General features: G+C 34.6%; 13 protein-coding genes and 1 long non-coding RNA gene across 19 annotated transcripts; 6 read left to right on the forward strand and 8 right to left on the reverse strand.

The window, feature by feature from the left end:
- Positions 1-5,200: 5,200 nt before the first annotated feature.
- Positions 5,201-8,627, reverse strand: LOC132295854 (glycine-rich cell wall structural protein 1.0-like). Its single transcript, XM_059794124.1, has 3 exons — positions 8,528-8,627; positions 5,442-5,530; positions 5,201-5,341 (listed from the first exon to the last, which is right to left on the reverse strand). The coding sequence occupies exons 1-3, from the start codon at positions 8,625-8,627 to the stop codon at positions 5,201-5,203; spliced, it is 330 nt and encodes a 109-aa protein (XP_059650107.1).
- A 7,890-nt stretch (positions 8,628-16,517) lies between these two features.
- Positions 16,518-32,244, forward strand: LOC132294290 (protein LNK1-like). Of its 5 annotated transcripts, none has more exons than XM_059792088.1 (9): positions 16,518-16,669; positions 17,270-17,395; positions 25,813-26,402; positions 26,498-26,849; positions 26,975-27,049; positions 28,054-28,758; positions 29,366-29,481; positions 31,521-31,653; positions 31,771-32,244. In XM_059792088.1, exons 2-9 carry the CDS (start codon positions 17,372-17,374, stop codon positions 31,870-31,872), a joined length of 2,097 nt encoding a protein of 698 aa, XP_059648071.1. In that variant the 5' UTR covers positions 16,518-16,669; positions 17,270-17,371; the 3' UTR covers positions 31,873-32,244. The 5 variants fall into 5 exon arrangements, with proteins under 5 accessions (XP_059648071.1, XP_059648075.1, XP_059648072.1 ...); XM_059792092.1 differs by lacking the exon at positions 16,518-16,669 and adding an exon at positions 21,197-21,246; XM_059792087.1 differs by lacking the exons at positions 16,518-16,669; positions 17,270-17,395 and adding exons at positions 23,357-24,189; positions 24,264-24,473.
- Positions 32,245-34,382: 2,138 nt separating this feature from the next.
- Positions 34,383-42,772, reverse strand: LOC132294291 (uncharacterized). Its single transcript, XM_059792093.1, has 5 exons — positions 42,295-42,772; positions 36,473-36,597; positions 35,856-36,170; positions 35,582-35,751; positions 34,383-34,952 (listed from the first exon to the last, which is right to left on the reverse strand). The coding sequence occupies exons 1-5, from the start codon at positions 42,646-42,648 to the stop codon at positions 34,540-34,542; spliced, it is 1,377 nt and encodes a 458-aa protein (XP_059648076.1). The 5' UTR covers positions 42,649-42,772; the 3' UTR covers positions 34,383-34,539.
- Positions 42,773-48,356: 5,584 nt separating this feature from the next.
- On the reverse strand, positions 48,357-56,697 carry LOC132294292 (uncharacterized CRM domain-containing protein At3g25440, chloroplastic). Of its 2 annotated transcripts, XR_009478026.1 has the most exons (6): positions 56,367-56,697; positions 53,546-53,990; positions 52,577-52,978; positions 51,719-51,873; positions 49,001-49,142; positions 48,357-48,917 (listed from the first exon to the last, which is right to left on the reverse strand). XR_009478026.1 is itself a non-coding variant. In XM_059792094.1 (5 exons), exons 1-4 carry the CDS (start codon positions 56,450-56,452, stop codon positions 51,721-51,723), a joined length of 1,086 nt encoding a protein of 361 aa, XP_059648077.1. In that variant the 5' UTR covers positions 56,453-56,696; the 3' UTR covers positions 50,418-50,591; positions 51,719-51,720. The 2 variants fall into 2 exon arrangements, 1 of the variants encoding a protein (XP_059648077.1); XM_059792094.1 differs by lacking the exons at positions 48,357-48,917; positions 49,001-49,142 and adding an exon at positions 50,418-50,591 and having other exon boundaries at positions 56,367-56,696.
- Positions 56,698-58,043: 1,346 nt separating this feature from the next.
- On the reverse strand, positions 58,044-58,641 carry LOC132295856 (uncharacterized). Its single transcript, XM_059794125.1, has 2 exons — positions 58,239-58,641; positions 58,044-58,051 (listed from the first exon to the last, which is right to left on the reverse strand). Exons 1-2 carry the CDS (start codon positions 58,639-58,641, stop codon positions 58,044-58,046), a joined length of 411 nt encoding a protein of 136 aa, XP_059650108.1.
- A 4,235-nt stretch (positions 58,642-62,876) lies between these two features.
- LOC132294293 (uncharacterized) lies at positions 62,877-65,056 on the forward strand. The gene is made up of 2 exons (XR_009478027.1): positions 62,877-63,056; positions 64,775-65,056. It is a non-coding gene; the product is annotated as an uncharacterized LOC132294293 (long non-coding RNA).
- A 919-nt stretch (positions 65,057-65,975) lies between these two features.
- Positions 65,976-71,773, reverse strand: LOC132295857 (probable inactive receptor kinase At5g58300). The gene is made up of 5 exons (XM_059794126.1): positions 71,582-71,773; positions 71,331-71,482; positions 68,684-68,770; positions 67,158-68,302; positions 65,976-66,701 (listed from the first exon to the last, which is right to left on the reverse strand). Exons 1-5 carry the CDS (start codon positions 71,771-71,773, stop codon positions 66,028-66,030), a joined length of 2,250 nt encoding a protein of 749 aa, XP_059650109.1. The 3' UTR covers positions 65,976-66,027.
- Positions 71,774-77,694: 5,921 nt separating this feature from the next.
- Positions 77,695-79,575, forward strand: LOC132294295 (peroxidase N1-like). The gene is made up of 3 exons (XM_059792097.1): positions 77,695-78,227; positions 78,356-78,518; positions 78,996-79,575. The coding sequence occupies exons 1-3, from the start codon at positions 77,832-77,834 to the stop codon at positions 79,394-79,396; spliced, it is 960 nt and encodes a 319-aa protein (XP_059648080.1). The 5' UTR covers positions 77,695-77,831; the 3' UTR covers positions 79,397-79,575.
- Positions 79,576-83,832: 4,257 nt separating this feature from the next.
- LOC132295858 (peroxidase N1-like) lies at positions 83,833-85,956 on the reverse strand. Its single transcript, XM_059794127.1, has 4 exons — positions 85,873-85,956; positions 85,193-85,672; positions 84,906-85,068; positions 83,833-84,409 (listed from the first exon to the last, which is right to left on the reverse strand). Exons 1-4 carry the CDS (start codon positions 85,954-85,956, stop codon positions 84,009-84,011), a joined length of 1,128 nt encoding a protein of 375 aa, XP_059650110.1. The 3' UTR covers positions 83,833-84,008.
- Positions 85,957-89,662: 3,706 nt separating this feature from the next.
- On the forward strand, positions 89,663-91,688 carry LOC132294294 (peroxidase N1-like). The gene is made up of 3 exons (XM_059792096.1): positions 89,663-90,166; positions 90,281-90,443; positions 90,914-91,688. Exons 1-3 carry the CDS (start codon positions 89,771-89,773, stop codon positions 91,312-91,314), a joined length of 960 nt encoding a protein of 319 aa, XP_059648079.1. The 5' UTR covers positions 89,663-89,770; the 3' UTR covers positions 91,315-91,688.
- Positions 91,689-98,441: 6,753 nt separating this feature from the next.
- On the forward strand, positions 98,442-100,160 carry LOC132295860 (peroxidase N1-like). The gene is made up of 3 exons (XM_059794129.1): positions 98,442-98,789; positions 98,911-99,073; positions 99,584-100,160. The coding sequence occupies exons 1-3, from the start codon at positions 98,442-98,444 to the stop codon at positions 100,000-100,002; spliced, it is 930 nt and encodes a 309-aa protein (XP_059650112.1). The 3' UTR covers positions 100,003-100,160.
- Positions 100,161-106,051: 5,891 nt separating this feature from the next.
- On the forward strand, positions 106,052-109,756 carry LOC132294297 (uncharacterized). The gene is made up of 4 exons (XM_059792099.1): positions 106,052-106,639; positions 106,710-106,770; positions 106,922-107,066; positions 109,334-109,756. The coding sequence occupies exons 1-4, from the start codon at positions 106,399-106,401 to the stop codon at positions 109,583-109,585; spliced, it is 699 nt and encodes a 232-aa protein (XP_059648082.1). The 5' UTR covers positions 106,052-106,398; the 3' UTR covers positions 109,586-109,756.
- Positions 109,757-110,376: 620 nt separating this feature from the next.
- Positions 110,377-111,669, reverse strand: LOC132294296 (chlorophyll a-b binding protein CP24 10A, chloroplastic-like). The gene is made up of 2 exons (XM_059792098.1): positions 111,316-111,669; positions 110,377-111,105 (listed from the first exon to the last, which is right to left on the reverse strand). The coding sequence occupies exons 1-2, from the start codon at positions 111,537-111,539 to the stop codon at positions 110,556-110,558; spliced, it is 774 nt and encodes a 257-aa protein (XP_059648081.1). The 5' UTR covers positions 111,540-111,669; the 3' UTR covers positions 110,377-110,555.
- A 23,185-nt stretch (positions 111,670-134,854) lies between these two features.
- LOC132295861 (putative pumilio homolog 8, chloroplastic) lies at positions 134,855-138,228 on the reverse strand. Its single transcript, XM_059794130.1, has 6 exons — positions 137,862-138,228; positions 136,025-136,508; positions 135,752-135,914; positions 135,504-135,667; positions 135,121-135,376; positions 134,855-134,974 (listed from the first exon to the last, which is right to left on the reverse strand). The coding sequence occupies exons 1-6, from the start codon at positions 138,226-138,228 to the stop codon at positions 134,855-134,857; spliced, it is 1,554 nt and encodes a 517-aa protein (XP_059650113.1).
- Between the last annotated feature and the right edge of the window lie 5,951 nt (positions 138,229-144,179).

Genomic DNA, 144,179 nt, shown 5'->3' on the forward strand with positions numbered 1-144,179 from the left:
GAGAACACGCGGGAATTCATTCTGAAACTACCCATGACGCAAATTCGTTGAAGACTAGAGAGGACGTGGTTGAAGTCTACAACAGAAGATGGATAAGATGGAAGAAGTTACAGCCGCTGAGGAATCATGGGACATGTGGCAGTCCGGAACCATTCCACGTGGAAGCTGCTGAAGTTGCCACTCCTAGTTAATGCATGCATGGAGCTCTATAAATAGAACACTTAGAGCTAGTTTGCAAACCCTGTTCAAATCACACAGCAAAACAGCACTTCAATATCTTTACATTTATGTAATGCACCTTCAATATGTTTAATTCAAGTCCTGCACTTATTATTCTTACTTTCCAGCACTTTACTTTGAAGTCCTGCACTTTCAATACCGCTTTCCTTTCCACTAGCCATAGTTCAGTCCGAAAGTCCTTTTTCAAGGCAAAAAGAACCGTTGAAGGTGGTAATTCCAGTCCTTCATTCAATCGCCTGATCCCTGCAATTTTCTACTGGATAGTTGTTCGGATACTCACTTTGGAACGACAGCAGTTCCTGGCACGCCTGACATCCACTCCTACTTTCCACTCACCTGGAAAGCGGGACTAGCGTTTTTTCGCGAGCTGAACACTTCTTTCTTCCCTTCTTCAACCTTTCTTCTTCGCCTCTGAACTTTCTTTCGACCGCCCTTCTTCACTTCTTCTTCTTCGCCTCAGACAGCCTCAGACCCTCATATGAATGTCAAATTTATGTAAATGTAAAGTGTAAAGGGATATTACAATATACGGTATCATATAATATAATAATACTTAAAGATTTTATACGCTATACCATATCAGTCAAATATTTTTCCCTCCAACTTTTTAACTGACGTGGCCATTTCTGGGCCATTTATTCCAAAATGGAGGAAATGGCCTACTATGCTACTAGAGGTGATTTTGCACGGGCGTCTTAGGGGTGCCACTTGGGTGGGCTCTCAACCTGAGTGAATTCGGGTTGGTCTCGGTTTAGGTCCAATGGTTGATATCACACACCCAAATCACTACCGTATTGAAGAGATGAACCCTAGCCTTTCATCACCAACAAGTGTTCATCGAGCCCTAGTCTGTTGCGGTCCCTCTCCCGGAGGCTTCGCTTGCGTGATTCGCACTTCCTTCAATCAATTTCCATTTCTGATTTTCAACTTTAACAGACTGCAACTTTCTTCAAATTATTTAATTCTTGAATGAACCGCTGAAAAGTTTTGATCTGCATCAAATATCATTTTCTGAAGCGTTGGAGTTTTAATCACTCATATACCATACAAGGTTCTCTTTCCTTTCAATGTTCTTTATATATATCTGATTTTTTACATATGAATTTGTCATTATTATTGCCTGAACTTCTCATGGATTTTTAGTGGGTATACGAATTTATTACCTTAACTTCTCTTTGCTGAACTTTATATTGTCTGAAGTTTATATTTCCTTCCCATATACTATCGCCTGAACTTCTCTTTGCTTTTAATTTTTATATACAAATTTTCTGTATCTGATTATTTTAGCTTGACCGGCCTCTCTCATTTCTCAATCATACAACTTTTTGTGCTTGTGGGTGAATTTTATCTTGCTAATTTGTTTATTTCCACTCTCAATAATATAGATTAAACCAACCTAATGGACAAAAATTAGTATAATCATGCTAGCTGGATAGCAAACATTTCGTTTACAGAAATGTTTTTGTTGTCCCTAGTCCAGGCTGCAATCCTTCCTAACTTGATTGGTCTCCTATTGCTGTCCATTCAGATCTGCCCAACACGTGGAACCAATGATAAATCACATGTGGCAGTAGATACTCCTATATGTGATTTATCATTTTTTTTTTTTGATTTGTCTTAACCTCTAAGTAATTGAACTAGATTCTGATTATAGAATATATATATATATATATATATATATATATATAGATATCTTTGTTCTCTGCTTTCTTCATTGATAATTTTTTTCTGCTTATGTTTGTAATAAGCTACATTTGGCCTTATTATGATGTGACAAAGAAGAGAGGAGGAATATTTTAGCCTTTTCTTTCTTTGTTTCTTTTTCTTTTTTCTTCATGTGCAGTGTGCACCAAGTGTTCTGCTTATGTGCATCCTACATAAATTGACAATCTGAGTTCTAATCACATCCATTGTAGTTTCTAGTTTTCTGGAAATTCTTTACCAATCAATTGCAGCGAAATAGCCCCGGCAAGTAGCAAATTTACTATATAAACTGAAACATTTGTAGCCAATTTAGATGTCAAATCTTAGATTTTGGTTTAGTAGTACTTCAACCAAAACAGAAACTGGGGTTTACTTATTTGTGTTTGTTAAGCAATCACAATGACCGTGTACTACTAATAATTTTCTTAAGTACATTTTAGGTGTCATTTTTACAGTTTAGATTCTAACCTTTCTCTACAAATCATTGGAAAGGTGAAGGGTACGATGGAGAGGCTAATTACGGATGTCAATTCCTACCGCCCCGCTAGGGCCCCGCCCCGTCCCGCTCCGTTAATAACGGATATGGGAACACTTTGTATACCATTAGGGTGGGCATGAATACAAATTTTGTACCCGTTGCGGTTCACGGGGCGGGTAAGAGTTCAGTATACATATCTTAGGAGCCCCGCCCCGCTCCGACCCGCTAAGTATATAACTATATTTAATATATATATATATATATATATATATATAATATTAATAACTTATTTTAGCGGCTTACCCAGTTACCCATCTCTTACAATTCTAATTTGGGATGTAAACGTGGTATTAAATTTGCTTTTGTTTTGGTTATGGTGGAAGTTGGAGTTTAGAATTTCTTATGATTTGGTTGTATTAAACTTTTATTTTTGTTTATTATGTTCTCTAAATTATGTTATGTGCTGTTATTTTTTTTAAATTTTTGTTGGGATACATAATTTCATTTATGTTGTGTCATTCCTAGGCTTTCCACATTTAAATAGAGGAGCTTAAGTTTCAAAAAGTGAGAGAAAAAAATTTGTTAGCGGGGCGGGCACGGGTGCATAGTATTTTCCAATGGGGCGGCTAGACATGAAAATCCAATCCGTCGCGAGTCTCGGGGCGGGCATGGACTTGACAAAAATTAAAAGGAGCGGGGCTGGATTTAGGGAAACCCACTCCAAACCCACCCCGTTGCTATCCCTAAGGCTAATGAACATCCAAACTTGTAGGGCAATTTTTTGCGCCGTCCATGTTGCTCCACGTCACCTACTCCCAGGGGCGGAGCTAGAGGGGGGCCAGTAGGGGCCACCCCCAAAATTTTTGGAATTTTTTTTTTCATATATGGAAAATTTTATAATTACCTCTTAATAGTTAATTAATTTGTAAATTTTGCCTCTAAATCTATTAAAATTTTTAATTGGCCCCCCCAATATTTTTAAGAGATATATTGACCAGTCTATTTTTTTGAAAATTCTATTAATAGCCCTATATATTAATTAATTTGTAGATTTTGTCCCTAAAATTAATTAAAAATTTCAATTGGCCCCCCAATCTTTTTCAAAAGACATATATTGACCCAAAATAAAGAGTTTGAAAATAAATTTAATTTGTCTCTTTGAAATTTAAATATTTTTCAACTTGCACTATTTTAACTATACTTTTAAATATTATGAAAAAAAAAAATTTAAGCTCATTATTATTATAGTCATTTTTTTTTTTTTTTTGATAAATAATTATTATAGTTCAACATCTCATGTTTGGTAAAAATGGATGAAGCATTTTTTGTGAAACATTTTTGTAAAATGGTATTTAGAAGAAAATACCTAAAATCATATAACAATCTTTATTAGCAAGTCCTAGGAATATTTGGAAAGAAGATAAACTAAAGTATTGTGAGACTTCTCATAATAATAATAATACTATATACTTTTAATTATTACTTTCTAAATAACAAATTTTATTACTATTTGTATCTTGTTTAATAACTCAATAATAATTTTGTTCAAATTTATTTATTTTTTGTTAAAAATTGAGTTAAAATTCATTATGTTGTTGAATTGTGGAATATATACTTAATTTTCTCCTTCCAAAAATTAGATTTTTGAAAAATTAAAACAATTGATAAAGGAAATTTGATTTTCTAACAATGCTTATATTTCTTTACATTTCTTCTCCATAAGTTTCTTCTAACATCATATATATATTTTTTATTTATTATTTTTTTTTTTTCAAGTTGTATTTTTTTTCATTTTTTAATTTTCTCAAGATATATCTACTATCATCAATATTTAAAAATAAATTATACGGTTAAATGCCAAAAAAACCCCCTTGAACTATTGGCATATCAGCAATTAACCCCCTGAATTACAAAAGTTGCAACTTGGACTATTCAATTTTGTTGCAGATGACTCCATTTAGCAGGATTCCGGCAGGTTTTTGACTGACAAATGGTATGTGCCATCACGTGATGCGGATGTTTAAAATAAAGGACCAGAATGCCCTTGCTACCATTATAACCAAACATTTGCGCCTAGAAATGGGTTATAAACGGACTGCCAAACACACCCTTCATCTCCATCAAACTTGTCCCCTACAGCAACAATGATCAAACCCAGCACTGATCATAGCCGAGCTCTCTGCTCGCCAAACCTAACCATCATTATCAGTTCAGTTCACCATTCCAAGTACTGCTGCAAGCACTGTCGATTCAATTCTAAACTCGCCGGCAGTTCCTCTCACCGCCGAGCTCGGTACTGAAATTCCCACCAAAACTATCAGCTGTCCCCAGCATACACCTCAAAACCTATGAACCATAGGACGAATTCTGACAACAATTTTGAATTTCCTTCAAAACCATCTAATAATTTGATCATACAAACAAAACTCATTAATCAAATACTATAATTGAATGGAGTTTTTTTATTTTTTTTTTGGTACCCAACCAGTATTGCAACCCAATCACAGAACCCAATCGCCGCCATTTTATCGCCACCAGTGAAGTTCCGCCCTTGCACCGATCAGAATCACTTCTCGCCGCTGCTGCCCACTACTTCACGACCATGTTCATTCGATGCCAGTGGGTTCCTTCCTTGCCGCTTTCGGAATCGCGATCGCGAGCCGCCGTTGTCCTTGCACTGCGTGTTCGTCGGATCTGTAACAAATACAGCACCACCACCATCGCCGTCGCCACAACACCACCAATAGAAACTCAGAGAATTGATGTTGAACCAAATTGTTAAACCCAATTGAACCACAAACCCACTCCGCCGCCACCATCACCACCATCGGTTGCGCAAAGCCCTAATCGCGGACACCTTGCAAAGCCCTTATTGAACTCAACGCCACCACCATCATCGATTCGGCTTGTCTGCAGATTCTAATTGAAACCAAACAACACCACCATCGGTTGCGCAACCAAACTCAGTAACGAAAAATGCTAGCCGGATTCAATGGAGATGCATAAACAATTGTGAAACCAAATTGAACCATAAACCCACTCCGCCACCACTATCACCACCATCAAAGACACCTTGCAGAGCCCTAATCGAACCCAACACCACCACCACTGTCACCGACACATATATTTAACAGACACATATGTATCTATATATACACTTATAGACATATATATATATATTGAAAATGATTTCTTTGAATTCGAATAAAAACCCCAAATAATCGATCTCAGGAGGCTAAAGTCAAAAAATTTGGACTTCGAATCGAATTCCGAGTTGAGATTCAACGATCGCAGGCCATCGTTGAAGATCGATTTGCCACCGGTGAAGAAATTTGAGGTTTTGGAATTCGCTGAGTTGACTCAGCCATCGAGAGTTGTGTCTATAAAGAAACCTTTGAATACAGAGGAGAGGTTGCATTACAGAGGTGTCCGACGAAGGCTGTGGGGCAAGTTCGCAACGGAGATCCGATATCTGAATCGTCGCGGCTCGAGGGTTTGGCCTGGGACATTTGACACCGCCATTGGCTTATGACCGAGCTGCATTCAAGATCCGTGGAAGTAAGGTTATTGTCAACTTTGCACTCGAGGTCGGAAGTCGTATGACACAACTGTTGCCGTGGAAGGCGGCCGGAAAAGACAGAGAGACTTAGAAGCTGAGGTGGAGCAGAAGCCGTTGAAAAAGGAAGGATTATAAGAAACTGCGTCGTTTTATTGGAAGGGCAGTTTCGTCATTCTTCATTTCGGTGGCCTGAGTGGGCAAATTGCAATAAATTCATAGTATATTGGGGTTTCTTGTAATTCAGGGGGGTTAGTTGCAAAACCCCTATAGTTCAGGGGTTTTTTTTTTTTTTTTTTTTTTTTTTTTTTTTTTTTTTTTAACACAATTCAAATCCGACCCCCAATCTTAAATTCCTAGCTTCGCCCCTGGCAGGGGCGGAGCTAGAGGGGGGCAGCAGGCCCCTAAATATTAATTAATTTGTTGATTTTGTCCCTAAAATTAATTAAAAATTTCAAGTGGCCCCCCAATCTTTTTTTTCAAAAGACATATTGACTCAAAATAAAGAGTTTGAAAATAAATTTAATTTGTGTTTCTTTCAAATTTAAATATTTTTCAACTTGCACTATTTTAACTATACTTTTAAAAGCTTAAATAATATGAAAAAAAAAAAAAAATTTAAGCTCATTATTATTATAGTCATTTTTTTTAGTAAATAATTATTATAGTTGTTATCTTATGTTTGGTAAAAATGGATGAAGCATTTTTTGTGAAACATTTTCGTAAAATGGCATTTAGAAGAAAAATACCTAAAATCATATAACAATTTTTATTGGCAAGTCCTAGGAACATTTGGAAAGAAGATAAACTAAAGTATTGTGAGACTTTTAATAAAAATAATAATATCATCTATATACTTTTTTAGTTATTATTTTCTAAATAACAAATTTTATAACTATTTGTATCTTGTTTAATAACTTAATAATAATCTTATTGAATTTTTTTTTTTTTTTTGTTAAAAATTGAGTTAAAATTCATTGTGCTGTTAAATTTGGAATATATCTACTTAATTTTCTTCTTCCGAAAATTAGATTTTTGAAAAATTAAAACAATTGATAAAGAAAATTTGATTTTCTAACAATACTTATTTCTTTATATTTCTTCTCTATAATTTTCTTCTAACATCAATATATATATATTTGTCCAAGTTTATTTTTTTCATTTTTGAATTTTCTCAAGATATATATACTATGACCAGTATTTAAAAATAAGTTATATTACAATTGATTTCCCCCCCCCCCCCCCCCCCAAACCTTAAATTCTTGGCTCCACCCCTGCCTACTCCATTACTAATCCAAACTGTGTCATTTTTCATTGTATAACCATTACCCTGAAGCTTCCCTTACAGTGTCAAACAAAAATGCTGTTGAGAAGATCAAAAGCAGACAACAATGTGTTCCGTATGCTCGTGGGTTGCCCTCTCTCTCATGATTATGATCACATCATTTCTTATTCAAAGGTACTCAATTTTCAATATCGGTGTGTTTTCATACATTTCCGTTTGTGGGTGTTGTTCATTTTGTTGCTCTGTGGGATTATATCATTTGGGTTTCCTTCAATTTAGCAATTCTCTTCTGGCTTACATGGTAAAATGTGTGATTCTCAATCATTCTCAATATTCCATTTTTTCTTGGGGAAGAGCTCTGATCCATTTACAGTTTATAAACCCATGCATCATCATTATTACACTTCAACCCTAATTTTTATTAAAAAATTATAGGGGTGCAACTATCCTCTATAATAAATTAATTATTCATGCTTCCGCCCATGAGTACCAGAGGTAGGGACAAGAATTCTTCGTAATTTTAATTCATGAATTGACATACTATTTGAAACGATATGTTTTAACGTTTGAAAGGACTTACCATTGTGGCATGCTTTAATTTCTTTTAAATAAGGAAAGGAAACATACCTAAACTGAATGTCGAAATTTATATGATTCGTCTGGCTAATATTTCCGATTTTTTGTTGCAGCTTGCAAGTCTAAAGTCTAAACAGATCTGAATAGTTATTTGAAATTTGATAGTTAACTTAATCAGTTGCGCCATTAGGAATTTATCTCTATTTTTTCTCGTAATTTATAGAATCCATGCCAGATTGAACTGTTTTTCGAATTATTTTTTGTTTTAAGATTTTTTTGTCTTCATAAATTGTGGGTGTAGTATTAAAAATATTATCATTCATAATTCATTAATAGCATATCATAATGGGCAAATTACAATGACCTCCCCTGAGGTTTGGACTAATTGCAACTAAATTTGAGGTTTGCCATTTTGTTGCAAAGACCCCCCAATTTCAGATTTTACAGTAAATTTACATATCTACCCTCATTATTATATTATTAAAAAATTAAAATACCGAGAAATAACAAATGACCTTTTTACCCAATAACATTTATCCTCTTCTTCTCTCTCGTCTCCACCAATTACTCCACCCAGGCCACTTCTACCATCCACCATCACCACACCCAGTGCCACCATCACCACCAAAGTGGGTTTGTATAGCAAGTGACATACGGGTTATATGCGTGTGTATATATATATATATACCACCACCACCAAGCACCATCACTTCACCACCCCCACCAAGCACCATCACTTCACCACCCCCACCAAGCACCATCACTTCACCACCCCTACCAAGCACCATCTTCTTCAAAACTGAAACCCATCTCCAATATTCAATCTCAAGCCTATCTCCTCAGCCGGCGGTTCCGTATTGTACAACAATGCTTTGAATGTAAACATCTAAATTAGACCGAATTGAAGGCAAGCTAATCGGCCAAGGGCAAGGTTTAGATGCTTTATTGATTCCAGCGAAACAAAGAAAAAAATAGAGCTCAACCCAAACCGTGACGAAGAAGATCATGCTGAAACTCCATTGATTCAGGCGAACTCGAGTGACGAAGAAGGAATCTGAATGAATCGGTGATGGTGGTGGTGGTGGTGTTGGGTTTGATTAGGGCTCTGCAATCAGTGTCGTGATTGTTGTAGTATTGGGTTTCGATTACAATCGGTGATGGCGGTGATGGATCGACGAGGGCTCTGTAACCGTGCCACCACAAATTCCTCAAGCCGGTGGTGCAACAGTGGTGATGGACCGGCGAGGATGAGGATGGGCTCGGCTGCGGTGGCTCAGATATATGTTTCGGCCGTAATGGACGGTGGGCGGTGGTGACAAATTCACGGCGAGTAAAGATCTGGGCACGGTGATGGCTGCCGTGACTGGTTCGGAAGCTCAGCGGCGATCACGGATTGCCGTGATTGGTTTGGAAGCTCAGCGGCGGTGGCGGACTGCCGTGACTGGTTCGGATCGGACTGGTCTGATCTTTATATATATATATATATGTATGTATGTATGTATGTATGAATTTTCAACCATATATGTATTATGTGTGTGTGTGTGTGTGTGAATTTTGTACACAAAACACATTATTTTATTTTGGTGTTGCAAATGGATTTAGCAGTGCTGCAGAAGTGATGGTGGCGATGAAGAAGTGGAGGTGGGTTCGGAGAGAGACACAATGGTGACTAAGTGGTTTAAGGGTAGTTTGGTCCACTTCACATGAATTTTATTGTCATTTGTTTCCATTACAAGGGTAATAAAGTCTTTTTACGTTGTTGATGGGCATTTTAGTCAATTCAAACTAATTTTTTGATAAAAAATATTTTTTTTTGTACAGAGGAGAGGTCATTGCAAAATGAGGAAAACTTCAGGGGGTCACATTGCAACAAAATGACAAACCTCAGGTTTAGTTGCAATTAGTCCAAACCTCAGGGGAGGTCATTGTAGTTTGTCCTATCATAATTCATTTTTTTGAACTTTATGCATTCAAAGTAGTATGTTTAGATGCATAGAGAGAAGATGTAATTACAATCTTACAATCAATATAAATCTCACACCATGACTCCCAACAGGGGAGAGGAATTTATTTATAAAGTGGATAGGATGTTTATACACTAAAAAAATTCTTAATTGGTATTTTTCTATGAATTTTATGTAAAGTCATCTCCTCTTTTAGGTTTTTTATGATCCCTTGAATGATTGATTAAGTTAATGCAGCAAGGAGAGTGATGTTTATTAGGGACCTAGGTGATGAATATATCTCCCACTTAGCAGCAGATTCATTTAAACTGATTGATAACTCAGTTTTGCGTTATCATCATCCACCATGTTCAAGGAACTTTCCACCACTTTATTAGCTCTTCTCATCGAATATCCAATGGCCCTATAGTTTTATAGGATTTCAATTGTAATACATAGAAAATGGCATGCTTGATTAAGTGATGTGTGTAATCTGTGTATATATATATTTGGGACCCGGCCAGCCTGGAAATATTCGGGTTAGGGTGTTACTAGGCAGAGCCCAAATTTGGATAACCTCAGCCTGGCCCGACCCGATTTCGGATTGAGGTCGGATTGTTACCGGGCCTGGGTTGGGCCTGCCCAACTTGCACCCAAAAACTACATGTTGCAATTTACAACTAGGCCCAGTTGAATTTATTGAGGGCTTAAGGTGAATTGTTTTGGAGATGTGGCGCGTAATTGTGAACTGTGGTTTTTTTTCAGAGATAGTCTGTGTATAAACTAGAGCTTATACCATGTGAAATTTTGAAGCTAAAAAGACTTTTTGGAGTCTTGGAGACCAAAGTATCTCATTTTATAACATACATTATGAGTACTTGTATGATGAAGATATATTTTGATTCTAGGTTTTCTTGAGAATAAGTTGAGGTGTCTGTGATGATCTCACCTCCCCAAGGGCGTGACATGTAGAACTCTGGATTTCACAGTCTCAACGATGCTTCTCTGAATGGAATGAATATCATAGTAGCAGCAAAGACTATCTTGATAATCAAAGCTCTTAAGGATTTCTCCCTTAAGGAGGAATTACCCCACTCAAATCTGCATATAATATTTTGAGGGCCAGTGGTAACAGCATTTGAAAAATAGATGGGCGAGAAATTTTTACATAGTCTTGGTCAATCACATCCCGTAAATCTTGAACTTGAGAGCAAACCTGAATTAATGCTTTAATGAGCTTCTTTGTGCTGTCAATGATCTAGCAGTTCATGTATCATACTAAAATTTGTGGACTGCTATTAATTTGGTTGATGTTTGATTATCTTGTATGCTTGAAAATTCTATTGCTTTGAGATACAAATTTGGGTGTTCAATGGAGTCTATTTCTCTCTTTTTTTGCAGCATGGAAAAGTGATGTGATGAAAGCAATGACGGAGTCGGGAAATAATTTGAGAGGGGACGACCTTTGAACTGATAAAAAAAAAAAAAAAAAAAGAGGGTAAAAGTGCAAAAAAACCCTCCTGAATTATTGCCCTTTTCAAATAATCCATCACAAAATATTATTTTACCCTTTCTTATTATATTTTCTCTTATGAAAAAATTATTTGTACCATTTACCTTAATTTTATAATTATTATCAATTATCATAAAAATGGAAAATAAGAAATAGATTGGTAGCTACCATTTTCTAAAATTATTAACTTTTTTATAATAAAACTTATTATACTCACTTTAAAAAAAAAAGTGTAAAAACATACCCTTTTTTTTTTCATACAATATTCATGCCAAATGAATAAATTACGAAAATAAAAAATATCTTCTATTTTATGTAATATATTAATAAATTACATAAATAAAAAAATATCTTCTTTGTTATGCAATATATTCATTCAAAATTAAGAAATTACTTAAATTATTTCCAAATTTTCTACTTATTTAAAGGAGAATATTTCATCAAATTAGTATGAATTTTTTTTATAATTTAATGGATCATGTGTAATTCAATAAAAAAAAGGGTATGGTCATTTAATGAAAAATAGTCAAGACAATGGAGCTTTTTGCAACTAAATGTGATAATTCAGGGGGTTTTATGCACAAAAAATACTTCAGGGCGTATTTTGCAAATTTGGACATAGTTGAGGAATATTTTAACTCAATAGACATTTTCATTTAAAAATATTCATACTCCATTTCAAATTATTTTTTCGGTTAGTACTAAGAATTTTTGTTGTTGGACAAGATGATAATTGAAAACAATCTTAGAAAAATTGTGGTCAACACATATCTAAGATGCTACCTTAATCTCTTCGACACATGTATAGTTAGGTTTGTATGGCTATCATAAAATTTCATTGACCTTTCTTCTTAGGGTACGTTGCTTTCTCCTCACAAATATAGGACATTCAAAATAATATATCTAAGATGCTACCTTAATCTCTTCCACACATGTATGCTTGGGTTTGTATAGGTATCGTAAAATTTGATTCACCTTTCTTCTAGGGGTACATTGTTTTCTCCTCACAAATATAGGACATTCAAAATAATTTACGTCAATTAATCTTAACTTTTCAATAATAAGTTAGTTTTAAGCTCGACGTAACTGCAATTTTTTTTTTTTAAGATTGAATTCTCTATTCAATTTCTTTGTGTGCATCAATAGCAATCTCGCATTTGAGAAGGCATGCATATTGAGAACTCGGACAAGAAAAGAGAGACGAAATCATCTCTGTTTTAAAAAATCGTTTGTACAATTTATATAAGGAGTGAAATAAATTGTAGAGAGGGGAAAAGGTTAAAAGATTAGTGGAGGTAATATTACAGATTTTAAAAACATTATATAAAAAATATATACAATTATTTTAGAATGGAGGAAGTATGTATATTTCCTTTCTTTTCTTCTACTTAATGATGACAAAAATAAAAAAATAAAAAAAATTATAATAAAAGCAAATTGAAGAAATTAACCAAAAATAGAAAATTGTATGATTGTTATTAAAGAATAGATTAGTCTTGTGCCTCTTGCCCCCACAATAGGTATTGAGCTTATGGACTATCTCTTAACAGTTATTTTATAGCATATGTAAACGTGATCCTCTCTTTCTCTCTCTCTAAAAACTCTCTTTGAATAATTTCTCTCTCTAGACTACTTTTTGGCCACTGTGTAACCTTTTTTTTTATTTTTTATAAGCACACACACGTCTGCACTGAGGTTCAAACCCTGATCTTTTTATGGGAAGTAGGGACCTGGTATTGCTAGGCCACTAGCCTATTGGTGCCATCATGTAACTCTTTCATGTACTTGATTGGCGTTTTCGATGCCATATGCTTTTGCTAAGTTATTTTGGTTAAGTTTTGAAAAATTATTTTTGTCCGTAAAAGATTTTTTTTGAATTTGGGACTACCAAATACCAAAAAATACATAAAATATTTTATGCTTAAACAAACGGAGACGAAATGGCAATTCTAATCCTGACTTTATAAGTGAATGATGATTTTTTTTTAAATAACACAACTAACTTTCCGATTTCCTCTTTTTATCTATATTTAATATTTTAGGTCTCTGACAATACAACAAATTTAACCCCTCCAAAATATATATATATATATATATATATATTTATTGAAGAAATTATCTCTTTTGACAAGATCAAAAAAATATATATATTATATATATACACAAAAAATGAGGATTAAAAAAAAATTATCTCCATTTAATAAATTATCTATTTTGACAAAATATAAAAATAAGTTAACTTTGTTGAATAAATTATTTGTGAAGATTGTACCAAAAAAAAAATAATAATAAATAAAAATGTCACTGTTGAATAAATTATCTCTTTCAATTGCCAAAAATAAAATTAACTTCTTTGAGAGGATCTCCTAAAAAAAGAAAACAAAGAAAAAAGAAAGAAAGTATGGCATAGGAAAAAAAAATAGTAAAGGAAGTAATGAAGGTAAAAAAAAGTTAATAAAGGATAATTATGACATTATAAAATAAGGAATGATGCATTATGAATTTATGGATCTTCTTGTCATTTTTTTTTTAAAAAGAAAAAAGTAAATGAAGTGCGGTGGGAGAAAAGTGCAGTGTGAATATCGCCTTCCCAAAAAAATTAAAATGACATCTTTTCACTAAAGTTTCATTTGGTTAGATGGAATCAACTAGAAAAGAAAGGAAAGAGAAAATTTTAAAAATTTTTTTTAGAGTTTTGATAGATGGAAAAAGAATCGTAATAGAAAATATAGTTCCCGCATTAGACTAGTTTCTCCCAAAACTCTTCTCACACAAAACATAAGAAAATAATATTTTTTCGTGAAAACAGCTTCTTTTTATTTGAAGTTCCTATTTTATCAAATAAATAAATTATGTAAAACAATTAATTTCTTTCTTTTCTAACTGAGAATTTTTTTCTACTGAGTTTCAAAGAGGCAAGTTCTCTAACAATTTCTATTTTAGTGAACTTCTAGAAGGCAAGTTCTTTCTAAATATGTTCTCTTGCAATACTATGTGGGCGATTTTTTTTTTTTTTAGTTCCAAATATATACAGTGTATTTGATATATATATACACCTCTATTATATATACAGATAATAATATATATTTTGCTTTTTTTGTGTTCTTAGGTTGAAAGCCTGTGAGTCCATGAGCCCAAATTTTTTTAATTTTTAAGTTTCTTTATTTCTCTTAAATGAATAATTAGTTATACTTATATGATTCTACCTAAGAAGTCTTGAATTATTGTTTTAATTTAAACAATATAAATGAATATAAATAATTATATTATTAAATTTAATAATTCATCATTTAATTAAAACTTTGATAAAAGTAGACATCATCAAACACAAATTTATTTATTTTTTTAGTATTTGAAATCATAAAGGTAATTTTGGTATGTGCAATCACTTCCTTTTAATTTTCATTCTATCCAAACTAATAAACTAATATCTTCATACAATTTTCCTGAATAAATTTTCATACTAACCAAAAGCTTGATAGAAAGTAACTTTCCTTATATTCACTTCACTTTTCCTTCATTTCCCATTTATTTTCTTGCTTATTTCTATCTAACCAAACGAGCCTAAGATAGTTTTGTGAGGTAATGTATTAGGAAACTAATGAAGAAAAAGAAATAGAAGAAGAAGCAAATTTTAAGGAAAGAAAAAAATAATAATAAATAAATAAATAATTATAACTAAGCAAGGCAATGTACATGGGTGTAAGAAGAAGAAAATTTTAAGATAAAAAGGAATAGAATAACAAAAAGAAGAGAAAAAGAAAAGAAAAAAATTGAGAGAAAATTGGAGTTCATCTCTTCTTCTTTCAGAGTGAAGGATCCTACTTTGATTTCGATCCGGCTAGTATCTCATTTTCTTTCAAAGTGAAGGATAACAGTGCTCAAATCTTCTTAAAAGCATTTTGTAAATTATTTGGCACAAAAATAAATAAATGACTAAAATTATAAAGTTTGTCAGATAACTAAATAGTATTGATTGGCTTTGGCCAATGATCATGTAAATTTTTTTAGATATGCAATAATTTTTTGATGTTGGATGAGTGAAGCATATCATCACCTTCATCCAATAATTTATAGAGTAATAATACTCTCTTAGATTTAATTGGTCTATTCCTAGTCCCGTAATTACCTAAATTGTTAATATTTGATTATAACAAAATAAATATGAAAAAAAGCTAAAGAGATTTTGACCACCCCTCTTTATCTCTCTATTTCTCGATTCCTCTTCTTTGTTCTGTTGCTTCCTTGATTCTTTCTCTTGTATCACTTTATAATGAAGTTTTGAAGGTTTGTTTTTTTTTTTTTTTTCCTAATCAAATCCCCAAAACTGATACAATATACAAAAGTCAAAATATATATTGGCAAAAAAAAAAAAAAAATACATAATACATACGTTCAATCTTATTACATACATACGTTCAATCTTATTAGGGTTTGATTTTTTTTTCTCTTTAAGCAAACATATACGTTTATATATATTTTTCCCTTTAATTTTATGAACCAATAGAGACTTCTCAATATTTTGTTTTTCTTTCAATTTTGCAAAGGGGAAAAGAGAGAACCGTGAGTCTAGAAGAGAAATGAAGAAATTAGAGAAATAGAGAGGGGTCGTCAAAATCACTTTAACGTATTTTTATATTTATTTTTGATATCTTTAGTACGCAAATAAAATATTAACTATTTAGGCTGATATATATGATAGTTACACGTGAGATTCAAACTAAGAATAGGCCAACCTAATCTAACAGAGTATCATTACTCTGAGTTATATACTCTTCAGAAATTTGTCCCAAATTTGAGTGTATACCTAGTTTACCCAGTACCTTCTTAAAAAAAACAAAAACGGTGGACTGTCACACGTCAGCAGTTAAACCTAAAGGCCCCCACGCGATCCAAATGTCAAGTGGTTGCCATTTTTCTCAAAATGAAATGCTCTACTGCCTAACAACAAGAATCAGCAATAGCACGAGACACCATGTGCGCACTGTACCACAGATTCTGTGCCAAGTGGTCCCACCCAGTTACGTGTCACCATTTTATAACCTCACACACAACTAACCAATCAGATTGCAGAATCTGATCGTATCTCAACCCTCATTCTCGTCCACGAATTTTGATACACTCTCTCCCTTCCAGTCATTGTTTTGATTTCCACGCCACGTGTCGCTCCACGCGTGACCTACCTTTATTGAAAAATTAAAAATATTAATAAAAAAACCCAAATTTTCTTCTCTCTTTTCTAAAGCGCCCTCTCTCGAACCTCCGAAATTCTCTATCAGCATCAATCCAAATTAGGGTTTTATCTTCGTTGCTTTCTGACTGAGCTTTGGATTTTCTTTCAAGTTCACCTTTCTTGTTAATCGCTGATTTTCCGGTGAGTTTTCCGTTGAGATCTTGGTGGAAATGGTGTTTACTGGAAATTTTAAGCTTTTTTAGTCCGGGCAAGTGAAATTTTAGTTGAAATTTTAAGTTTTATTATTATTATTATTATTATTATTATTTTGTCAGTCTTCCTGTGTACATAGTGATAACGGTGTTATTTTTGTTTTGGTATCTGGGATAAACTTGTGGTCTTGGTTTACGCTTTGTTTGGTTGCTGAGAAGATTTGCTGAAAGAAAAGAACACAAAAATTTGAGACTTCTGTTATTACTGTTTGGTACTATAGAAAACTAAACACTTCACTAAATCTGGATTAAGTAACTCTTTTACTTTTGCTGATATGTGTGTTTTAGTTTTAGGAATTATTCTTAGAATCTGCATTTTTCTGTTTATTTCATCTGCTTTCTCAGCAACCAAACGGAGGCTGGGGGAGGAGATGATTCACGGTTATAGTTTATTTGAGTGTGTTGTTATCGATTTCTAACCCTTTGTTTTTGTTTTTTTTTTTTTTTTTTTTTTTGATTTTTAATTTATTTTAATTCTCCTTCTCTCTCACACTCTCTCTTTCATATTGCGTTGTTTGTATTGATTTAGCAAAGTGGAGGTAAAGAAGGATTTTTGTGCTAAACATGACATCAGATCAGACGATTGCTTGTACTTTTAGTGCTGGATAGACCGATAGAGGATATTGAAGGAATGTCTGATTCGTGCGTTTATGAGGTAGGAATTTCTTTTTAAATTAAAAAATAAGTTGTTAAAATCTCTTTTGATGGTTACTGTAGTACGTTTGGTTTGTTATAATTTCTTGTTAGTGAAATGGTTGATGGAATTCGAATTCTTATCCCTTGTCTTGCTTTGAGCTCATTCTTTACACATAACAAATTTTAGTATCTTATCTGTAATTGCATGTTATACATTTTTACTGTAATCTGTTGCAATATGTTGTTTGGATGCTGCAAAATTTTATAAAGAATCCTTGTCCTACATTGTTCAGGTGAAGTAATTTAAAGAGGTTCATTCAGGAGTACTGTTTACACTAAGTTAAAAGTATGGGCTTCCATTTTGAATCGTGGTTTGGCTAAGATCATATTAATTGGGCTGTTCGGTAGCCATCTTATTAGTCCCATTCCTCTGTTTCTCTTAGCTTCTACTGCTGGCAATCTTCTGGTGAAGATTTCCAGCTAACTTTTTTGGCCGTCTTCCCAGTTGTCTTTCAGGCAGAGTTTGGACGAGTTTTCTGGAAGATTTGTGGCAACTTTCAGGCAGAATTCTGGCCATCTCTTGCTGAATTTCCCGATGTTTTCATTCACAATATTTGACGAATTCGAGAATCTACTGGGCATAATTTAATGAGTCAAGCTTTTGATTGTGAGTGCACATGATTTGAAGGTTGCCACTATATTTTGGAGGGTGACCATCTGAGAGCTATTTGCATCATTTACTTATTTCCAGGAGTATTGTGATCCTATTGGGAGGAAAATCACATTAAGGCACAATGGATTAATTTTCACGCATCGATGAGTCCAAATTATTCTTTTTTAAAGTTGAAGTTCTTGCACTTCCATCTATTTCAATTTATTCTTTTCAATAACTATTTAACTAACCAGAAAACTATTTTTTTTCCAAGACGAGTTTGTAATAATGAAATTGTAATGCATATTAATATTGTTATTTAAATTTTAAGTGCTTGCACTTCTAGCTACTTCAAATTTATTTCTTTTCAATACCTATTTAATAAGCACAAAACTATTTCTTTTTTACCAAGACAAGTTTGTAACCATGAAATTGTAATGCATATTATGTACTATTTGGGATATGACTCGTGGAATTTCTTTTTGTTCATAACATACATCAACAACAACCAAAGTCTTTTCCCAACCACTTGGGGTCGGCTACATGAATCCTATGTTTCTATTCCGCTCTATCTAAGGCCATGGCCTCTGTCAAACCCTGCAATAAGAAAATAGCTTAGAAATGGCAATCTAATTACATTAAAAAATTTGTTAAGTCGCAATAATGTTGTAAAATTTTTTGCAATGATATCTTGCTATCAAAGTATTGTTTTCTTATTTAGTCTATGATAGGAAACCACATGACCCTCCTCTTTTCTTTTGGATCATTTATCTAACCGTTTTTGCCTGTTTTAACCAAAGTACAAACAACTAGTGTACAAAATAGATGACAGTTATATAAAATGATCCATTATTGGATGAATTATCTCCCATCTCCTTAGAAGCTGGCATGACAGTACTCATGCTGCTGTTTACAATTGTAAGAGAAATGCAAAAGATTGTGAGAGCTCGAAGCACAGCACTTCATCAGGGATTTTCAATAAACACTTGGAAACATAATGGAAGTGTGGATTGATTTGTACATTCAAGAAACAACTTCAGTTAGGCAAAATAAAGTGGAGTGATAATGTGAAGTGATTCTTGAAATTTCTTTTTTTTTTCACTCTTTACAAATCGCTCGTGTTCAAAAAATATTTTTAATGCTGTTTACTTACTTTGGTCTCTAAATTTGGAAGTCATTCGAGGTTTATTGGGTTTCCAGTAGTTTAAAAGAAAGAGAGGAGTATATTAAGATTTAGAGAACAAAAATTGTCAGCATATTAAGATTCAGAAAAAAAATAATTTCAATATATACATAGATTGGGGGAGTCCTTTTCCACAAGAATGATTGTTTGTTTTGGTCTTCTTGGGTTGTTGAGGCACCTTTTCTTGAAATGAATTACTTATCCCGTGCGGTGCCTCCATTATTTCTCATTGCATATGATGTAACTATCTTAGAGTTATTGATTTTGTCCTATGTTAGCTGGACTCTCCTATTCCTTCCGTGTGGACAAGCATGGGCATGGTATGGAATATGCGTCTGGCACACATACTCCAATCGAACCCCTAGATCCTCTAATTGTGATGACACGAGAAGAAGAAAGCTCAGATTTGATTGCCAAGAAGAATTTCCTACTTATTTTTTCTAGCCATGAATGCTGTTGCTAATTATCTGTTTTTACACTTAACATCCTTGTTCCGAGTACACCTTTTTATTTATTTATATATATATATATATATATATATATATATATATATATTTATTTATTTATTTATTTAACTCTTAACTATATAAGAATTTATACTATAAAGCATAATTAGCATTGTAGTATTCATGCAGAGTTGTGTAAGAATTTATACTATAGAGCATACTTGGCATTGTAGTTATACAAAAGAATTTATATTCCTTTTGACTTGAAAGGTAATTTACGATGACACAACATTCGCAGGGGTTCTCCCGCTTAATCTAGCTCCTAGGTAATATCTTCAATTTACATTTATAATTTTAATCCATGATAAACAAAATAGTCATTTTTTGGTTTGCCTTGGATAACAATTATATGACACCTTATTTTTATTTAAATTATGGCTTAAATAGCCAACATATTCTCATTCCTGATTAGTGAAAGACAAGTAAATTATCAGGAAGTGTAATAATCCATTAGCAAATCATCAGATGCTTAGCTTTGGCTTCCCTTGTTATTTCTTAGTTTCCTTTTAAGCCATTTTTTTTTTTTTTCCCGAAAACATTTATTCAGTTATGTTAACGTATTGTTGCATATAAAACTATATTCTTTAGGGAAACAATTAGATAATTATAATGGTCATAGTTAAATAATTCTGAGCTGAGAGTTAAATAGTTCTACTTTTCCTAATGCTGTTGGGGTAATATTGGCCATTTTGCTGTGATATAATGCAAGAATCTGGATTGGTTAATTTCTACTGATGAGGATGTTTAGATGATTTGCCTCTTTACAACATTCCCAGTGGTAATTGTATGGTTCTGCCATTCAGTTGTATTAAAGGTTTGCACATCATAAGGTGCCTTTAAATAGGGGCAAGGACAGGGGAGTTGGAACATGCCTTTTTCAAGGTGCCTGCCACATTGATGGCGTGCCTTCCCTAATTTTCCTTCACTCTTTTAATTTTTGTTCTTCATATCACAGTACTTGACATAAAACTACGAAGTTTCTTAGTTCTATTATTTATTTATTTTCGTATACTTTATTGTCCAAAAAATAAAAGAAAAAGAAAGACTGACAGTTCGTCTGTTTAATAAAATATTTATTTATTTATTCTTCAAATATACATAACTTTCTTTCTTAAAATGCTCATTACCATATTTACGAAAATCTGTTAATTCTATTCTTCATTTACATGTTAAACTAAAAATATATGTTAGTGAAAAATATGGTCCTTGCTTTGTTTGAGGCAACTTCTTTTTTGCCTTGTGCCTTGGAAAGAGGTCAACTTTATTGCGTGTCTTGTTCAAATCTTCTTCATGTGGTGTTGTTGCAACATTCATGTTACCTTTACTAGACCAAGTCCACTTTTATTGTATTCCATCAGATTGAGTACCTAACATTCAAGCTTGTCTTCACTTGTTAGCTAGGTCATTCTTTTTTTCAGTTGGTAATTAACTAAGTCCTTTAAGTGTTGAATGACATTTTACGCCTCCTGTGTATTTCAGGTTCTCAGGACATAGAAGATAATTGGTGGAAGGCATTATTGGGATGAACTGTAATATTTTAATTGTTTATCTGAAGAGTGGTCTTGTTACCTTGATTCAATTAGTCATCTTACAACATCTATCATGTGTATATCATCCAGTCTCTAGAGTTAGTTGTCTGTGTCTTGGGATGCAGTGCCTGATAATTTCGTAAAGGTAGTGTCACTTAGGGTGAATACTTTGTTCAACACGTTTGAATAATGAGCAATGTAGAAGAAGAAAGAGATGAAAAATGTAGAGTGAAGTCCATCTTGTGTCTGTACCGAGTCTAGCACAGCCTGTGTCCGTGTCGGAATTTACTTTCATATGAAGAAATTAACAAACTTCCCAGGAGCAAAATGTAGGTACTGTAATATACTAGAACTACCCAAAGATGGAAATTTCTTTGAACATGTTCAAAGTGGCTCCTGCTTTTGTATAGCCAAAAATTAACCTTCCCAGGAACAGAAAATGGTACTAAGACAGTTGATACTCTCATAATTAATATTTAATAACTTTATAATTATTAAAGTAAGAAATTTGGAGGAAATTAATCTACATTTCTATTGTTTAAAAATTAACTTTTTTCAAAACATTAAATTAGTAGTTATAAGCATGGAAATACACATTAAAATTGCAATCACTCAAAGTTAATAATTAAATATAAGGATTATGAAGATTTTTTTTTTTCTTTTTGGCCTTGCAGTGGAGTTGGTGTGCATAAATACATCTATTGTTTGTTTATTTGTATATATGAAGTTAAAGAAGTTTTGCTTAATGAATCAGAGAAATATAGTACCTTAGAATTCTATTAACTAATAAATTCAGTGTCTTCCATGATAGTTAGTTATTTAAGAGCCAACTGTACATGTTGTTGGATGCTAGAATTAAGTGTACATATGATCCAGGACAAGTGCAGGAAAGACCTTTCTCTACATGCTCTGATACCAAACTACTGTAGGACAGCTCTAGGAAACTTATAATAATGTAGCCTACAATATGTTTTCGGATGTGTTTTTGTTATAAAAAATCTTGTACAAGTTAAGGTGTGTAAGAAAGAATTTTGAGGTTGTGAATAAAAAAGGATAGGAATTAGCTTTGCTTTAAGAGTGACAGATTGCATGATATAACGTAAAAAGCCAATATACTAGCTTCCTTCACTAACAAAATCCATGGAACCATACCTTCAGCCCATGTTTTTAGTAAATATGAAAATTCTCAATATTTCTTTGACTCCTAAAATCTAATAAATTATGAATAAAACTATAACAACATATAAACCTAAAACCAATATAAAATAAGACTCAGTTCAACCGTAAACTTGATTACACAATTACTAATTTTACCCTTTTCTTGTTAGCTTGCTTTACATCAATATCTATATGCCTTTGATAATTAGTTTGAAGTGTTCATGTTGCCTTATCCAGCATGGTAATCTTAATCTTAAGAAAGCATTTAAATTAACTGAATCTGGAATCTTCAACTCTCAAGCTAGACTGACCTTTAAGTTTTATCTCTTCATCTTTGTTTCTCTTTATATGATACATCAATGCAAACTATAAGGAAATAGTTCCCCCTTGTTTATATTGATGCCTTTGAATTGCTTGATTTGATCTCTTGAACTATGTCATAAGAAAGCATATAAATTAACTGAATCTGGAATTTTCAATTCTCAAGATAGACCGACCCTTAAGTTTTGCATCCCTTCATTTTCTTTTCTCTTTATATGATACATCAATGCAAACTATAAGGACATAAATTCCCCTTGTTTATATTTATGCCTTTGAATTGCTTGATTTGATCTCTTGAACTACGTCATAAGAGCTTACTACTTCAAACCATGCAAGTCCTTGCAAGGACTTACAAATTCAACTCGTGCATTATACTAATTTAGTGAGTCTGGATGACTCACTTGTCCTTTGGATGACGCAACTGTCTAAGATGATGATGGTATTGCATGTAGGGTTTTATTTTTGGAGGATTTATAGTGGGGACAGAATGTTTTCAAGGATTCTTTCACACATATCTTCAGATTATGCTTATATACTTTATTTGAGTTCTTACCTTCTTTGGAATTCAATCATTTTAGAAATCTTATTGATCATAAAATTGAGGTTCTTGCTTCTCCTGGCCTTCTTACAGATGAATATCTTTTTATGTTCAGACAATATAAACGATGTTGGTAAGTAATGGCTTTTCACCTCAAATTCTTGCTTTTGCTTTCTCTTAGGAAATAAAGATTTGTATCCATTTCATCTTGCTATGCTGATTTGGAGGGCCATACCTCAAAACTTAAGACGTAATTTTTTTGTGGCTCACAACAAAGATAAATATGTAATTCTTCGTGCAAGAAGCCTTAACCCAGGCATGTGTATTTATGTATAAGTAGTACTGAAATCTTTTATAATTTATTTATGGATTGTCTTGCTTCTTATGCTCCCATGGCAAGGTCTCTTCTTGATGCGTTGATTTAGGTTACATCCCATGGAAACTAAATGGTTAGTTCAGATTACTTTCAGTAGTTTAGGTAAAGAAGAAAGATCTGTAATTATTTTGCATGTTTTTTTTAATGTTTTGGAATATTGGGTCATCCATCTACTGAGGAGTTCAACATAGGGAGAAGAAAAATTGCAAAGGTTTACAGTTGACTTTTTCCCAAGCCTTTTTACTATTGAATTCACAGGAGTGCCTCCAAGCTTAATGAATGTTTAGGTTGTAGTTAGTTCCGTGCTTGGGATGATTGCTCAGACAGATTATTGTGCTTGGAATCTTAATGGAGGAATTACTTAATTTGATGGATGCACTTTCAAATACTTGGATTGGTTAGGTTTGGGAGTATATATATAGAGATATTACTTGTAGCATAATACTGGCCACTCTAAACTGGTGGATGATGAAAGCAGAGGACATTGCTTTATTGGAAAGAATTAGTGGTGCTTTGTGTTGAAGTCCTTGTCCTCATGGTCTGGGTTCTGGTAAGAGTGGACTGATCCCGTGTTCTCATGCTTGATAAATTTGCGCATGTGCTTATATCATTGCTTGATATCAGGGTTTGATGTTGTAATGGACTGGCATTGTCTCCTGCCTTGGTTTCTGGTGTGGTCGGTACTTTCTAAAGAGAAGCTGCAATCTTCTTGTGTTTTCACGAGGCTGAGATAAGATTGATCTGTTGATCGATTATTGAGGAAGCCAACTTCTAATGTTTTAAGCATAGCATAAGATGACCACAAGGAATGGAGAGGAACTTGTGACATTTCAGGTAACTTTTACCCATGCGGAAGCCAGCCATATTCTTTGATACAAAGTATTGTGATCCATGTGTATATAATGAAAGATATTTAATAGATATTAAATAATGCTAAAAAAGCGACACTGTAGAGAAAACCATAGTGTATGTACCCCATGTGAATAGCCTCATTCTGGTAATAAGTAATGACCAGCCAATTGAGACTAAGCTCTATTCAACAAAAACTTAACCTATATATATGTGGGAAGGTGCATGAAGTCTTATAATTTTCTTTTATAGAGACTGAAAGAGTAACAAATAATAATAATAAAAGGGATCCGAATACTGTGTGCTGGTCTTGGATCGGTTTTTTAATATTTGCTGAAGTTGGATCTTGTTGGTATATGTAGAAAAGGAGAGAATAAATCAAAACAGATTGAATGTTGGGGGCAAAGTGAATTATGAGTTGATCAAAGAGAACAGTTACTAATGCTGAAGTCATTTTAGTTTGGTATGCAGAAATTACTCCAGGCGCATGGTGAGTATCAGTTCACTAAGAGCTAAGATTGCTTGTTATCTTCTAGAGAGAATTTCAGAAACATTCCCTTATAATAGATCAGTGTCAAGTTCACGAAGTTTGTATTACCATGTACTTTTAGTTTCTTTCATAACAGTCAAGAGGGAGTACAAATAGCAAATGCTTTCCTTCATAATGCATTATACATAAATTCATCAAAATGCTTCCAATAAGTCAACCTTTTCTATGCCGAGATTCTAAAAGACTTCAATTGTTGAATTGCAGGAACATGGTATTTAATAGGTTTTCTAAATCCAAAAAGATATGGGTGCTAGAAGGCACCCTCACATCCTCTGCAAATATATGTGCCAAAGTTTTCTCAACCCCATCCACCCCCGTTTTACCTTCTCCACTATTTAACTTTTAATACAGAGCTCCACGGTGTTAGAATTCACCTCATGTGAATCTGTTGTGGAACTATTGTCAGACATCAAGTGCTTCTGTTGTTTGTATGACCTAGTATTTTTTGTCTTATCTTACTTTGTCCTGAGTCCTGACTTAGGATTTATCTGAAATTCCTTCTGAATTTCATCCGTGTCTATTAGATCTTTCAATTTCTTAAATTCTTTCTTTGGCTTGATTGGATTGATAGTCTTATAAAATTTCCATATGAAAGTGATTGTTGCAACATTTTAATATTCTTTCACATATTGCTGTACTGTCATCATTCATAAGTTATCACAATGTTATCTGATTGGTTTATTATACTCTTTTTGTGGAAAGTATTTTAAGAATGTTCGTTAACTGACTAACTCTGCAGTCATTACAGCTAAAATTCTATAATTGGTTTTGCAGCTTGAAGATATTTTCTGGGATGAATTTGATCAGAGTGATGATCACATAGTGCCTAATTCTGGCGGTGGACATAGGAATGAAAATGCATTTCAGGGGGATAGCAATAAGAAACCTCGACATGAAGTAATTGGGATTTCAAGTAATGCTCATGACAAGTATGCTGCTAAATATGTCATACAGGGAAAAGAGGAACGAGTGTTTCTAGCTCTGAGAAACAGAAGGGACACAATGTTGGAAAAGGATTCACCCACTCACACACCTGAAGGCGTGTTTCCTGCTTCACGTGATAGTAACTCAATCAAGGAAGGGAGAAGTTTAGCTTCTGATACTTCTAGGATGTCGAGTCATTGCTTCAAAAATACCAATATAGATTCCATTGGCAGTGAGTTTTGTGCTGATGTTCCCATAATTGGCGACAGGTGTGCGGCAGTTGATAATAATTCATACAGTTATCTGCTCGGTCACAATCCTCAAACTGATAATGATCTTTGTTTTTTTGATAATGATCACGAGGACAAAGAATCCAGTGATTTATTATATTATGGGTGGCCGGATATTGGAAATTTTGAAGACGTTGATAGGATGTTTAGGTAGTCTTTCAATCTCCTTCATTTGAGCAGATCCCTTCTTTTTCTCTTTTTCTATCCTGTTATGATATTTATGTACTTATTTACTTATGTCGCAGAAGTTGTGATTCAACATTTGGGATTCAGGGTACCAGTAATGAAGATGACCTAACTTGGTTTTCGTCATCACTTGATACTGAAGGATCTAATGATCTAGTGAAGCCAAATATGAAGTTTTCTTATTCGGAGTCAAGTCCATCGAAAAATATACCTGAAAATCGTGAACCTTCTAAACTGATTAATGCAAGTTCTCTAGTCAATGATTCCAACATAGAAAGTGTTTCTGTTAGCTACAAATCTAGTTCTCGGACATCTGTGGCCAATGAGCCTGCTGCACGTGGTCGCTTATCTTCCATGAGCGTGTCCAATACAACTTCCGTAAGCAAGGATGTGTTTGTGCCTAAAGAGCAAGTCAGTAAAATTCATTGAATTTTCAATTCCATGCTGCTTGCTTGTATTGCATTCTGAAGATTCAGGAATCCTTTATTTTGTTTTCTGAATCAAAAGCATGTAAGGTTTGTTGGTTATTTTTGTAGGGAATTGAGTTCAATGATGGCATTCAGTTCAAAGTTTCAAACACAAACCATTCTAAAAATGACAACAATGGGATGGTATGTTACACAACGACGATTGTTTACTCATGAGAACTTTATTTCCTTTCTATCTTATACCTTTTTCTTCCCCCTAAGTTCTGGATGCTAAAAGAGCCATGCGCTAAAAGTTCTGAATGAGAGTCAAACAGAAATTTTGTTCAACACTAAATGATTTCAGATTCAGAATGAGTTTGTTTAATTAAAAATTCTAGATTGCTGTTTACATTTGGTTTGTTATTGAAAACTTGTGTGCATTCGTGTCACCTAGTTATGTATGAGAGGTGATTTTTTCCAGTTCTATCCAAATGCGAACATATGTTTATGAACATGCAACATCAATGATTTATATCTCTATTGCATATCTCCCATCACGGCATGCACATAAATCATATTACATAATCAAAGGACATTGACTCAACTTTAGAGTCAAACAAGACAGAGGTTTCACCATATATGCATGTAAAGTATGTGATGCATGTTATGCGATATTAAAATCAGATTCTATTAATAGTAAGATGTCAAATACAAGGATAAATTGGCTTGACGGGCACACTTAATGTCAACATGAACACCCATCATACACACATAAATCACATTCATAGTCAAAGGGACAACCACAATCCATCTCATGGACCGACAATACACGGAATTCACCATATATTTATTGCATTTAATTAAGCCTCAGATTATATCAATAATAAATATCAATGGCTTGAAGGGCACATAATCCCAACAGTGGGAGGGTCTCACGACCACCTGACAATTAGTACATGTTCTTGGAAGAACCTTATGTGGTGATTCCAATGGGACATGAGTCGGACCCGGAAAACTACATGGTTCCGTAATTGGGAGATATGCATAGGAGATATAAATCATTGATATTGCATCTTCATAAACATACGTTTGCATTTGTGATAGAACTGGAAACTCTATCTGTGAGAATGTACTTCTTGGAACATGTGAAATACTTAAATGCAATAATCTCACTATGTTTACTAATATATATTTTTATTTCATGGCAGATCAATTTGCGTAAAAAGCAGTCGAAGCATCATAACCGATCATTAATAAAAAGAAAAGGCCGATGCTTAGACAGTTGTGGTTCATATCATCAGAATGGTAACCTGCAATTCAAAGACATTAAGCTTCCTTCTTGTGACTTATCTTGTCACGTTCTTCCCTCAGACATCCGGCAACATGTGCAAAACACGGGACCAAATTCCCATGGTTACTTGCAGACCCGTTTTCCTCATATGTATACGGACAACAGTCATCATCCTTCAGGTCAAATTTCAGTAGGTTCAACTCTATCTAATGTCAACTCTGAAAATAACGGTTTCACATCTATCTCCACAAACGAGTCTTCTTATGCATCAAACCAAGTGCAGTCTATGGAGAGTTCTCATGATCGTTCATTTGAGGTCCCATCTACAACAATGGATGAAAAGAGTGAAAAGCTACATCATCAACAAGGATTTCAATCTCTATTCTTGAGTAATCTTAAACATGCTGATTTGGTGGTTCAGGCTGCAATTCGCGAGCCAACTTCAGTACAGAAGCAAGACCATAGTTCTGAGAATGAAGTAAAAGATCCCAATGAAGTTGAAGGTGTTAGTATGGGAGTTCCAGCAGACTTAGATTCTTCTAATTTACAGGAAGTTTCTGGATTGAATGAAATCTCACTAGAAGCAACTAGTTTTCTTCAGCTTCAACATGTCATGGAAAAGGTATTAATGGTTTTTCAAACTCTAATTATACCCTTCAAAACTTGAAGGCTGTGGTTTTGCAACCATCATGATTCAGAAAAAATGTAGGTGCATGTGTTTATGTGTAATTGTGTGCTATTTGATACTGTTTTATCCTGCATGTATATCTAGCATACACTTAAAAACATGAAAAAGCTATTATGAATAAGTATCATAGGCATGACTAAAGCTATGAAGGTTCTAAATGCAAAGCCACTTTGTATTAAAAAAAACTTTAATTCTTGTTGAGTGTAGCTGTTATTGATTTATTCTAGGAAAGTTTTCTGCATGCATGAAAGGAATAACACTGCCATGTCATAGCATTCATGTTCTGACTAATAGGTTAGACAGAAATCAAGTAGAATCTTGCATTATATTATTGCCTATTCATGTGCATTTTTGCGGGCAGTGGCTGTGAATTTGTTGTAGCAAATGAAGGTGATTGGCAGAAATGTGTAAAGATTTTCCTAGGAAGATTGTTGTTTATTTATGAAAATTGGACATTCTTTTAGTGCCACACTGTTTATGATGTTTGATGATTTTACTCTACTTTTTGGGAACTGATTGACCTAAACCTGGTTGATGTCAGTTGGACATAAGGACAAAATTATGCATAAGGGATAGTCTGTATCGTTTGGCCAGGAGTGCTGAGCAAAGGCATAACCATGCAAATATGAATGGTGGCGACAGAGATGAAGGAACTAAGTACGTAATCACAGCCTGCCTTCAGCACTTCAATATTATTTATGTATTTTAAGATAAATGATACTAATGGCAGGTTGTTATTCATTTCACATGCATAAGAAGTCACATGGTGCTAGAACTGATGCATATATTTTCTTTACACTAATATGTGTGGTGGTAATTATTGTTCACCTAAACTACTACCGGAATTACTAATCCAGGCAAACCAGGTTTGAATTACTTCTGTGACCTGGTTGCTTACATGGAAAAATGGTATTATTCGCTCATTTTGTCCATCTTGAATCTAGTTTTCCTTGTTGACCTTGCTAACAGGACTAGCGCAGCATCTTCTTGTCATATAACCTCTTAGATTGCTGAAGGAACAGATAAAATGGACATTTGCAGGAAAAAGTAATGGAAGGACATGTCTATAACCAATTTTTTCCCTTTTTTCTTTTATTATTAATACATATCTTTGCTGAAAGTCTCTCAAATATTATTTTTTGGGTTATGTACTCAATTATCCACTAGGGTTCTTCCTGGAAACTTGGATACCCTCATTAAACACCTCTCTACTCTAAGAAAGCTTTTGTCCCAACGATCTGGTGTCAGTTAAGCAAACCCTATCTTGCTGTTTCTCTATCCTTGCAGCAACTTCAATCTGAAACATGTCACTCATCAGTCATCAGTGGCTTAAAAATTATCAAATGTAATTCATTTATGATTTTTGGCATTTTTTGTCTTGCCGTCCGTTTTAATATCCTTATTCACTCACTTATGAACATGTTTTCGGGTGCCTAACATGATGTGTTGTAATGATCCTATATTTGTCCTACTGAGGTTCCACCTCAATTTGATCTTCATGCGTCATTCAACAATCCACAACTCATCACTGTAGACAGTTCCATGTATTTCTAAATCATTACTGTAGCATTCTTTAAATTTACTTCATAAATATTTGATATATTAAATCACTATTTTTAAATTCTCGCATTTTTTATTATCAATAGATAAGCTTATCAAATGCCAAAATTATGTCAAGATCCTAAAATATAAATTTATTTGTACATTTCAATTTAGATTAATTTATTTGTACATTTCAATTCAGATATCAATTTGAGAAAAAAACTATTATAAGGGGCATTGCATTATTGTTACATTTTTACACAAACAAACACGAAAAATTTGAGTGATGCATCACCAAAGTCCTTTCCTCTGTGATGCATCTTTTTCTTTCTTCCTTTCTTATTCTTGTGGACAAAATTGCTTCCAACTGGGACCTAGAGCTGGAATATTGGGCAAAATTAACGTGGAAGAATCACAAATGAAGAAGTTGTTATTATCATTGTTGTACTGCTATAACCAGAACCTCCATGAATGTACTAAACATGCTATGTTGTAAAGATTAAGGTTGGGTTATACTTTTCTTCTCCTCGGTTGGGTTATACTTTTCTTCTCCTCACCCTCTTATCTTCACTTTCTTCTATTTTTACTACTTCTCAACCCTTGGCAATTCTTTCAACTTATAGAAGGTCTACACTAAATCTCAAGTCAGTCCATGAGATGAGATTATTATGCTAAGGTTGTAAGAATTTTCTCCTTCAAATTTCATGCACATATTCCCTGTTATCATCATCATCATCTTTGCCTTCTGGTAAGTTTGTATTCAATGACTTCTTTACCGTAGTGTTAGACCTGGACTTGATTGTGATGATATATGTCACAGTTGAGTTAGTTTTGTGCATATTCAATATATGCAGCTGGAAAAGATTGGTAAATATGGGTAGGACTTCCAAGAAATAATATATCTGGACTATTGGAGATGATCTCTCTTTGCCATTGAAATGCATGAGAAAAAGAAAAAGTAATGAAGACAAAAAGATAGTGGAACTCGTTCCTTTACCTTGGCTTCGTACATACAAAGTCGGAGTCTGCATGCAACCACCATGAATCAGTATTGTTTGCTTTAGATTTTTCCTTTTTGTACATAGAGCAAGTTCTGCTGTGACTGAAGTCTAGTTATCATTATCTGATATTTCGCTTTATTGTTTTTATTTCAGGTGCACTGGATTTATGGATATAGAAACCAATACAAATCCTATAGATCGATCAATGGCACACCTACTGTTTCACAGGCCCTCAGTTTCGTCTGTAATGCCTGCTTATGATGCTTGGCCTCTGAAATCACTTATGGTAAGCTTTGATATACCCTTTATAGATTAAAATCTTCATATGAAATGGAGATTCTAGACATTATGCTCAATAGTCACGTCATCATTTTGAACCTCACTTATGGTGTTGAATGGACAGATTAATGGGCCTATCACTAACCCACCTGTGATGGCTGAGAAACTGATTTGTAAGGAAGAAACAGCCTCTGAAGCAGAAGATAAAAAGGCTGCTGATCACTGACAATAAATAATAAAGAATAGTAAGATTCAGCACAGTTTCAGTTGAATATATCTAATATTGAATTTCTGTGCATGATCGTGTATAAAAAAAACATACAAGAGGCCCCTGTAGATGGCCAAGTTTGCTTCCATGTTTGGAGTTAATATCTGAATTTTGGCTTTTATCCTTCACCAATTTTTCAAAATTTGAGGCATCTAAAAGACCTTGCAAATAGAGTTATCATTCCAGTCCCTTTCTTACCCATAACTTTCTACTTCATACCCATAAAATGTTGTCTGGGTGGAAGGTATCATCTTTGAATTTTTTTTTGCCTTCTGCAGGTCTTATAAGCATCATTTCTTGCATGAATATATATTTGCATTTATAGTTCTATATCTATAAGTCACAATAAAATAATGATGGAATGATTGTGAATATAATGAGGATTGTTTTATTATATAATTGTCAAATATGTTGTTACTTTTTTTCTTTTTTATTTTAGTAGCAATTATCATCATGTTTCTCGGTATCGGTTCTCAAGTGGTCTGCCTGCAGTTTAAATTCGTTCATATCACATCCTTCTGTAATCATATCCCTTTAGTCACACTGTTTCTCTCAAACCCTACAATAGTTTGGGTGTTGGTGTAACTGATGTTTGTGCAGGCAGTTCATTCCCCTAAATCACTAGTCAAGATGGCTGGCTTTCATGCATGGCCGAAAAAAAGATTGTGTCGTCCTCGTTAATACAATGTGTTAGTGAGTGGAGGAGCATTTAGTCACTGGGGGTATTGAATTTACAACCATTTGAATGAGGAGTTGCCGGGTGATATGGTGCAAGGATGAGCATTCTGGGTCAGACTAATGTGAAGTTGCTCAACCTGTCTCCAAATTCAAGGTAGCAACTTTTTGTTGTGCTACACAGTTGAATACATTTTTTGAAGATGTCTTAGATTTGGGTTTTCAATTTGGATGGAGTCCACCCACAAATTAGCGCCAAGTTGATTACTATAGGCCATTGTCTCTTTCAATTTTTTTCCCCTTCCTCCTCCCCCGCCTTAAACCTAAAAATTGATGCATGGTGTTGTGGCGTAGTGCAGTTGGATGGTAGGATGGACCTTCGGATCTTGGACGAATCATATTAAGTGAATCGAGTGTGGGTTCGAATTCCTTTTGCTGCGCAAGTCTTTCGGTACTTGGAGGAATATTGAGTGTGGGTCTGAATTCTTTTTCCTGTCTGTGACTTTAATCTCTCCCGTGTCATGGGATTGGTATGGGTAGAGAGTCTTCCAATTAGAAGAACTTTTAAAATAAAAATGAGTGCATGTGTGTAAATGGCCTACATTACCATTTATTCTCGTGGGGGAAGAAAAGAGGAGGAAAGTGTAAAATGCAGATTGGATCTAAATTGGGGGTTAACGGCAAAAATTAAAATTTTATTCTTGAAAAGATGTCACAGGTTGAAAGTTGAGCGACTGTCCGCTTATGGAACACAAGAATGTCTTAAAAATATTGGTTTGACGGTCTAAAAATTTTGGTTTGTCGACGAATTTTCTGAAAAATGTCATCTGAAAACTAAGTTAAGAAATGGTTTGGCTTTAGAAAATAGTTTCATAAAAACTATGAAACCATTTTCTTTTTGGGCGCTCAATTTCTTATACTTCATTGGAGCTTTTTGTGAATCTAATGACTAATGTCTCCACCTAAAAGATGGTCTGACAGATTGTGTGATCCTCCTTATAGACTGATTTTCTCAGTGCCGAATTCAAGATCTTTACCTACTTCTTAACTGAATATTCATTTGTTTTGAATTTTATTTGATTATACTTGTTTTGAATATTCATTTGTTTTGAATTTTATTTAACTATACTTATTTATTAGTCATTACTACATATAACAAACTCACGGCATTAGATATGAGCGGCATAAGATATGAGCAACTTTACGAGTGCACCAAAGCTACCCCTACCATATAAATTATTAAAATATATAAGTAAAATAAGAATACAAGTAATTGTTAAAATGAATTGCATTTCTTAATTACAGTAATAATTTATAATTTTAACTGAATAAAATGGTATAATTTATAAATAAAAATTTCTTTAAAATTCGCGCGTGATCAATTGCCACCAAACACCAAGAGTTATATCTCAATGATTTCTCCTCCGTCGAAAAGATTTCTAAGAACAATTTTTTATTTAAGAAAAAATAATAATAATAAAAAAAAAACTCTACTTTTTTAAAAACTTAATTGTAAATATTCTTTTATAGTTTCTAAAAATAATTTTGTATTCTTTGAATTATTGAGACCTATTTTCAGAGTTACATATCAAACCCTAGACCCTAGTACCTAGTCCCTATAAAAACAAAAGGAAGTATGTAATTTGGTTGTGAGATCAGAAAACAAAAATAAATCAGCCAAAACATGATTTTGCATCAAATCAAGTTCTTGTTATGTGCCACATGGCTGACATATTTTTTTAAGAAAATCTAATATTTTCTTTTAAAAAGTTTTGTAGTAGTAATAGAGAAAAGAAAGAAACAAAAACTGCAAATCACATTGATAAAAACTCTCCTATAAAGGAAATTTTGACCCAAAAAAAAAAGATGATGAAATTAAATATCATCATCGTCATCACCTCAGTTATTGAGGGGAAAAAAGTACAAGAAAATAAACCAACTAAGATAAAACTATTTACTTGTAGGGGTCTGAATCTCTCCCTGATTGATTGAAATGTGGGAAAGCTTCAACTTCATGGCCTCAAAAACTGCATTCTGCCTTTCTTCATTTGTCAACCACGAAGATAAGCAAATATCAATCAGATTTTCGCGGTAACTAAAGGGTGAAGCCCCCTTAGAAATTTTGGTCTTCACAAACCTCATGATCCGCTCTAAGTTCGACTCAGAGGGATCCTCAGCATAATTTCCTAAAATGTCACCAATAGCACTACACCAAATTGGTCGGGCAACCTTCAGGAATTCATGCACGGCCACCACTGGAAGGTTCACACTTCCCAGATTAGACTCGCTTTGCCCACCTCTCCCGTGATAATCTGACCCTCCAAGCTTCAGAAGATCATAGGCATCTGCTAGGTCACTGAATGCTGTTCAGTGAACAAATGAATCAATATATGATTGGAAAACACGCATACAACTTCAAAAAGATGAGCTTTGGCCGTTTTCATAAATATCATTTTTCACGTGATGAACAGTGTGGAAGCGTTTTAACGCAAAGAGCAGTGAATAGCATGTAATCTTCCTCCTAAAGCTTTGTTCGTTAGCACATAAAATTATTCTGCAGGGGCACTGGGGCATAGAAATTAATACGAGTAAGATCAGGTATAGTTATTTGTGTGCTCTTTCATGTTAAATATATGCATCTCTTAGAGCCAAACAATTAATATTGCAAACAGTTCCTTCCGAATCTTTTAAGACTGCACTGTATATTTGATATCAGCTCGAAATATATACCATTTTTAGAAACTTGAAAATCTCATCAATCAATTCATGATATTTATCCAGTATAATCTGCAACTTTGTGAAAGCATTAATTGTTAATGTAGCTTGATTCAGTCTGTTAATCTATTCAGATTATTTGTACAATCAACTTAAGAGACCAATTTGTTCCACATTTCAGTTTAGAAGAAACAAATGTCGGCATCATAATATTGGAAAGTTATATCGGATTAGAAAATAAAATTATACAGAAAAGGTAAAGCAACGTCTCATATACCTGCCAATTTCCCATCACTTCTGTAAACCTCTACACCATGGAGCCCTGCATCTTTCAGCCTCCTGATGATGGCAACGGGATTCTTTAATGCCCATGGATGAGCCAGGACTGCCACACCCCCCGTTTCACAAATCAACTGCACTGCTTCCTCTGCAATAGGCTCACTTCCCCTGAGAACCCAGAACAAACAAAAGTTTTCTCCATTGATCTTTCTTAATAGACATATGCATCAACAATAATAAATAAGAAATTATAGTAGGCTTATAATTATTACGTTGAATAAGCAGGTCCACCATCGTAAAGATATCGTGCAAAAGCTTGTTTCAGATTTTCCACATGGCCTTCTTCAACCATAGCACGAGCCACATGCAGTCTCCCAGGAGCAACTCCTTTGCCTGCAATCTTGGCAACATGCTCCCATTTAAGAGGTAACTTGAGTTTGTTAAGTTTTGAAATCATGTTTTTTGCACGCACGTAACGTCCATCCCTTATGTTGGCCAGGAACTTCTCCATTTCCTTGGATTTTGTTGGCCCACAGCTGCCATAATATGCGAGGATGTGAACCGGTTCATCTGATCCAGACTCCCCTCTGTTACAATCAGTTCCAAACATCAGAACCAAAATGATATCATGAATGGGGGTGTAACCGTGTAAATCCTGCAATATAAATGTTCCCAGCTCTTGCACTGACCAATTATGGGACTGCAATTTATACAAGATTTCCAGTTTTACAGGGAGAGCAATTGGCCAAAGTACAGGCTACTGCGGTGATTGGTATTGCAAGATTATGGTGACGCGATGATGCAAAATTTGCATCCAGGAGAAAGGGAGCTGAATGCAAATCATTTACCATAATGTGAAAGGAGAAGGACAGAATGTAAAAAGTATAACCTTGGGACAAAAATCGTACTAATTTCAACACCAGGGATAATCTTGATGCCAAATCTGCCGGCCGCTTCCAGGGCTTCAGGGATGCCAGACATTGTGTCGTGATCAGTCAGAGCAAGAACTTTCACCTGTTCTGAATATAATGCACTAATTAGTTCACATCCAACTAATTATTGAAACAACCACTGTCTAGAACATCAGATGTCATGGCAAAGGAAGGTTTCATAATTCAAAAGGCATGCTAAATAATGAAGAGGTCAATTTCAGCTTCAGTCACTACTCATCACACAACAAAAAAGATAACGCAAAGTGATGTGTGATAAGTTGGTTATTAGTTTAATAGTTAGTAGTTCATACTAAGGCTTTTTTTATTAGTTTTATAGTTAGTAGTTCATACTATCGCTGTTCTATTTTTTCTTTTCTTTTTTAATTTGATCCTAACCCCAAAATAAATAAATAATAACGAGAAGAGATATAATTTACATCCCACATGGGGCTATGCTTCTAAATACAATGGATTTAAGCCTTGGGGGAACATTTATCCATTTGTCCAATGCAAATTCTTATCCACTCATTTCATTTACAACATGGTCAAAGAAATCTAATAGTGACTCGTCTCCAAAAAATTGAAAGGATTAACGAAACCATGTTAAACCAATTGAGGCAATTAGTCAACTGGAGGTGGAGAATGATCATGAACAATATTTCTCATGAAATAGAACTGTCTCACAAGAAGATCAAGACGTGGCTGCTTGAACTTCTATAAGCAAAAACCACACAAAAGAAAGCTCAACACTTGAATGGAAGGCTTCCAACCTCATAGCTTATGGAAATTGAATTGCCAATATGTGCTCTATACATGGTGTTTTATCAGCAAATACATCACCATAAAAATGACAATTTCGGAAAATAGTAACCAGTTATACAAATGATAGTGAGAATATAAAACTGCAGCATTTCACAAAATTGTAATTTCGATCCCATAACAACTGTGGTCAAGGAATTAATTTTCTGTAGTAGCTCCATTCTAGATTATATGCATGTACCCTCAAATGTTATGTATCATCCAAAATCATTATGTTTCATGAGACAACCAAATGAGCTCTAGTTAAGAAACAAAGCATTCATGTTCAATGTGGATATTAAACAGACCATAGTGGAGTAGTCCAACTCCTCAGTCTTGTCAACCATTGTACACTAGAGTCAGATGAGAAAACTAAAAGAGAGATATTTTAAAGATCTTTTCTCCTACACTGATATCATTGAAAACTGAAATTGCAGAATACTCCAAATGTAAAGTACCACTCTTAACACTCCCCTTAACCTACAGCATAGACACCTATCATGCTTAACTTATTATAGAGCTTGGTAAAACAGTGAGCACCTAAAACTTTAGTAACATATCACCCAACTGATCTTTAGATTTAACATAAGCACAATCTTCTTTCTCATTGCCATGTATGTATATGCGCACAAATCTATACTCAGCTTTTGCCCTAAATATTTCCACTGCATTATGCCTCTTACTCTTCCAACTAACCAATTACCACCAATCAAGGTGTAATCTCCAGAAACTGAACTAATACCATATTGCATCAGAAGCCAGTTTGCATCAACTCTATAACACTAAGAGAGCTAGAAAGGCTTGAATACTAGACCTTTCCTTCGAGCTCCCTTGTGGCACCTTAAGATGACACATCTCCCAGTATTTTTTCCGTGGACTTTTCATAGACGGTTCAGGACCTAGGTCACAGTCACATGTAAAAGCTTTCCTATCAATCTTCTAAATTTAGATCCTCAATACAGTTTCTCACTGGCAATAACAATTCCATTGACATACATAGTTCGGGTGGTAGTCCCACTAAGTCCCATACATTCTTTGTAGTCTTTCAAAGGAATTGCTTACTAAGGTGAGTTTTACACCATCAATAAATTTCACATCACTGCCAACAAAACTCCCATCCATTATTATGATGGTTCCATTAAGCATCTAACAGACAAAGATTGAGTGATCAGACACTGTGCACATCAAATTACAACTGGCCAGTGGCAACTAGTGAACTAAATTTATCAAATCAAGCTCTTGGAGATTATGAGCCCGTATATAACTTCTCTGAACATATACACCTTCTGTGACTCCCTCTGAGCATAATCAGGATGTTACTGAATATACGCTTCCTCCTTGCCACGAAGAAAGCAGTCTTCTATGTCTACTTGGTAAAGAGGCCAGCCCTTCACAGTTGCAACTTAGAGAAATATATGAACTGAACGAAGGCAAGGCATTAGAGAAAAGACTTCCAAAATAGTGAACTCCAAAGGTCTGAGTATAACTCTTGGCTCCTCATCAAGCTTTCAAGCTCAATGGTTCCTCATAATGATAATATTTTAACAACATAAACCCAACAGCACCCTACAGTTTATTCTCCAAACAGTAAAAAGGTTATGCCATTTTTATGTGAAGTCATCATCTTTTCATCAATACTCCTTTCCAACCAGGAGATGACAAGGGCTGAACATAAGAATGAGGAACGACAACAGAGGACATGAAAGATACAAAATAATGAAAATGTAGGGGTAAGTGAGAAAAACCAAGCAACGTCGTTTATCATATGGGAGCGCAAGATCAGTACCTAAAAGCAATATGAAGTTCCTAAAATGAGGTTCAAATGAAACCAGAGACTCCTCAGGTGAAATGAATTATTGAGGAGGCGCATAAGTATTGCTGATCTAATTAACTATGTACCTTTTGGTCATAGATCTACAGTGGCGAGGTGTTGGCGGTCAGCTGCAAATGGACCGAGCTGGGCTGCACTTTGTGTTGTTCAAGCTCGGCATAGCAAAAGTCAAAATGCTTTTGAGAGAAGACCACCAAAGAAAATTATGATCATTCCCTTCAATCTCTTCCCCCCGCAAACCCCCCCTCCCCTTCCCCTTTTTTCTTTTCCATATTCCAACGCTATTGCAGAAGAAAACCAAAAAACAAAATACCCAAGGAACAACTGCACCAGACTACACAAAAATAAGAATCCAAGCGAACAAAATATTCAAGTGATATTCAGTAATTCTTTCAGAGAGATATAGAGAGATCTGGCACAGGATATCACAAAACTATTTTACCCTATAGGCAGAATAATTGACCATCATGTTACTGTTTTTCCTTAATTGAGTCTACTCCTTCAGTCCTTTGACATCTTCCAGTGTTGGTGTAACGACCCTCACCCTGACCAGACACAATATTGTCCGCTTTTGGCTCACCCAGACCAGAGACTTCCCAGGGGGTCACCCATCCTGGTACTACTCCAAGTTAAGCACGCTTAACTACAGAGTTCTGATAGGTTCACGGCCATCACGGCTTTAAAACGCGTTGTGTCATAGAAGGGTGTTGAATCTACATATAGCACTTGCCCTATCCACACCCAGACGATGTGGGATTGTGCACCTGTAACTCGCCCAGTGTGGTAGCCTACTGGTGCCCCCTGCACACGCTCACACACACCCGCCCACAAGGTCGCCACAGTTGGAATAACTGAAAGAAAACAGTATTCAGGCCAAACTAATCATGAAAGCGTACAAATATCAGAAACACACTTCTGGTATTTTCCTCTCCAATAAAAGAGATGAAAACTGTTGTTCTTTTCTATTTTCCTAGGCTTACTGTCTAAATGAAGGTCCAATCCAGGGCCACTTATGAGGACCAAACTGCTTTAGCAGAAGATGGCTGAAGGTGCTGGCCACCGAAAAAGAGGGGGGGAAAATTGCAAAAGAAAGTGCCTTTCTACATTCTAAAATTTAAAGTTGAGTTTCAAGGAAGAAAGAAGATAGAATATTGCCTTACAAAAGTTGAAGATATCTGGAAGAGATGTTATCTTTAGAAATAAGATGAAGCATCTCTAACCTGAACAATAGATAATGATGGGAAGTATTAAGCAAAATCTCTCCACAAGAGCATCCAATAAATTTGACAAAGATCCCACTCCCACACTTTAACTGTAAAAGGAAAGGAGATAATATTCACTTACAAACACTATTTGTCTCTATAGAAGCCTATTTGGAATTCTAATTAATTGAAAAAACATTACAACTTTAGTCACGGCAAGCCAATGGTTTATTGGTTCATAAAAAAAATAAATAAATAAAAACCCACAACAACAAAATAAGAAAAACAATATGCCAGCTACCTAAAATTGTAGGAGCTGGCATTGATATAACAAACAGATCAACAAGATGACCAGCCATCATCTGATCTTTTTTCTCATCACACACGACTGCAGGAAGCCTATGGGACTTTCCATTCACATCCTTTCTGTCTTCCTTTAGATATATTAGTATCTAGAATAAGAATTAAAACTTTTAAATTACACACAGCCTGAAAATTTTAAAATTATATGGAGGCTTTTGCCCATAATTGAGACAGAGCTCAAATCAATACTCTTCAATGATAGCTGATATGGGATCAGACCCTCATATTTTCATTAAATTCAACAAATCGCGAATAATAAAGACGTTTCAGTGACAGAAGTTCCAAGTGGCCATGGACAAGACAAAAGTTGCAAGGTAGCCAAGTTTTAAATTCCACTTTGGTTTATGTCATATAAATAGAAGGGTGTTTTTAAATTGAATAAACTGAAACTTCACTAGATCATTTTGACAAAAGAAGTAAATACACCATGAAGGCAAATTTCATCAAAAACGCGTCATGCTAAGAGGTTCGTAGAACTATTACAATTTTATTTTCCTAGATACTATAAGTGATCCAGACATATTTTTATTCAAATCATTTCCAGTTTCACATGATAAATGTTCCCTCTCTTAAAAAGCCATTTCCTTTTGTATGATTTGTGATATGTTTTTCACTTATTTTATTTAATTTTTATTTGGTTTGTCCAACAAAAACTTTGTTTCTAACTTTTGAAAGGCTACACAGTGGATTATGTTATCAATACTTTGGATTATGTTATTAATACTTTATACCTTATTCAATCAACTTGCAAAAGAGGCCAAATCAGAAGAATTGAAAAGAAAAATTAAGCAAGGAAACCTTTTCAGATGGATACAGGATGTATAACTCCAAACAGGGGTCTGGAGGGGGTGGGGGAGCAAGATAAACACTTAATCCATGAGTCAAAAACATATGAAGTATGAACCAAACACCAGACTTAAAGTTGTATTCAAGTACATAATTATTCAAGTACAAAATTAATTCTAAAATAAAATTATTGCAAAAACTAAAAAAATAAAAAATAAAAAATAAAAAAAAGTTGACTCTAAGCAATTGAGCACCAGTACACCACTAAACTCCATCAACAGCAACAAGTTCAAGAAAATTCTGAATATTAAAAACCAAATACCAAGTTCCTTCTAGAAAATAAATCTACCTCTAATATTCATTAAACAGATAAGTAGAATAAAATCTACCTCTTCTGGGTAGGTAACAATAATCCAATTTTGAAACAAAACATGAAAATAGCTGTCTAAACTTTAAAAGCATAACTCATTTGAAGCACTCATTCAAAATTTGTATTATAGGACCATGAAAGAATCAAAATATAAAAAAACACAAGCAATTATGGAATAGTTAACTCCTAATCATTTATAAAAATAAAATAAAAAAGAAAAAGAAACAAAACCCATCATTTTATGAAGCCATAAAGAGCATAAACCAATTCAATAGAATACAAAATACAGCAATGAAACCAATAAAATACAAAATCCATAAAACCAATAAATATATAGATACATATATACATATTAATATATGAAGCACAGCCCATCTCATATTTTCCAACAAAAACTTCAATAAAAAGGACCGATAAGGAAAAGCTCACCCCATTTTGATGGGCTCTCTCAACCAGCTTTGAAGGCGATAAGAACCCATCACTGCAAATCGAATGAGAATGCAATTCAAACACCAACTTCTCCGAAAGCTTGTTGTAATTTACGAAGAACCCAAAATCATCATCAACAGGAACAGAGGAGGGAGCAGGGGTTAATGAGGAATGGCCCATGAAGACCCATTCACTCACGCACTTGTACGCTGTCGTCTGCTCAACGGTCATTTTTTTCTTAGCACCACCACGCTTCTTCTTCTTCTTCTTCTTCTTGGTTGCGTTTGGTTTCATTATTGGGTTCTCTTTGTTACAGTTATTGGCACTCTGAAGAAAAAACCCATCACCCATCATTTGCCTGTGTGTGTGTGTGAGTGAGAGAGAGCATGAAATGAATGTCAAAGAAAGCTATTTGGGTTGGGGTTACCTATCGGTTTGGTTAGGTCATTACATCTACTATTGCTAGGGTATATGGGAAAAACACAGATATTGGTACTCTTTATTGTACAGCTTTTTACAACATCAGGTGTCGTGGGTAAATTTGTCGTTTCTCTCTTATGCCATCTCTTTACATTTTCTCACGATAAAATTTACTCCTCTCTCTTTTTACTCCATGTGTCGAAATTACTTATTACAAAGGGATGGACTTCGGCCAACGAACCGGAATGGATCGAATCATATTAATCAGATTAAATATCAATTCTAACTTAATTAATTTTTAATAAATTAAAAAAAAATTAATCTTTCACCGATTCACTATTTCATGAATAGAATCAGATTGAATCCATGAAATGATGGATCGAATCAGATTTGCTGGTTGAAAATTTTCATAAATTGTTCAATATTATTTATTTTTTTAGCATAGCAGAGTTTGTAAAATTTTAATTTATCAATATTAATTTATATATTTAAATGATAATTAATTAATATATTTTTTGAATATATTTATATGTTAAAATTTGCCACCAATATGTGAGAGTTAACGAAGCATGGATCGAATTCGTAGATTTACGAATTATTTGTCCACCTCTACTTTTCATCGTATGATTGGTCAGGACCAATTACATACTGACATATATGCAAATGTATGAACTTTGTTGCACTTTTTGCTTTACTTGTCACCATATGATTAGTTGGAACCAATGGTCTTGCGACCAACACAATAATTTCTAATGTGTGTCATGCAATAAATTTTATTTTTTTCATTTTAAAGTTTTAAAATAGACGTTTACTTTTGTTTTTAAAATGTTTTAAATATTAATTTATTTATTGGATTTTGAAAATCTTATCAAATCAATACTATAAATATTCAAAATTTATTAGGTTAATTATGTAATCTTGGACAATGGAGTAAGGGCCCGTTTGATTTCTCAATTCAGCGCTGAATGCAGAAGACGGTAAGTGATTTTTAAAAATAAGCGTGTTTGATAAAATTTTAGAAACACGCTTAATATGGTAATTACCACTTAAAAGAGACCAAAATTTTAAGCGTTGGAAATGTTGATTATAACTTATCGTAGAACACGGTAAGTGGTAAGTGGTTGGGTTTAAAAAATAAATTTCTAATGACTACTCTACCCTCATATAATTGCATTCTCTCTTTTAGGGTTTCTGTTTACGATTCTAGGGCCTCTCTACAAATTCGTGAAAAATATTTTACCTATAATATTTTAAACATGACAAATAGCCTTTTGGTTATATTTAAATTGATTCATATATATTTAGTTGCTTGTTGTTGCTAACGAAAATGAATTACATGGAACAAATTCCAAAAAAATAAAAAACATAATTCTACCTAATATATTTTAAACATATTGATTCACTATATATAGAAAATAATTATTTATATAAGAATTTTATTCAATTTCAGGTACTTTCTTTAATATTGTTAACACTATTTTTATACCCTATATAAATATTATGTAATTATTTATATTTTAAACTGTTACCATTCATATTCATATTGATTCACGATAAATATTATGTAATTATTTATATTTTAAACTGTTACTATTCATATTCATATTGATTCATAATAAATATTATATAATTATTTATATTTTAAACGGTTACCATTCATATTCATATAAAACTCTTATGAGTATCAGATATTAAGGGCAAAAATATAATATGTACAACTTTCAGACTTCAGCTTTTGTATATAACAAATAATCTTAATGAATTCAGCGCTTAAAATTAAAACGTTGTCAAACAGGTTTTCAAATTAATACATTTAGTGCTTAAAGTTTTAGCGCTTAAAATTCAGTACTTGAAATTTTCAATGCTTAATTTTCAGTTTTATCAAACAGCACCTAAGTTTAGATCAATTATTACATAGTTTGGTGACCAATTATGAAGTGACACATAAGTGTATGTGTAAACTTTATGTCGTTTTCAATTAACTTTTTACTTACTTGTTTTTTCATGATTGACTAGGATCAATGATTTTGGGATCATGTAATAATTTCTCATAAGTTAGACCTAACTCTGATACCACGTTGTTATGCTCTGAATCTAAATGACCCCGTGCATGAGTGAAATGAAGGTAAATCAAACCCAATGCCCAAGTCTACAATGTGGAAGCAAAATTCGGACTCATCAACCTATGTGGTCAACAAGGTTCTCAACCTCGCAACGAGTGATAAATCCCCAATTCTGTCCAAATAATGGTTATGCAAGGCCCTACTATGTGAATGAAACGATTAATTTTGACATTTTGAGGTTTAAATCATCTTTTATGATTTATCCCATTTATTAACTTTCCTTTTTAGTGGCATAACACAAATAAACTAAAAATACATAACCAAAACATAAAATAGTAAAATACTACGAGAAATTACAGCCTAAAAAGGTAACAAAGACTTTCTATCTCCCATATCTTGCTTCTACTACATTCAATAGGTAGCTAGCAAGACTGAGTCAAACATATGTAGTCTAAACATTGGATTCCAAAGCTCTTCCTATTGGCACCTCCATTTAGAAATTCAGGCCAATTAAACTAATTATACACATTTGATTTATGTGATTGTATTTTAGTATTTGTTATGTTAATATTGAGGACGGCTTAATTCACAAGTTTTTTTTTTTTGGGAGGCAAAGTGATAAACATTCAAATTGGATAATGTAGTTCAAGCACATTGTCCTATTTTCACATAATTGTTGATTATGCCGAGTTCCAGCAATGAATTTTAAAAGGAAAAAGGTATGCACAGGCTTACAATATTGTCGGGAAAGTTTCAAGTTCTTTGTACTTGTCTCCATTCAAATTTTAGGACACAAAGTAAAAAAATTATGTCAATGGAATGAGAACGACAGCATGCACGGTGCATGTGAACATGCACGTTTCATAGAATGTAAAACGTAAGGGGCGTCACTAATTTAGAAGAATTATATAATCCGAATCATTTATTTAATTAATTTTTTTAAAAAATAAATAAAACTTCAAAATGTACCAGGAGAAATAGGGTTGTGGACCGGTGGACATTCCGCAATCGCCATGTTCATTCACTGTCAGATTTTCTCGTTCATAAGGTGCAGTGATTTTCTTTTGTAAGATAGCATATGGAGTACAGTATTTCCTAGTCCACTCTCGTTTACAGCGCGGAGCCACACACCCTTTTATTTTACTCGAGCTAACCAACAAAAATGAGAGTGTACTCTTCACGCACTTCTAAAGCGAGTGATAAAAAGATTTTATTTGCTGATACAATTAATCTGGGCATTCAGGATCTGCCTCGAACTTTTATATCATTTCGGCTATACAGTCTGTGACACATATACATGATATGATGTGTATATATGTGTGTGCGTGTGTGTGTATATATATATATCTATATCTGTTTTGGTGTATCTCTCTCCTTGTTGTTTCACTGTCTCAAAATATAACACTGTTGGCTTTTTACTGAACAGTCATGTTCATGGTACCACCAAGTGTACCAAAACGTTGCAGTGACAGGTACCTTTCTTCATGAAATTACAGCAAATGGTCATTCATTTCTGTGGCGGGAGACAAATAGACAAATTCAATGCTCTCACATTCTAATGTTTCTCTTTCTTTTTCTTTCTTGTTATTGTATGAAAAGTACGTCCACATATATACATTTGGATACGACAAAGTTTGTCTGAAATGTCCTTTGGTCTACTCTGTTAATCTCACATTGTCTCGTTGAAAAGGAAATAGATTTGGTGAATGCTGTTACCATCCTTTAATTGGTTTCTTCAGAGAGGATTTGAAAATGCATTCTCACCCTATGTGCATAATTTATAGGTAATTTATAGGAAAATGATACGTAGGTGGACTAATTCAAGTGAATAGCATAGTGACTAACGTTACAATGATATCAGTGATATAGGTAGCGTTAACATTACAATGATGTGAATTACCACTTGTATAAAAAATATTGCCGACAAGTATTTTAGATAGTTTAACCTCGCATGAATGAAACATTTATTTATTATTTTTTTTTTAGTTTTTAAGAGAGTTTAGACTCGTGTCAGTGACTATTCTTGACAATTTAGACTGCGGCTCGTTTGTTTAGACGTAAAATATTTTTTTATTTTTACTTTGTCTGTGTTTGGTAAATGTCAACGTCGAGGTTGAGATCTAGTTCATCCGGCACGGTATGTAAAATAACTTGCCTAAAATAGATGAATAAGTTATTTTTGTTAAATTTTAATATTTTTTTCTTTGTAAATATTTTACAATAACCAAACACCAGAAAATAAAAAAATATTTTTTGAAAAATATTTTACGTCCAAACAAAGGAGCTTGCGTCAAAGAGAATTTTAGATAATTTGGGTTCGAAGAGCATTTTAGATAATTTAAAATCGTATCAAAGAACAAATTGCTATTTTTTTTTAACTTCGAAGACAATTTACATTTGTGTTAATAGCATTTTGGATAGTTTAAGCTTGTACCAAGGAGCGCTTTTAGGATCATGGCAATGATTATTCTTTCACAGTTTGAATTTGTGTCAAGGAGCATTATTGAAAGTGAAAATGCATTCTCACCCTATTTGGACATGCTATCGTGATATTTCATCTGTTTCATAATAGTTGGGTGCTTTGAGAATTGTGACTCATGCATTCTCACTCTATCCGGACATGCTATCGTGATATTCCATCTGTCCCATAATAGTTGAGTACTTTGAAAACTATGACTCACAAAAACTGATAAATTACAAGTCACAGTTGGAATAGATAAGTATAAATTATGCAATTGGAAGAAGTTTCCTTTTTCTTCGAAGCTGACACATCTTTAAGACAACGAACTAATTAATGCAAAGGGTTCTCTCTCTCTCTCTCAATATATGCATTGTATGTTTATACTTTAGCAGTGTATGCACATAAGTGCAAATATATCACTTTCTTTAGCTTTAAATAAACAAGACATGCAAATGAAGGCATGAACAGAGTTGGAGTTTTTTTTTTTTTTTTGGGGGGGGGGGGGGGTTAAAGGTGTTTCAGATCCAATTCAAATGGAGAGTGAAATGAGTATATACGGGTGGGTAAATAACCGTGATAAACCTAGAAAATTATATGAAAGAGGTTGACCTTGACCAACAATAATATATAGTGAGATATTATTAGAAATTGAGTGAGAATATTTTTTAAAATTTTACAAAAAAGTAGAGGTAAATACGGGCTGGTATACAACTGTGACGAACCTAGACAATTATGTGAGAGGGGACGGCCTTGAACAACAATAATATATAGTGGTATATTATTAGAAATTAGAAATTGAGTGGGAACATTTTTAAAATTTTTACGAAAAAGTAGAGGCATTTTTAAAATTTTCACAAATTTTATAAAAAAAAAAAAATTTCTGCGGGAAAGGTTGCCCCTACTAAGCATTTAATGATTCCGTACCCATATACAATAGCTTAAACTTTTGAGTTAAAAGGGCCGGTTACAACAACCTTCTCGGTCTAGTTGTATGTCTAGACTTGAGGCCTTGGACAAAGCCTACTAATGATTCCTAGCAACTCTGTGATATAGTGGGTGGCTGGTTGCTCGGCTGCTTGCATCTTGAGTTTAGTGTTTATTCGACTTAAAAACACAAATGAAATCAAACGTGACTTTTTGAGAGAGTATGATATCTCTATGATAATAATTCAACTTTTTCATACAAAGTTACAAATATTGATGATAACTCATACATATGAAGCAAATAAAAAAAATGGTTAGTGCTGTTACCGAATTTTTGGGAGGAGACAATGAAGTAAAAACTGATCCATTCTACAGAGCCCAATATATTTGGCAAATGAGCTTGAACTGCGCAAGTTTCTAGCATCACTTCCAACCACGCTTCAGTTTACCATACCGGCTAACATCCTTGGCACACAGGAAACGTCTCTTCTCCTAAACACGGTTTCTGAAAAGATGACCGGCATAGAAAATGGAAAATCACATCCCACCTTGTTCTTGAGAAAAAAAGGCTTGTTTATGTATCTTAGTTCTCATCACAATCAAAGCTCATGCGTTGGAATTTCAGCCACGGTATAAAGCTAAAGATCATTTCATCACGAGGCCATTTTGTGCGTGAAATGTTCATATCTACCTTCACCATACGACTACCACAAAACCCATGGTAAACTAAGTGATTGCTTGCAATAATTATTGTCCTGCAAAACAAATAAATCAGCTGTTACATTGAAAGAATTTATCAACTCCGTCAAAAAAAATAGAAGTCGGGTAGTTTTTTTACTCATTCTTTGAGTCTTCTTCTCTAGGATGTTTGGGTTGGACATGCACGCCTTGAGAGAGTAAGGTTTGAATCAATGATTGGGCTGCCTACTGATTGAGCTTTCAGAGTCGAGACTCACGATTGTGTGTGTGGTACCACTAACCTGCATTGGAATATTTTCTCTGAACACATTATAAATCTACTTCATATTCAAGACTTGAACAAATGCAATGAATACACAAAAATAGCCATACTGCATTGAAGTTCCAGGATCTCTATTAGTATTACAAGAATTTCACTTTATCTCAAAATGTGCAAGCAAAGAGTTCCGATTTTCAAAAATCAACAAGAGCGCACTATAATTTGTCAACTTTAATAGTTTCATGTACGATCAACCTAATAATTAATAAACAATCAAATTTGATGATAGGGGGATTCAAGATAATTCCAAATTTATCAACAATTTTATGGAGTGCTTTCCATCTTTCTGTTTGATTTTACATTTTCTTTAATCTCAGAATTATAGAAAATGACACACAATCAAATATTTTGAGCTTGTAGTTCTCATTCTAGTTCTGGAATTTTGCATCCTAAGAAATCTAGAGAAGAAAAATTCTCTCTTAAATCTCATCTTCATCCAATTTTATATAATTATTTAAGCTCCTATTTGTACAACTGTATTTGTCAGTAAGTGATGAAGGTTAAAAAGAAAGGTTTCCCTATAATTAGGTAATTATCTTTCTTCCCAATTCACATCCATGAAGTAATCACATGCCCACAAGACTTCTATTGAGCTCAAGAAATCACTTCGGCGAAAGTATACTCAACACACGCTTCCCAATCTAGAAGTTCTTCTAAGTGCAGTGATTCTTAAAATTCAAGAACTAGGAGGCAAATGCCTTCAACCATTGGATTTTGATTTTTTCAAACCTTCATAAAACCAGATTGCTATCAGACTTTCCCATTCCCCGATCACCTCAAAATTGCCAATGTAAACAGTACTGTCATTTATGCACTCTAGGGTTCCTTAACTCTTCCACCATTTGATGATTTATTCATTTCTTATGACAGAATATAAGGACCATATTAGAAAAGAGAAAGGGTACAAGAAGGAATCCATTTAAGAATCAACCATCAAGGATTTTTTAAGCTCTCAAACTCTATGATTCGTTTAACACCTCAACTTTTTAGTTGGATGTTCCCTAGGAGACTCATTTAATAGTTAATATATAAACTACCTTGTAAAATTAAAATTACAATGCGACAAAAAACTTTTTGCTTGCCATTCATATGCCTAATGAACTTCTTTTTTTTTTTAAAAAAAAAAAAAATCCCGTTCCTGATATTCACAGAGCCTGAATTATCCAAACCTTGAGCATTTGCTAGTTCATACAGAAATTCTATAGTACTTAAGAAATTATGGATATCATTTCAAAAATGAAAAATCAAAACAAAATCAAATTTTATGGATAAATAGCTTAAGTAACAAATATTAGCCTGCAAGAGTATAAGTTAAATTATTTAAACATAGGTTCACGTTGTTTTAAAAGCCTCCAAAAACTAGTGGATTGTGGGGAGATTAATCATTTACACCATTATACCTGCCAAATTCCTGAAAAGAAGGAAATTAAAGTAACTGATGTCAAAGAAATGAAAATGGACAAGAATATATAACCAAAATAAAAAAAAAAAAAATTTGCATTCCTTCAGTATGAATTGATAAAACAGATGCATTAACAATTTAACATAATACCAACAACAACAATGGGAAATTTGCAAGAGTGAATTAATGTGGATCTTGACATTTAACCTCTTTTTCCTTAATAGATCCTATTTACATTAAAATTCTCAAAAGAAATAAATCTAATACCAATACTCTTCTAGTTATATAGGACTGTCTTTTCATTTATTTGTTTATATACTTGAGAATATATCACAGAAAGCACACACAAAAAGGAGGAAGAAAAGAGAGAAAAATATGTCCATCTTGCAGGATAAAATGTATTGGGATCACAAAAAAAAGGCGGAGAAAATCATAAACATTATAGTAGCAACTGTAGTGCTTCAACTAGAAGGTTTACTGGATTTGGTGGAAGCATTGTAAGAACTGCAATGAGGATAAAGCTTTCAGTCCAAATTGGCAGGATGAAAAATGGAAAAAGCAGAAGTGAAGACTGTTAATTGTTAATATTAATGTATAGAGGTACATTAAACACCGTTGTTAGTCTGCTTAAAATGAGGATATAATAACTGAGGCTATTTACAGCAATTCAGGCTTCCTGATTCCCATTTTCTTTTCTGTTCAGCTTTCCTTTGCCTAATGGGATTTCATGACTACAACACTATTACTTTCTCATAGTGCACATTTCTACAGGAAAAAAATTTAAGAAAATAAAGACCAGATCATTTTCTTCCTAAGAAGATGAGAATCACAGTCAGCTGAAGCACTGTTAGTACCTCTATCACAGAAGTAGGAAAAAAGGTAGGTGCAATTAAAATGATAACATGACTAGCAAATAAGGATCTAAACTTTAACAGAACAGTGATGATAACTATGAAGGAAAACAAGGACAAGAAGTAAAAATTACCTAAGTAATATTCATTATGATCCTCAGGCAAATGAAATCTCAAAACAAAGAAGATACTAAAAACCATAAAGCTAAAAAACAAAAATATTAAGTAGAAATTATTAATATTTATAAAATAATCAGTTCTCAGAGAAATGTAACAGAGGTTTACCATCAAGTATCAACAACAGAATCTTGCATTTCATTCTCCTTTCTTTTCCTGTACCTATCAAGGTGCTTATGATACTCTTCCAGCTCTTTCTCCAATTTCTCAATGAACTGACTCGTATGCTCCAGGGACTGCTCATATTTATATTTTTCCAAGGCCTACAATTTTGTAGTGAACAAAAAAAAGACTGGGTTTATTACAGCTCAAGATAAATCATGTTGTAATAAAACTCGTAGAATCTATGAAACATTAAGGTTCATGATTATGTGAAATTGCAAAGCAACCAAACGGAAGGTCATGGCAGCGCAACACTAGAGAGCAAATGGGCAACGAAAATAAAAACATCACAATGAATTCAACATAGAACACACTGCCTGTTCTGCTTGGTCATAGAAGATTCATCACCTTTACAATGATAAAAACTCTACCCATCCTACCCTTTTCCTTCCTCCCACTATTCCCTCCCACGTAAGGACCATTAAATTACCATCCTAGGATATGATATTAATACGATTATGCCAGGTTGCCTGCTAACAAGGCATTTTGGTGATATTGCAACATGCTACGATTTGGCTAAACCTAACATGTATAGTAACTTAGATGTTTGCTGCTAAGGCATGTTGATAATAATATGACATGTTAGGGTCCCAACTATTCAGCATAAGCTACCTCCCAATCCACATTAAACATTAGCAAATAACAATTAATCCCTGATTATACATTTAAACGAAAAATGTATACAGTTTGGAGTAATATCACTATGTCAAGAAAAACGGGTTATGAATCCATCATAAGCTAATTTATTTTCTCACCAAAAAAAATAGATTCAAGATATGATTAAACAAGGAAAACAGAAAGTACCTTGGCTTTAGATAGAGTATCTGGAGGGGACATAATTTTTGGCTGCACATAATTCTTTCCCCTATAGAATATGATAGTGTTGTTGGGTTTTATATCAATCACAATGCCTTTGCTCAGCCGTGCAAGCTCTTCTGCATATTCGTGAATCTGTCCAGGCTTGCAAGGCTTGCAAATAACCTTAACAGTCTCATGCTTCTTCCAATGAAGATGCATGTTGAGAACAACACCTCCAAATACTCCCCGCCTCCCAACTGGAACATAATTCTTCTTTTTCTCGCCAGTACGCTTTAGATAAAACCTCTCTTCCTCGGTTAGAATTTCAGGATCATATGTTTCTGCTGGGTCCTTCGGTACCTCAAATTTTCTCAGTTTCTCAATTAACCATTCTTCCTTTCGTTTGGCCTGAAAATATTTTATACACAAATTGTAACTGCTATAAGTGATTATGAAGTTTAAATAACTCTACCAATACATTGAAACTCACCCAAAAACAAACAAACAAACAAGCAGCTAGCAGAATATCCCAAATATGATGCGATTCAACTTTCCATATATGTAGAGGTCAGGTCATTAAGAAGGTTCGTATTGTCCAGAAAAGACAACCTGAAAACCTTCTTGTCCAGGTTCCAGAATAAGAAAAATGAGGAAGAAAGTTGAGAGAGAGAGTAAAAGCTTCTGTTTATGTGGTTCACTCAGTGCAAATGCTTCAAGATTACTTTGACCCGAACTTGGTCACATGCACACAACCATGGACCAGAACATAATGAAAGGATAAAATGAAAATTCTAGAACACATGAAGTAAGTTATAAACATTTATGTATAATTTAGACGGTATAAAAATGCATTAAAAACTTCCTTATATATACACAAATATTGGGGGAAAAAAAAAAAAAAAAAGCATTTCCAGAAAATTTCTGGAGAAAGAAGTTATATCTTTGACAAAAGAGAAAATTGACACGGTTTCCAACCTTATCAAGTTTGTATCTAATCCTAACTTCTGGATTTGGAGATGTCATCTTTTTCTTTGCCTTCAAACGATAGAGCCTGAGTTCATTCCGTTTAATATGTTTAGCAGTCTTCTTCCATTTTTTTGGAGATCCACGTTTCTCAAGCTGCTTACCAATATTAAATCTAACAACATCATCCCCTGTCTTCAGCTCAATTGATGCATTGCTTGTGTATCTAGCATGCAGCCATTTCAAATGAACATTATGGTGCTCAAACACACATGATCTCTGCAGAAGTAAAGTATTGAATAGATAGGATTTACATGGCACTCCTAGGAAATGTCCCTCTGGCTTGCACTTCCTCTGGTTTGTGTATGTACTATAAGTAGTAAATGAAGTGGTTTTAGACAATAACGAGAGATCTGGAACATCTTGAACTAGAAGACAGAACCATACTAGAGAATTCCTGCATCAAGAACACATTATCAGTCACTGGAGACCTGTAACAAGAAAATGCGACTTGACTACCAAATTCCACAATTTTTCCCTAGAACAATTTTACCAATGTATGTTAATGGTATCTTGTAAATAAATGCTACAAGTAGAAGAAAACTTCGAGAAAACTTATATCTTAACTACTCCTTCTTTGACTTAAAATTGTATTTTCCTTTTAAATGTAATGACAATTAGAATGTTAAAATGCATCCATGTTTTGACCAAGACTTGAACCCTGGCACCTCCCCAAACATGACAATACCATTCACGCCAAAAAAATAAAGAAAATTTAGTGATTCTATAGAAAATCAAAATTGATTTCAGCATCTATTCCATTATATTATTACAAGTATAGATAATTCAGACATGTTGAGTATTTCAAGTTCAAAATTATTCTTTTAAGGAACATCCCCTCAAGGGGCATTCTCAAGATAAAATGACATTATATGGTATCATTAAAAAAGTGAGATGTGTTCTGTAGAGAAAAATGTGAAGACATCCAACACCTATTTTCTCCACTGTTCTTTAACTAGCAGGGTTTGGACCTATATTTTTTTTAAGTGCACTGTTGTCTGCCATGCTGGAAATTTAATTCTCTGATTGACTGGACTGCTGTTAATTTGACGGTAAAAGGACTATAAAAGAGGCTAAGCAAACTGTTTTGGCTGTTGCCAGTGTATTGACAAGAAAGGAATTGCAAGATCTTCTCCAATGAATACCAAGATGACGTGACAATTTAAAAGCATGTCTTTGGGATTGTTCAATTGAGACTCTTCTCTTCATCTAATATCCCTGTAGTCACTCAGACACATGGATACAAAGAAGTCAAGGTTTCCTCATACTATTTTTTTCTGAAGAATAAATGTCTTGTGGGTCTTCAAAGTTTTTGTGAGGAAATCTTGTCCTGTTTTATTTGGATGCTGTAACTGTTGGATTAAGGTCGACCCCCTTCCTTTCTTCTTTGTTTTAGAGCTACGATGATTTTGTAGATTTGGTTGCAAATTGATTATCACATGCTGTCTGATTGTTGTTTCTCTGCAATTTATGACTTCAGTGGGTAGTCCGCTGTTTCTTGGCTAGAATCGGATTATGTTTTTGATTTCTTTTTCATTCTTTCCTTTTTTTTTTTCCCTGTTTTTTGTTGACTATTGAATAGTTGCTAGAATGATGCACTTTGAAATTGGTTCATGGACAATTAGGATATAATATTTCTACAAACATTTAACTCCATGCTAGAAATACAGCCGAAGTTAGAGCCGTGGAATGGAATATATGAGCACAATAGTGCACACATTCCTTTTGTCTCATTACGGCTTCTCTTTCACTGATATATGTCTTGCTAATCATAGTTTCTTCTAGTTAATCACCTCTGATGTGTAACTAATGAATTATACTGTCATGGCACATTAGTGTAGAGAGGATCCATGTCTACCATCTTATGATCCCACATAGTAGAACAAGTTTATCACATCTTTATTTTACTAGTTCAGCATTCAATTCTAAGAAATGATGGTGAATATAAAAGAACAAAAAAGAGATGAGTTAAACTCAGATAATCAAGCTCAATGTTTGTAGACTTAATCAACTAAAGATGACCCATAAGATGGCGCGCCTAGTCTTTTTTCAGCTTACATGGCAAGATCTCTTTTGTCACTTAAAGAGGAGTCATTGAAATGGAGCTATGACTACCAGTGACTTTTAGTTATGTTCACATAGCCTTATTTAGAACCCAATGATTAGGTTGATGCGGTTCTAAAGTCAAGTCATGGAGGACAAAATTTATTACCTCAGACCAGCTCTAAAAATATAAACAATAAATCTTCTATCCCCTTGTGCTCTTTGAGTTCAAATTCTCTAGACCCAATCACACTAAGATATGCCTCACATTGATGTTTTAGTTATGTTCACATAGCCCTATTTAAAACCCAATGATTAGGTTGATGTGCTTCTATATATATATTACCTCAGACTAGCTTTAACAAATCTAAACAATGAATCTTTTATCCCCTTCTGCTGTTTGAATTCAAATTCTCTAGACCCAATCACACTCTTATGAAATTTAAAAAACATCATGAAATGTCAGTTCTAAAGAATCAAAGTTTCAAGACTAAACCAACTCACCAACTGTTCGCTGAGGAAAGTGAAGGAAAGACAACAAAATAATATGAAATTTTGGAATTCAGTATGATGCTTTAGCAATTGATATTCAAGATTTTTCTTTCTTAAAATTTCCTACATTTTTGGGCAACCAAATGAAAATTAAACCACAAGTAAAAATACAATCGACCAATAGAAATTTTTATGAAATGTGAGAAAGAATTCAAGAAAAAAAAAAAAAAAAAATCACCTTCTGATGGGGTTGAGTTGGGATTTGTTACAGAGGATGTTGGAAAACCCGCGAACTCTACCTCTAATGGAAGTCGTAGCAAACATGATCCTCAATTCGCTGGTTAGGGCACACTCTGTCACTTCCTCTCCGTGATTGGATGGAGATTGGTTTAATTGAGTCTGCGGATTAAAGATGAGTATTTGTTTCTAACTGACCTGTTGAAAATGGATTTGGAGTGTTTTGTAGTTGGGAGAGGAAGAATATGGTGATGGATGAAAAAGGAGAAGAAACAAAGCAGATTAGAGTTCGCTATTACCTATCACACCATTGGTGGGAGGGGGCGAAAAAATGTGACCAAATTGTTCGCAGATCCAATGGACAGAACTCCGGCGATTTTGGGCCACATTTATAGATTGGACGGGGTAGCCAAAAATTGGCCCCACCCATTGGATAGCGGAATGGGTCGCGGAATACCGCGGCCCTGTAGGCGATTCGCGGGCCTGCCATGCGAGCCCGCATCCATTTTCTTTCAATTTTTTTTATTTTGGCCCAAATCAGACATTTAGCCCAAAACACTGTTGTAAGGGCGTGTTTGCCTGAAAAAAAAAAGGAAAAAATAAGTTTCTTGGCTGATTTTGGTCTTTTTTTTTTTTTTCCTCAAAATAATTAAACCAAAGAGCCGTTAAGGCACTATTAGTGCCTTAAAGGCTTTTTTGGGCTAAAAAAAGTTTTTAAAAAATAGATAAAAGTGCTTTTTTTTTTTAAATTTGCTTTTTAAAATATTCTTACTGACATATAGCCGTTTTAGGCACTGTTTGGCTGACCCAAACAGTGCCTTAACGGCTATATTGGCACAAAAACTTATTTTTTGAATTTTTTGCTTTTTAAAAAATAATTATATACATATTTATTTATTTTTTTAAAAAAAATCTTTCATTGTTTATTTCAAATGATATTAGAAACCTTTCATTGTTTATTTCAAATATGATTTTTTTATTAAAAAAAATATGTCTTTGTTTTTACTATAAATTAATAAATCAAATGATATTAATCAAGATTTCATACATATTAGCTAAATAATTTAATCAACAAACAATTTAATTATTTTTTTCAAAATAAAACATTACACAATAAATATTCCATTACATAAACTTCATAACAATTTAAAAATAAAATAATGCAGCATAAATTAAACACGTGCTTCGCCAAAGCGGTTCCATAAATTTTCAATTAAATCTTTCCTCAACCGCGTATTTGTCTCTTTGTTGCGAATTTGGACTTGGCGAGAGTACATGTGTGCTGCTAAGACTGATGGATTTTGAATTAAAGTGGGAATCGAGATTGTCTCCTCTGGTGGCGGAATCCATCTTCCAATATTGGCATGGCGCTCATCTTCAATGATCATGTTGTGAAGGATGATACACGTTTTTATTATACGACATAAGTCCCCTTTATCCCAAAAACGCACTGGTCCTTACGTTATTGCCCACTTGCTCTGCAAGACCCCAAAAGCTCTTTCCACGTCTTTACTACAGGCCTCCTGTCTCTAAGCAACAAGTTGTTCTTTTGTTGTAGTTGGGTGCGGGATGGTTTGCATTAAAGTTGTCCACTTAGGGTATGTACCATCAGATAGGTAATACCCCATTGTATAGTAATGCCCATTCACAACGAAATTAACCAGAGGAATTTGGCCAGTTACAATACTGTCAAATACCAAAAAATGATTCAGCACATTAATATCATTGTGTGAACCAGGCATTCTAAAGAATGCATACCAGATCCACAAATCTTTTGAGGCAATCGATTCTAATATGAGCGTAGGCGTATGAGAGTGTCATTTGTGCGTGCCATGCCATGCCACTAGACAATTCTTCCACTCCTAGTGCATACAATCGATAGAATCAAGAATACCCGGGAATCCTCTCTCCTCCCTTTCTTGAAGTAGTCGTGCTATGTCGGCTTCGTTAGGTGGACGCATGTAGTCTTCCTTATACACACCAATAACAGCCTTACAAAATGTCATTAGGGCTTCAATAGCAGTGCTCTCGCCGATTTTAATATACTCATCACAATGATCGGCTGCACAATCATATACGAGTATATGTATTGCAGTTGTCATCTTTTGTATAGAAGACAACCCCAAACAACCTGTTGCATCCCTTTTTTGGATGAAGTAGTCGTCATAAGCTTTAACATCATTCATGATACGAAGAAATAGTTTTCGTTGCATCCTGAATCGTCTGTGAAAGTATTCCGGTGGATATGTGCAATTCTCGTCAAAGGAGACTTTCATTAGTTGACGGTGGCTTCCCTCTCGATCACGATGAATATACCGCCTCTTATGTGGTTTCAAAACTAGCTCTACTATATATCTCTGGCTTTACTGAATTCAAAATCTCATGAAAGACGTCTTGATTACGTTGAATCATCGAGTCAATAATGTTATCTGATGAAGAGGATGATGAAGAAGATGATGAAGAATTAGAGCCTGACAAAGGAAAAAATTGTGATGAGGAAGCTATTGGAATTTTGAGATTGAAAAAAATGTGAATTGATATTTTGTTAGAATAAATTGAGATGAATGTAATAATGATGGAATGAACAAATGGTTGTTTATATAACATGAAAAATATAGTCGTTATAAATATAGTCGTTAGGAAAAAGTTAAAAAATAAATTTAATTTTAAAATTTTAAAATATTAATATTTTTGGAGAACGAAAATGCATCATTGAAGTACATCCGATAGCTAAAATTTGGAGATTCTAAAATGATGACGTGGCTATGGGAAATGCTGACATGGCTATGAGAAAATGCTGATGTGGCAAATTCGGAGAGCCTGAATTCGAAGAATCCATTAGAGATTAGGTATATAGCAATTTTGATGATTTTTTATTTATAATATGAAAATATTATATAGTTTATAGAATTAGATAATATATGTAGGCTTTTTTGCATTACAAAACAAAAAATAGTAGATGATTTTTTTTTTTTTTTTACAAACCATTTGCTTAAAATTTTTAATTACTAATTAATTATTTTGTCATTTTTTTTATAGCAATTCCATCTCGTCATAAATAAAATAAAATAATATATTTAATTAAGTATCAACTTCGTAACAACTCTATCTAGAATAACTCATATTGTTTGTGAATTAAATATGTGACTCATATATTAATACTATCATGTTACATTAGTTATCGTTTTAATCTTCCTCCTAATAAAATTGCATTAATAATAATAATTTGTTTATTAAACTTAAAATTAAATATATTTTTGTAAGATTCTTTATCACACCAAAAATTTATTTTATAACACTAAAGAACCGTTGATTATAAAAAATCTGAAAGATGATACCTAGATATACCGAGTAATATTTATTTACAAAATAATAAATTCGCCTATAGTGACAAATTGATATACATAATAGATACGAGTAGTATATATAATAATAACAACGCACAATTGTTTATTCATTACATTTTTATTTTAAACCCCATCTTCATGTTTTTAATACATGCATAACGAATGTTAAGTATTCATTTCTTTATACTTTTCTCCGCTTTTAACTTTAAACGGATATAATTATTTAACTTTCTTTATTATTATTATTATTTTTATTATTACCTTTGAATGTCTGATCAACATTTTTTTTTTTCTTTTCTTTTTTTCTTTCAGGATTTATGATTTATTGTCATAATATGATATATAGGAGGAAACTAATTACCATAGCAAACATGATCCTCAATTAGCTGGTTATGGCACACTCTATCACCCTCTCTGCTTGGATGGTGATTGGTTTAATTGAATCTGCTGACTAAAAATGAGTATTTGTTTCTAATTGACCTGTTGAAAATGGATTTGGGGTGTTTTATCGTTGGGAGAGGAAGAATATGATGATGGATGAAGAAGGAGAAGAAACAAGCGGATTAGAGTTCGCTATTACCTGTCACACTGTTGGTGAGAGAGCGGGGGCGAAAAAATGTGGCCAAACAAATAAATTAAAATTTTAATTTGTTAGGTGTATAGCAATTTTGATGATTTTTTATTTATAATATGAAAATATTACAGTATATAGTTTATAGAATTAGATAATATATGTACAACACTGAGGCTTTTTGGCATTACAAAACAGAAAATAGTAGATGATTTATTTATTTTTATTTGACAAACCATTTGCTTAAATTTTTTAATTACGAATTAATTATTTTGTCATTTTTTTTATACCAATTCCATCTCGTTATTAATAAAATAAAATAATATGTTTATTTAAGTATCAACTTCGTAACAACCCTATCTTGATTAACTCGTACTATTTGTGAATTAAATATGTGACTCATATCCCTATATAAACTTGTCAATGGATCGGATTTTGATCCGAATTCGATCCGAATCCGATCCGTTTAGTCGGATATGGATCTAGCATCAAATCCGATAACCCGATAACTTAACAAATCGGATTTGGATTAGGTTGATCCGATCCGTTAATAATCCGATCAGATTAAAATAATATATTATTATATTTATATTTTATTATAGATATATATTATTATATATATCATAAAAGATTTCTATAGATTTAATAATAAAAAATTAAATTAATCACAATGTTATATATACAATACTACCGTGTTTCCACCCTTATAGTAATAAATCTTTTGCCTATTGATTCAAGCCACAAAAACAAAACTCAGGTCACTGTAAAGTCTGTATTGCATTTGTGTTTCCAGTCAGATAAACGCTGGTGAAGGGCAAGTCATCGATCTATTGTCAGAAGGGAGAAGGGGGAGTCAGCAACTGCCGGAGTAATTTCTTGTTAGTTATTTTCTCTCTTTTTTTCTTCTATTTGTCCTTTTTCTTTTCTTACAAATGTCCACCCTGTCTTCTATTTTGAAATCATAGATTCATAGCATTCCCGGTATAACTCAAGTACGTTCTGTGAGTAAGAAATTTTTCTTTGTGGATTCTTTAATTTAATTAGAAAGCCCTAATTTTTCAGTAAAAGTTACCTCGTCATTTTTTTCCTTTTTCATGTTCTTCTTCCATATCTCTCTCTTTTTCCTTTTTTGATACAAAACCCATTTATCTCTCTCTTTGTTACCCTAATTTTGTATCAATTTGCTTGATTGTGTTTTAGTAAACGGATCAGACTTACCGGATCGGACATCCGATAGAGTGAATTTCGGATATGGATCGACTATGCAAGAATCCGTCGGATTGTCGGATCGGATCGGATTGCTTATTATGCTTATCGGATTCGGATCGGATTGACCGTGATCCGGTCCATATTCGATGTCTATCTCTATACTATCATGTTACATTAGTTATCGTTTTAATCTTCCTCCTAATAAAATTGTGGAGAGCGATTTAGGCATTAATAATAATTATTTGTTTATTAAACTTAAAATTAAATTCTCTATCTCACAAAAAATTTATTTTATATCACTAAAGAACCCCTCTGAATATAAAAAATCAGAAAGATGATACCGTGATATATTTTTTATTTATGACAATAGTGGGTGTCCAAGCCAGCTTGCGTTGGCCTCGACTAATCTCACGAAACTGAAAGTTAACAATTGGGCAAGCCTCCAGTGGCTATGAGGAGACTCGAATTGGTGACCATTGAGGAGCAAACCCAAGACCTAACCAGCTAAGCTACACTATAGGGTTGATGATATCAGGATATACCGAATAACATTTACGTACAAAATAATAAATTCGCCAATAGTGAGAAATCGATAAAAGTAGTATATATAATAATAACATGCAGCAGAAACAATCTATTTTGCAGCTAGGTCTCAATATGCAGTTAAAACAACTTCTAGATTATTAGTGACTATCATTAAGTTATGATAACAATTGTTTATTCATTACATTTTTATTTTAAAGCTCATCTTCATGCTTTTAATACATGCATAGCGACACTCATCTTCATGCTTTTACTACATGCATAACGAATGTTAAGTATTCATTCCTTTGTACTTCTCTCCGCTTATAAAATGCTTGATCTGCTTTTGATATAATTATTTAACTTTCTTCATTATCATTATTATTATTATTATTATTATTATTATTATTATTATTATTATCTTTGAATGTTGATCAACTTTTTTTTCTTTTTCTTTTTTTTATAGAAGGAAACTAATTTCATCAAGAGAAATTATTTAGAATATGAAAGGACCGTTAATTCAGAAGTCCCTCTTTTATCCTCTTTTATTCTACATAGGTAAGAAATCCCCTAATTCTACATATGAATTGAGTTTGTTCATAATGAATGTCCACCTATAATAAATAAAAAGGTCAAGTGCAAAAAATACCCCATAAATATGTATATAATGTATATCACACTCCTCTCGTGCAAAAAATACTCCTCAAATTTCAATTTGGTACAATTAAGTCCCCCACACATTTAAAGTTAAACTTGACTAAAATGCCCTTAGTCAATAATTTTTTAAAATATATAAAAATACAAAATTTTATAAAAAGACCAAAAAGGACAATGGATAGTGACGTCGTCGTTTTGGCCACATTCCAACATTTTAGAAGTCCTCTGTCGTCTCCTCTCTCATCTGCCTCGCGTTCTTGAGAGAAAGAGGCAACAAACCCTAGCCCTAGGTTTCGATGGCGATGGCGATCGCGACGCGATCGCGATCTCACGTTCTTGACAGAGTGATCATCCACTTCGTCGATTCAGAAACTGAGCACAGTAGGTATATTCTCATGTATATTACCGATTAAATATTTAGATTATGTAGGGGTTTTCTGTCCCTCGATTTGGGTTTATTTTTTCTCTCTCGATTAGGGTTTTTTTTATCTCTTAATTTGGGTTTTTTTTTCTGTCTCAATTTGGGTTTTTTTTTTCTTTCTTGATTAGCGACCAAAGAGCCTAGTTTTGACTGCTGAACTGGATATTGATTTGATGTACATGTCCGTGTTATTCAAATGCAAACCCCTACATGTGTCTCCTGCATCTGTCTCTTTCTTGAGTCAGAAAATGAGTTTTTGTTGTTTCTTAAATTTTAGTTTGAGTCAGAAAATGAGTTTTTGTTGTATTAGCTGTGATAGACCTTTAGAGTTTTTTTTTTTTTTTTTTACTCTATTAGAAAATGAGTCAGAAAATTCAAATACAAACCCCTGCATCTGTCTCCTTCTTGAGTCAGAAAATGAGTTTTTGTTTTTTCTTAAATTTTAATTTGAGTCAGAAAATAAGTTTTTGTTGTATCAGCAGATATTTATGGTCTTGCATTGGCTGTTACTCTTATTAAATTTTTTTTCTTCTTCTTTGCTTTTTATTTTTTTTTTTAAGTGTTTGTAGTGTCATCTCATAAAAATAGCTGAATTTTGCACTAACTTGAAAACTTGTACAATTCTCATTCTTCTCATTTTTTTCACCTCTTCTTACACTTAAAAACTAGGAAACTTGATTTTTGCATTAGAGTTAATTTCACCTCTTCTTACCCTTTTTCCTATTAATTTATTTTCAGGATATATTTGGTATTTGGGTAGTAGTAATACTTTCTAAACATAGCATAGAATATGAGTTATGTTATATATACATGCAGTCTTATGATACTTATCAAAAAAAAAAAAAAAAACTGGTGTGGCATTGCATTGAATTAACATTGCCAAAACTAGTGGCATTTTATTGTATTATATTGAATTGTAATTGCCAAACTGGTTAAACCCTGTTCTTAATTATAACTTGCAAATTATGTTAAGAATTCGAAAATGTTATTTTTGCTTCTGGTTCAAATAATTGGGTATTGTAATTAACCTCCCAAAATTGAAGTATTCATGATCATATATTACAGAGGTGTTATTGATTCTTGGCCAATTTCAAGTTTTATGGTGGTATATATATATATGATTAATTTCCGTTTGCTGGCTTTTAATAGGTGGTGTGATCATGAATAGAAATTCTTAGTTAATGTTCCCTTTTTATATAATGAAAAGTTTGTTTCTTTGATCGATGTTAAGGACTGTTATGTGGAAATTAATAATCTTTATAAGAGAGAGAGAAGAGTCTATGTGATGTGTGTGTGTGTTTGTGTGTGTGTCCAGAATACATGAATAAGAAAGTAAGAAGAGGGCATCTCCATTCAATATGTGAAATGAACTGAGATCTGATGAAGAAAATATTAGTGTGTATGTGTGTGTGTTTTTGGTGGTTTAAGGAGAGTTCAGTAATGATTGATGACATTTTTGGTATTGGAAATGGGAAATAAGAAATGATTTCTCTTCATTTTCATTTTAAGATTGTACTTAAGGCTCCATTTGAATGATTTAAAATGAATGGATTTTGGTTTAGTTACAGTTTAGATTGAAGTTTAATATATATTTATTGAAATTTTTTTTCTCATATTTGCATTTACTTTTAGGACAGTTTGCATTGATCGAGTTCTTATTCATGCTTTGTTTAATGTTACAGGTCATTACTTGTTGGCCAGTTTGTAGGGACTATTGATGGAATTTGGTATCTCAACAACATATGCAGAACTTTGTAGGGTATGACTAGGATGACTTGTATAGGCTGCTTGCTTATTGACTAGGATGACCTGATGAAAATGGTTCTACATGGGTTTTTATTTTGGTGAAAGTGGTACATTTGCTGAGGGTGAAACTGGGTTTTGTTTATGATGATTATTTTGATAAATTAACTATTATTCCGGCAACGGTAGGTACCGAAGGTTGAACTTCAGCATTTTTTTCACTTATTTTCTTAAGTCTACTCTCATATTTTATAGCTCCAATAACTTTTCATCCTTCACACTCATGGGTGCTTTAGCTCGTTGCAACTCTTGCACCTCTGTCATAAAATCACATACTAATTTACAGTAGTACTCGGCAATTCTTCATCTTTCTACCTTAAAAAACCACATGAATCAGTTCTATAGTTTGCACAACCATAAAACTTACTACCCGGGTTTCTCTTTGTATTTGAAATCTTTAAAGGATTTCTAACTTTACAATGCCAGTAACATTCGCCTTTACTCAGAGGTTGAAGATTCCATGTAATATTATTATATGTATGCCCCTAGTTGAAAATAGAGAGAGAAATACAATGCTAGAGAAAAAAAAAAAAATGCTAGAGGAAGTATAGAGAAAGAAAATAATAAAGGTGTATATGTAGAGAAAAAAATAAAAATAAAAAATATTTAAATTATATATATATATATAAGGTAATGTGCACAAAATACCCCTATAGTATGAGATTTGTAGTATATATATCCCCTTGGGCGTTTTGGGAAGAGTAAAAGGGCAAAATAGGTATTACAGCACTAATTCATGTCAGATTTATGACAGAGGGGTAATTTTGCATAATTTCAAAAGATTAAGGGTGTTTATTGCACACTCTTCCAAATAGGGGTAAAAGTGCTAGTATACTTCAAGTGTTTTCTGCACTTCTCCCTAAATAAAATTGGGTTTGGTTATAGTGAATGTCCACCTATAAGAAAAAATGAAAAAAACAATTAAAGTTGCATTAATTCATAGAAAACATTAGACAAAAATCTAATTATTATTATTTTGTATATATCAACATAGTAACAAGGATTATTGTCTCATCCACTAGCCAATTCCAAAGTAAACTTAAGCCATACCCCACATTTATTACTTTGTTTCCGTCACAATTACAAACAATTTTTGTTTTCTAATGTTAACAATGCTTCAATAATAACAAAATCATCTCTCATCTCCAATAATCACTGATGGAGGTCCGGACATGGAATCATCGGTGTATGATCGATCACTGGACAAGTCATCTTCTTCTTCTGGTGAGTAAGTGACCTTTACATTCTCAATCTCTCCCACCACCTCACCCATCTCCGGCCACTTCTCTGGCGATTTATCACAACACTTTATGGCAAGTTGTAGCAGTCTCAGCATCCCATGGTTGGCACTCCTCTGCTGCAATATTTCCACGTCGAAAATCTCAGCCGTCCATTCTTCTCTAACTGCCCGGTGAACCCAACTGCCTAGATCAACACCATTCCTTCCTTGTGGGGACGAGTGAGACGAAACCCTTCCTGTCAATAGCTCAAGAAGAAGGCAGCCATAGCTCCACACATCAGACTTCTCGGACACTTTCTTGTGACTTTGATATTCTGGTGATTTGTATGAAACCATACGTTGAGCCGCAAGTGGAAGGGCCATAAGCGTGGTGAGACCATAGTCGGAGACAAGTACCATTTCATTTTCATCAAAAAGAACATTTGTTGATTTTAAGTTGCCATGAAAGACTATGGCTTGTGACTTGGTGTTGAGGTGTAAGTACTCCAAAGCTCGAGCTACACTGTGAGCAACGGAGAGCCTTGACCTAAACCGAAATGGAATCCGATCCCTCGTCCCTCTTCCTCCTATGTATGCCATTAATATAGAATTAATTTCATTTTAGGATGAAGGGAGAAAGTGCAAAAAGTGATGTTTGTTATAGTTACAGGGAATATATAAGTTGGCAAAAAATAGAGTGTTGTGAGGAAAAAAATAAATTTACAGTACCATATACGATGTAAATCTTTCAAAGAAAGACCTTTTTCAAATAACCCAATAGTACAAGATACAATGAGTACAACATGTGTATATAATCTAACAGTTCATATTCAAATAATAGATTAGCCATTTGTCTCGGTTTTTTTTTGCATCTACATGTCAAAGGGACCAAAAGATTACCAAGATTATAATGGAAAAGAAACCAAATATATATATATAAGTAGTAGTTTGGAAGCATACCCACAGTATATAATCACTTTCTTAGCAACCAAATGGAGGAATATAAAATGATAAAACCATGAAGAAGGGTCAAGTAAACTTACTATGAATGCGATTATATAGGTTTCCTTTCGATGCAAATCTATGCAACAACAGCTTCTCTTCTTTGGAATAGCAGTAAGCAACAAGGGGCAACAAGTTTGGGTGCTTCTGATCAGCAATCACTTGCACTTGTCCAGTGAATTCTTCACTGGTCAAAGGTCTCAAGTCCCTTAGCCGCTTCACGACGACGACTGGTCCGTGCACTAGCATGGCCTTATAACAATTCCCAAAATTCCCTTTACCCAAACCCTCAGCAGAAGCTTTTAGGAGATCATCTAGTTCAAAACGCTCTTCACCCCCCATGAAAATAAGCTTCCCTTTCTCTTCTTCTCCTTCCTCTATCTTTTTCTCATCCATTTGTACCCCCTCTTGTGCATTCCTATTTTTCTCTATTTTTTTCTTAAGCTTCATAGACTTTTTGCAATAGATAGTGAAAAGCAACACAATTACTATGAAGGCAAAAACATTTATAATAATCAAACCTGAAGAGAAAACTGGCTTGCCTCCTCCATTTGAACTAGATGTGTCATTCTCACTTGTACTGTTGCCGCAGGCAGTGAGAGAGGGCGGACCACACAACCCCGGGTTACCGGAAAATGATGACGAGTTGAATGATTGAAGGACTTTAGTACCATCCGGTATGGGACCGGTAAGGTGGTTGTTTGATACATTGAATTGTCTCAAGCTGGACTGATTGAAGTTTGGGATTGAACCCACTAAATTGTTGTCTTGAAGCTGCAGTGACTCCAACAAATTGAGGGTCAGAAGTGAGGCTGATATAGGACCTTCAAACTCGTTTCTTGACAAGTCAATTTGTGTCAACTTGTAATTGTATGAGAAATCCATTAGATTTCCTGAAATTGAATTGTTCTTGAAACTTAGGACGGACAACTCAGTGAGGTTCACTAGTGCATCAGCCTTGACTGTCCCGGTTAGCCCCATATTTTCCAACAATAATCCGGTCACACGATTACTGAGAAATTTAATACCATACCACCCTGGAGTTTTGTTCATGTAGCACATTTGGGGATTAGTGGTCCAGTTGTTGTTGAGGAAAGGATGGTTGAATCCGGCCTTGAGAGCCAAAAGAGCGTCCCTCTCGGCTCCATTGAAGCCGGTTGAAGGATCACCATCAGCGATTTCACATCTGAAGAACAAAAGAACATATATGAGGAGAAGATTAATATTGCAGAATTGAATATAAGCCATTAGGCAAATTAAATGTGTAAGCTAGGTGGCTCATATATCAGCTAGGAAAGGTTGTCAGTTGTCACACAGATGGAAATGTGACATATACTAGATTTTTTAATAGTGACTGCTAGTAATAAGATCCTCGTACAGCTATTGATGTTTTATTTTCCCCCAAGCACAGCTATTGATGTTTGATCAGTACATGCATTGTAGAAGATGAAAACAAGGAGATTGTGTGGCTGTTTCTATTGGAATTATCAGAAGAGAATCCTAGGAAGGTGTACATAGTTTTCATATATATATATGTATATATATATATTTTCTAGCTAGAATGTACCTGTTGGATATCCTTATATCCATCGAAATTACACATTTGGCCCCTGAATATGTTGTAGCTAGAGCTAAGCTATGGCCGGGTTTGATCCTGCAATTGCAGGAAATGGCATCAGAGAACCACCAGGCTAAGAGGGTGGTGGTGTGAAACTTTCTATTGCTCAAAAAATATAAGTGAATATATAAAATGCTTGGGATATATGTTTCTATATCATGGTATTCAAAATCGACTTTGTTGGCTGATTATTAATTTAATTTTGATAAAAATGAATGGCAGTCCTGGATTTTATGAAACAACGATGACTAGAAACTCTTCAAAAAATTATTGGCAAAAAGGAAAATTGTATTTCAACCTCCACAAAGGGCTGTGAGTACTCGCAATGTTGTGAGTCGGTTGATGTACTAGTATTCTCTGCCAAATTTAAATGTTTTTGTAGCAGGAAAATGATTTGATTCACAGAAATCTCCCATTGACATAAATTCGTGCTCCCATACTTAGCATTGGGATTTACCACTAGAATAAGCACTAAGATTGACATGGGGGTGTTGCAGATCTCAAATTAAAGAAGGTCTAGGAAACAATTCCTCAGCCAGTATATATTTTCATGCTTATTTTAGTACGAAGGATGTGGACATTCTCTCGTATCCATATTCCCATCAATGGACTAAATAAGTGTTGGATTCAGACTTCATTTTGTTCAAGGAGCTAGTTTTCTTAACTCAATATCCTTGTAATTAATTCTCTAAGCAATTAAGCTTAAAACTGGTGAGCGTTTCTAGAGGAAAATATTTCATGCTATGCCATATTTTGTTTACTGTCAATGAAATTTTTTCAATTTTGCATAACTATTTTGGGAAAACTTTCCATTAAAAAATAGATCAGAATTTGTTTATCTGCTCTTTCGATGTGACTACTGAGTATAAACCAGTAATGTTGAATGGAGTAATTTTTTAATTGCCAAACGCAAACCAGTTGCGCTTAGATATAAGTTCTTGTCGCTACTAAGTGCTTTATATGCTACAAAGCCTTTGTTGTTGCCATTTGTGTCCCCATGGCAAAACATTCGACTTTTTCTATCAAAAAGCAATTTACCCCTCATAATAATTTTTGAGATTTTTTCATGAATGACAAGTTGAACTTTTCTCTCTAGTTTGCAACAGTTGATCGTTGCATAGGAGAAATTATTATATGGTGTTGGTCATCGGCACGTTACTAATATGTATTGTAAAAACATATATATGGTTGACAAATAAGTTAATATCATAATTTAATCTAATTGAAATTATTAAAAAAGTATATGTTAATTAGCATGCCAAATAATTAAAGTAAAAGGCATATAGAATCTGACATGTGAATTAGCATATCTAATTATTACAGTTACCTAAAGTCCATATGACCATGATGTTAAGTATCCCTATTTAAACAGTGGCAGGGATTTTTTTTTTTGGGGGGGGGGGGGGGGGGGGGGGGGGGGGGTGGGGGGATTTACAATATATAAGTTAATATTTAGGAGTATACATATATAGAGAGAGAAAGAGTGATATTTTTGGGATGAAATTTATAGAATATAAGAGAGGGAGAAAATCCAAGGGGCCACGTAGCCTCTGGGCCTTAACTCCCTCCTTCCCTGTAAATGGGTAAGAACTTAGCCTTAGTGCTTCAGGAAGTATCAGGTCTAAGGTTTGAATTCTCTTGAGTGCAAACAATTCCGTGAGGAGAAGGTACGTGAGTATCAACTAAGAAACTAAAAATACTTATCAACATTTGTATAAGCAGGGTTATATAAATAACAGAGTATATTATATATGTCAACATACACATCAGTAAATATTTTTAGTTCTTTAATGGTGGGATGGACCATACAAATGGACTCCTTATAAATGTCTAGTAATTTAGAAGGGACAAAAGAAGGAGATGGCATTTGATAAAGAAAATAACTGCTAATTAAACACAGCTCATACATCTTATATATGCAACATATTTGCTTTCCAAATTACATCACACCAACACTTACACTTACAAATTGCTTGATATTAATTATAAGCAGCTACACTGGCCGCGTTCAATATCCTTCATTAATTTATAAATATTCTTAGGATAGAAACTTGAAATGCCTTACGTAACGCGAAAAATGATACTTGGCCAGAAAAACCAACTGAACAGGCTAGCTGATGCATGTGCATCATTTGGATGCAATGCAGTGGGACCCAGATCCCCTTTGCATCCAAGGGATGAAGTGATGCTCGGTCAGGTTGTTCGGCTAGGCATTTCTGCCTAAGTACCATGGTTCATGTAACACCAATACAGCCAATTTGGTGGGTTTAGGCTTAATGTGTCATTGACTAAGTGAGGCATGTTTACAAACACGTGGGAGATTCTGTACAGTAGTTCCCTGCACAGGAGTTTATGTTTGAAGGAACTTTATGACATTTTTGTGAATTTGGATTGGTAAAGTTTCTTATTGTTGCCCAGAAGGAAGATATCTGTACATGATATTGTCAATAAATCATAAAAACCTCTAAAGTTAGGCTATTGTGTTTTTGGCGACAGTTTTGGTTGAAAATGGAGCTAGACGTAATTCGCAACTAATGCAAAAATAATGTCAAATGCTTGTTCTATGTCCTAGCATCTAGTATAGACCGTACATAACCAATATCGAATAGTAACTCGCTTGTTAGTTCCATACTTCTCACAGATTAGTAAGTTAATAACTAGCTTACCTAGAGATACAAGCAGAATGAATTTAACAAACTGACCACATTTTCTTCCTTGAAATTTGAGCAATTCTTGGCTAACATTGATCTATTGAAGTAATGGATTATTGGAAAATTGATATAGTAATAGAATAATCAAGTAATGGCATTTGAGTGTATATAGATAGGGGGGAAAAAAAATGATTACATGATGAAGACCCTTGTGAGCAGTTGAAGAAACTCCAAAATCAGACATCAAAATTTGATCAGCTCCGCCAAACCACATATCAAATGAGTGAATGAAATCCCACAAAAGAGTCTCCGAATGGTCACCAATGTAGAAGTACTTGGTATGATCCCACTTCAATAAAACCCTAAAATTGGAGTCATCATCCCCCATAATATACCATCTCACTCTCCCTCACGTTCCTCTCTGAATACCTCCAAAATGGCATGCTTTGAGAGTTTCTTGAAACAGGCAGAGTAATATTTTAAGAACACGTAGTTATGATTAGTTTTGATCAAGAATTTGGATCTCTCCACGAGAATGTCCAAGCAGATCACAAATGTGCCATGTCATCATTTTTAGACTATGTTTTGGTTTCTAAACACACATATTATCAACCGCAACTCAAATAGTTATCCAAGTCCATGAAAAATCATGGCTGGACGCAAGTTGGGTTTGAGCTGGCCCACTCGTTAGTTTCTAGACATGGGTCTCTTGAATTAATATGTTGTTGGTTGTGAGTTGTCTAGGCTTTGAGGCACCTTTGGGTTGTATTTTTGGGCTACTTCTTGGGCCAGGCCCGCTCGGGTTGTATAGTGTTTCTCATTTATTAAATATTCCCATTTATTTACTCCCAATTTTTTTTTTTTTAAAAGAAAAGATACTTGCACTTCTATGTCAAATAATAACCACCAATAAGGATATTATTCAAATTAAGTTAGGAGGATTGTCCAATCTATGTGGGACATAAGACTAAGGCCTAGTTTGAAATGTAGGAATGAAATAGAATGAGAATGGAAAGGAATAGTTATTCTTATTTCTATTATTTGGTTGTAAATATGAAATGATGTAGGAATAAAATGGTAATCTATATTCTAAGTAGTGGTGGTGGAAAGTGACGGCAGTGGAAGTGAGGGCGCAACGATGAAAGATGATGGTGGTAGAAGGCTGGCGACGATGGAAGATGGCGGCAGAAGGCCATGGCCGCAGCAGCGATGGAAGGCAGCTGTGGTGGCAGTTGTGGGGGTTGTTATGGAAGGCGGTGGTGGTGGAGATGGCCAAGAATTAATTTCATTCATTGAAATAATTTTTTATTCTATCCATTTAGATGTGGAATAAATTTTCATTTTAAAGTATCAAATGATCATTCGCACTTTAAATATTAAACCAAATAAGAAAATAAAGGAGCCATTTCATTTCATTCATGATCTTGCTACCAAATTAGACTTTCATTTGTGTACCAACAAATAAATGATCATATACCATTTTCAAGAAAAAAAAAGTACAAAAAGAAAATTTTCACTGTCTTAGCAAGTTGTTCTCTCTCTCCCTCTCATTCTCTTTTGTAATATAGGTCAAAAATTGACCTGATCAATTGAGACACTTTGGTCACTTCTGTGGAGTAGCTTTCTTCTTGTTTCTGGTGCTGATAACGCGTAGTGACCCGTGTTTCAACTACATTGCATTCAAAAGAAGAGAATAGCAGACTTGTTATGATGAGCCAGCTCAAGCACGTGTATATATATATATATATATATATATATATGCTTGTGGAACAATCCAACTTGATTTGAATTCGCACCAAATCACTAAACTTAATTATGCCCAATTAATTCAATCAAACATAAATTATTTCTTTGATTTCTATTTCTATTTCTGGAAAGATAAGACAGTGATTTTCAAACTGTGAGCTCACATTAATGTACATGCTCTCAAACGTACATAGATAAAAATAAAAATAAAGGAAGAAAGAGATCGCAAGTTGGTGCGCCACAATCTTTGAAATTAGTATTGGCTTTTGAGGTTAGGATTGTAACTAAGAGTTCAACTTGTCTCTATACTTGGTCTATTGAATAATTAGTCTAAGAATTTTTTTTTTTATTGTAAGATTATAAGGGGTCAGATTTTTTTTACGGGGAGTATATACGAAACATCTAGAAAGTCTTTATCGTAGTGAGTTTTCAATCTCATCCCTTACATGTAAATCCCATAATGAAACTCACAATGGACCCACTGATCATCTATTTATACCCTTTTTGGTTAGGACGGTTGAATTTTCATATATATATATATATTTGTGTATTTAAGTACACGTTTTAGACATATTTTTGTGACTATTAATTTATGCCATGGATTTTAATTCTTTTCGGTATTTACATGTTGGACTTACTAAGTAGCACATGTATTAACTAGGCCTATTAACTTTTTTAACAAAAAAAAAAAAAAAAACAGGCTTATTTCATAATAAAGCCCTCCCCAATCTCAATATTTTGAATTTCATCTTAATTGATAACCATTTGTTTTCTCAATTAATAAATCCACGTTAAAGAAAAAAGGCTTATTAAGCCTTTCCCCATCTCAAAAATTTGAATTTCTTCTTAATTGATAATTAACTATTTCTTTTCTCAATGAATAAATCCACGTGACCAAATACCCACCAATCAAATTAAAAATACAAAGTCATGAATAAGTGTGATGGTATTGCCCGAGTAGTTTAAGGTCAGGTTTTAAGTGCCCCCACTCTATGCTCATTTATTCCAATTTGGTTAGTCCAAAAGAAGAGAGATGTATCTACAGACAAACAATTATTCTTTTCTATTTATCTTTGAGTTATATTTCCATATTATTCATGTATATTTTTGAGGCAACTTCAACATATAGAGACTTTGTTCTTTTGCCTTTATGTAATCGTGCATATTTAAGAGGCACTGCTGAGAACTGGTTGTATCTTTTAACACTTTTCTCATATACAAAATTATCAAGTTTTGATCAACGTGATTTATACATGCCTTTCTACGTTAAGTCAGCTTTGCTTTAACTTTACTTTATAATTATTATATTTTATTTTATTACATTCTTCACATGCAATAACTTATATTACACGGGTGTTTATATATTTGCAAAACTTACTTTTCCTATTAATTATATTTTTATTAAGTTGGTGTATTAGTTCATAAAATAATAATTTCCATAACATAATTGACAGCTTAGAAGGGAACCAAATCATAGTGCTACAACATAATTTAGTCTTTGTGAACAGAACAACATGGTAGTCTAAAATGGGAGGCTCACCTTATACATTGCACAATATGCAGAGTCCACAAGGTGACATGTCAGAGTGAATTTCCAAGTACCAAGCCTCAAGGCACTACTGCTAGAGCAATTTTGTGGATTGAAGCGACAAATATCAAAAGTGGGAATATGGTCAATGTCAACGGTGGGCCCACGCGCATGTATATTTATCTATAATTAAGCTGTGACATATATATATATATATATATATACTCGTATATATGGTGGACAATGTCAATGATGTTAATATTATTGTTTGACCAACCCACAGATATCTAACATATTTTGAAACATTATCCTAAGTTTTTTCTTCTAGGTCTAAGTACTTGAGAATCACAAGAGGGGTGCAATGATTTCCGGGATATTGACATGGTAAAAGATTGATCTTAATTTGTTTTTTTCTATCATTTCATTTTCAATATGTGGTGAAATAAATGAAAATTTAAAAGCTATGTACAAGTCTTAATTTATGGTTATAGGATAAAATATTAATCAAATATGTCATCATCTATATTTATATAATATATTGATATTACTCAACTAAACTTTTTTCTTTTATTTTATATATTCCTTTTCAATTTGAGAGAGAAATTTTATAATACTTGAGAGTATTTAGACACACGGTATTTTTCTCAATCAAAACTCTCTGCTTTATCTGATACATAAATGAGAAATTATTAAATGATTTTTATCCTTTTAACATGTGGTGGACTACTCCAATAAAAATTCATGTTGATATTTTATTTGTAATATATTAATACATTCTTATGGGGACATTTTTTCAATCCAATAATCTGAATTTAACTAGTCAATCAAGTATTAATGGACCAGAATTATCTAATTTTTTTAAAAAAATTCAACTTAAATAGTCAGCCGAATCACATGTCTTCTTATGAACTCTATATACCGCGTTAATTTTAATCTTCCAGCTGATTCTTTCCAAATTAGTATCTTCAACATCAATCATATCACTCTTTCCAATTGTATAAGTACTTAATTATCTTTTTTTTTGCACATGTTTAAATAATCTTAATTGCATTTGTGATATTTTCTCTCTGTCATATGGGTATTACTTCAACCATCTCACAAGTGTGTGAGATTATGTTCCATTATAATTATATCATTTTTTATCTTACCACTCATCATTTTTTCTCTCTATTTTAGCTACTCACTTTATGTGTATATTAATTGTTTGTTAACATCTCAACTCCATAGCATTGAACCTCCTACAACAATTAATACCTTATTTGAGACAATGATTATCAAGTGCACAATGATTACCAAGTGCTCTAACGGATTACTGTCACACGTTTACTATGAAATATTATACACCTCCATGAAAATTATTTGTTTGGCATCGATCATATCATTTGGTTTAAGTATCACATTTCAAAGCATGGGCATATTGTTTGGTTGGCACTCAGAGATAGACTCTATATCTCGGATTCTAAACCAATGATGCACAAACGTTACACTAATGCATGTTATCTTTGTCTTGTTGATTGGGATTAACTAGATCTCATTTTCTTTAGGTGCAATTAATGTTGTGTTATATGGGAGTTCATACAAGATGCTGCAGTCTTCTACAATATCAAACCTAACAGATAGAGAGATCAAGGTCATTGATCGGTGTTCTAACACTTGGGACTCATGGTTATTTCATCACACACAAACTCCTCCTCTCAGCTGCTATATACTACATTTGTTAGGAAAGAAATGCAAGGCCATTTAGAAACATGTCATCTCCTTTACAACTCATTATTAGGCTGATTAAGAGTTGAGTTAAAGCAAGATTTGCTTCATTAAATCTTAAGAGTGGGGCAGATTATGAAGTTTAATTTAATTAAGAAGTGTGCTGGAATTCTTGATAGATATGTTGTTTTCTTGTAATGGTCTTAATTGGTGATCTTGTTGTAATCTGTTTGTGCTTCTGGAGAATGTTCCGGGGCATTTGTGTACATATTTTCTTTTACTTATAAAAGCATATCCATTCAACTTAAAAAAAAGAAAAGAAAAGAAAATACCTTTCCAACGCGTACTCTATCCTATAAAGTATGACTTAATTGATGTAAAACTATTTAGTAGAATTCTCCTTGCAATCTTAAAAAACTTGTTGGTCACACAATATACCAGACATACTCTTATGTTTGGTTAATACATCCTAATTTATTCTATGATCAGCATAAATTTTCCTTCATTATGATTAACTGCATTTAACACAACTTCTTAAGGCCTACCGCATGTTCGAAGATGATTAGTCTCAGTAAAAAAGTTTGGAAAACGTACACCTCTCTAACTAGTAACCAAAAAAAAAAAAAAAATTCACAAATTACTAATTATCAATTTGTATTAAAAGATAAGCTCCACATATTCAATTATTTATATATTTAATTCATCTTAGTTTTAGGACTTCCCTATAATTCTCCAATTTAACACTTAAATAACAATATACAATATACAATCTTAATATTATTAATAAATAATATATATATATATATATATATATATATATATATATATATATATATATATATATATCAATCCAAAAGAATTGATTCAAGTGGACTAGAAGCAACAGATGTAAGATTCGTATGTCAAAAAGATATAAATTTAAAAAATAATAAAATTGAATTTTATAGCTTAATTTCGTCACCACAACCTTACCTAATCTTCAATTGTTTATTCATTCCTAGGACAATTCGCCAACAATGATCCGCGTGATCATGCAATTCATGAATAACAAACAGATATATAAAGTACCAATAAAAAAAAGGATAACATGCACACTCACCTAACCTATATAGAAAACGAAATAAACCCACCACTACCATGTAGATGCAGTACTTCATTACAAGATAAAGAAGGTAAACGCAGGTTCATATTGCATCCCAACTCATCCTCCTCTTTTTCCTCTCTAGAAGCCGACTTTTCTTACTTGTTTGGAACATTTGACCTCTCCTCACTTTTATGCACTATATAAACCACCCTTCTATGCCTTACCTCTCACACCATCAATCACAACCCCAAACCACTCCACTCATTTCATCAACTCATTATAGCTAACAAAACCCCAGTTTGTTTTCTCTATAGTTCTCTTATAAATATATATACACACACTCAACCTTCAATATTGTCATTGCTTTGTAAACCTAATTTTAAAATGGGCTGCTCTAACCAAACACACATTATTCTTTTTCTCTGGCTTGCCATGGCTACCACATTGGCTCGTGGCCAAGGCACTCGAGTCGGGTTCTATAGCACGTCGTGTCCTCGAGCTGAATCCATAGTTCAGTTGACGGTTAAAGCCCATTTCCAATCCGATGCCACGGTTGCACCGGGGTTGCTTAGAATGCACTTCCATGACTGTTTTGTCCAAGGCTGTGATGCTTCAATCCTCATTAATGGCCCTTCCACCGAGAAAACGGCTGGCCCAAATCTCCTGCTCAGAGGATATGAAGTCATTGACGATGCGAAGAAGCAGCTTGAAGCTGCATGCCCCGGTGTTGTCTCGTGTGCTGATATTATAGCCCTTGCTGCCCGTGATTCTGTAGTTCTGGTACGTACTAAATTCGATCATATTGTATGTACGTGTTACTACGAATTTACAATATATATGTTTATATGTACATGAATATTCTATATATATGTACAATAAATGGAGGTTAAAGTGAATGGTTCATGCAGAGCAATGGAGCGAGCTGGGCGGTGCCTACAGGGCGGAGAGATGGGCTGGTTTCTTTGGCATCTGATACAAACAATTTGCCTGGTTTCACAGACTCCGTCGCTGTCCAAATAAGCAAATTTGCTGCAAAAGGTCTCAACACTCAAGATCTTGTCGCGCTTGTTGGTAAGCACTATATATATATATATATATATATATATATAAAAGGACTAGTTCCATGAACGAGACCCTTATCAGTATAAGGGTTAAAAATGATCAAATAATATGAAATAATTATTGTATACTGATACACTAGAAAGTACCAACACTTCTGTTAGACAGGCATAAACAAGTGAGATACGAACTGAACACGTGTATCTTTCTTTGAAACACTTTCAAGACATCATAGAATGTTTTTATATATAATTATTCTCCTTCATATTTTTTTAATTGAACAAAAGTTAGATTGAACTCATTGTCACTTGGAATTTTTAATTAGGATACAAAACTTAAATTCATTAAAAGCCAAACCCGTAAAGTACCATGAATAATTACTAGATGCTAGCTGATACATATGCATGTGATTATATATAAATATTTATATATATGTACACACTAATGTTCGGTTAACAAAAAGTCCTACATGTGTGTTTATGTTAATAGGAGGACACACTATTGGAACTTCAGCTTGCCAGTTCTTCAGGTACAGACTATATAACTTCACAACCACAGGTGGTGCTGACCCTTCCATTGCCCCGGCATTCCTCCCCACTCTCCGATCACTCTGTCCAGAAAACGGTGATGGCACGAAGCGCGTGGGACTAGACAACGGTAGTGATAAGAAGTTTGACTCGTCATTCTTTACCAATTTGAGAAATGGAAAGGGAATACTAGAGTCTGATCAGAAATTGTGGACTGATGCTTCTACAAAGACTTTTGTCCAGCGATTCTCTGGTTTGAGCTTCAATGTGGAGTTTGGTAAGTCCATGGTGAAGATGAGTAACGTCGGTGTGAAGACTGGCACTGCTGGTGAGATTCGCAAAGTGTGCAGTGCTATTAATTAACTGATCGATCATCACAATTTCATTCCCTAGTGGAGTTGCAAAAGTGACTTGCAAGTTGTATTAATTATTCATCAACCAGCATAATTAAGCTGATGATTTTGCTTTTTGTTAATGACTGGAAGCTAATAATGTATCAATTCTTTCAAAGAAGGAAATAAGATTAATCTAATTTACTAGCATATTTTGTTGATTAATGGGATACATTTTGGATGATTATTTAACATTTGTATTCAACTTAAAGGGAACAAAATGAAGAAAAAGTGATCTGGATGCAGGGGTGGAGTTGAGATTTCATTTCATGGGGAGTGTACTTCAAATAAAATAATAAAAAAAAACAGTTGTCGTAGGTTTTTCATTGATTTAATTAGTTTTAGTCAATTTAATGATGCATGATATCTCAATAAAAACGGATGCCTCGATAACTCAATAGGTTAACGTCTTCGATAGATTTTGGAGTGCTCTCTATACCTACTAATCTAACTTCTAACCCTTCTTACCTTGTAATATATATATATATATATATATATATATATATATATATATTGAAACTAAGCCAGGAATCAATTTTAATGGAAATATATTGAAACTAACAATGCGGCAAGATAGTAATCCAGAAAATAAAAGTGCATAACGATGCATTAATTTAATTCAAATAGTATGTCATTAATATTTACAAAAAATTACATTAAAGAAAAATTAAAAAATATAAAATACACATATTGAGTTCATTATAGTAATAAAATTAAATAAAAAAAGAGAATAATAAGAGAAAAAAAATGTTACAGTACATAGTACATACTTCATGCATGAGTGCAAAAATAAAATTTTTAAGAAGAAGAAAGAAAGAATAAACAAACAAGAAAAATGAAAGAACTAGAGAAGTAGAATAATGTAACCTTTTTATAAAGGAATTAAAGAATTTGAAGAGTGAAAAATATGGCGGGGCTGGCCAGCCCGGGCCTTAATGGCTCCGGCTGTTTGGATGTGATATCAACCAACTTCTTACATTTTTCTTTGAGTTTGAATTTAAGAGTACTTCCATCAATTGGATTTGGATGTGATGGGATCAACTTCTTACCTGCAATTTGAATTAAGACTAGACTGGTGTTACAAAGGGTAGTTGTCCCACATTGAATCTGAATGAAAAAATAATTGAATATAAATGGGTGGGTATATAGCACTATCCAAAAGTTTTGAGTAAATTGATAAGTGTTCACCCGTTAAAGTTGGTATCAGAGTCGGATCTAATCCTTGATTCGGTGTCACGCCAAGCTTCCGGCACGGAGGGCGTCCAGGTCTGAACTTCGTATAAGCAGGGTGACCCAACCACAACGAGGACGTTGCGCAGGCTCGGGTGGGGGAGAATGTACCTTAGAAAGGGGAGCTTGTCTCACATTAGATCCGGATGAAAAAATGATTAGATCACTACAAGAAAAGATGGGTCTAGCAGCAAAAAAATTAGCATTTTTAAAAGCACTTTATAAAAAATGATGCCGGAAGTAAAAAAAAAATGCTTCATTTTTATTATTCATTTTTTATTTTTCTTTTTTCATTTTTCATTTTCCAATTTCCAATCACTCCTCACTTTCTCTCTTTACTCCCAATCCTCTCTCTCTAATTCGACTCAGACTCTCTCTTTACCCCCAATCCTCTCTCGTCGCTCCTCACTTTCTCTCTTGTCTTTCCTCGCTTTCTCTCTCTAGCTCGACTCAGACTGGTCTCTCCTCGCTCCTCGCTCTTCAATGGAGAGCTTGATCTACCAAAATTATACTGCGAATACAGTCCCGGTTAGAGTTTGATTTGGGAGCCAAATCCACATCTGATTCGCAAAACAGGCCAACAATCATCGACGTTATCTCCATTTTTGTCCACTGCAGGTAAATTTCACAGCTCCTTTTTTGTTTGAATTCATTATTTCACTATTTACAAATATAGGATTATCAACTTTTGATCAATGTGATTTATACATGCCTTTCTAACATTAAGTCAGATTTGCTTTAACTTTACTTTATAATTATTATATTTTATTTTATTACATTCTTCGCATGCAATAACTTATATTACACGGGTGTTTATATATTTGCAAAGCTTACTTTTCCTATTAATTATATTTTTATTAAGTTAGTGTATTAGTTCATAAAATAATAATTTCCATAACATAATTGACAGCTTAGAAGGGAACCAAATCATAGTGCTACAACATAATTTAGTCTTTGTGAACAGAACAACATGGTAGTCTAAAATGGGAGGCTCACCTTATACATTGTACAATATGCAGAGTCCACAAGGTGACATGTCAGACTGAATTTCCAAGTACCAAGCCTAGTGCTCAAGGCACTACTGCTAGAGCAATTTTGTGGATTGAAGCGACAAATATCAAAAGTGGGGATGTGGTCAATGTCAACGGTGGGCCCACGCGCATGTATATATGTCTGTAATTAAGCTGCGAGATATATATATATACACACTCGTACATATGGTGGACAATGTCAATGATTTTAATATTATTGTTTGACCAACCCACAGAAATCTAACATATTTTGAAACATCATCCCAAGTTTTTTCTTCTAGGTCAAGTACTTGAGAATCACAAGAGGGGTGCAATAATTTCCGGGATATTGATATGGTAAAAGATTGATCTTAATTTGTTTTTTCTATCATTTCATTTTCAATATGTGGTTTCAATATGTGGTGGAATAAATGAAAATTTAAAAGCTATGTACAAGTCTTAATTTATGGTCATAGGATAAAATATTAATCAAATATGTCATCATCTATATTTATATTATATATTGATATTACTCAACTAGACTTTTTTTATTTTATTTTCTTTTATATATTCCTTTTCAATTTGAAAGAGAAATTTTACAGTCCTTAATAGTATTTTGACATATGGTATATTTCTCAATCAAATCTCTCTGTTTTCTTTAATATGTAAATAAAAAATTATTAAATAATTCTGGTCCATTTAACATGTGAAAATAAAAGCTCGTTTAATAATACTAGAACTCTTATAAGAGCAAGCAAAAAAAAATTAACAAACGGAGGTAATTCAAGAGTAGGGACAGGAATCAGATTACCTCAAACATGAGCAGCTTCACTTACCAGTTTATCATTCCTAAAGATATCGGTGATTTTAAGAACATTTATCTTAATTTAATTTAATTTTTAAAAGGTGATTTTTCTCTATACATATGAATAATGAAAAAAGTGTTACATAGATTAAAACTGATGATGGAGGTTTGGTTGAAAAAAAAAAAAAAAAAAATGAAGAAAAGATAACTGGGTTGAGCTTGGTGGTGGTGGGTAGTGGATGGAGATGATGGTGGTGGATGGTTATAGAGAACTTCATTTTTTCCCGGCGTACTCCATGCTTGACGTTGTTTGCATGGAGCAGATAGATGTTAGGGAGAGAGTAAAAGAGACTTGAAATAAATAAATAAATAAAATAGCTGCTGAGACGTGGGCAAATGGTGAAAACATGTGAAGGGTATAAAGTCTAACAAATTAAGGGTAAAAATGTACTTGCAACAATGAGGGTAATTTAGGTATTTTATTTTATCAATTTTTAGAAGAGGAGTGTCAAGCAAATTATACCAAACCTGAAAGGGATGTGATAGCAATTTTAACTGAGGTTTAGTACAAGAACAATAAATTTAAACCTTAGGGTCTCTGAGCATTTAGCCCAAACCGCAGCCAATTAAGCCCCGGCTGGCCTGGCCCCCATTATACATAGTATGTTTGTGTCTATATATAAAAGAAGTTTTATTTGAAATATTAGATAATGAATCCATAAAATTTTAATTTTTAAAAATAAATATTATATATATATATATTACTCTTCAAAATTCTTTGATTCCTTAAAAAGAAAGTTACATTATTCTCCTTCTTTAGTGCTTTCCTTTTCCTTGTTTGTTTATTCTTTCTTTCTTCTTCTTAAAATTTTTATTTTTGGACTCATGTATAAGGTATGTACTGGAACATTTTTTTCTCTTATTATTCTCTTTTATTTTTTTTTTCTTTTTATTTAATTTTATTACTATAATGTTATGAACTCAATTCGTGTATTTTATATTTTTGAATTTTTCTTTAATGAAATTTTTTGTAAATATTAATGACATACCATTTCAATATTAATTAATACATTTTTTTTTTGGATTAATATCTTGCTGCATTGTTAGTTTCATTATATTTCTTAGTCACTCTTTTTATTGAGATTTCGTGCATTATTAAATCGACTAAGACTAACAAAATCAATGAAAAACATAAGACATCTACTTTTTCTTTTTTTTTCTTTTTTTTAATAATGAAGTACACCGCGTTTCCTGAAATAAAATCTTGACTCCCCTCTCGATTTTATAATTTGTTCATTTCATGTTTTAATATAAATGTTAAATCATCATCCAAAATACATTCATCAACAAAAAGAATTACTAGTAAACTAGAATATCTTATTCCTTCTTTGAAAGAATTGATACATTATTAATTTCCAATCATTAACAAAAATTAAAACCATCAGCTAAATTATGCTGGTTAATGAAAAATTAATACAACTTGCAAGTCACTTTTGCAACTCCGCAAACTAGGGAGTAAAATTGTGATGTTCGATCAGTTAATTAACAGCACTGCACACTTTGCGAATCTCACCAGCAGTGCCAGTCTTCACACCGACGTTACTCATCTTCACCATGGACTTACCAAACTCCACATTGAAGCTCAAACCAGAGAATCGCTGGACAAAAGTCTTTGTAGAAGCATCAGTCCACAATTTCTGATCAGACTCCAGTATTCCCTTGCCATTTCTCAAATTGGTAAAGAATGACGAGTCAAAGTTCTTATCACTACCGTTGTCTAGTCCCACGCGCTTCGTGCCATCACCGTTTTCTGGACAGAGTGATCGGAGAGTGGGGAGGAATGCCGGGGCGATGGAAGGGTCAGCACCACCGGTGGTTGTGAAGTTATATAGTCTGTACCTGAAGAACTGGCAAGCTGAAGTTCCAATAGTGTGTCCTCCTATTAAACACACATGTTGGACTTTTTGTTAACCGAACATTAGTGTGTACATATACATAAATATTTAACCATTCAAAAAATATATATATAAATATTTATATATAATCACATGCATATTTTCAGCTAGCATCTAGTAATCATTCATGGTACTATACGGGTTTGGCTTTTAATGAATTTAAGTTTTGTATCCTAATTAAATTAATATTCCAAGTGACAATGAGTTCAATCTAACTTTTGTTCAATTAAAAAAATATGAAGGAGAATAATTATGTATAAAAACATTCTATAATGTCCTGAAAGTGTTTCAAAGAAAGATACACGTGTTCGGTTCGTGTCTCACTTGTTTCTGTCCGTCTAACAGAAGTGTTGGTACTTTCTAGTGTATCAGTATACAATAATTATTTCATATTATTTAATCCTTTTTAACCCTTATATTGATAAGGGTCTCGTTCATTGAACTAGTGCTTTTATATATATATATATTTATTGTGCTTACCAACAAGCGCGACAAGATCTTGAGTGTTGAGACCTTTTGCAGCAAATTTGCTTATTTGGACTGCGACGGAGTCTGTGAAACCAGGCAAATTGTTTGTATCAGATGCCAAAGAAACCAGCCCATCTCTCCGCCCTGTAGGCACCGCCCAGCTCGCTCCATTGCTCTGCATGAACTATTCACATTAACCTCCATTTATTGTACATATAGAATATTCATGTACATATAAACATATATATTGTAAATTTGTAGTAACACGTACATACAATATGATCAAATTTAGTACGTACCAGAACTACAGAATCACGGGCAGCAAGGGCTATAATATCAGCACACGAGACAACACCGGGGCATGCTGCTTCAAGCTGCTTCTTCGCATCGTCAATGACTTCATATCCTCTGAGCAGGAGATTTGGGCCAGCCGTTTTCTCGGTGGAAGGGCCATTAATGAGGATTGAAGCATCACAGCCTTGGACAAAACAGTCATGGAAGTGCATTCTAAGCAACCCCGGTGCAACCGTGGCATCGGATTGGAAATGGGCTTTAACCGTCAACTGAACTATGGATTCAGCTCGAGGGCACGACGTGCTATAGAACCCGGCTCGAGTGCCTTGGCCACGAGCCAATGTGGTAGCCATGGCAAGCCAGAGAAAAAGAATAATGTGTGTTTGGTTAGAGCAGCCCATTTTTAAATTAGGTTTACAAAGCAATGACAATATTGAAGGTTGAGTGTGTATATATATATATAAGAGAACTATAGAGAAAACAAACTAGGGTTTTGTTAGCAATAATGAGATGATGAAATGAGTGCAGTGGTTTGGGGTTGTGATTGATGGTGTGAGAGGAAGGGTGGTTTACATACTGCATAAAAGTAATGAGAGGTCAAATATTCCAAACAAGTAAGAAAAGTCGGCTTCTAGAGAGAAAAAAGAGGAGGATGATTTGGGATGCAATATGAGCCTGCGTTTACCTTCTTTATCTTGTAATGAAGTACTACATCTACATGGTGTGGTGGGTTTGTTTCGTTTTCTATATAGGTTAGGTGAGTGTGCATGTTATCGTTTTTTTATTGGTACTTTATATATCTGTGTGAGGATGAGTTGGGATCATTTTTGGCGAATTGTCCTAGGAATGAATAAACAATTGAAGATTAGGTAAGGTTGTGGTGACGAAATTAAGCTATACAATTCAATTTTATTATTTTTAAATTTATATTTTTTGACTTACGAATCTTAGATCTCTTGCTTCTTAGCCCACTTTAATCAATTCTTTTGGATTGATATATATATATATATATATATATATATATATATATATTATTTATTAATAATACTAAGATTGTATATTGTTATTTAAGTGTTAAATTGGAGAATTATAGGGAAGTCCTAAAAGTAAGATGAATTAAATAAATAAATAATTTGATACGTGGAGCTTATCTTTTAATACAAATAGATAATTAGTAATTTGTGATTTTTTTTTTTGGTTACCATGGTGCCTAAAGTTCCTAACCCCTCCTCCATAAATGATTATAGGCCCATCTCTTACTGTTCTACAATCTACAAATGCATATCCAAGTTTTTGACAAACAAGCTTAAGCCCATACTTCCTCACATCATTGGTCCCTCTCAATCTGCATTTATTCAGGTAGGACCATTGATGACAGCATATTTTTGGCTCAAGAGCTCCTCAATGGATACCATAGATGGAATAATTAGTTAAAAAAAATTTATTATAGATTATTAGGGATCATATATTTTACAGTAATTAAATACAAGACATCGATCTAGAAAGTCTTTGTAGTCGTGGCTTTTCAAATTCATCTCTTTCATTAAGTATGACCACACAATAAAACTCACAATTCACCCACTTGATCATCTATTAGGCAAGTAAGAACAAGGATAAAATGGTTAAATCTTCCTCAATATATATTTATGTTTTTTATACATTTCATATCTGAGTATTAATTTATGCCATGAATTTTAATCCTTTTGCGTATTTACATATTATAATGTGCATTCTTATAGAATAAACATGACATTGATGGCAATGAACGATTTACATATTGGACTTACTAAATAGCACATTTAATTGGTTTGTTGTTTAGTAAGTTCCATATTGTTTGCTTGGGTAGATTGTTTTTCATGTTCGAACCTTGCATTCCCTTCCTTTATTTGTAACTTTTGACTTTTGATATTCTTACCATAAATATATATATATATATATATAATAAAATAATTCACACTTCTTAATCTCCACCAACCAGATTAAAAACACAATCAGATAGAGACCTGCTCAAATCAAAGTGAGCTAATTTATTTATTTATTTACTATTAATTTCCTAAATCCCAATCAGTATTTGATTACATTATTTTGAGAGGGAAAAGTTGACACCTTAGAAGCGAACCAAATCATGGTGCTACATATTTTTTTAGTCTTTGTCTTGTATGATTGTAATTTGTTTTGGATTAACGTCAACACTCTAAAGTCTTAAAGCTAATAATTTATGTTATATATATACAGAAAAGATCACTAACAGCTTAATTTACTGTAAACTCACGAGGCACCGTCTTAATGGTGTGAACAGAACAACATCATAGTCTAAAATGGGAGGATCATCATATATATTACACACACACACACACACATGCGTATATTGCCCAGTCCATAAGGTGACAAGTCGAGTGAATTTCCAGGAACCAAACCTTGAGCTAAAGTGGGCTGCGGTCAATGTCAACTGTGGGCCCACGCGCATGTATGTATAACAAGCTGTGTGTGATACATACGGTGGACAATGTCAAATGCGAAATGATGGGTATATTATTTTTTGACCAACTCACAATAGAGATCAAACATATTTTGAAACATTATCCGAAATTTTTTCACCTAGGTCTTGGTATTTGAGAATCACTAGTGGGGGCAATGATTTCTTTGATATTGACATTTTAGATGATATATAGCATTAATTTGTTTGTTCTATCATTTCATTTTCAATATGTGGTGGAATAAATGAAAATTTGAAAGCTACATACAAGTCTTAATTTATAGTTAGAGGATAGACTATTAATAAAATATGTCATCAGCTTTATTTATATGATATATTGATACTACTCAAGTAATTCAACTCATATATTTACCCAAAAAAAAAAAAAAAAAATTCAACTCATATCAACTAAACTATATATATATATTTTTCCTTTTCATTTTTCCATCAATTTTAAAAAAAAAAAATTAAATAATTAAAAAATATTTTGACATGTGATACTCTTTTTAATTAAAACTCTTAATTTTCTTCGATAAATGAAAAAGTTTAAAATTTCTCCCACCTTTAATAGCCAGTCAAATGACATGCCATACTAATTTTAATCTTCCACTTAGTTCTTTCCGAAACAATATCTTCAACATCAACCATATATCACTCTTCCTAATGGTGCATGCATGTGCACTTAATTTTCTCTTTTGCACATATTTAAATAATCTTAATTGAAATTTGAAATTTTATTGTTAACTTCAACCATTTGACAAGGGTGTTCAATTCTAATTACAATTTTTTTTTTTTTTTTTTTTTTTTTTTTTCTTTCTTGCCACACATTATTTTTGACTACATTTGTATTTCAGTCACACTCATTTTATGCATATATTTTTTGTTAATTAACTAATAATGCCTTACTATAAAGTATGAATGATGTAACAACTATTTTCTGCGTATAATTTTCCTTTTCAATTTTAGAGAGACTTGCTAAACACACATAATAAAGCAAACGCAATCTTCTACTGAACACATATCTTAACCTAAGACATAATTACTAATGGGCCAGTGGCCTAGCGGTATTAATCTCTTACTTTTCAAAGGGAGGTCGGGAGTTCAAATCTCAGAAGAGACAAGTGTCTGTGAATACTAACTAGAAGAAAAAAAAAAAAAAAAAGCCAGCCTAAGTCACAATTCTTTTCAAGAGATGTTGCCCTCATGCTTTGTACGCGTTTCCGATTTTATTATGCGTAACTTAAATTTTACTACTTTTGCACCGTAAAATAACTTAAATATTAAATTTATATTCTACTAGTAGCATAATCTCGACTTTCTCCTTTCACTATTATAACTACACTGGGTAGATTTTCACCCTCAAGGCTAAACTCACAAGAGTGTTCGATTTCTTGAATAATGTTGGCATGTGGGCTAAACTCACAAGAGTGTTCGATTTCTTGAATAATGTTGGCATGTGGCACATTAATATTAAGATATATCACTTGTCCAACAAGGATTAGTCTTAAAGATGCACTTAATTATTAGTTACGAGTATCTATTTGTATCTATCTATCTATATATATATATATATATATATATAAATATATATATATATATCATGGCTTCAATTCATAAGTCAAAAAGATATAAGTTAAAAATTATTTCTTCTATCACAACCTTACCTAATCTTGTATTGTTTATTCTTTCCTAGGACATGACAATTCCGCAACAATGATCGGCGTTATAATGTCAATGAATAACAAATAAGCTAGTATCAAAAAAACTAGAAACTCACCTACTCTAAATATTAGACAATGAAACAACCACACAATGCAATATTCCATAACAAGACAAAGAAGGTAAACGCAGGCTCATAATATTGCATCCCAACTCATCCTCCTCAATTTCTCTCTAGAAGCCGACTTTTCTTACTTGTTTGGAATATTTGACCTCGCCTCACTTTTATTCGCTATATAAACCACCCTTCTTTACCTTACCTCTCACACCATCAATCACAACCCCAAACCACTTCACTCATTTCATCATCTCATTATCGCTAACAAAACCCTAGTTTGTTTTCTCTATAGTTCTCTTACATATATACACACTCAACTTTCAATAAAAGATGGGCTGCTCCAACCAAACACACATTATTCTTTTTCTCTGGGTTGCTATGGCTACCACATTGGCTCGAGGTCAAGGCACTCGAGTCGGGTTCTATAGCACGTCGTGCCCTCGAGCTGAATCCATAGTTCAGTCGACCGTTAAAGCCCATTTCCAATCCGATGCCACGGTTGCACCGGGGTTGCTTAGAATGCACTTCCATGACTGTTTTGTCCAAGGGTGTGATGCTTCAATCCTCATTAATGGCCCTTCCACAGAGAAAACGGCTGGCCCGAATCGTCTGCTCAGAGGATATGAAGTCATTGGCGATGCGAAGAAGCAGCTTGAAGCTGCATGCCCCGGTGTTGTCTCGTGTGCTGATATTTTAGCCCTTGCCGCCCGTGATTCTGTAGTTCTGGTACGTACTAAATTTGATCATATTGTATGTGTTACAAATTTACAACATATATAAATATATATGTGTATATGAATATGTATAGTAGATAGAGGTTAATATGAATGGTCCATGCAGAGCAATGGAGCGAGCTGGGCTGTGCCTACAGGGCGGAGAGATGGGCGGGTTTCATTGGCAACTGATACAAACAATTTGCCAGGTTTCACAGACTCCGTAGCCGTCCAAAAAAGCAAATTTGCTGCAAAAGGTCTCAACACTCAAGATCTTGTCGCGCTTGTTGGTAAGCACAACCTTTATATATATATATATATATATATATATATATATATATATATATATATATATGGACTGGTTCAATATATGGTATGATTGGTATCCTTACTATGTGTACAGTCAACACGATCATCATGAAAGTTCTTAATTTACTTTGATAATAAAAAAATTGAAGAGGAAATAGTTATTCCATGCGCAAGTGAGACACGATTAAAATATGTGTCAAATACACATGAATTTGAAACATTTTCAGGAAATAATAAAATGTTTTTGTAATTATTCTCCTCATATTTTTAAGAAAACAAAAGTTAGATTAATTTGGATAGAAATTTAAATTCATATATTAAAAGCCAAACCCATATAGTACCATGATTACTAATTTACTCTATGCTCATACATATGTGATTATATATATATAATATGTACACCTTAATGTTACGTTAATAAATAGTCCTACATGTGTGTTTGTATTAATAGGAGGACACAGCATTGGAACTTCAGCTTGCCAATTCTTCAGCTACAGGCTCTATAATTTCACAACCACTGGTGGTGCTGACCCTTCCATCGCCCCGGCATTCCTCCCTACTCTCCGATCACTCTGTCCGCAAAATGGCGATGGCACGAAGCGCGTGGGACTAGACAACGGTAGTGATAAGAAGTTTGACACATCATTCTTTACCAATTTGAGGAATGGCCGAGGAATACTGGAGTCTGATCAGAAATTGTGGACCGATGCTTCTACAAAGACATTTGTCCAGCGATTCTCGGGTTTGAGCTTCAATGTGGAGTTTGGTAAGTCCATGGTGAAGATGAGTAACATCGGTGTGAAGACTGGCACTGCTGGTGAGATTCGCAAAGTGTGCACTGCAATTAATTAGCTGATGATCATCACAATTTTATACCCTCGTGGAGTTACAAAAGTGACTTGCAAGTCGTAATACTTAACCAGCATAAGCCGATGATTTTAATTTTTGTTAATAATTGGACGTTAGCTAATAATGTGTCAATTCTTTCAAAGAAGGAATGAAATTCTAATTTACGAGTAAATTTTGTTGATCCGTACATTTTGGATGATGGTTTAACACTTGTATTCAAAAGTAAAGAGGACAAAATGAAGAAAAAATGAACTGGATGTGATGTCAACTTCTTGCATTTTTATTTGATTTAAAGAGTGGATCAATTGGAAGTGATGTGATCAACTTCGATCTTACCATGCAATTTGAATTAATCTAATAAGGCTAGTCTACTCATAGTAATTTGTGTTTTGAGATATTAATTCAACCTTTATTTTAAAAGTACGGAATACTTCTCAAGAGGTGACTATCTTAGTACTACTCAAAGTTAAACACGCCGAATTAATTACGGAGTTCTAATGAATTCACGATCATCACGATTTTAAAACGCATTGTGTTATAGAAGGGTGATGAATCCATATATAGCACTTTACTCTTTTACACCCAGACGATGTGAAAATTGTGAGCACAAGTAACTCGAGTCTTGCCTCTCACGGGCCTGTTCCCATCCACCGAGCCTCACAAAAATCTTACGTAAAAAATAGTATAAAATGAAAGTGGAGTAATAAAATGAGATTGAAAATGAAATGAAATGGTCATTCTCATATTTGTTGTAAATATGGAATGAAAGTATTTTTTATTGTCATGTCATTACCAATATGCCACATTAGCGCCATGAAATGCCCAATTACCATATTCAACTGAAAATGACTGTTTGGCTGCTAACTAATTTCTTGCTTTATTTATTTATTTCTTCATGACAAATAATTCTTTGAAAATATTTGAACCTTCGCTTTGCTAGTTGAATAATTTAGCACTGAATGAAAAATGGTGGTATATACAATCATGCTGTTTCGTGGATGCATGCTTGTGAAGAAAGAAATGGTTAAAGATAATTTAGATATGGAGACTTTTTCTCACGCGCATCAAAATGAAAGATTGAACAGTCCCATTTATATAAAGGTTAGAATATTGATGATGATTCACGTTTTGGAATTACTGAATCTATTACGTGTAATTAGGTATTTTTCAAAAGAAATATCTCTTATACCAAAAAAAAAAAAAAAACATAGAGACCTCCCTAATTGAAAGTGAGTTGATTTTTTATTTCCTAATTAAATTCCAATCCCTGTTTCATAATACTACATAATTTAGTCTTTGTCTTGTATCATATATTGTAATTTGTTTGGATTAATGTACCGTCTAAAGTGTAAAGTTAATAACTTATATATAAGCCAAAAGTGCAAACAACCCCCTAGACTATCACAAATCTGTATTTTACCTCCTTGAACTATAAAAATGAATAAGTCAGTACTACGACTATCACAAATCGTGCAAATTAATCCCTGAAACTCAATTCCGGCCACTTTCCGGCCCACAAGGTCACCACGTGACTATTTTTTTTTCTTTTAATTCCGAAATTACCCTCAAATACTAATAAATATTATTATTTTTTTATTCATTTTAACTTTTTTGCCACGTAATGAGGTAAAAATGGAGAAGCTCACAGCCGAGTTCTCCTTCCCGTCGGTGCCGCGAGCCAGCCCCGTTCTGTAACTTCCCTTCGTTCATCCACGAGGATTCTCTGATTAGTCAATTCCTCCTTCCTTTTCCCTCAATTTTGTGATCTATCAACAGAAAAAAGAAGAAGAAAGAGAGCACAAGAACACCAAACATAACAGCGAAATTTGATGACTCCGGAGCCGGTGAAGCATTTAGATCGATAGGTGGTTGACCACCAGTTTTGAAATCGGTTTTCCGCCCGCAAGGTCACAACTAACCTCTCCACAGCCCATCGCCGCCCATGCCGCCATCACCATCGCTGCACCAGCCACCTCTGATATGATTGGATCAAAACCGATAGCTTTTTTCATCAATATATGTAAATATATAGGTGTGTGTGTGTGGCTACTGTTACTTTTTTTCATCAATATAAATATATGTATATATATATGTGTGTGTGTGTGTGTGGCTACTGTTGCTGCTCAGGCAACCTCGCCGCTTCAGCGCCGTCATTAAAGCATGGATGGGGGTTCCACGGCGAAGGTGGTGGTTTGGGCGAAGAATTGGGATGGGATCGAATATAAGCTTGTCGGAGGATCACGCATTCTATAAATAAATCAATGTTTTGTTTCACGGCGGAGGACTAACCGGGCAATTAGTGTTTTCTTCATCCCCACCCGCTGCCTTTCCGACTGCACCTCCCAATCTTTTCCGGTGGCTTTCCAGTAATTGGCTTTGGTTGTCCGGTTAGTCCTCGACCCGTTTGGATATTTTCTATCCGTTGGGCTGTAGAAGTACCATTTAATATCTTTGCCAGGTAAATATGACTTATCTATACAGCACATCATCAAATCAAATATATATATATATATATATATATATATATATATATATATATATATATATCAGATTTCAACTAATTTAATTTAGAGTCAATCAAATTAATGATATTTCTATATATATATATATATATATATATATATATATATATATATATATATATTCAAGTAAATTTGTAGGTACGTAGCTGGTAAATCCTAAGGATCACATTTGTAGAGATCAACCTCTGGGATGATTTTAAGCTCGATCACACGGCCTGTTATTTTCCTATTTAGATAGTAAGCAACAAGTTCCTCGTCAGTTGGGTGGAACCTGAATCTGGGGGAAGACTTATTTGTGCCATTTATTTAGCATTGATGTATTTGCAAGTGTGTGTGTGTGTGTGAGAGAGAGAGAGAGAGAGAGAGATTTGAATGAGAGAGAGGAGAACAAAAGATGATGGAGATGGACTTGAGAACAGAGGGGTATTGAAAGTATTTCACGCTGATTATTATTATTATTATTATTATTATTTTTGTATTTTTTTTAATTACAATGGGTAGTTTTGTAAATTTATAATGAAGTAGGTCGGAAAGTGACCATAATTGCGTTTCAGGGATTAATTTGTACGATTTGGATAGTTGTGGTATTGACTTGTTTATTTTTGTAATCTAAGAAAGTAAATTATCGATTTATAATGGTTTAGGGGAGTTGTTTACACTTTTACCTATTTATATATAAAGAAAAAATCACTAACCGCTTAATTTATTGTAAAGTCACGAGGCAACGTCACAGTGGTGTGAACAGAATAAAATCATAGTCTAAAATGGGATGCTCAGGCTCATCGTATACATACATATTGCACAGTCTCTTCAGGAACCAAATCATATACCGTCCGAGATTGTATGATCTCGTTCAATTATATAAAAATTATTATATAATTTGAGATTATATAATTTTGATTAATCACAACTAATAAACAAACAAATATATCAATTTTATTTAAATTTTTATTTGTATATATTTATCTCACCGATTGGTCAAGACTATGTTAGTGCTCCTCATTATAAAAATTTCTCCTCAATTTTGATCGACAATATCAGAAGTGGGCTGCGGTCCACGTCAACGGTGGGTTGTGGGCTTGGGCCTACACGCATGTATCTATAACGAATTGTGATGTCGACCTTGTCAAATCGGGAATGATGGTTATGCATAGTTTTTTCTTCAAGGTCCAAGTATTTGGAAAACACTAGAGACTCTATAATGATTTCCATGATACTGACATGGTAGATAATAAATATTAATTTGTTTGTGTATAAAATATAGGATTAAAATAATAAAATTTTCCTCTTGTTTCCAAAAAGTCATATAACCACCTAAATTATCAAATAACTCTGTGAACTAACAAAAATTATTACATTACTTCATTTTTTTTTTGAAAGAATCGTTAAGTTATTGCGAAATGATAATAATGTCATTAATAGTATATTAATACGGAGTATTTTATTAAACTAAAATTATAGTGTGAGAAGGGTAATTTCGTCATTACGAATTACAAAATTATTTTGGTAAACAAAATGATGCAACTGTTGCATGCGATTGTCATGTGATACGATCTGATTAGTTTTAGATGGGAAATTAATGAGGGGGTAATATGATAGACTTTTTAAAAATCAAGTATTAATGTAATAGTTTCTTTAGTTGAGGAAGTTAGTTGGTAGTTTTTGTAATCAAGAGGAGGATTTTATTATTTTAACCCTAAAATATAACTCAATTATGTCACCAGCCATATAAATTCCAGTAATTAGAAAAAAAAAAAAAAAAAAAAAAATCCCACCTTTCTCTTTTCATTCTATTATATTTAAGGTGATAGTCAGTCTTGGTCAAATCCTATGTCCATCGACCATCCACTTTGAAAGGTAGAAGAGATATCACTGGGCCGCAAAGCCCTTGATGTCACTCTTTCTAACTTGAGTATTAATTTTGGCTACTCTCATTCATGCAAATATTTTTATTAATTGCTTGATATTCTGTCCTATAAAGTTAATTTGGCAATTTTTTTTTTTTTTTTTTTAAAATTAATAGTCACAACCCTCTCTCCCTCAAAAAACTGTTTTCACCAAGAACATTCGAAAACTGATTTTTTCTTTTTTTCCCTGCTAATTAAAAATATATTTAAAAACAAAGAACCATTCGGAGAAGGGGCAAAGCCCAACAAGCCCGAACGAAATCCAGAAACAACGGAGTCTAAAGACAAAGTAAGGACCATTTAACGAACAACTTTTTAAACAAAGTAGTCATTGGGGGAACATACCACTGTAGAACATAGAGGGAGATAAGCAGCGGAGAGGGATTAGCATCAAACATGGAGCTAGGAAAACTCCAGTCCTCCAAGTACTAATTTCTTCTGTAATTTGATTGATGAAAATAATTGTAATTAGTATTAAACAAAAATAATACTTCCCTACTCGACAATTAGTATGATGTTGCTACTTATTACTGATTTGGCACATTAGTGACATGACACGTGTCTTTACAATTCATATAAATAAAAAATAAAATATTTGAAAATACGTAGAGGGTTGCATTCAATAAAAACCATATCTAAATCAAATTTCTAAGGCCTCGTTTCATTCTATTATGACTAAGGATGGCAATGGGGAGAGTTTGGAGCAGGTTTTCCTAAATCCTGTCTCGCCCTTTTTAATTTTTGTCAAGTCCATGTCCATCCCGAGACTCGCGATGGGTTGAATTTTTATGTCTAGTCCTGCCCCGTTAAGAAATACCGTGCTTCCATGCCCGCCCCGCTAACAAATTTTTTTCTCCCACTTTTTGAAACTTAAAGCTCTTGCTATTTAAATGTGGAAAGCCTGGAAATGACATAATATAAATGAAATTATGTATCCAACAAAAATAAAAAAATAACATGCAGATAACATAATTCAAAGAACATAATAAATAAAAATAAAAGTTTAATACAACCAAATCACAAGAAATTCTAAATTCCAACTTCCAACAGATCTGCGATGAAATTAGTGGGCATCGACGATGCCCTTTTGATGCAGAATAATTTCTCATATGTTCTCTATCTTGCGCTTATGTGGCAGAGGGATTCTGTATTCTTTTGTTCATCCCTTTGGGCTTGTTTGGGCCTTGGTTTTTCAAAACCATGGCCTTGCTTTCCTTCTTGGGCCAAAGGCCAATCTGCTGTAATTATTGGTTTTATTTATACAATTGCTTAACATTCCAAAAAAAAAAAAAAACAAAAACTTCTACCGTAACCAAAACAAAAACAATACCAAATTTATATCTCAAATTAGGATGAGATAGGTAACTGGATAAGCCGCTAAAATAAGTTATATATATATATATATATATGTTTAGCGGGGCGGGACGGGACGGGACGAGGCAACTAGGTTATGTATACTGAATCCTTACCCGTACCGTGATCCGCAGCAGGTACAAAATTTGTATTCATGCCCATCCCAATGGTATAAAAAGTGTTCCCATATCCATTATTAACGGAGCGAGACGGTAAAAATTGACATCCCTAATTATGACATTTAAAATAAGAATGACTATTCCTTTGAAATGAAATTCATTTCACATTTGATCGATGGAATGAATCCAAGTAATGGAATTCTTAGCACAACCACCGCCACTCCCTTCCACCACCACCACAACTAATGCCTTCTGCCACCGCTGCTTTGCCGTTGCCACCATTCCCCACCACCACCACCTTTCATCGCCGCCACCACTACCGCCTTCTGCTGTTTCCACTGACTTCCACCATTTCTATTGCCGTTTGCCTTCCACTACCACTACTAAAAATGGTGATTATCATTTAATTCTAACATCATTTCATATTTACAACCAAATAATAATAATAATAAATAAATAAATAAATAAATAAAGACTATTACATTCCATTTCCATTATCATTTTATTTACATTCCATTCTCACACGTTAAATTAAGCCTAATTTTCTAGTTCCCTTCTCTCTCTCTCGCACGCTGTTCTTTTTTTTCTCCCCTCTCTCTCTCTCACACACACTCGCGATACTCACGGAACAATTATATCCATCTTCTCCTCTCTAAATCTCTCCCCATTTTTCTCTATATTCTCTGCCACTCAACAATACACCATCCACAACCACAAAATCTATTTTTTGAATCAACGCAAGACCTATCTCTCCTTTATATTCTTCTTATTTCACTTTCTCTCTCTAAAATCAAGTAAACCCATTTGAAGACTAATCCCCAATGACTGCCCAGATTAACATTAATTCAATGTTTTAGAAAGAGACAGAATTAAATGATTCATGTAGAGATTTCCAGAGAAATTTTGTGTGATTGGTAATTCTGTTTTTTGTGATTGATAATCCTGGATTTATACGTAATAGAATTATCATGGGTCTATGCAGGTTGTTCTTCATCTCTGGCTAGAGTAGTGAGAGAGAAAGGGGGGAGAAATTAGGGAATTGATTTAGTCGTTTGTTATTGAATATAACCAGATACCCCTTTCAAATGTTTTATTTTTCATTATTTAAATCGCAGGAACACATGTTTTAACGTTTTACACATCGTAGACAAGTATAGTGGATTAAATGATATAAATATGAAATGAGCTGCTCTAACCAAACATACATTATTCTTTTTCTCTGGCTTACCATGGCTACCACATTGGCTCTAGGCCAAGGTACCCGAGTCGGGTTCTATAGCAAGTCGTGCCCTCGAGCTGAATCCATAGTACAGTCGACGGTTGAAGCCCATTTCCAAACCGATGCCACGGTTGCACCGGGGTTGCTTAGAATGCACTTCCATGACTGCTTTGTCCAAGGCTGTGATGCTTCAATCCTCATCGATGGCCCTTCCACCGAGAAAACGGCTGCTTCGAATCTTTTTCTCAGAGGAGGAGATGTCATTGACGATGCAAAGAAGCAGCTTGAAGCTGCGTGCCCCGGAGTTGTATCGTGTGCTGATATTCTAGCCCTTGCTGCTCGTGATGCTGTAGTTCTGGTACCTACCAAATTTGATGATCATATCGTGTGTGTTACAAACTTACAATTTATATATACATATATATATGTGTCTATGAACATGTCTAGTATATGGAGGTTAATTTGAATGCTTCATGCAGAGCAATGGAGCGAGCTGGGCGGTGCCTACAGGGCGGAGAGATGGTCGGGTTTCATTGGCATCTGAAGCAAACAATTTGCCTGGTTTCAGAGACTCCGTTGATGTCCAAAAGGACAAATTTGCTGCAAAAGGTCTTAACACTCAAGATCTCGTCACGCTTGTTGGTAAGCACAACCTAATATATATATATATATATATACACACACACGCGCATAAAAGGACGATTAGTTCACTGCACAATACTCTTTTCATATAAGCTGCAAAGTCTAAAATATGTCATACATATAATATGATACACTAAAAATTAGGAACATTTCTTCATGGTGTATGAACACTTTTTTCCGAGTTAGATGTGTCCTAAAATTTGATTATTTTATTTTTTGATTGAACATTACTGTACAGACACCACATAGAGACGTTTTAAACGTTTTAAAAAAAATTGACGGAGTATTTTGTAATTATTCTTCATATTTTAAAGAAAACAAAAGTTACATTGAACTCATTATTGTCACTTATGTTTAATTAGGATAGAAAGTTAAAAATCATGAAAAATCAAACCCCTACATATAGTATTATGAATGATTACTATATATATGTTGATACATTATATATATATACATACACCTTAATGTTATGTTAACAAATACTCCAACATGTGAGTTTGTGTTTAATAGGAGGAGGACACACCATTGGAACTACAGCTTGCCAGTTCTTCAGATACAGAATATATAACACATCCACTGCTAGTGTTGACTCTTCCATCGACTCGGCATTCCTCCCTACTCTCCGATCACTCTGTCCACAAAACGGTAATGGCACGAAGCGCGTGGGACTAGACAACGGTAGCGAAAAGGAGTTTGACTCGTCATTCTTTACGAATTTGAGGAATGGCAAGGGAATACTGGAGTCTGATCAGAATTTATGGACTGATGCTTCTACAAAGACCTTTGTCCAGCGATTCTCCGGCGTTAGAGGATTGCCAGGTTTGAGCTTCAATGTCGAGTTTGGCAAGTCCATGTTGAAGATGAGTAACATCGGTGTAAAGACCGGCAGTGAAGGTGAGATTCGCAAAGTGTGCAGTAAAATTAATTAACTAATAATGACAAATTAATTAACTAATAATGATAATTTTATTCCCTCCTAGGGCTACGTAACCCCGAGTGTCTGAGTCGTGTCCAACTACTAGAGACTCTAGAGGTAAAATAGAAGTGGCTGCAAAAGTGACTTGTAAATTGTATTAATTAATTATTAACCAGAATAAGTTGATCATTTTGTATTTCTTTTTAATTTGTTAATGATTGGAAGTAGTAGTAAGAATTAATGTATCAATTCTTTCAAAAAAAAAATGGAAATAAATTTCTAGCTTACAACTGTAGTACTTTTTTTGGATGATGATTGAACATTTGTATTGAAACTTAAGGGGGACAAAAATGAACTGGATGTGATGTCAACTTCTTTCATTTTCTTTAACTAAAAAAAATTCTTTCATTTTTCTTTGTTTTGAATTAAAGAGTGGATCAATTGGATGCGATGTAACCAACTTCTTACGTGCAAATTGAATTAATCTAATAAGGTTAGTCTGGTCAAAATAATTTGTGTTTTGAAATATTAATTAATCCTTGATTTTAACGGTATGTGGAATTCATCCCAACAACCAAGTAGAAAATGTTAGATTAAGGAAACTAATATTTTTAATTGGTGTTTTAAAATAAAAAAAAAATGATACTTTAACTCGGTGATATTAAAATGCGGTGTAACTTAATGATACTTAATTTTTCATATTTGAAAGGTGAAAATTTAGGGTTGATATGCACACAGAGACATTGTGAATGTGTGAGTGTATTTTTTTTCATCAAAAAAAAACTTTCAAAGTGAAATTTATTCAAATAATAAAGACGAAAATGCCCAAGGAAATCAATATGAATTTCTTGCTAGTTAATTAGTCAAGATAATTTATGAAGACTTTTTTCACGCGCATAGAATACAATATTGTAACAATGATATATTCATCAACTTCATCAAGTGGCCGGATCGGTGAATATAGAAATGGTTAAAAAAAAAAAAAAAAAAAAAAAAATTCATTAACATCCCACGCAGCACGTGCAATAGTTTAATTTTCGACAAAACATGCAGTAATAATACTTAGTCATAATGTCAAAGTAAATAACATGACCTATAATTTTTAATTAATCATGATTATCAAATATAAAAAGTTATTGATCAAGAAATTCACCTGATAGGCTTAAAAATTATTTTGCCAAAAAAAAATTTTATTTTTTATTTTTTATTTGCCTGATTTTCAAAAAATGAGAGTAGATGACCTTGTTGACATTGTTGTAATGTTGTCTGCTACTAAACAGTTAAGTAGCATGTACAAGGCCAAAAACAGAATCCTATACGTCTTGGGCCTGCGCAGAGATCCAATAACATAAATGATCAGCCTACCGCGCAGCAAAGAGTCAGTAGTAAACTGTGACTCACATAATTGTGAGTTACCTTTTACGAAGTGGACAACAATGATGACATTGAGGAAGTATCATTCTTCACAATTGCCATTTTACATCTAAAATAGAGCAACTCAACTTTGAATACTAATAAACATATATAGGTAAAAAGAGATGCTTTAATATCTAATTTTTGCTCAATTTAGAAATTGTGTTTTTTTTTTTTCAATTAGCACGGAAACGCAAGCACCCATATTTGTTCTTAGGAGACTCCAAATTTCATCATCCATTTGAGAGATAGAGTAGTGGGGATAACATAATTTTCATAAAAATGAAAAAGAATGGAGAAATATTATTGGTCACCTTTTAGAGGCTGTTGTGCAACCGAAAAAAATAATAATAATAAATCACCGTTGGAAGGTAATTAAGTTAGAATTTAGGATAAATTATACTGAAATCCCCTCAAGTTAGGTTAAGTTTCACTTCTACAAATATTTTGATTTTAACTTTCATTCATATTTGAAATAATGGTTCCATATTTCACTCACACTCCAAAAGTCACTTTTTTAAAATGTCGTAGCACTTTTTATATATAAAATGACAATATTACACTTTTAACTTTATGTTAACTTTAATTAATATATAAAATGACTTAACTACCCTCAAAACTTATTTTAAATGACCAAAATATCCAAAAAAAAAAAAAATTAACTTCTGCCTTCTTCTTTCAGTAAGTGTGTATAATATATATATATATATATATACACGCGCACACACACACGAGTTGTGCAGATCTCTGAGATGGAGGATTCAACAGCAAAGGTGAAGAAAAACAGAGATCAAGGTGACTGGAGATGGGGGCGAGATAACCTGCAAGCGGCATGAAGAAACGACCGGATAAATTATGTGGGATTGTCCGGTGCCGTAAGGCGAGAGGTGTGCGTACATGGTGTTACTGGTGGTTGTTGGTGCAATGGTCGACAGTTTGGATGGTCAAGCAACGAAGAGCTGTGTTGGGGCATGTGGAGCATGTGATTTGAGGAAGAAGACGACTGTCGTCGAGTGAGAGGTGGGCAGAGCACGCGATTTGCAGTTACTAGCGTGTGTTGAAGCCTGAAATCATGTCGTCGCCGCCACTGTTGCATATCGTTGTCACTGTAGGTAGATTTACTAATGATGACAATTTGCTAAACGTACCAAACCCTATCGTCCACCTATTTCCACCAACCTAAAACCATAGCCGAAAATCACGTCGTCACCGAACCATTCACTGTTGCAGATGGATATGATGTAGAGAGAATAATACGGGGGGGGCTTTTGTTATTTATATTTATAGATATTTTTTATTAAATTGAATTAAAAAATATAAAGATATATGGATCAATTCGCATGTATATGTAGATACCTGTTTCTCGTTGGTCCTAGAAAAGTCAAAGAGGTCTGGGAATATACCAGTAAACTATATGAGAAATGTAGAAGGGTGGAAGAAGGGAGAGAAAATCAGTCCAGTGAGAGAATTTGAGCAATGGTAGGGAAGAAGCTGCCGTCAATTCTCTTGACCCTTGCCTCTTTGTCTATGTCTTCTTTTATAGCCTTAGCTCATTCATGTGGTACATTGTTAGGCCTCCAGTCTGAGAACGGGTCAGGGTCCTGTTTCCCTTGGGCCATGTTGCCCTAATCCCTATATTTCTAGAGATGCTGCTAAGTGTACCTTTCCCGTTGAATGATCCAAAAGTGGCAAGCTGTAAAGACAATTGTACTATTCCAGCTGTCTTTTGCTCATATCCTCAAATTGGACCTTGCTTTAGCGAGCAAGACATTATGAATTTTCCATCCTCTGTTCCAAAATCCCTTCTACATCCCATTGTCACCTGAAGAGTCCTACCATAACTCTTCATTGCTCTGGCTAAAGGTTCTATCACTCGTGACCCCTCAAGTCTTTCAATTGGTAACTTTAGGTTACCTTAGATCGAGACTTAAGGCCCGTCGATTGAGAGTTCGTGAGAAGGTCAAATCGAGGTTCAAGACCCGTCGGTCGACAGTTTGTGGCTAGGTCAGATCGAGGTTCAAGGCCCGTCGATCGACAATTTGTGAGAAGGTCGGATCGAGATTCAAAACTCGCCGATTGATAATTTGTGGCTAGGTCAGATCGACAACTTGTGTCGCCTGATTAACATCATCCAAAAGCAAGCACAACAGCAAGTGATTGAGTTTAGTAATTCCTCATATAAAATTATTGACTCTAGAAATATAGTAATATGGAGAAGACAAAATTGTTTCAAGCACCGACAGAACCAGAAGTGCCCCCTTGTTTCAAAGAGAAGATGTGTTGAGAAATGACAGATGTATAGAACCTTTCAACGAGATAGTGCTTTTTCAACTCTCTCAAAAAGAAATTTATTCCAAACATATATGCCATGGTTCCTTACTTCGATAGGGTACAAATATACATTTTTTTTAATAGGTAAATCATGGTAAATGTGAAAGTATATTAAATATGGTCAAAATTTAGAGGGGGAGTAGCCCAAGAAAAGCTAGCCTGTATCAAAAATAGGATTAAACAATAAGAAGTCCAAATAAGCCCAATGTAACTAGTAGAGCTAGGAAAAAAAAGGCCCAAGAGAGAAGCCCAATACTAAAAAGCTGAAGAATCTGTTTAAAAATATATATATACTAAAAAATGATAGGCTTAAAAATTATTTCCCGAAAATACTTCTATTTTTTATTTGCCTGATTTTCCAAAAAATTACATTACATGACCTTGTTGACATTGTTGTCTGCTACTACACCGTTAAGTGCATGTCCAAGACCAAAAAACAGAATCCTATACGTCTTGGGCCTGAGGAGAGATCCAATAACATAAATAATCAGTCTACCACGCAACAAACACACGGTAGTAACTTTAATATCATTCTTCACGAATCACAATTGCTAGTTTACATCTAAAGTATAGTAACTCAACTTTGAATGCTAATATAGAGACCAAAAAAACAAAAATGAATACTAATATATATATAGTTAAAAAGAGATGCTCGAATATCTGAATTTTTGCTCAATTTATTGGCAAGGAAACTCAAGCACCCATATTTATTCTTAAACACTTTAAACACTCACCATTCGTTCGAGAGATATAGCAGAGACAGTAACGGAGCCATTCAGAGGTCAGAGGCAGTTGCCCGACTAATTTTTTTAATAAAACTAATATACTCTATTAATTTAAATTTTTGATATATATTTACAAAATTATATTACTGCTCTCATGTCATGGGTGATTGCAAATATCTGTAGTTTACCTTACAACTTCGTATATAAAAATTTATCAACTTAGAAGGGTTCTTCATTGAAAATTTATGTATATAGTATATAAGATGGAAAGGAATGATAGTCAATAGTCGCAGTAAAAGAAAAGAAAATTATTGTGGTTTATATTATGACTTTACTGATAATTAAACAAGTATTATCAAAGTAAAGTCAAAATGAAAAATCACTAAGGCTTCGTTTGGATACACTGGAGAGAAAAGAAAAGAAAGGATTATGAGAGAAAAGAAAAGAAAAGAAAGGGAAGGAAATGTTTATATTCATGTTTGGATAGATAGGAGAGAAAAGAAAAGAATTGATAATATTGTTGTTTAGATAACAAAAAGGAGAGAAAAGAAAAGAATTGATAATAATAAAATTACTATCTTACCCTTTACCCTTTTTGGTAGGGTTAGAACACAAAATCATTTCAGCCTCCTCCATATATCTATTCCCGATCTGACAGATCCCTCCGTCTCTCTCTCTCTCTCCAACTACAAAATCTACAAAAATAGTCAAAAACCCATATCACCTCTCTCTCTCTCTTCAACTGCCAACTACAAAATCTACCAAAATTAGTAGATCAAAACCCATCTGCTCTCTCTCTCTCTCCCCAGCTGCAAACTACAAAATCTACAAAAATAGAAGGTCAAAACCCATATCGGCTGTCTCTCTCTCCAACTGCCAACTACAAAATCTACAAAATCTACCAAAATTAAAAGATGATCTCTGCAACAGACGATCTCTGCAACTTCCAGCGAATTTTCCGGCGTTCTCTGCAACTTCCGGCGAATTTTCAGACGATTTCTGCAACTTCCGGCGACTTTTCCGACGATTTCTGCAACTTCCGGCGAGTTTCCGACAGTCTCTGCAACTTCCGACAAATTTTCCGATGATCTTTGCAACTTCCGGCGACTTTTCCAGATGGGCTCCAAAGGTCATTAGCTCCCTTTCTCTCCAAATCCCTCCAAATCATGTCAATTTTGGAGGGATTTGGTTTTACTGTTTAGGAGAGATTTGGAGGGATAGGATATCCCTCCAAATCCTTCCCAATCCTTTCTTTTCTCTACAAAACCCTCCATCCAAACACACCTATCCCTGTCCTTCCCTTTCTTTTCTCTCCAAAACCCTCCAAATCCCTCAATCCAAACGAGGCCTAAATCTATTATACTTTGCCAGGAGGTTGCCTTCTCAAATAGACTTCAAAATATTTGATGGCATTTGTAATTGGCTGCCTTATACTAATATTTTTAATAATTTTTTTAATAGAATATTAAATCTGAAAAAAATAAAATCTTAAATTAGAATTTGAACAAAATCCATTTTAGTTTCATTCAATCCTTTTCCCTCTATTTTTCTTTTCTTTTCTCCCTCACATCCAAACCAAAACTAAATACGATTCCCTTCTAACTCAATCCATCATTTCCCTCCCTTCTAAAACACCTCCATCTCCATCCAAACGGACTGATGTCCACTTGGCTGTCTCTTATTGGTCAAGCGAAAAATTCCCAAGTGGAACCAACAAACAAACAGCACCTCCCTCTCTCTCTCTCCCCTCTCACCCTCTGGCACCACCGTCGGAATCTCCGCCACCAGCTTCCCTTCTACTAATTTTCAACACCCACTCTTCCCCAACCACCTCGTTACCGTCGCCGCCTCAATAACTTCACACCCAAACCCTAATCTCAATTCTTAAACCAATTCCTCCCTCCCCCCCCCCCCCCCCCTCTTCTCTCTCTACCCTATCAATGGCCTCCACAACTCTCTCTCACTCTCTCTTGTCCCCTCACTGCTCTATCTCTCATCGAAGCCCACTAGAAAACCCCTCTCTGCCTTTGCAAAGATCAATCACCTTGTCTCCAAACTCGTTTGTCTCAAGATCTCATCTTGTACTGACCCAACCGAAGAAGAAGAATCGAACTTGCTTCGTTACCAACTGTTCTTCAATTGAAGAAGAAAATGTTAATGCAGAGGTTCCTATTGAAACGAGTATGCATTTTCTTCTCTATCTTCTCTCACTACAACTTTCTCTCTCTAATTTTCTAATTCATGCTTGCAGGGTATGCAGCATATCCCACTGTGATGGATATCAATCAAATTCGCGAGATTTTGCCCCACCGGTGAGTGATTTGTCATGTAAATTCACTTCAATTTGCTCAATTTTTGGTGAGAAAATTTGTTATCTTTAGTTTGATAAGTAGAATTTGAAAACCCATGTCTCATATTTATTGTAATTTGTTTTTTTTTTTCATTTTCTTTTTGTTGTTACAGTTTTCCTTTTCTTCTAGTGGATAGAGTGATTGAGTACGAACCAGGAGTTTCGGCTGTGGCTATTAAGAATGTGACTATAAATGACAACTTCTTTCCTGGACATTTTCCAGAAAGGCCTATTATGCCTGGTGTTCTCATGGTTGAGGTAATTGCTACTTCGATATTGGTTCATTTAAAGGTTATGAACTGTGTGGTTGTGTTTTCAAATTTGAGCTCTTTTTCTGATTTTATTTTTTATTTATAAATTATAGAACTAGAAAAAAAAAAAATAGAGACTAGTGACTGAAATTTTGTTATGTCATGCTTTGTTCATTATCAATAAGAAAGTCACTTGAATTTATATGAATCATGCATGTGAAAGACACTTGAAACTTTGTGTCAATTTGCTACTTGGATAATTTGTTGAATTAGGTGAATCATGCATTACACCATTATGTAGAATATTATGTATTTAAATGTGTAACACTTTGTGTTTGTGTCTGTATCCGAATTTTGGATACAATTGGAGCCAGGTATGTGAATCCTAACATTTGGTATTCCGGGAGGTCCAACACATAGCAAAGTCCATGTGACATAGCTTGATACTTCCTCTCATCCCGTGATTAATTCCCAAGGATTTGTCCTTGGGAATTAGAATAGGTGGAATAGAAGAAAATTTTAGGGAAAGTTTTATGGAAAAATTCCCAAGGATTTGTCCTTTGTGAGGAGTTGAGAAAGTCAGAATCACTGAAGCATCAAATGGTAAGAGCATTGCTAATTTAATTATTGAGTCCTTGTGTTTCTCAATCAACTTTATTTATTTACAAGCAGCATTTGTGCTGTTCAGAAGATAATCAGGTTATGGCACACCTAAAGTCTACACTAACAGGAAATCAACATGGGGTTTATGTATTGGAGTTGGAGGAGATTTTGTAAGAAATTATAATGAGAATGTCATTGTTGCATTTTCTGCATCTCTCTGTCAGATGCAACTTCAATTACTAGTATTACTTTAGAAGTTCTACAGATTTAGAAATTAAGGGAAAAGGGGGGAAAGCATATGTCACTGAATTTGATTATTTTTCACAAACGATGAAGCTACAAGTAGAAAGCATAATGAGCCCTAAATTTATGATTAATTTTTTGGGGTGTTTGTGCTTTTGTTAAATTATTATTGAAATTTAACGTATCAGCTGCTATCAATATACTGCCCGAATCTCAATGCATATTAGTATCAGTGAGTTTTAATTTGGGAACTATATCTTGATTTAATAAATTGGGAAGCATTATCTCGCACTCATTAATTGAGGTATTAGGCTATACCTTGAAATATCTAATATCTGATGACTTAAAAATATTTTTGCACTGGCATTACAGAATTAAAACGAGAAGTAACTGATACCATGCTATGAGAGATTTTTCTCTTACACTTCAAAATATTGGTTTTGGGAAATTTTCTATGGTGTGTATACCATATAAGTTGGTTGAAGGAATAATTGATGAGATAAACTTGTATGGTCAGGAAAAATTCTTAAGTTTATATTATTTAAGGCCAATTTGGCTTGAGAGGGGACAGATTGCTCTCCAATATGGGATTTGACCTTTATGCAGAATCCAATGCCATGTCTGAGTTTGACTTTCTAACAGTCAATTTGATCAGACTAGAAGCACTAAGTAATTAGTTGGAAAACTAATACATTCATGTTCTCATTCTCCAAAGACTTGATTGGGAGACTTCATTTAGGGTTTTAAGCTACCCCTGCTCTTCTACAACACTTATTGTTGAGTATCAAGATCTCTACATAATATTTAATAACTTTCTATTGAACTTCTATATAACAATATATATTCATGTGTTAGCAAATGAAAACATGATGCTAAATCCATTAGAGTTGTATTTTTAAGTTGTAAATCGTGTGATTGACACCTTAGTTGTATATTCATCATAGCATTCTCAGAACATATTCATCTTTTAAATTGCACTAATTTGGATGTAAAATTCCTGGTTGTGAATAAGGTTGACAAGAGTGACCTGCCCCTTGAAAACCTTTTCCATCTTCCTTTGAGCAGTTATCAGTGTCTCAATTTTCCTTGGCTAATTACTGTTAAAATTGTTCAATCCATAATGCGTAGGATTCCTCTCCCTCAACAAGAGGTAGCCAGCAATAAATTTTCTTGGATGTAGTGGATAACATATTGAAACTGTACTACAGATTTCACAGTGTAGGATTCCCTAGAATTGAGTTCTTTACCTTCATTTGGACAAAAAAATTACAGGTTAATCCGTGGCTTTTTTGCTATCTAAAGTAGCACTTATCTCCTATAAGAAATTGCTAAAATAAATTCTTTATGCTTTCTTGCTAACATTAGTCTTGAGGTCTAGGGGTTGTTTTTGGATAAGTATTGACAAGCATGGGTGGCTGTTGTATTCAGGCAATGGCCCAAGTGGGTGGTATCGTTATGCTGCAGCCAGAAGTAGGAGGTTCTCGTGACAATTTCTTCTTTGCTGGAATTGACAAAGTCAGATTCCGGAAACCAGTGATTGCTGGAGATACCTTAGTGATGAAAATGACACTTGTCAAGCTGCAGAAACGTTTTGGAATAGCAAAAATGGAAGGGAAGGCATACGTTGGAGGAGAGGTGGTATGCGAGGGCGAATTTTTGATGGCTATGGGTAGTGAATGATTATCTGCAACTTGTGCAGTTCCTTTCATTTTTTTCATTTCCTTCAAACTTTCTCTGGTTGTGTTGATTTTACTTCTTGTTGAGTTGATGTTCTTTAGAAGATTTTTTAAATAACTTACACGACTTGTGAAACTTATAAGACTGGTGAATATCTATCAGCTTGAGATTTCAGGGTTTGAACTTTGAACAGAACAGAAGTTCTGTGTTACTCTTGAAGCTTCCTACTTGGGAGGACCTTGTTATAGCTTGGGATGATATCGTGTACTTTCCAATTAACATACTAATAAATAGCGTTCACATTGGCGGCGCGATTGGATAGTGCCGTTGCAATTGGGAACTGCCCCCAAAAATGGTTAGTAAGCTCCTGTTCTTTTACCTACAATTTGAAAGTATGCTGATTTCGTTCCCTTAATCTAGTGGAATACCGTCACTTTTGTTATGATGTTGAATATTATTTCAGGTTATTAGGACCAATATCATTTGTAAATTACTGCTAGACTGTCTTAGGTAAAACTGCATAAATGAGCTGATCCGGGATTCTTCATTTTTCATGTTAGAAATATCACTATTTTTGGCTAGAGTAAGACTTATCAATGTCACTGTGACAGTGAACGTGGTCTTGAACCTCTCAATCCAACAATTGACAGTGAATGTGGTCTTGACCATTGGATTAAGAGAAACCTCAATCCAACAATTGACTGGACAGGTTTACAATAAGAGCATCCACACGATAGCTTTCCTATGTTAATTTTCAAGTCCCACTGATTTTCTTCCTAGAGGATATGAAGAAATTGATTAGAAAATGGGTCACTATTAGCTAGTAGAATTCATAATATTACAAGGAGAATGGAAGCAAAAAAAAATTGAATTTTAAGGGGGGAACTCGGAGCTTGCGAAGGTAAATTCAGCTTCTTGAGTTTATTATCTCTAATGCAGTTATTTTTTACATTCACACTTGAACCAGACCATTTCACAAACCAAGAGCTCCGAGTGGTGTCTTCCCTTGCCCAGCCTCGAAGTAGAAAATTAGCATGGCCACCATAGCAAGTCTTGCATGTTTAATCTCGGCCAGCTTCAGTCTTTCAAGCTTCTCAGTGTCCGGGATGTACACACCGTTCTGGATTGTGCCGGCAAGGCTCAATGGGTCAAAGAATTTGCCACCAGGGTAGCCTTGTTCGCCGGTAGCGTTGGCAAAGTTCTCAGCGGTTTTAGACCACGGTGTTGCCCACTCGACGGACTGGGATTCAGGATTGAAGAAATCAACCCATCTTTTGCTCTCAACCCATCCCATGAGGAGGAGTTGGGTGCCAAGGAGGGTGCCAAAGGAGAAGGGTGCAATGGCACCTGGATCTGCACCGGCTTCAAACCATGGAATACCACTCCAGGCTTGGCCGACAAAGATGCCAACAACGGCAGCCATTGCCCATCGGCCGTGGATCAGTTCAGCTTCCCTGTACCACTTCAAGAACGCAGGGTCCTTGCCCAAACCTAGTGGGTCGAACCCATAGTCACCTGGAAGCCTGCAGTTAGGAAATCCTAGTGAATCATAAGAAAATGAGAGAGAGAGATGGAGGGGTTTTTACTTTTCATTTGACTGTCACAGCCGAATTGAAAACTAAGCAGCGGCAATTCTAAAGTTTTTCTTGGGAAAAAAGAAGAGGAGATGTCTCCTATCTTAACCATAATATGTTGAAGTATCAACGTCATTTCATAGAGTAAGAGAGACTTACGAGCCGTCTAGCCAATCGGGGTCGACGAGGTTGCCACCAGCTTTAACACCAGGGATCCAAGACTTCTTAGCAGCAGCAGCAGCTACCACAACCAACCTCCTAGGAGCAGGAACAACTCCTCCTCTGGCTCCAATTGGTGCAGATAACAATGCCTGAAGCTTCTTCCCACCAGACAAGAAGGGAGAGCCCAATCCATTTAGCACTGCAGCTGATGTTGCAGCCATCTCTCTCTCCTCTCCCTCTCTTTCTCTCTCTATATAGTATAATATATATTGATGAGTGTATAGATGAAGCTTGAGTTTCTCCTTTATGTGGGAAGTGATTGTGGGAGAGTTAAATCCAGAGGAAAAGACTCCTGAGGATTCAAATAGGATAATTGAAATCTGCAGAGGACATCTAAGATCTCTCATGGATAGATTTCGGACCAATGGGATTCTTAGCTCCATCCGAATCTCCCACATTGCTTCCAACCACGTGGACCATGTTTTTGCCTCTACTTCGATTTTGTTCTGGTATGCTCTGCTTGTGCAACCCCACAATACCCAACTTTTCATTTATTTATTTATTTTTTTATTTTTACACCACAACCCCCAATATTTGCCCAACTCAAAATTATAGGTATATATATACCATATACACAGAATATATCTGTGATTTGTGAGATAAATATCAGGTGTCACTTTTAGGTGGATTTTAAATTACTGCAAGCGAATATAAAGTTTTTATACAAGAAGGGTATAGAAAATTAGAGAGCGTGATCATTTAAACAGGAATTAGGGATTACTTTTTTATGAAGGCTCGTGGTCCGGTAGTATCTCCAAGGTAGATGATTTGAGTCTCTTCAAGAATGCTGTTGAAGTTATTTGCCAGGATAAAAAATAAATAAATTACTTTCTATGCTGATTTTCATTCATTCCATGTAAATTTTATAAAATATAGCTAAGGTTTTGACGGCTATGTTGATTTTTTTTTTTTTTTTTCTTTTAACTATTTGTGAATATGTCTGGTAATGAGCAAAGGTTATATACATATTCTGCTAAACATGATGAAAGTGAGGTTCAAGTCATGAATTTTTTTCTCTGACAACATTGAGGTAATCCTATGTGCTACACTTTTTATGAAGTTATGCCATTATTGTAATGGTTTTTATATTATATATACTATTACTTTGTTATTATAATATTTTTATTTTAAATGAGCCAATATCATTTTATGCTTTCTCTTGTGACAAAATATATGACGTCTGTTTTTTTAAAAGAAAAAAGTTGAATATTTTAAAATGTGTTGACATTATCTTCAAGATGAGGAGGCATAAAATGAAGTGTATGGGAAGTGTTTAAAATAATAAAATTTAATATTTATTGTACTAAACATGAATGCGGGTCATTGTAAAAGTGCCTGTGCTTTCTAAATTGCATTATATACAAGTCAAAAGACGAGAAATGTGCGTGAATAGTCTTACACAACTCCAATAAATAAATAAAATTAAAAAATCCAACAAAGTATAATCATCAAAAGTACCACAACACAACTGTTATAACTGTTACTGAAAATTTGGTGGTTGGATATACTAAACAGTCTCACAATGCTACAACAAAAAAAAAAAAAAATACCACCACAATAAGATCTTGGACGTTGAGCTCAAAAACTTTATGCCTTGGACCTTCAATCTCTAGTGACTGCTGGACTCAATAAAGTGAAAACGACACTAACCATGATCGTGTAGGCTAATACCATGGACATAACGAAATCATGATCGTGTAGGCTAATACCATGGACATAAACTTTCCCCTTCACCGACCCAACCACTAAAGGATCTGTCTTGGCTTTTAACATGGAAGGTCCATCAGTAACACTGTTGGTGACGATTGATTTCTTTGGAGTAGGCCTCCAACCATGTATATTTTAGATCCAATTGGAAAAAAACTCATACCAAATGGGTATTTTTCAGTTTCCAATTGTTTTACAGGATACGGTATTGATCGTGGTTTAGAGCCTCACCTCTATGACAGCGTTTGAAATCAATGGAATATATATCGTACCAGTATGGACCTGAACCGTTCTCGCAAATCATGAAAACAGCTCCTCCTCCGCCGCCTTTGCCTGTCGCCTCCATATGGTGGGAATTGTTCAGACAAACCTGAGACACCGAGGAAGAACAGAATTTCGAATACCTAAAGACGAAACCTTATATTTCTTCGACCCAATTCTCTCTCTTGATGGGAATTGGATTTAAAAAAGGTTTGCTCGTTTGGCATAACTTTTACCCATAGAAGAAGAAGAAAAGTATAAACTATCACTTCTATTCGGCTTATTTGACAGTGTTTGGGAATTGCATTTTAGAAGATTTTTTTTTGTATGTTTGGCAAAATGCTTACTAAAGCTCTTCTAATGAAATAAAGTTCCAAACACTAACCAATGTAATAAGATTCCAAACAATGACCATCCCAACAACTAAAACTATGATATTAACAAACATATCATTTGTGAAAGAACGAAATATGTTACACATCTATCGTGAAAATGATTTAAAAATTATTTCTTTTACATTGTTGTTGTCTATAAAATGATCCAAATAACTTTCTTCTACATTTTTTTATTAAGTCATTCATACAGTTAATTATTTAATTATTTTTCTTTCTTTCAGTTTTTTTAACATAATATATGTAACTCATTTTATAAATTATTTTTTCTATAGTGTTTTGAGAAATTGATATATGAAAGGAATTTTTTTTTTTAAATACAACCCTTTACATGTAAGTTCACTTATTTTTCAATTTAATTTTGAGGTGGAAAAAAGGAAGAAGCTAAAAATGGAAAGATTTTTTTTTTTCTTCATTTTTTTTGGTTAGTACATCATGGTTGCCATAGAAAGATTCTGAGGACGCCATTATATACATGTTCATTTTGATGTGAAAAAAAAGCTAAAGATGGAAAGTATTTCCCAATTCAATTTCGATGTGAAAAAAAAGCTAAAGATGAAAAGATTTCTTTGTTCTTCATATTTTTTGGTTGACCGTGGTTATGTAAGTTGAAAGAGTCATTAGCCCAACTTATGAAGTTTATTTTCGTAACTATCATCAAGTAAATCATATAAAATATACACATATATTACTTGTATACACCCACATATTCACAAAGCTAAGAGAAAATAAAATTGAAGGCAAAAATATATGATGGTAACGTATATGAGAAAAAGGGACAAAAAACCAAAATCAAGAATGAATCGAAATATAAATTGCAATAGCAATAAATAAATAAATAAATAAATATATATATATATATATATATATATATATATATATATATATTGTTCTCACTCATCGTTCGTTAAAACCTAACAAATCTGATTTATGATAAAACTTAAAATAATACTGTATTTAGGAATTATTTGTCCAATTTTAACATGCAATGCAATATATAAATACTGTGTTTGGAATCTTAGGAGGCTAGGATTTGATGGAAATTGGATTTCAAGAAGGTCTTGTTTGGAACATGAAAAAGGAATTGAATTTGAAGAGATTTGTTAACTAAAAATTAAACTTACCAAAATAACCCTTCTCCAAACCCCTTTCACTTTTTAAGTCCCTTATCCAATATAGTATAATTTTTTTTTTTTTTTCTCAAATTTTTTTTTTACAAATTCCAATTTATTCCAAACTAAATTCTATTTTAATTACAATCCAATTCTATTTCCAAATTCTAAATATTTTTGGTTCCAAGCAAAGAGTTCTAGACCTAGTGGACGGTGGAGAAACTCTTTTTTCCTGGTCCTTGTTTTATTTCCTTTAATGCATCGAACTTAAAAGTGAAATTCTCAAACTAAAACTTCATTTGAACTAAAATCCATTAAAAAAAAAAAAAAAATTAACATATCCACTTCATCCATAGAAAGGATCATCCATAGGAAGGCCAGAGACTTTAGTTAGAGTTTTAGATATTTTTTTCCTTAGAATTGGGACCAAATCTACCTTTATATATCATAATGGCTTATAAATATAAAGAACCATGAAGAAGTCTCCCAACATGGCTAAATCAGTAATCCTTGGCTTAAATTGAAAATTAAAGTCTAAATGACAAAATGCAACTTTCTTTCTCATCAAACATAAACAGTTGGTAAACTCTTTGTAATTCTCTAAACATTCTGCTTTTGAGTTCAGAACAGGACAGTCCACCAAAAACCACGAAGTTCAACACAATAACATATGAGTAATGATAGGTCTTCCGACTTCAATTGTCGACTCCTCCTCCAAATACAACGTGGTTGGAAATAAGTCGAAGAGAAAGATATGTTTACGGGATTTCTTTTAAGAGTTCCAACGTGATCCAACCATGTTGTGTTCGTAGGAAGAGTCGATAATTGAGATCGGAAGACTTATCATTTCTCATTACATATTCATCACAAGTACCACATTACAATAACTTTGTTTTTGCCAATTTGTTAATTATATTCACCACTTTTACATCATATATGTCTAAGCCTAATAGTCAAAGATGATACTATCTCCGTCGCATATTAATTATCCATTTAAAAAATTTTGACTCACTACCACCTTTTATTTTTAAGTCATTTGAGGTCATATTCCTTTTATATACTTATATATTACCTATATCCCATATTAGATATCTACTTCAGTAACTTTGACTCACAATTTTGGAGTGGACAACTAATTTGAAACGGAGATAGTATTAAGTTTACTAGATGAACTCAATGTCATGTACTAAACAGTTTCACAATGCTATAGCAAAAAACTACCACTAGCATAAGATCTTGGCCATCAAGTTCAAAAACATTTACTTCAATAACTTTGATGTCTACTTCAGTAACTTTGGCTCATAATCAAGCCCCTTGTCAAGCTTGAAATTGGCAATTTCTGGTTTGACAACTGGTGCAGCCTTGACCCTCTCCACCTCCTTGTCTCTTCACAACACTTCACAACAATTAAGTGATACCTCCATTGACACCAAAACAAAGCTGTCCTCCTTTATATCCAACTCCATGTGGCAATTCCCACTAGCCATCACCAATTTACTTCCACAATTACAGCAGGTCAACAATATTCCATTGCCATGTCCAAACAAGGAAGACAAAGTTATATGGTTACCTTCACCCACTGGAACATTCTCAATTGCAAAGACAATGAAGCACTTCAATAGCCACCTACCAACCCTGCCTTGGACACACTTAGTTTGGTCCAAAAACTCAATACCCAAACACTCATTCACTCTGTAGGTAGTCATACAGCAGAGACTCCCAACCCTTAATAGAAGGTGCACAGCCCACATCAATGCCACACTATGCACCCTCTGTAACTCCCAACTTGAGAACCACAACCACCTGTTCTTTGAATGTGACTTCACAAAACCCTTATGGACATTTATCTAAACAAAATGTCTGTTCCACATCAAACCATCCTCATGGCCTAACCTTATCATCTGGGCATCACATCATTGGCATAGCAATTCAGGATTCTACAACAACTTAACCTCAAAGCTCGCTCTAGTTGCTTTGGACTACAACATATGGATGGAGCGCAATAGAAGGATCTTTTAGAGAAAGTTTCTGTCTCAAAACACTCTACTTCATCAAACTCTGGACATGATCATCCTCAACAGTCACGGACTCGCCATCTGCAAGGCGTGTTATTGAGGAATGGGACCTTCCTTCTTCAGTTATTCGGCCGTCGACCAAACCTCCTGATCGGATTTGAAGGGGTTTTGGGGAGTTTGCATCTTCCTTGTAAACTACACAGTGATTCAACCTGTATCAGTTTTCTTGTTTCGTATTGGGCTGTCTAGGCTGTGGGCCTGTTTCGTATTGAGCTGTCTCTTGCTTGGTTAGCCTGGGCTAACTTACAATGTACAACTTTCCTTTATCAATAAATTTTATCTTTATCTTTCAAAAAAAAAAGAAAGTTCAAAAACATTGCATATACATTCGTGCACGTTTCACTTGCCAAGACCCTTCAACGTCTCATGACTGCTGGACTCAATCTGCAGACAAAAATAATTAATTAAGAAACAAAACTAGACCGAAGCACATAAAGCCACTAGCATGAAACCATAAAGGTGTGTGCCAAAATAATACTCCATCATTAGAAATAAGGCCAGGAAAGTTCCTTCACCAGATGAGGTTCAACATTAAAAAAAAATAAAAAATAAAAAATAAAAAAAAAAATAAAATCTGTTTTAAAATTTCTCTAATTCTTGCTTAGAAACGAATTTTTTTACCAGGGGATGTAGTACTTTAAATGCTACGAAATTTTAGCATATGTTCCTCTTTGTGTCTAAAGTCTCTTAGTAAAATTTTATAATTTTTGGATTGGTGGATATTTTTAAAAAAAATCTTAGATTATCTGCTGTTTGGTTTCTGGTCACAATTTGGAAACTGAATTGAGAAATGTATTTGACGGACTTTCTGATATCGATAAATTACGAGACTTTCCAATTTTATTAGTTCACTTGTATAGTTTCTAAAGACCAAGGCCCAAAATTTTATTGTCTTCCTAAAAGACTAAGCAGGCCAAAGTTCAGCACTTGGTTCAATTTTAGCACAAGCTGTGAGAGCCTTTTTCCTTCAAAAAACTGTTTTCATTAGTGTTTTTTCAGCATCCGGAAGTGGTAAGTCACATTTTACTTTAAGTCTAGCTAGTTTTTAAATAATTTTAGTTTGTCTAATTTGATAAAAAAATGAATTTTCTATGATTTTTTGAGTAGCCGTTGTGCAGAATTTTCTTAAACTGAGCATGTTGTTCCATTTTTTGTTTTAACCTTATAAATTGGAGTCTTGCAGTGATGATCAAGTAAATTAATGCTTTGGTTATATTCAACTTCATTTGCCCTTCACAAATAAAGAGAAATATCTATTTGTGAAGAAAAATCGAGAATAATATAGGCTCCTCTGTTTCTCATCAACAAACAACTAATAGGTAGAAAACTCATGAATTAATAGGTATCAAAATTAATCTCATCAACCAGACAACATACTGTAGTAGCATTATTACATGCTATTACTGCATTAGGCCATGGACCAAAGCAATACATTTTCCATGATCACCAGAGCGAATAACACAGAAGTGTGTACACTTTGGAAGCAAATTTAGTCACACATTCTTCATGCGTGAACTAATACCAATGGTGTTAATAATATATATCATCACTATTATCACTAGTACCGTGTCTTTATAAAAGTGTCAGTGCTTTCTTTAATTTAATTTGTATCAGGTGCTGATTCAGGAAAATCTAAACTCATCCCAAATCCGAATGGATCTTGCTATTTTAGAGAATCCCAACAGGTGAAAATCTCAACCGATTACCTTTGTAGCCTAGGCATGCGCTTTGTGCTCCTAAGCCCTCAGGTTGGGATGCTTGGTCCATCAAATCATCACTTTAATTATCAATTTTTTTTTTCTTTTTTTTCTATCATATATGATGGACCAAGTGCCTACACTCGAGATATAATTATAAACAACAACATCCAACTCATATAACACCACCAAGTTCACCAAAAACAAACAGCAATTTGTGAAATGTGTGTAAGTAATCTTACATAACTCCAATAAATAAATAAAATTAAAAAATCCAACAAAGTATAATCATCAAAAGTACCACAACACAACTATATATTATTGAAAATTTGGTAGTTGGATATACTAAACAGTCTCACAATGCTAAAACAAAAAAAAACACTCCCACCACCATAAGATCTTGGACGTTGAGCTCAAAAACATTTAATATGCCTTGGACCCTCAATCTCGATATGAATCTCTAGTGAGCGCTGGACTCAATAAAGTGAAAACGACACTTACATGGGGGCGGCAAAACAGATACTCCTCGCAAAACCACCTGTGTCGTCATCCATTATGTATGATAAGGAATGATGAACGTCGGCAACAAGGCGAGATTTAATGTTGTTGTTGCTGCCCCGACGACGCTTGCATCGCCGGGACTCGTCCCGGAGGAGGTCAATGGTAACGTAATGCTTAGGGGGTTTACCATAAAAGCTATAGGGAGAGAAGTTATAACCAGAGCGAACAACACAGAAGTCCCGGTCACCCAAAGAGGCCAGATACCCTTGGCGTGCATCAAGTATGTGCCTGTCCGGGCCAGGAAAGTTCTTGACGTTACCTTCTTCGATGAATTTGTACGGATCAGATTCCACATGGAAAACATTAAGTGGAAATTTGGGGTCACCTCTTTGCATAGGCGCACAAAAACGACCACCATCTACGAGGACAGCTCGGGTGGACAACCAGAATCGTTATCCAGAGTCCGCCAAGTATTTTCAATGGTGTCAAAGGAGAACATGTGCCCACTGCATGTCCACAAAAGAATAGTATGTTCAACAACAGCAGATGCAGCTATATACGACTCGGGACGTGGCCATTTACATTTACATGGAGGAAGCTGACACCACTTCTGTAACTCCGGGTCGAATAGCTCGAAATTATGATCGCGTAGGCTACTACCATGGACATAAACTTTCCCCTTCACCGACCCAACCACCACTATAGAATATTTCATGGCTTACGGTTGGTGACTGTGTCGTATACGTAGACACGATTGCTATCTTTGACGTCCCCTCTTTTGTCATGCATAGAACCCCCGACCATGTATATTTTAGATCCAATTGAGAAAAAACCCATACCAATCGGGTATTTTTCAGTTTCCAATTGTTTTACAGGATACGGTATTGATTGTGGTTTAGAGCCATCACCTCTATGAAAGCGTTTGAAATCAATGGAATATATATCGTACCTGTATGGATCTGTTTCGTTCCTGCAAATCATGAAAACAGCTCCTCCTCCGCCTTTGCCTGTCGCCTCCATATGGTGGGAATTGTTCAGGCAAACCTGAGATACAGAGGAAGAACAGAATTTCGAATACCTCAGTCGCTACCAATCGACGACTCAAAGACGAAAAACCCTATATTTCTTCTACCCAACTCTCTCTCTTGATGGGAATTGGATCTCAAAAAGGCTTTGTCTTCTTGCAAAACCCTAACTTTCTTCAACGCAAAACCCTGACTCTCCCCCTCTCTCTCTCTCTCCAATTTTAACGTGCAATGCTATATATATAGAAAAAGAAATGAAAAGTCTTCAGATCTCAATTACCCATTCTTAAAAAATTCCGATCTCAATATAACGTGGTTGGATCACATTGGAACTCTTAAAAAAAAATCCCGGAGTCTACAGTTGAAGTCGGAAGACCTATCATTACTCATATAGAAATACTGTGTTTGGAATCTTAGAAAGCTAGGATTTGACGGAAATTGAATTTCAAAAGGGACTTGTCTTGTTTGGAAGAATAAAAAAGGACTCGAATTTGAAAACTTACCAAAATAACCCTTCTACAAACTGTTCGCACGGTTTTTGTTCCCTACGCCGGTCGATGGACTCTTCGCGGGCGTGCTAGAGTATTTGTACAAAATACTCAAAATATGTAATTGAACACCAGCCTATCCCTTTTTCCGATGGCTGACTCTCAGGCGATTGTATGGGAGAGAGACTAGTAAGAACTCCCAGTAAGGTTCTTTTATGCCTTATTTGTAGCAAGGACTTTTCAGAGTGTCTAAAGAAATGCAACGGCTGATGAATGTTTGAATGGATGGAATGACCGAGTGAAGACAGGCGGCAAGAACTTAATTGATCGCCGGCCGAACGTGATGGCGAGAACTTAATCAATCGCCATCAGTCAAACACAATGGCAAGAATTTAATCGATCGCCACTGAAACGTGATAGCAAGAATTTAATCAATTGCCATCAGCCAAGTAATGACAAGAATTTAATCAATTGTCACTACGATTCAATGGCAAGAATTTAATCAATTGCCATTGAATTGAAAGCCTAACTAAAATTGTTTAATTAAAATTGGCATAATTGAAATTGAAAGAAAGTAAATGGCTGAATCGAAATAGTTGACGAGGATCTAATCAATTGCCATTAAATTGAAATAAAGAAATTGATAGGAAAATGACGTAGAGTCAATTGAAAACATTTTTAGTTTGAAATGCATGTTTTGTGGTGGTGCTGGACGAATTGGAAATGGAATACAATACTCCTATTTATAGAAGTTCTATCTCAACTTATTTTCCTAATTAATTGCTAGAAAATCTCTTTGCTCCTTGATTTTCTTCACTTTATTACTCAAACTAAACCACGTTCCAGTAGTCTTTTGCGTCTCTTCTCTTCTTGCTTCAATAGGAAAGTCCTTGCTGAAATTTCTCCTTGATCCAGTCAAATGCAAGTTGTCGAGAAATATGCTGAAAAGTTGCTAGAAAGTTACTAACTTTTAGCAACTCCTTTCCTTAAGTTAGGCTGAAAAACTTCCCTTAAATGGCTGGAAGACCATTTATAACTTTTGCCCAAATTATCCCTCACGTGACGGCCTTTCCTTTGAATTCCTTATTCCTTTGCAACGAAATTCCTATTTCATAGGAATCTCCTTCCAACTAAATCTCTTCTATCCAAACTGAAATAATATATTTGAATTAACTCAAATATTAATTACCAAATTTCAGCAACAACCTTATTGGATAAGGTGGCTAAATTCCTAGATTTTCTCCTCTTGTTTCTCAATTGGCCGACTTCCCTTAAGACATAATAAACACTTGTCAATTTCTCATTGGTCCACGTCATCGCTGAGATGGCTACCAGTTTTTGGTGCCAACAAATGCCCCCCGAATTTCAAATGCTTTTATCACTTATGATACGAAGCGTTTGGAATTTGAATCGGCCTAAAATTGTAATTCAAATTTTGGTAATAAATTCTTTTTCCAACCACCTGCTTTAATGGTTATCTTTCCCAATTAAAGCGGTGACTACACTAATCCGCTATTACATCCAGCAAGTATTTAGCTTGATGCCCTCTAATCCCTAAAATCATTCTTCTTCCCTTAAACTTTCTATCTCTGAAATTCTTTCTCGGCAAAATCGTTCCTGACGTCTTCTATGGCTCCTAAGAAAACTAAATCAACTGATTCCACCTCTATCCCTCAACCTTCCGATCTTTCAACTTATGGCAACATCATAGAAAAATCCCTAAAAACTCTATCTCCTTACAAATACTGTCTCAATACCCTTATCGATCTTCGTACTGACTTCAAAGGCTTAGGTCCTGCTTTCCTTGACGAAGCTCCTTCATCAATCTCACCTTTCTATCCTTCGGCCGACGTTCTTCCATTCCTTCAAACCTTCCCTCCTAATGAAAATGGCAGTTTGCCACACTTTCATTTTAGAACATAGCATATTCCAAATGATGCTTGGATCAATTGGGTCGACCGGGTTGGAGCTGTGAAGGGAGAAGTATGGAAGGATTATGGCATATATGATGCCATTCAGCTAAGTAAAACTAACATCGCCCAAGACAGAGCCTGATGATAGCAGCCATGTTTAATTGGTCGACCACCACCAACTCCTTACACTTGAAGTGTGGCATGATGGCTCCAACCATTCAAGACATGTGCTATCTAACCGGCCTCAAACCCTTTGGGATTGATGTAAGTACCTTATTGGTAGAAGAGGATTCTCCTTTCATCTCCCCTTCAAAGGAAACTGGAACCAAGTCATCTGAATCCTCTTATGGCAAGTACTTAACTTCCACCATGGATCCTCGCGTCCCTGTGAATGATGCTGAACATATTGCCTTCTTGTTGGCCTGGCTGAACAAGTTTCTTTTATGTGTACCGGCCTTTCAAGTCATAAAGGATTTCATTCATGTGGCCGTTGCCCTTTCAAGAGGTAAACACCTTGCTCTTGCTCCCTTGGTGCTTTCTCATTTATATAGAGGGATTTATGACTTGCTTACCTCCAACTTCGGACGTTATGGTGGTCCCCTCTGGTTATTTCAAATTTGGCTTCAAGTGTACTTTCCTGAGCTCAGACCTGTGGTGAGGCCTTCGGCCAATGACCCATTACTTTCTGTAAGTTACGCATCGGCCATACCTAAATCCCATTCATTTGGAGATTGCTTCAATTTCTTTTACTCCGGTTGTGAACAGAGGACTATCAGCCAATTCCTTCCATTTTCTCATTGCTCACAAGCACCTCGATGGCTGACTCCTCCTCAAGGAGTGTCTACCAAAAAATCAGCTGATAAGCATTCGGCCATGTGGGCTAGTTTCTTACTTTCAAGAGACCTTCACTTCAACACTGGCCCTCTAGGCACAGTAAACTCAAAAGTTAGAGTTGAATTCTACAATCCAAACCAACTTGCTAGGCAATTTGGTCTGACTCAAATGATCCCCATGCCCCCTTATTTCTCTTTCAACAAAAACTTCCATAGGCGTGTGCTATTTCCAGATGACTCCTATGTAAAGAACGTGTCCTCCCGGTTTTCAAATCTGCAAGCCGGATTCCAATTCCAACCCTTCATCAAGAACCCAGCCTCAGATTCTAGTTTTGATCAATGGTGGTCTTCTTACATTACTTCTACAAGGACGGCTGATAGCCAGTCACTTGTCGTTAAAATATTGGAATCTTTCAAGTTCATATCTGTAGCCTTTGAAGGGGCATTCGTAATTTCCCGGGCCGTTACCCCAAAGAAGATGCCTCAAAAAGATCCTCCCAAAGGTAAAAAACAAATGGTCAAGAAACTCCCTTTCTCTCAGCCAGCAGATGCTCCAACAAGGACCAATAAAGAGAGAAAAGCTAAGGCCAAAGCCACTGCCAGCCTTCTCAAAGGTACGATCTTCCTTTACTTGCATATATATATTTTAAAAAAAAACTTTTAATTGAATTTCTCTTACCCCCCTTTTTTTTCTCGCAGATTCAGACAGTGGAACTTTATCAGCCTCGCCTAATCCAGAAAACGTTGAGCCCCAAGATGATGAAATTTCCTCCAGCCAACCTCCTCAGCCTTCAACAACTGAATCAACCATCATCCCTGATGTTCCTCCAATTCCTCCAAAGGTAAAAGTTTTTATCTATTAACATACGAAGATAATCATATCGGCCCATTTGTTAAAATACTTGGCCACAACTATTATTGGCCGAGACAAACTTTAATAAAGCTTCCATCTCCAGGGAAAAATAAAGAAATTAACTGCTCATGGCACTTTAAAAAAGACAAGATTGAGCAAACGTAAGAAACATGAAGTAGAAGAAAATCTAGAAAGCCCTCATCCTACAGAAGACGTGGCCGATGATCCCGTAATTAATGCGGCTGACAATCCTTCTGATCATTCCTCAGATGAAAAAGAGGTAAAGATAACAGTACTTGAAATTTCCAAACTTTTCAATTAATATGGTCCTTAATTTCTTCTCTTTTGCAGCAATCTCCTCTTCTTGACTTGGTCTATAGCCCAGTTAGAAATTTTAGCCCTCTGAAGGATTTTCATGATCCCATTGAGGTGCCCTTCAATGTTTAAGTCACTCCTGCTAAAACTTCATCCCAGGGAGATAGCACAGCGGTTCAGCCAGAATTTCCTCCTCCAGAAACTAGTCATCAGCCACTCTTAGTGACAGACATGGCCGAATCATCCAAGGTATTGACTATCTCATATCCCAAAAAAAAAAAGAAAAATTTAAGATCTAATCTTTCCTCATTTTGTCAGGTTGTGTATGAGAAAACTCAAATTGTTCCTTTATTTCCTACACAAAAAGCTCCTGCTTCATCTCTTCTGGCCTTGAGCAATTTCTTTAAGGATGTGGTGGCTTCAGTGACCGAAGAGAAAGAAAGTGAATCTTCTGAAGCCACTCCAGTCACTTCAGCCAACATCCCTATACAATCCTTAGAAGAGACCAAAAAATCTTTACTTGAGATCTTGAAAAGAGATGCTGCTGATCTTCCTAATTTTGAAAGTGAGCTCACAGCAGTGCTTTCTACACTCAGCCAGTACCCAGACTTTCCGGTTGATCTTCAAGTCACTATTGCTACCTTTAAAGGCCAACTACCAACTCTGACCGATGATATTTTCCAGGCCAATGAAGCAATCAACCAATTCAACAAGAGTAAAAACAGGAAGGATACCCTTACTAACCAATTGTTAATTCAAGCTTCCTCCTTTGAAAGAATGAATACAGAGTTCATCGGCCTTGAGGAAAGAGAACATGTCCTTCAGAAAGAGATCGACCAGATCCATGCTCGTAAGGCCATCTTGTCTGCTGAAGCAGCCACATTGCAGTTTGAAGCTCAAGACCTTGCTCACGAGCATGCAAATCTTTGTGGAGAATTACCTCAATTGGAAGAATCAAAGAGGCAGGCCATGGTGGCCTTCAATCGGTCCTTAGTTATTTGGGCCGATTTCAAGGAAAAATTTGCAAGCATATGATTTTTTTTTTTATTTTTTATATTAGCTTCCTTTTGTGGCCATCTTAGTGTATGATCTTTAAATGATGTAATCTTTTACACTTCAATGAATAAATGGCCTCTTTTGTTACTCCAAACAAGTATCAACATTTTAGCAAGAAAAAATTTATTAAAATAGCCAAATCAGCCTAGAAAAATAGGCCAAATTTTATTACATAAAGGTACACATGGTCAGCCATAAGTACTGGCTAACACTAATTTTCCCTTTCAAAGATTGCCGGTACGTACCTCTTGAGGTACTTGCCATTAATGGGATAGTCATGTAATCGGCCACTGAAATACTTCAGCCTATATGCTCCTCCACTTAAGACTTGATGGACTAAGTATGGCCCTTCCCATTTTTGGGACCACTTCCCATATTTCCTATCGACTTTACCCACTGGCAAAACAACTTTCCAAACCAAATCTTCTTCAGCAAAAGACTTAGGTTTTACCCTCTTGTTGTAGATCCTCATCACCTTCTTCTTGTGAGCTATGATATGATCCAAGGCATCCCTTCTAACTTCATCCAAATCTTCCAATTCTACCAACATTGCTTGAGTATAATTAGCTGGAGTTAGATTATTTTGAAAAGCAACTCTGGCTGATTTAACCTTCATCTCCATAGGCAGAACAACATCATGACCATAAGTTAACATGTATGGTGTAACTCCTGTGCCTGTTCTTTTTGAGTTCCTATAGGCTCATAAAGCTTCAGACAAAGTCTCATGCCACTTTCTTGGCTTATCTTTGATCATTTTTTCAATGATCTCTATTAAAATTTTGTTTGAAGATTCGGCCTGGCCATTTGCTAGAGCATAGTATGGCGTAGAGGCTGACATATGAATATTCATGTTGTGGCCGAATTGTAGTACATCAGTTGCCTTAAATACTGTTGCATTGTCTGAAACAAATGTTTCTGGAATCCCAAATCTGTGGATGATGTTTTGTTCCATGAAATTAATCACTGTTTGCTGATCAACCGCTTTGCAAGCCTTGGCCTCAACCCATTTAGTAAAATAATCTGTGGCAACAATCACCCAGTGATGGCCTTCGCTTGATGGTGGATTAATTTTACCAATAAGGTCAAGGCCCCAACCTCTGAATGGCCAAAGTTTGATTATTGGCTGTAATTCTTTTGCTGGTACATTTTGAATCGGCCCGTGTCTTTGACAAGCTTGACAACCTTTTGAGTACTCTATGCAATCTTTTCTCATTCTCGGCCAATAATATCCATACCTGCGAATCAGCCATCTCATTTTAATCCCAGCTTGGTGAGCCCCACAGCTGCCCTCATATACCTCGGCCATAACCTGAAGTGATTCCTCCTTGCTTATACATTGTAGTAAGAGCCCATCTTCTAACCCTTTTCTGTATAGATCCCCATCTAGAAGCACAAAGTTGATCGCTTTTCTTTTAATACTTCTATCAGCCTTGATGTTTGGATTTCGAAGAAACATTATAAATGGTATCCTCCAGTTATCGTCGGCCAAATCTTCTACATCAATTGTCCAAGTATCAAACAACATAGTATTTCTCAATTCGGCCGATGGCAAAGATCTTCGTGTTATCTTTATCAACTGATTTTCTATTCCGGCTGGTACTCTTATTCCAGAGGCTGCTTGGGCCATGCTGTTGGCCTCCTTATTCTGCCCTCTCGGCCAGAACTTAAGTTGAACATTATCAAATTGATTGATTAATGAAGTGGCCAGAGAATGAAACGGCCTTAATTGCCAACTTAGGCACTTAAAATCTTCAGAAATTTGGCTAAGGACTAAGTTTGAATCTCCCAAAATCTTTACATCTCTAACAGCCATTTCAATTAAAATCTCCAGGCCGATTATAAGCGCTTCATATTCGGCCTGATTATTTGAACATTTAAAATCTAAAAAGAAAGAGAATGAAGCCTTTCTGCCAGCTGGCGAAATAATAACAATACCTGCTCCTACTCCATCAGCCGTGCTTGATCCATCAAACATCAAGATCCAAGGAGTTAAGAATATAGCTGATGACTCCAATTCATCATAAACCCATGGATCAATATCAGTTGAAGGATGATCGGCCAAAAAATCAGCCAGAACCCTTCCTTTTACTGATTTTTGTGGGACGTAGATAAAATTGAATTCCATCAAAGCCAAAGCCCACTTACCTATTCAGCCAGTGATCAATGGCCTTGATAGCATATACTTGATCACGTTAGTCTGACAAAGAATGTAAACATCAACAGGCCGCATGTATACTCTCAACTTCATGGCCGAATAGTACAAAGATAAACAAAGCTTCTCAATTGAGGAATATCTGCATTCTACATCAGTTAGTACTCTACTCAGGTAGTAGACAGCCTGCTCCTTTCCATGTTCATTGTCTTGTGCGAGCATACTACCAATTGATTCTTCTGCGGCCGATAAATAAAGCTTTAATGGCCACTTCTTTCTTGGAGGCATTACAACCAGGGGGTTTGCCAAATACTCTTTTATTTTGTCAAAGGCCTTCTGATGCGATTCGTCCCAATGAAATTTCTCATGTGACTTTAATTTCACTAAAGTCGAAAAGACATGCACTCGGCCAGTATGGTTAGAAATAAATCTTCTAAGAAAACCTACCTGGCCGAGGAACCTTTGCACTTGTTTTTTGTTGGCTGGGGCCCTAGCATTTATAATAGCTTTGACCTTGTTCTGATCAACTTCAATACCTCGTTTATGTACAAAGAACCCCAAGAAATTCCAAGCTGAAACTCCAAATGCACACTTCAATGGGTTCATTTTCAATTTATGAACCCTCATCCTTTCAAAGGCCCTTTTCAAGTGTTCCAAATGCTATCTCTTGGCCGATGATTTCACAACTACATCATCTATATAAATTTCCATGAATCGGCCAATCATATCATGAAAGATAGAATTCATTGCCCTTTGATAAGTAGCCCCAGCATTTTTTAGGCCAAATGGCATCACAATCCACTCAAAAGTACCAATTGACCCAGGACATCTAAAAGCCGTTTTATGAACATCTTCCTCGGCGAAATAGATTTGATTATAACCTGAATGGCCGTCCATAAAAGACAATATTTCATGCTTAGCGGCCGAATCAATAAGTTGATCGGCCACAGGCATTGGATATTCATCTTTTGGAGTGGCATTATTTAAATTGCGAAAATCTACACAAACTCTAAGTTTGCCATTCTTCTTCATTACCGGAACAACATTAGACAGTCATTCAACATACCTAACTGTTCGAATAAATCCTGCCTTAAGAAGTCTCTCAATTTCTTCTTTAATTTTGAGCATTACTTCCGAAGACATCCTTCTTGGTGGTTGTTTATATGGCTGAAAATCTTTCTTGATCGGTAATCTATGTTCTACCAATTTTCTAGACAGGCCAGGCATCTCTTCATAACTCCAAGCAAAGCAATCCTTATATTCATTTAATAATTTAATCAAATTGGCCTGGAATTTAGGCTTAAGCAAAGCACTAACAAATAATGGCCGATTATCTTTTTTAGTACCAACATTTATTTCCAATAAAGGATCTTGCACCTCTGCTTTATTATCTTCCATCCTAGAAGGGGCTGACTCCAAATCTTCAAGTTGGATTGCATCCAGCTTTTTGAAACCTTCTTCAATTATATCGGCCGTGCTGGCCGATACCTCTTCATATAGCTGTTCTTCTCTGGCCAGTCTCTTCTCAGCCAGATATGCTTTCAGTCTTATGTAAGCGGCCCTGAAAGCTTGCCGCTTCTTTTCTTCATTGGTTTTTTGATCCATTAGTAACATTTTCAATGTCCTTGATGGTCGACCTGAAAATATCAATTTTCGGCCGAGCTGCTTCTGACAATAATTCTTTAATATCAGCATTAATTAAATTCTTCTTTATTGTTTCCGCTGCTGGTCGCCCCATCCTGTTAATGCCAACAAATTTGATAGGTACAACAGTTTCATCATAAAGTGCAGCCTCAGCCGAATACACCCTAGCTATAAAGGGTTTGTTATCGGCCTCAACAATTTTTACCTCATTTCCATCCCAAAAAATCAACATTTGATGCAAGGTTGATGGGATGCACATGTTAGGATGAATCCAATCTCGGCCTAAAAGGAGATTATAGGCCGCGGTTGAATCAATGATAAAGAAAGCCGTAAAGGATGTCTTACCGCCAATAGTAATTTCCAAAGGTAGAATACCTTTGGTGTTACTAGATCCTCCATTAAAACCACTGATGGCCACGTCGGTTGGAACTACATCGTTCATGGTTTTACCCAATTTCTTCAAAGTAGTTGCTGAAATGACATTCACCACCGAACCATTGTCAACCAAAACCCTATTGATTGGCTGACCCTCAACCCATACTTTAACATACAACGGCCTCAACTGCTGTGTCATGGACAAAGGTGGTTTTTCAAAAATGATTTTATCGGCCTTAGATGGCTGATCCTGAGAGATCAATCTTATCCCGGCCGATGAACTTGTCGAATCGTTCTTAATTTCTGAAGATTCAGCCTTTTCCTCCTGCTTAGCTGACTCAACATCCCTGTTCATCGTTGGTTCTATCCTTGCTTTAAACACAGAAGGCAAAACAAATACCATGTTACAATTTACCTTATCCGGAAGAGAACCAAAACGAACTCTGTACTTGGCCGCATGCTTTGGATCCTGGTCGGGCTGATCATCTTTTTCTTCATAAAAGTATGCCTTATTCTCAAAGGATGTAGCGACCTCCTTGTCTTCAGCCACCACTGGTTTATTTTTTCTTTCTAGTTGATCATGGTCGATCTTGTCTTTTTTCCTTTTGAGTTCTGCATTTTTCCTTTGCATCCTCCTTTTTTGAGTACGTGTAGGAGGTTGCTTAGGAAACTTTGGGTGATTTACTCGAGTCCATCTGCCATGGTCAACCAAAGGAGGTCTAACCGTTCTTACACGACTAGATTCTTCTCCTTTTTGAACCCATATTTCTGACTGAATTGTTGGTTTCCTTTTGAAACTAGGATAAAAATGTTGTTCTGGCAGGACTCTATCGGCCACCGATGACCGAATGATTCTCACTGCCCTCGGCCCATTTTCTCTAAATATTGATCGATTGATTTCTTCGTGATTCTGTCTAGGCTGATGGCCTAACCTTTCATAGACATTGCGCTTTCTGGTTGATTGGAAATAGCCCCTCTTGTCTGAGTCATTCCTTCGGCCTTTGCAATTTGGACAACAACCATGGTTGATGAGGGCAATTTGAGCTTCTCTTAATTGAATTTCCAAGTCCTTAACTTTCTGCTCATCATTACTGGCCGATGAACTACCAAGAACTTTTGGTAATCTTTCCTGTCTACCATTATCAGCGGCTTTTTCAGTTGCCAGGCTGATTACATTGGTATTGACAATATTAGGAAATGGATCGCCATCGACCCCCATTACATCTGGCTTCTTTTCAGGGAATTTCAATACACCTTCATCGATAGATTTCTGCAATACATTTCTAAATACATAGCAATTGTTAGTAGTATGATTCCATGAATTATGAAATTTGCAGAACTCTCTTCCTTTTAAATCATTGGTCGATGGTATATTGTGTCCTTTTGGCAAAACGATTTGTTTGTCGGCCAACAAATGATAAAAAATTTGTTCTGTTTTGGCCAGATCAAACGTATAAACCTTACCAGTATCAGCCGTACCCTTCCTGGCCGATGAAGTCGATGGCTGAGTACTACTGGTGTATACTTTTGGTTTTGTTAAAGCGTCACATACATAAGGTTTCTTTAGAATGACTTCGGCTAAATTAGCTTCAAAATCTTCCTCTTCAACCACATCAGTTGAATAAACTTCATAGTTGGGGTCCCTATAGTACGTACCTTTAGAGGAATTTTTTCGTTCTTTCTCCTCTTTGAGAACCAACTCATACCTGGTAGCTTTCTCAGCCAGGTCATACATGTCACGAAATGGAACTCCTTCAAACCTCTTCCGAAGTTCAAAATCAAGGCCGTTCAAAGCCAAACGAATGTACTCCTGTTCTGGAAAAGGTACACGACATCTTAATCTTGCTCTCCTGAATCTTGCAATGAATGTCTCGACCGATTCACTAGGCAATTGACTTAGCCTGGAAAAATCGGTCAGAGTAGGTTCTGTCTCCGTACGGTAGAACTGATTGTGGAATAATTCCTCCATCTGTGGCCAATTAAAAACAGAGTTAGGAGGTAGACGAATATACCATGAAAAAGCTGCCCCTGTCAAAGAGTTAGGAAAAAGTCTTAATTTCAACCACGGGCTAACACTGGCCTCTCCACATTGAACCGTGAATCGGCCAATATGTTCCACGGTCGATTGATTCCCCTCTCCACTAAAGGTTACAAAGTTAGGGACTTTATATCCTCTAGGGAACTCAACTTGGTCTACCACTTCTGGATAAGGAGTTCTATAAATTGGTCGGCCGACACCTCTAAGTTCCAGGCCATATTCTTCTGTGAGTAAATCAGCTAATTGTCTTCTATCTAACATGACTTGAGGTGGCTGATTTAATATTGGTGGTACCTGATTAAAAACTGGCGGCTGATTAGCCGCTGGTTGATAGCAATTCGGCCAATCATGTGGCTGATTAGCCATATTCTGCCCCCTGAGCCCTACCTGTGGCGGCACATGAGTATACAGTGGGTTCGGTGGCCTCCACCTGATCTGATTGCCCCCTGAGTTCAAAGGCATCCGAGGAGGGTTTGGTGGAATTACCTGTGGCCGCGAACCTGCTACTGGTGGCTGATTAGAACCTGCCAACGTAGGCTGAGGATAGCTTTCTGCCCAGGTTAGTAGCGTATGAACCGGCTGACTTGATGTTGCACCTGGTTGGAGTGTCACTACTGGCGGCCATGGCTGTGATGTTTCAATGGCCCTCTTTGGCCGAGCAGCTTGTGATAGATTCGGCTGAGAAGCCGATTCCTGATTGTTGGAGCTGCTAGCTTGAGTCGGCTTGTTCAAAATAAAGGCTGAGAGTTGGGACATATTTTCATGCAAGTCGTTGTAGCGTGCTCCCATCCTTCCCATTGCATCTACCAAGGAGCTAACCTGTGCTTGAAGTACGACTAACTCATCAGTAGGACCTGCTGCAGAGTTCTCAGCCTGTACTAGCTGATCGCCTTCCTCCAAATCTTCATCAGTAGCCACGGCCTTAGAATTTTTTGTGGGCCGCGGCATATTTGCCTCTTTTATAACACTCTAGTAGTGGTCCCACCGGGCGTGCCAAAACGTGTTCGCGTGGTTTTTGTTCCCTACGCCGGTCGATGGACTCTTCGCGGGCGTGCCAGAGTATTTGTACAAAATACCCAAAATATGTAATTGAACACCAACCTATCCCTTTTTCCGATGGCTGACTCTCAAGCGATTGTGTGGGAGAGAGACTAGTAAGAACTCCCAGTAAGGTTCTTTTATGCCTTGTTTGTAGCAAGGACTTTTCAGAGTGTCTAAAGAAATGCAATGGCTGATGAATGTTTGAATGGATGGAATGGCCGAGTGAAGACAGGCGGCAAGAACTTAATCGATCGCCGGCCGAACGTGATGGCGAGAACTTAATCAATCGCCATCAGCCAAACACAATGGCAAGAATTTAATCGATCGCCACTGAAACGTGATAGCAAGAATTTAATCAATTGCCATCAGCCAAGTAATGACAAGAATTTAATCAATTGTCACTACGATTCAATGGCAAGAATTTAATCAATTGCCATTGAATTGAAAGCCTATTAAAATTGCGTAATTAAAATTGGCATAATTGAAATTGAAAGAAAGTAAATGGCTGAATCGAAATAGTTGACGAGGATCTAATCAATTGCCATTAAATTGAAATAAAGAAATTGATAGGAAAATGACGTAGAGTCAATTGAAAACATTTTTAGTTTGAAATGCATGTTTTGTGGTGGTGCTGGACGAATTGGAAATGGAATACAATACTCCTATTTATAGAAGTTCTATCTCAACTTATTTTCCTAATTAATTGCTAGAAAATCTCTTTGCTCCTTGATTTTCTTCACTTTATTACTCAAACTAAACCACGTTCCAGTAGTTTTTTGCGTCTCTTCTCTTCTTGCTTCAATAGGAAAGTCCTTGCTGAAATTTCTCCTTGATCCAGTCAAATGCAAGTTGTCGAGAAATATGCCGAAAAGTTGTTAGAAAGTTGCTAACTTTTAGCAACTCCTTTCCTTAAGTTAGGCTGAAAAACTTCCCTTAAATGGCTGGAAGACCATTTATAACTTTTGCCCAAATTATCCCTCACGTGACGGCCTCTCCTTTGAATTCCTTATTCCTTTGCAACGAAATTCCTATTTCATAGGAATCTCCTTCCAACTAAATCTCTTCTATCCAAACTGAAATAATATATTTGAATTAACTCAAATATTAATTACCAAATTTCAGCAACAACCTTATTGGATAAGGTGGCTAAATTCCTAGATTTTCTCCTCTTGTTTCTCAATTGGCCGACTTCCCTTAAGACATAACAAAGACTTGTCAATTTCTCATTGGTCCACGTCATCGCTGAGATGGCTGCAAGTTTTTGGTGCCAACACAAACTATCCCTTTCACTTTTTAAATCCCTTATCCAAAATTTATCCAAAATGGTATAAATTTTTTTTTCCCTCAAATTTCCTTTTACAAATTTCAATTTATTCCGAGCTAGATTCTATTTTAATTACAATCCAATTCTTTTTCCAATTCTATTTCCAAATTCTAAATATTTTTGGTTCCAAACATAAGGTACGTGACGACGCTTGCACCGCTGAGTACCCCGGAAGATGCTATCCTTGAAGAAAGTATCCAAAACCCACCCCCCTTTTTTTTTTTTTTTTTGGTTATCCTAATAAGCCTTCTGTTCTCTGTTTTGGTACTTCTTAATTTTGTATATTTCAGCTGCTTCATCTTTCTAGGGTTTATGCCCCATTATTACTTGTAATTTGTTCCTTTTGTTAAGATCAATCAATCTTACCAAATAAATCTACCAAAAAAAAAAAAAATCAATCAGACGAAATCATACATTATTTAGAATAGAAGAGACAAAACTCAAATCATATTAAATAGAGAAGTAGGAACCCAACTAAACAGGGAAAAACTTACATTTTTTTAGCTACAAAACCAGCAAACAGTTTGTACTGAACTTAATTTCACCCCTTACAAAAACCTCATCATGCTAGCCTAGCTTAAACAAAACAATCAACAAAGGTACTAAACCATCAACAACAATGAATTTCATAATCAACATATATTCTCTCATTCAGCTGAAATAAGACTTTGCCTTCAGAAGCCACCTCTAATCAGTTTAACCACATTTTGTCCTCCAGGCTTACAGTTCTGCAGAGTTGACAAATGTGGTTGGAGGGCGCTTGCAAGAGATTTATAAAGATCTATATCGGCTTTCTGCATACGAATACAGAGCAAAACAGAACATAGTTAAATTAAATTCCACAAACAAACATATATAACCAAATATTTGTATATGTCATCAAAGTGCTAATTAAGTGGGAAAAACAAATTTCATAAGATCGTATGAAATTCAGACTAACCTTTGTGGTCTTTAAAGCTGTTTGGATCACATAATTACCAAATCTATGTCGAGCAAGCTCTTGAAGGTTGTTGCTCTGTATAAAATCTTCAACCACATAATGCATCCCTTCTTTGGACAACCTTATGCATTTCTCAACTACGTGGCTACCATTTTGTATCATTGAGAGCCCTGTATAGTGTCCTCGGAGACGATTGCAAATATCAAGAGTTAAATCTTGGTTATGGAGTCCTAGGACATGTTGCACCACATAGTTCCTGAACAAATTAATTAAGACCATCAACAACACAAATGAGTTTAGTTTACCCAAACAACACAATTATACAAGTGATACTTAATTTTATTGATTCTAGGATAGGGAATCATCATGAGATTTATACGTACCCTGAAGGATCATACGAAAGGTAAACCGAGTTATGAGAGATAACGCCTAGAAGGTACTGTCTGTGATCACCTGTTATGCAGTTAATGCAATCATTCAGGGATATACATCCCTCTGGGTGTGTGGCTAATGCCACACAATTCCCTATTGCTTCTAGATATAATACCTGAGATCAAATGTTATAAGTTAGTTGCATATAGATATAGTGGAAACAAATTCAGGGCAAGCTCAGAAAGGAGAATAAAATTACCTGATTTGCCTTATAATCCAATGCAGTGAAGCACTGCAAAATAACATGCTTGCCTGTTTTATCGATCATCAAATCATAAAATCCGGTAGATAGAGCTTTTGTCATCTTGAAGGCCAAGGGTGACTTCTTTAACTGTTTGATGAGTTTTTGAATTGAATGTGAGCTGTTCATTAAATAAGTTATGCCATTAATTAGTCCAGTTGATCAATATATGTGCTTTAAAAAAGTGTAATTTAGGATGTGTGTGTGTGTATATATATATATAGTACTCACCCATATTGATTACATGCTGCATCCGTAAGTGAACAGGGTTGTAAGATAATTTTGTCCACAATCAATTGCAACTGATCATATCTGCCTGTGTATGCTTCAACTAATTTTTCAAAGACATGATGTCCTTGTTTGTCTATCATCAGCTCCAACATAGAGTCGAGTACCCTCATAAGTATCAAATCTGCATAATAACTCTCACTTTTCAAAAGATTCTGCAAGTCTCGGGACCGTTCTTTATCTTTAGCCAGCGTAATTATGTTGTATCCAGGCCAAAACAACTCAGGTATTGGTTCAGACCACTCTCCAACACAACCATTGGTACCATGGTACCCGCCATTACCGAAATAACCAGTACCATAGTTTGTAGTAGCACCAAATTGATGATGAGTATTACTATCACTGTCACATAAATTTTGACTCTCTGGATTAAAATACTGATTCCCATTCATAGCAGAATTCCGGTTCCAAAGTAGAGCATCTTGTCCTAGAAAAATAACCAAGAAAAAAATTTTAACCCTCATATCTACATATTAAATATATATTCAAATTCTTACACGCATATATTTAGAGAGAGATATATATACAACAATGCTTCAGTCATATCCTATCACGACATATGTCCTATCACGACAGATTCTGTCTTGCAGACTGACGTGTCCCAATAAAAGGTTGACACCTCTCTTAAACTTTAAGAAATACAAAACATGGGTTATATCCATTTTTTTAGAATTAAACCCAACATGTCCATCTTTGGATTTCGATTTTGATTTCGATTTAGTCTTAGTAATGATTGATTCATTTTATTGAAACAGGTATGTTCAAACATTATACTTGCCCGTGTAATTTTTCTCTTTCAAATAGCTTAAATCGAAAAAGGTTTCTGTTCAAACTTTACTAAAATTGAGCTCTAATCGAGCTTAATTATGTTCAAATTTTGGGTTTTTTCCCCTTTTAAAAACAAGGACAATGGTTTCTGTCCTTACTTTTGCTCTCATTCTTGTTTAGGATGGATTTCCATAAAAAAGGGTTTTCCTTCTTGAAATTTTGTCAAACAACTTGTGAGCATTTTACTTGACCAACGAGGAAAATGGGAAATAAATTAATTTCCCGTTAACATTATTCACATCTATGCACCATTTTTTTTTTTTGTTTTTTGGATAAGTACACATCTATGCACCATTTTCAAGCCCACAATAAGATTCTCAGTCAAAACAAGGGTAAATTTCATACTATACCCAACACTATTTCGTGAAGAATCAAAAGAGTAGGATGGTTGAGTGGACTTGGGAGGATACTTAGGATCACACCATGTCCTTCAAAGAGACGATGTTGCTTCCTTCAGATTCTGCCCTTTCCTGATGGCGACCACTAGTGCAAATTCAGACCAGGGCTCTGACGCGAGGTTTTATTTGAGCGTAGTAAAATCGCCTAGGGTTCACAATGGTCCTCTAGCAAAGTCGTAGTTGAGATTTAGACGCCCGTTCGTGATTAGAAAGGCAGTGAAACGGAGGTGGAGGAGGTCTGGTTGCGAAGATGGGAGTGGAGAGAAAAAATCAAGCAAGGTATAGATAAAAATGGATCTGTCGAGTTTAACTCTAAAAAAATGGATATAACCCATGTTTTATATATTTTTTTAAATTTAAGAGAGGTATCAACCTCTTATTGGCCACGTGAGTCAGTTTTGTCATGATAGAGCAAGACTGAAGCATTGTCAATACTAGTATATAAATATGTTAGCAATATTCAGCAAAGTAGTATAATTGATTCCCTGGAATATAAGTACACACATATGGAAACATAATTGGGCGAAAAAGTATTGGTATTAGGAATTACGTACCATAGGTAGGATTTTGATGATATGTCCAGATATTATCTTGATCAACCATTGGCAATGCAAAGAATCGTTGTTGTGTGTGATCACCTGAATTGGGAGACCAATTATCAGAGCTCCTTGTGGAACGTGCATCAGAAGAGACATCGGTGTTAGAAGATGAGCCTACACAGCCATTGACTACGACATTGTTGCCCTCATCAGAAGAAATATTATTGACATGGTTACACGCCCTAATTACTTCATCATCAACATCAACATCATCATCTGTGTAGAGGTCCAGATTTAGAAACGAATAACTGAGAAGATCATTTTCAAAGGAAGGGGTTGTTGAATTGGTTGGAGATTCAGAAGTTGAACCCCCCATGCTCATCGTCAATCCAACTTGCAAGAACAAGAATAGGCCTACAAGCTCAAGTAGCAAGAAAAATACGAAGGAAGGTTTTCTAACTATGAATGTATTTATAGGGACAAAATCTTAGTAATTTTCTTATATGGCAAGCAGTTGGAAACTGACTAGGACAAGGGTTGTTTCCAAGTTAGAATAGGAACATCGACTTGGATTAATAGAACAAGAATTAAAAGATCGATAGAGGACTATGAATTGGAAAACCAAGTAGAAAAATTGGAACCTTTTATTTGAGAATTTGATATTATATGGAATTAATAATTAGAAGTTAAAAATATATATAAGAGGTTTTTTTGAAGGCAATCCTAAATAAACAAGACTTGTTTCCCAAGTTCCATCTACAAAAGTTTCCTTTTACAGATAGAGTGAAGACGGATTATGTATATAGACGTCACACACACATATATATATATATATGGTTTCCAAGTTAGAATAGGAACATCATTAAAAGATCGGTGGTGTTCTAGCTATGAATTAATTTTATTATACTTCGAAATCATGATCATGCAATCAAGTTCTGAATTTCACAATAACACATAACAGATATATTCTTGAACGAAGTTTCTACAATGGCGAGCGAGAACGATTGTAACAGAAAAAATACCGCAAGGTTTGCTGCAAAACCCCGACTCTTTGTCCAATTCAAGTTATATATCGATTTAATTTGAACTTTTTTTATGGAAATTGAACCCTCTGTTTGGTTAGATGGAAGAGTGAAGTGAATGAAAAGAAAAAAATATTTTTTTAGCATATATTTGATGAGCTGAAAGTTTATCGAGAAAATTATTAAAAAATATTAGTTTATTAATTTGGATAGCATACTGGATTATTTAATTCAAATATATAATTGTTTATATTTATTTTTATTATTTATATTTAAAATAAGGCTTCATAATATTTTCTTTAAGTAAAATTAATTATTAGTTTAAGATAAAAAAAATAATAAAAAATTAGAGATGAAGAGACCATACTAGTGTTTGGGAGAAAAATCAAATATTTCAAATATCAAATAATGAGTAGCTAGAATTGCAACATAAAACAAACAATTAAAAAAAAATTCTATTTAGAAGTAGGATCTATTTTATCATTGATATTCTGTATATATAACCGAATAATTTGCGTTGCGAACTTATCTTATAATAGAAGTTTTTTTTAGAGAACTTACCCCACAATAGAAGTTGTTTTTGAAGAGAATTTTGCACGATTAAAATAGAAACTGTAAATAAATAGTCGGTTTTTTCATGTAAAATTTTTGCGTATTTTTTGGTGAAATTTTTTTGAGGGAAAATACTCAAGTCAGGAAATTAAATTTTTCATTAGGTTTCTCTTTCTATCTATCCAAACTTTAAAAAAATTTAAAAAATTTCGGTTTCCTTTCTTTTCTAACTGTTTCCACCTGACCAAACAAATGTCCTAAACACTTATAATTTAGCAATTTTGAGACATTTATCAACGACAAAATCACATATATTTTGAAAATTCTAGGAGGAAAAATTAGACATTATATTTATATCTATCTAGAAGATTTTGATTTTCATGACAGCCTGTGAGTGAACTTTACGAAGTATATAGTACTCCCAATTCTCCTTTTGGTTAGATCGAAATAAGTAAGAAAACTAAAGAAATAGAAGTGAAAGAAAAGTGAAGTGAATGAAAAGAAAAGGGATTTTCTAGCTTGCATTTGGCTAGAATGAAAATTTATCCGAGAAAATTATAAAAAGTTTGTTAGTTTGGATGGCATGAAAGTGAAAAAAAAAAAGTAATTATGTATACCAAAACTATCCTTATGAAGTAAAATGATAGATTATTAAATTTAAATATATAATTGCTTATATTCATTTCTATTATTTATCTTTAGAATAAGGCTTCATAATATTTTTTTAAGTAAAACTAATTATTTGTTTAAGATAAACAAATAAAAATATAAAAAATTAGAGATGAAGAGGCAATACTACTATGTGAGAAAAAAATCAAATAATTCACCATATAATATATATATATATATATATATATATATATAAGGATTATGAGTGGCTAGAATTACAACATGGAACAGATAATTTAACAAAAAAAAAGGATCGATAGTGTTCTAGCTATGAATTAATTGTATTATACTTTGAAATCATGATCATGCAATCAAGTTCTGAATTTCACAATAACACGTGACCGATATATTCTTGAAACAAATATAATATTCTTGCAATTATCAGTTCAAATCTTACCAAATTGTATAGATTGTCACACACGAAGTTTCTACAAATCACACACATATATATATATATATATATATATATATATATATATATATATATTCAATAAATCTATAATGGCGAGCGAGAAAGATTGTAACAGAAAAAAAACCTCAGTCGCTGCCAATCGACCCTCTCGAACGCAAGGTTTGCTGCAAAACCATGACTCTTTCTCCAATTCTAATTATATATGGAATTAATTTGAACGTATTTTTTATGGAAATTGAAACCCTCTTGGTTTTGGATAAATGGAAAAGTAGAGTGAATGAAAAGAAAAGAAAAAAAAGATTAGTATTCATTTGGTTACTATGAAAATTTATTCAAGAAAATTATAGAAAAATATTAATTTGTTAGTTTGGATAACATGAAAATGATTATGCATATCAAGACTACCTGTAATAAAATGATGAATTATTTAATTCAAATATATAATTATTTCTATTCATTTCTATTGTTTATATTTAGAATCAAATATTTCACCATATAATAATATATATATATATATATATATATATATATATATATATATATATATATATATATACACACGGATTGTGAATGAATGGCTAGAATTGCAATGTCAAACAGATAATTTAAAAAAATAGAAAATTATATTTAGAAGTAGTATCTATTTTGAGCACTTTTACACAAATTATCATTGATATTCTGTATATATAACTGAATAATCTAGGTTGTGAACTTACCTTAGAATAAAAGTTTTCTTTTTTAGAAAACTTACCTCATAATAGAAGTTGTTTTTGGAGAGAACTTGGCACAATTAAATTACTTGGTAAAATAGGAATTGCAAATGAATAGTCGTTTCTTTCACATGAAAATAAAATTTTTGCGTGAAATTTTTTTTGAGGAAAAATACTCAAGTCGGGAAACTAAATTTTCCATTTAGATTTCTCTTTCTATCTAATCCAAATTCTCAAAAAAAAAAAATTAAAATTTTTCTATTTCCTTTATTTTCTAACTGTTTCTACCTAACCAAACAAGTCTTAAACACTTATAATTTAGCAATTTTGAGACATTTATCAACGACAAAATCACATATATTTTGAAAATTATAGGAGTAAAAATTAGGCATTATATTTGTTGAAGGTGAAATGCATGCGATCCGATATGACACCGTTTTCCTGCAAAGAAGAGAGTAGAAGATCGATAAATCTTGACAATACCGGTATGGTGCCTGCCAAGAGCTCTCCAACGATCAAGTCAGTCACCGGAGGTCTAAAAGAAAGGCATGGATTTAATAATAATTTTTTATCGTACCTTTATTGATTGGATCTCATTCTTACAGTCGCTCTCCCTCAGTTCATTTGCGGGATCAGAGGAGATCCGCTTGTGCGAGATCAGAGGAGATCCACTTATGCGAGATCAGAAGAGATCCGTCTGTTGTCAGATTTGTCAGAGATATGATTTAACCCTTTTGACTTTCTCAAATTGTGCCAAGGTTATCCTTATCTTGTTGAACCACGTCATATTTCATTATCCTTGATAATGAAATATTATCATTCTTATTCAATGGAAATATCATCGTCCGAAAGTCAAAAAGGTTTGGCGGCTGGTTAACACTTAGTTGCCTTTATCATTAAGTCAAGGTAGGTCAGGTTAATTTTTCCCTATCAGTTACCCCCTATTCCCAAGCTTGCTCATCTAACTTTGGGAATGTGATTTTTTTTTTTTTTTTTGCCCTGGGCACTGTTCCCTCGGGAACAGTGCCCGCGGGTTAATGTTCACATGAACAGTAGATTTATTTATTATTATTTTTTTTTTCTCTCGGGTACTCTTCCCTTGGGTAATGTTTCCGTGGGTGCCCTTCCCTTGGGTATTTTTCCCAATTGTGGAATTAATACAAATACCAAATCAAGGTTCTGTTTTAGAAGGACATGGATTCAAACCCATGGTCAATGACTCTTAATGATGTAAAACTGGATTTTTCTTTTGAAAATCCATTATACTAGTTGTAAACTTCATGGGTTTCAGTCAGCCCATCCCTTGGGTACTATTTTTGGTACCCTTGGGTACTCTTCCCTTAAGTAATCTTCCCTTGGGTATTATTCCCATGGTAAGGTTTTTTTTTTTTTTTTTTTTTTTTTTTTTTTTTTTTTTTAACAAACTTCAGTTAGCCCATCCCTTTGGCAAGGGAATAAATTGTACGAGTTTCACTCAGCTCGTCGTCCGTTTAATAAGGGAATTAGTTTTTACGAGCTTCACTCAGCTCGTCCCTTTAGTACAGGATATTTATTTACTATCCCTTATAGTATGGGGATATTGATTACTGGATTCATTAAGTCTGGATCCTTCGGGAATATTGATTTCGGAATTCATTCAATCCAGATCCTTTTAGTACAGAATATTTATTTATTATCCCTTATAGTACGCGGATATTGAATACGGGATTCATTCAGCCTGAATCCTTTTACTACAGGACATTTATTTACTATTCCTTATAGTACGGGGATATTGATTACGGGATTCATTCAGTCCGGTTCCTTTTAGTACAGGACATTTATTTACTATCCCTTATAGTACGGGGATATTGATTACGGGATTTATTCAGCCCGGGTCCTTTTAATACAGGACACTCATTATCATCCCTTGTAATACGGGAGGTAGTCGTCTCGTCTCTCTAGTAAATGAAGGAAGCTTTAATTATCTCGCCCTTCTGTGTAGAAAGAGTAGTCGACTTCTTGTCCCTTTAATAAGGGAAGAATGTGTTGTTATGAGCTTAATATTACCACATAAGTAGGTAACTGAAAACGTAATATTTTATTACGTAAAAATTGAGGGTCATCCATCTCATTGGTGATGGTGACTTTATTGGAAAATAAAATAACACGTGAAATGATGAACTGAGATGCCTCAGGTCTTTATTTTGAATGACTTGATAAGGCTAATTCCAGCTGTGAGACAATTGTTAGTCGGTATACTTATTTGAGTCCTCCTCATGATATGTCCTATCGATCTGGCTGAAAAATGATCTCTTATAGCTGGTATCCTTTTCATCCCTGGTGTGAGGGGCTAACTTCTTCTTGTCCTCTCTTTCTACTCCCTTTCGTGCATTCATGGCGTCTTCAGCGTTCATGTGTTTCTGCGCTCTAATCAACAAATCTGCCATGCTGGTAGGAAGTTCTTTAGATAAGGAAAACAAGAATCTGGAGGTTTGGAGTCCTCTTATGAAAGCGGTCAAAGCCACTTTGTCGTCCACCTCTTCTACCTGCAACATCTCTACGTTGAATCGGGTGATGTATTCCCGGATCGACTCTCCCTTCTGTTGCTTCACGGTAAGCAAGTAGGTGATCGGCTTCCTATGCCTCTGACATGCAATGAAGTGGCTCACAAATTACTTACTCAGTTCTTCGAAGGTGTTGATGGTTCCTGGCTTTAGCTTGTTAAACCAAACTCTTGCTGATCCCTTAAGTGTAGTGGGAAAAGCTCGGCACATGATTTCATCTGGTACGGCATGTAAATGCATAAGAGCTTGAAAGGTCTCCAGGTGATCGAGGGGATCTTTGGTCCTATCGAAGCTTTCGAACGAAGGCATCCTGAACTTGCTAGGCAAAGGGCATTTCATAACGGCGGGGCTGAATTGCAAGTTGGTCCTCTGCACCAGGTCATTTATGGCGATAGGACCTTTCCCTTTAATAGCCTGCATCACAT

The sequence above is a fragment of the Cornus florida genome, unplaced genomic scaffold (genome assembly GCF_030987335.1).
Source record: "Cornus florida cultivar Cherokee Brave unplaced genomic scaffold, ASM3098733v1 CherokeeBrave_3.0.0_Hap2_Chr02, whole genome shotgun sequence".
NCBI lineage: Eukaryota > Viridiplantae > Streptophyta > Magnoliopsida > Cornales > Cornaceae > Cornus > Cornus florida.

Coding starts and splice junctions, on each gene's coding strand:
- LOC132295854 (XM_059794124.1), bottom strand. CDS start 8,627: ATGGTGCTTGGTAGGGGTGGTGAAGTGATGGTGCTTGGTGGGGGTGGT. Junction 5,531..8,527: donor GATGGTGCTTGGTGGTGGTG/GTATATATATAT, acceptor TGTCGGTGACAG/TGGTGGTGGTGTTGGGTTCG. Junction 5,342..5,441: donor TGGGTTTATGGTTCAATTTG/GTTTCACAATTG, acceptor GGTTTCAATTAG/AATCTGCAGACAAGCCGAAT.
- LOC132294290 (XM_059792087.1), top strand. CDS start 24,435: ATGACCACAAGGAATGGAGAGGAACTTGTGACATTTCAG. Junction 28,759..29,365: donor TTCAACATGTCATGGAAAAG/GTATTAATGGTT, acceptor GGTTGATGTCAG/TTGGACATAAGGACAAAATT. Junction 29,482..31,520: donor GACAGAGATGAAGGAACTAA/GTACGTAATCAC, acceptor TTTTTATTTCAG/GTGCACTGGATTTATGGATA.
- LOC132294291 (XM_059792093.1), bottom strand. CDS start 42,648: ATGATGGGTGATGGGTTTTTTCTTCAGAGTGCCAATAACTGTAACAAA. Junction 36,598..42,294: donor AGAGAGCCCATCAAAATGGG/GTGAGCTTTTCC, acceptor TATTCAGAACAG/GTGAAAGTTCTTGCTCTGAC. Junction 36,171..36,472: donor AGTACGATTTTTGTCCCAAG/GTTATACTTTTT, acceptor TGATTGTAACAG/AGGGGAGTCTGGATCAGATG.
- LOC132294292 (XM_059792094.1), bottom strand. CDS start 56,452: ATGTTTGCTACGACTTCCATTAGAGGTAGAGTTCGCGGGTTTTCCAAC. Junction 52,979..53,545: donor TTAGATACAAACTTGATAAG/GTTGGAAACCGT, acceptor AAATATTTTCAG/GCCAAACGAAAGGAAGAATG. Junction 51,874..52,576: donor ATACTCTATCTAAAGCCAAG/GTACTTTCTGTT, acceptor ACAAAATTGTAG/GCCTTGGAAAAATATAAATA.
- LOC132295856 (XM_059794125.1), bottom strand. CDS start 58,641: ATGAAAGTCTCCTTTGACGAGAATTGCACATATCCACCGGAATACTTT.
- LOC132295857 (XM_059794126.1), bottom strand. CDS start 71,773: ATGGGGGATGATGACTCCAATTTTAGGGTTTTATTGAAGTGGGATCAT. Junction 68,771..71,330: donor CGAGTTACTATTCGATATTG/GTTATGTACGGT, acceptor CTGCAATTGCAG/GATCAAACCCGGCCATAGCT. Junction 68,303..68,683: donor GATATAAGGATATCCAACAG/GTACATTCTAGC, acceptor TTTGTTCTTCAG/ATGTGAAATCGCTGATGGTG.
- LOC132294295 (XM_059792097.1), top strand. CDS start 77,832: ATGGGCTGCTCTAACCAAACACACATTATTCTTTTTCTCTGGCTTGCC. Junction 78,228..78,355: donor CCCGTGATTCTGTAGTTCTG/GTACGTACTAAA, acceptor TGGTTCATGCAG/AGCAATGGAGCGAGCTGGGC. Junction 78,519..78,995: donor AGATCTTGTCGCGCTTGTTG/GTAAGCACTATA, acceptor TTATGTTAATAG/GAGGACACACTATTGGAACT.
- LOC132295858 (XM_059794127.1), bottom strand. CDS start 85,956: ATGCACACTCACCTAACCTATATAGAAAACGAAACAAACCCACCACAC. Junction 85,673..85,872: donor TTCATTACAAGATAAAGAAG/GTAAACGCAGGC, acceptor ACAAAACCCTAG/TTTGTTTTCTCTATAGTTCT. Junction 85,069..85,192: donor CCCGTGATTCTGTAGTTCTG/GTACGTACTAAA, acceptor TAGTTCATGCAG/AGCAATGGAGCGAGCTGGGC.
- LOC132294294 (XM_059792096.1), top strand. CDS start 89,771: ATGGGCTGCTCCAACCAAACACACATTATTCTTTTTCTCTGGGTTGCT. Junction 90,167..90,280: donor CCCGTGATTCTGTAGTTCTG/GTACGTACTAAA, acceptor TGGTCCATGCAG/AGCAATGGAGCGAGCTGGGC. Junction 90,444..90,913: donor AGATCTTGTCGCGCTTGTTG/GTAAGCACAACC, acceptor TTGTATTAATAG/GAGGACACAGCATTGGAACT.
- LOC132295860 (XM_059794129.1), top strand. CDS start 98,442: ATGGCTACCACATTGGCTCTAGGCCAAGGTACCCGAGTCGGGTTCTAT. Junction 98,790..98,910: donor CTCGTGATGCTGTAGTTCTG/GTACCTACCAAA, acceptor TGCTTCATGCAG/AGCAATGGAGCGAGCTGGGC. Junction 99,074..99,583: donor AGATCTCGTCACGCTTGTTG/GTAAGCACAACC, acceptor TGTGTTTAATAG/GAGGAGGACACACCATTGGA.
- LOC132294297 (XM_059792099.1), top strand. CDS start 106,399: ATGGCCTCCACAACTCTCTCTCACTCTCTCTTGTCCCCTCACTGCTCT. Junction 106,640..106,709: donor AGAGGTTCCTATTGAAACGA/GTATGCATTTTC, acceptor TCATGCTTGCAG/GGTATGCAGCATATCCCACT. Junction 106,771..106,921: donor CGCGAGATTTTGCCCCACCG/GTGAGTGATTTG, acceptor TTGTTGTTACAG/TTTTCCTTTTCTTCTAGTGG.
- LOC132294296 (XM_059792098.1), bottom strand. CDS start 111,539: ATGGCTGCAACATCAGCTGCAGTGCTAAATGGATTGGGCTCTCCCTTC. Junction 111,106..111,315: donor CCCGATTGGCTAGACGGCTC/GTAAGTCTCTCT, acceptor TCCTAACTGCAG/GCTTCCAGGTGACTATGGGT.
- LOC132295861 (XM_059794130.1), bottom strand. CDS start 138,228: ATGAGCATGGGGGGTTCAACTTCTGAATCTCCAACCAATTCAACAACC. Junction 136,509..137,861: donor TCATCAAAATCCTACCTATG/GTACGTAATTCC, acceptor TTATTTTTCTAG/GACAAGATGCTCTACTTTGG. Junction 135,668..135,751: donor TGGATTATAAGGCAAATCAG/GTAATTTTATTC, acceptor ATTTGATCTCAG/GTATTATATCTAGAAGCAAT.